Below are 104,658 nucleotides of genomic sequence, written 5' to 3'. Positions count from 1 at the left end.
TACTTCCTTTCCTCTCTTCTAAGTAGAAAATTATAAGAATCATTGAACGCTTATATACTAATAATCAAAATCGCACAATGTGTTAGAGAATTAATATCATGTTTGCGGTTGTTTGAAACCCTAAGTGGTTAGTGCTATTAAGGAAGGGTGTCGAGCATTTCCTATATTCTGCTAGTAGTCCCATCTCGTATATGCTCATTCGAAGATATCGAGTTGATCCAATACGGATTTCCTGTTCTCTCACTTTTACTAACTAGATTCATTCGAAACTTATGCAGATGACATATATCCGCAAGCGTCATCTCTAAATCCAAGGTTTTTTTCGTTTCTAATGTTTCTAGTCCTGGGAAGTTGCGACTATATATACACGATTATCACAACGACGGATCATGGATTCCCAAAACCTAAGCTCATTCATTAACCAAGATCTTTAGCATCATCAAAAGTCGCCCATCTATACGCCACAATATCATGTAAACTCAATCGGCCATTATCGCAATACATTCCAATGCCATGTACAGTACTTTGCGGGACTCCGACAAGATCGATCGAAGACTCACCATACCCTTTCTTTCTGTAAATGTTTGAGTAGACCTAATCAGATGAGTTTGGATGATATTCACTCCGCAGAGACCTAAAAGACGAATCAGAGAATCTACGTTTGAGAATCAGTTAAGGCCGAGATGAGTCATGCATGGCCTGGCAGGAAAGCGTGATTGATATGTCCTCATAAGCATAAGAGAAGAAATCGCACCCTGCAATCACCCGCTTCTGCTATTCCCAATGTAGTACCTCCGATCAGTAAAAAATGGGCTCTTATCACTCTCCTTTTCCTTGCGATAGAAATCCTCTTCTTGAATTTATGTACTCCATATAGTTGAGTAGTGGCCAAGGCCGCTGCTGGGATACGGCCGATGTAGAGGCTAAGGAGGGGAGGGGGTTACTGAAAAAGTCATAAACCTACCGTACGTATGCCAATTTAGTCTTAAACTTTTTAATTTGATCAATTTAGTCATGAACCTTTTGACAAGTTGTCAATGCAGTCCTTTCGGCCAATTTTGTTCGAAAATTGTCGACATGGACACAGGCCATTCTAAGTGGCACAGCTGATGCTAACGTAGACAATTTTTACAGTTTTGTTAATTTTCTTTATCTTTTTCCTTTTCTCTTTTTTCTTCAATTTTCCCCAATACTCATTGTTCATCTTCCTAGTGGCCGGCAACCCTCACTCGCCACAGGGGCGAGGGCCGAGATCTGGGCGAGGGCCTTCGCAGCCCCTGCTCATCAGATTAGGGCGAGCTTGCGCTGTCACAGCCGATTACAAGAGGTGCGAGGGAAATGTTAAGCTTTAGAGGCATAACACTTGAAAGTGAAAGCCTCGATCATCGGTAACTATCGTCAGCAACTCTCGAAGGTGAACGACTTTAATTGGTAACTCTCTAGGAAAACCACTCAAGGAGAGGAGAGGAATAAACTATTTTATTATGACTTGATTCGCCTTGCAAATACTTCAACTGGACTTGCCTTTATATAGGCATAATACATGATTCTTGATATGACTCATAAATGACTATACATTTATTTGATATTAACTAGATATCGAAGCACGAAAGGTCAAGAACAAATACAAACAATCACATTAACTAGTCATTGAAATACAAAAGGTCAAGACTAATCAAGAAAGATCTAGAGAGATAATGCGGTGATATCTTCAATAGGAAATGGCTGTGCTTGTTGGGATGGTGAGGGTTCGGAGGAGGAGTTGGTGACAAGGAGGGTTGCGCCACTGCCCAAGCGCTAGCGAGGGCCGCCTACACCACACGCATTGACAGCCGAAGCCCTAGTGGTCTTTTCACTTGGTTGACGACTTCTATTCCTTCACCGACCACCTCGCTTCTTGTTGAACAAGCAGATTTCGGTTGCCATCGCCTATGTTGGACCTCCTCCAGCAACTTCTACGTGGTTTTAAGCTCTAGAAGTGCACGGTGCTTCGGCAAGGGTCGTGGCCCTCGCCCTGTGGCCGGCGACCCTTTTCAAGAAGATGATTAGTGAGTATTGAGGGAAAAAGAAAAACAACAGAAAAGGAAAAAAATTTAGCAAATTTTTAAAAAATTACAAAAATTATCCACGTCAGTGCTGATTATGCCATGTAAGACGGCCAACATCCACGTCAGCGATTTCCGGCAAAAATTGGCCAAAAGGATAACATTGGCAAATCATCAAAAGGCTTAGCACTAAATTGGCCAAATAGAAAAGTGTATGACTGAATTGACACTCATACAATAGGCTTAGGACTTAATCGCGGGATTCGATCCGGCATAGATGAGTACAAATTGCGTGTCCATGTGTTGTCATCTCGTGTTTGAAGACGACATAAGAGACTATAGTGGAAGACGGATGAGCTTATGTCCATGTTACCTATCAAAACTTTGGTATTATCCGAATAATAATATAGCTATTTGCAATACCAATACCTCATAACTCGAAGATCATATAAAATGTACATTCATATATATTTCTCTGAGTACGAGTAGGGGTGATCGGTTCCTGGTCTGGTCTAGTTTCAAGGTGCCAAGATCCGAACCAGGAGAACCGATTTCACTTTTTTTTTCCCAGTACTTGATACCATATATTTTAAAACTAGAATTGTGTTCCCCATAACGACTACACATATATTCTAAAATTGGAATTGTATTTCCCATGCCGACTACATATAATCACAAAAAAAAAAGTATATGTAATTGGTTCGGTCCAGTCAGTCTGGTCTGGTCCGATTCCCCTTGGAACCGGGAACTAGACCGCTCGGACATTGTTTTCATTTTTAGGAACTGGGAATCAAACCGACATTCCTGGGAACCGGACCAAATCGGGTTGTTTCCGATTTGGGCGGTCCATTTTGCACACCCCTAAACACGAGGAATCTAGTAATGAAAGAAGATCCACATGAACGAAACCGAATGTTTTAAATTGTGCACACACTGCCCATTTGTTTCGTTCATCCGTCTTCTTCTCATCTATACAGATCAACGACTGTAAATTACTAGCTTTCCCACGCAATTTACGTGTGGGGACACAACCGTGATTAATTAACTAAATAAACGAACGTGCAATGGAAAGGACATGTCCACAAGATCCTAAATCTCGACGCCAAACGACAGAAGCGAAGACAAAAAACTCCAATTTTCCATCAACCGTCGACGACACAACCAACGAACGCTCCCCCCGCCGCCACCACCACCACCACCTCAATCGTAACGATGCTTCGATCTGTCCAGCCATGTCCTAAACCCAACTCCTCTTAACCGTCCATTCCCGAAATCCATGCACCCTCTCTCTCTCTCTCTCTCTCTCTCTGAAACACCATAATCTTTCTGTTCATCTGATTTCCTCCGCCTTCTGTTTCTCTCCGTTTGGGGAAAAAAGCAATAGAGAGAGAGAGAGAGAGCGATGTGAGGAAGAAAGAGAGAGAGAGAGAGAGACAAAAGGAACAAAAGAAAACTCAGTTTCTCTCTCTCCCTCTCTCTCTCTGTGCGTCTCTACCAATCCCAGTTCCCTCCTGCAAATGCCAATCCCATGCAGTTCCATGCACGCGGAGCATGATCGCTTTATCCCTTACCCGTTCATCTCCTTCCAATTGATATCCCTCTGCAACTATCAAGATTTCAGATAGCACACGGAGATAGATTAGAGGGAGGGAGGGAGACGCCGTTTGCGTGCCAATCGGTTTCAGATGTTCGTCGTGCCCACGTTGCTGCCCCTCGACACGGCCGTAGACCTCGCGCTCCTCGCCCTCGTCGCCGTCCTCCTCCTCCTGTCCTCCCTCTCGTTCGCCTTCGTCATCCACCTCTGCCTCAAGTCCCGCTCCGCCCCGCACCTCGGTAACTTCAACTCCCTCTGGACCGTCCGCCTCCTCCTCATCTCCTCGACCACCCTCTGGGCCCTCGTCGAGCTCCTCCGTGTGCCCTTCTTCCGGCGCCACTACCTCGTGCCGTTCCTGCCCTCCTTGACACAAGGCCAACAAGCTGACCTCTGCAAATTCCACGTCGTCCTCTCGCTAGGGCTCTGCGAGCCCGTCTTCCTGTTAACCGTGCTCTTCCTCGTCAACATCTCGATCAAGAAGAAGGACCCGTGCCGCCTGTGGGCCCTCGCATTCGTGTTCGGCGCCTGCCTGCCCCTCCTCTTGCTGCAAATCGTGTTCGTGTTCTTCGAGCCGATAGACCTGCTATTGCCAGAGGTCTTTGGGCGGAGCTCATACATCTCCAAGGATGAGTCCGGCAACGACACGGTCCTGTGCACGTACCCATTGATGTCCATCATCGTGTTCGGAGCATTTGGGGTCACGTTCTCGCTGTGCTTCCTCTTGTCATGTTGGAAGGTCATGTCCCTCGTCATCAACAAAGGACTGAGGACTCGGATCTACGTGCTCGCCTCCGCGGTCTTGGTGTCGCTGCCCTTGGAAATTTTGCTGTTGGGGGTCTCGGTGATGTGGATGCCGGACCATGCCGTTTACAAGGGCATGGTGTTCGGCGCTTTTCTATGCACATTGGCATGCACCGTGGCGGGGGAGGGGATTTTGGTGATTCGGCCAATCATCGACGCTTTGGCCGCCGGCGGCGAGTGCTGCCAGTGGAGCCCGAGTCAGCAGTCACTGCGGGAGGAGGACCGGAGACCGCAGGCGGAGGAGATGGGGGTAAAAGTGTGAAAAGGGACAACATTAGTGAATTCTACACTACATTTGATTCGGACGGACGGGGACATCGTTAGTCTTTTGCGGAGTTTGGTGGTGCACGAGAATGCATTTTGCGGAAGAGAGGAATTTGAAGTTACTGATCGTAAGAATTCAATCTTTTGCTTATTTTATTTTTTTTTGTGGTTAAGTCGTAGGAACTTGTGTTCTTAGATTCTCTTAATTCCAATTCCAAGAATTCTCAGCAAGAAAAGGGCGAATTTTGTTCGAATGTGAGATTGTCCACGCTTTCTCTAACTAGAATAGATCGGTTCGATAGAGTCATGAACACGGCGAATAATGAAATGACGTCATAAAACGATGCTTCAACATTGTTCGATAAATCATTAGGCAAAAAATTTTGCGCTACCATCAAATGAATAATGCACGAATGACATGCATTAGGACATGGCATTTGAATAAACATGTGTATCCATGCTTCGGTGTCGTTCGATCCAACATTTTAATGTTTCAACATGCGATTTAAAACTCAAAATTAAACAATGCTGATCAGTTTTCCTCCATTCTGCATATGCTTGTCGTGACCTTTGAGCCTGTTTCTGAAAACTTAGGCTTCTCCGACTTATTCTGGAACGGGGTAAACTCCGGGGTTGACTTGACTTGGTCAACGCTCTAAGGAACAAGATTTCCATGGACATCCACGAAAACTTTGGAGTATGGGACTCCGAAATGAGCTGCTTGAGTTTTGTCAACGACAATTTGCGCAACTTGTGATCCTCCTCAGCCAATGACATCCTACGATTTGGAAATTCTCAACCGAGTTTGCACGAGATGAAAGTCTCATGCACGGTTTTTGAATTTAACCCGACGAGTTAAATATGCTCAAAGATGTGAATGACCGTTACGAGAACACGTGATACAAACATGCAAAATTGGATTTGACGGATAAAATGATTTAAAAGGTTCATTACTAACCCTCAAATGACTGATTTAAAAAAGTTTGTCTATAACCCTCAAACGTTAACATGCAAAATGGGCAATTGGATTATTTTTGTTTGTCCGAGTTTTTCCTTTTTGTCGAAAAAAAGCCTTCTCAATTGATTAACCAACACTTTTAGAACAAAGTTGATAGGCTTTCGAACAGGGAATATCTTTGAACAACCAATTAGATGGAAGGGCCTGCTTACAACGGAACTTGACTACCCCGTCGGTCAGCTGATTGGCTTCGCGAGGACAAAGCTCGCAAGTTCCATGGACTTCGATCAGCGCCCGATACATAATGGAAAAGAGATGACCTATCGGTTTCAACAACAGCCCGCAGATAAGTTCTTTGCCCTAGATCAGTTCGCAGCTCCGAGTACGTGGGGGTCTCTACAAGCGCTAGGGTTTCGACGCCAATTGCAAATGAAGCTCTGGTGATTTTAGCGAACCCGTCGACCAAGTTTCCGTTCGAATCCCAACATGCACCTGCAATCGCTCCTGCAAAGGATCCTTCGAATGGAGAACCATCGATGTTGGACTTTCAGGGAGCTCGGCTCCGGTGGAGTCCACACTACCGGTTGGTTTACTCGCCTTCTATCTTGAGTAACAGTTTTTGGGTTCCATCTCCGGAAGTTCTTGTTCATGGCGAGGTCGGCATCGACAATTGAGCTCGGATCTGGTTGCCGGTGCTGAAAGATGAATGCATTTCGTGCTCTCCAGAGATACCACAAAACTAAGTTAGTTTTTGACTCAAAAAAATCGAGACACCCACTTAGTCATTCTAGTGATATCCCGGAGCGAAATCTAGACCTTCAGTCTTGGATCCGACCAAATTTCTTTTGTCGATCGGCATAGAAGGAAGAGATGCTCTCTTGTTTTCAAAGGAATAATCACAAAAAAAGTCTCAAACCTATTGCACTTGGGCCAATTCAATTCTAAACCTTTCAATTGTGTCAAATTTAGTGTTAAACATCTTCGGGTTTTGCCAATTGAATCCGTTCGGTCAATTTTAGCTGGAAATCGCTAATATGGACACCAACCATTCCACATGGCAGCGCAGGTGCTGACATGCACGGCACCGCATGACAGGGCTTTTCTGGTAGACATAAGGGACGGAGCGGGGTCAGGTAAGGCTTTTCTCTTAAATAAATTCTCCTGAATAGGTAATGAATTCCGACAAACATTCTACTCAAAGAGTCGGATTTTCGAGCAGGAGCTCAATTTTCCAAATCTTCCAACCGTGGAGCCCAAGGGGCGGGTGATGGAAGTTGGTTCCCGAGCTAAACGTGCGAAATCAACATACGAAAATGGCCAAAACAAAAAAAAAAAAAAAAAAAAAGAGGCAAAGACGGCGACGTGATCTCGCATTGTCGGCTGCGCAAATATATATTTTTTTTTCCTCCGCAGCCAATTTGGTCATATTCGAAACGTGCGTAAGGCTCCTCACGGCCCCCACGTGCTGATGTTCGCCGTGTCCAAGGAAAGTCAAACCTGTGATTTTTATACATTTCTCCTTAAAAGTACGCCAGTCGCGCGACTTTTTCCAGGGGTAATAATGTCTTTTTGCTCGGTAACCTTGGGACAACTGTTTCCCCGGTTGTCATCGGTCGAGCTCCTTCGTTCTTGTTCTTGTGACAACTTCCTTCAAGATTCAACTTGTTCATTTCGGGAATGAAGAGTCACATTTTCAATTTTAACACTACCACTTGCCTAAAACCTAGCCCGAATAAAATTTGAACAAGTAAATTAACAAGAATAGGCCTAATTCCCCTAATAAAAAAAAATCACAGTTTTAGATCCAATCTCAATCCTGTCTCGGAAGAAATTCCCGACTTTCACTCTAGTCCCGAATCAGCCCAGGCGTTCAAAAATCGCTACTAGTTTTTTTAAAGATTATCAACATCAAGGCCAGTTAGAGATTCATTATCAGAACTCGTGTCATTACATTCGTATGGAACAATAGCAACCTCCTAAAGCTGATAATCATGAAGAAACCAGTGACGATTTTTGGACAAGTGGACAGATTTGGGACTAGAGTGAAAGCTGTGGATTTTTTTTTTCAGGAAAAAAAAAATTTTAGTGCATAATCAAGATTGGGCCTAAAGTTGGGAGTTTTTTTTAGGGAATTAGCCCAACAAAAAAAAAGGGAATTCTTATGATCTAATTGTGAGAAAGATTAATTCATGTAAATAAGATGGAAAGGACGGAGCTAAACATGAGAATGGTATCATATCCTTGGGATTTATAATAGTAAAATTTTATTAAATGTATAAACGAGTCAACCATATTTTTGCATGAGCTTTTCACTTGTTTAAAAAACTTATGCATGTCCGAAACATCTAATTTTCATAGTTTCCGTTGCAATAACCCGTCACTCAAAACGTTAAGAAACGATGATTATCTATGAACGGGGTGGTATTTATTATCTATCAAATTAGTATTTATCGAAGTACCCTGATGTCGAAAATTGAGCTGGCACGAGATCAAAAGGCTTACGTAGAAGATTTGCAACTTCTCTTGCCTGAAATGTCTGCAATTTCGTATATATCTCGTGAAGGATATTGACTTTTCCCTAGTTCCTTGCTCGTTTTGGACATGTCCATTTAAGAAAAACGGGTCGCAACGTCTCCCCCGCAGCGAAGAAAACTACAGCAAGCGGTCATCAATTCCCATTTGAAGTCGTCATCCGTCATGAGACATCTCACCCAAAACTTAAACTGATCATGTTCTAGTTTTTTTAATCAGTGCATGCGTAGCAAAAATACAAAAAATATATAATAAAATGAAAACTCTACGCACGAAGTTTCAAAAGAGACAGGAAAACTATCAAAACTTATCTTGAAAAATCTGATGTTTTGGGCTGCAAATTGTGTTGTGTTGAAATTGAAAACAACGAAAGATTCACAGGTTGTAACTTAGATTATTTTGTTAATAAATGTTGTTTTTTGGCTTTATGCAGGGATTAGCCTTCCCTTATTCACTTCGGAAACGATTTGAAAAAGGGGTTAATACTTATCCGAATTGAAAACTATATAATAAGCAGCAAAAGATGAATTTGACCGGGAACTCGCACGTCACACGTGGACGGCTACAACGACCGACCCCAGATACGACTTTTTCCTCGTCTCCTTCGTCCCCAATCAAAACCCTTCCCATGCCCGCACTAGGAATTCTCCTTCCCCTTGACCTTCCTCGGTTTTCAATTCAATCCCTTCCCACCTGTATATATAAGAACACCCACCTCTTCAATCCTCTCCTCACTTCTCACTCTTGCCATTCTCTCTCTCTCTTTGATTGGCGAAACGGGAAGAGCCCCTCAAGATCCCATTTCGAGAGGTTCACGCTGCCTCAAGCTGGGTTTCCCTCGTTGTTTTTTTAAGATGGTGATGAGCATCGACAGGTATCGCCGCCACCATACGAGCCTTCATCTCCACTTGCCCCACATTCACCTCCACCACCACCACCACCAAGACAGCTTGCAGGACGTGCCGAGGGGGTGCCTGGCCATATCCGTGGGGCAAGGAGAGGAGCAGCAGCGGTTCGTGATCCCGGTGGCCTACGTGAACCACCCGCTGTTCATGGACTTGCTGAGAGAGGCGGAGGACGAGTACGGGTTCGACCAGAAGGGAACCATCAACATCCCCTGCCACGTCGACGAGTTCCGGAATGTGCAGGGCATGATTGACAGGGTCGTGAGCGAGAGCCATCGCCACGACGGCCACAACAACAACATCCACGGGCTGTGCTTTGGACCCGCCTGACGGATGATACGACGATGGACTTGATCAACTTGTGTATACAGTAGACGCTAGACGGTTTAGTTTGAGCATACAATAGTTATGTGACACGTTTCTTTTTTCTTTTTTCTTGGGGGTCTCTTTGAATCATGTAAGTGGAAATTTCAAGAAATCAAGAGGACAAATTCGATTGCAGATGTATTTGTAATTCAATGTGTCTTCATTTTAATCATCGGTTGACCTTTCATGCCCGAGTGGATAAGCGAAGTTAGAAAAGGGCAAGTAGGAACAAGCTGGGCAGACTCGAATGGCGCTGACTAGGAACTGATCTTTAATGGTCTTTGTTATATGCATCGAATTGTTTAAAAAGTCCTAAACCTACTGCACTTTTGCCAATTCAGTCCTAAACCTTTTAAGTTTACCAATTCAGTTTTAAACCTTTTCTCTTCTTGTCGATTGAGTTCATCCGGCCAATTTTGACTGGCCGACATTGACGTGGCCACCGGCCGGCGCTGAACGTCCGGCCAACGCTGACATTGCAATTTTTAAATATTTTTTTCGAATTTTTTAATATTTTTTCTGCTCTTCTTCCTTCTGGCCAGTCTGGGTCTCCTTCTTCCCTCTGGCCGGTCCGACGACTGGCGACCGGCCAGAGGTGCGGGCTGGCAAGGTCGACCTCACCGGCCTCTGGCGAAGCTTACCCCCGTCAGCCACTGGCGAGGGTGAGCCTTGCCCATCGCTGCCAAGCCGACCTCGCCCAAATCCGGTGAGGTTGAGCCTCGCCCAGCCATGGCGAGACCAACCTTGCCAGCCTGCACCTCTGGCTAGTCGCCTGTCGTCAGACTAGCCAGAGCGAAGAAGGGCAAAAAAAATATTAAAAAATTCGAAAAAAATATTAAAAAATTACCATATCAGCATTAGCCGGACGACCGGCACCAGCTGGCGGCCAAGTCAGTGCCAACCGGCCAAAATTGGCCAGATAGACTCAATTGGTAAGAAGTGAAAAGGTTTAAGACTAAATTGGTAAACTTAAAAGGTTTATGACTAAATTGGCAAAAGTATAATAGGTTTAGGACATTTTAGACAATTTTCCCATCGAAACGTACTGCGACAAAATGCTCCTTTTCTTTAAGCAAGGTTCGCTGGAAAACAACGTGTGAATTGCCAAGCAAGTACTGTGCAGTGTGTGCATGACAAGTCGTGCAGACATATGTAATTCAGGGCAGTTGAGCAAAACGCATTTGAAAATTGCTGGCTCGGTATGGCCACGGCATCAACACGGTCTCCATTGATTGGTGGGTCGGTCATCACTTTGCTATAGCTGTATTGACTTTCCATCTTCATTGGATCTTGATGTTACAGTAAGGTATCAACTTTCTATCTGAATGATAAAATCTCAGAAAATCTGTCAGTTTCTGCTTGCGGAAGAGAACTCTTTAGGTGGGGTGCCAACTGTTTGAACAGAGTTTATGTTGTTTTTGTTAGATTTAGATTTTGCGACCAATACATTTCGACTTTTCTGTAAGCCTCTTGAAGTACCCCTAAGGTCACGTTGAAATTTGGTCAGCGGAGAGCGAAAGGTTGCATTAAGACAGCCCATGTGTGCTTTTATTTCCATTTTCAACGAGCATATCTATTTTATAATCCATCAATCAGGAGATATGGAGTTGAACTTCAAAAGATTTTATAAGCCAAATTTTAAAACATTACTTTGTGTACTCTCCCAAAATGTTCTCTCTTTTCTTCCCGAACAAAAGATAACCCGTTTATATATCTACCATCCAGCACCGATGTGAAGATGAATCTCGCTAAAAGTTATTTGGTGAAAGAAGAGAGCTTGCCACGTAAAAAATGAATGATTTGAAAATATTTTCCTAAATATGATCAATTATATCTTTTTTCAAAAATGAATTATTACAAGATAATTTTAGTATCCACAAAAATACTTAGACATAAATTATTATCAATAACGAAAATATTTTTCATTGACTAATAATTTCAAACAATACAGGCGATCATTTTTAAGAAAATATTTTTCACGTTATTCATTTTCCTCAAAACAGCGGAACCTAAATTCTAAAAACTGACCCAACTGCCTTGATTCCGAGCTCAGTTAACCCTTCACATTGGACCACAAAACATAGTAAATGAATGTGCAAGTACAGATTGGGGAGGAAACTTCAAAACGTTTCAACAATCATCCTATAATTATAAAGAATTCAGACCATTTTCCCTTCATTACAAAGAACCATGTCATTTCGGGACACGGAGCCATTTTCAACATCACCATCCATGGCCTCGAGGATTTGAAGAACAGAGACAATATATTTCAAGAAATCGGCGGTCACAAAAGCATCATACCCTCTATCTACCAACCAATCTCACGCCATCGCACGCCTCAAGATTTGCCAATCGGAGGACTTCACCTCTCGGATTGAAAAGGCTATACACTTCAAATCAATATTTGTAAGCAAATCCACCACGGCTACATGCTATCTCTGTCTTAAATTAGAGTTGCGAAGCGTCACACCATGTAAGAACTTGGTGTATCCGAGGATGCCGAGTTTTCCATCAGTATCTCTGATGCAGTTATCGAGTAGAGACTGAGCTCTGGGATCCAGATTCAGCTCCTGCATAATGCAAAAACATACGTGATTTTGTCAATCCAATTTCCAGGTAGCACAAGATAATTTCAAAAGCTACAGATGCACATACACTTGACAATTCATCGAGGGAAATGACCCGGTTTCCTTCTTCTTCAAAATACTGAAAGGCGGTACTTGCAATCTGGTCCCAGTCTTCACGAGCCTCCAGCTGATGTGGACTGATTGCCGCAGCACAAAACTCTTCGAAGCTCATTTTCTTATGTGAGAGTGGTTCCATCTTAAATCGTGTAAAATGGAAGTTAGCACGGACAATAAGCATCATAAATACAGGATATAAGTAATCTGAATTTCCAAAAGAAAGGAGGTGATGCAAATCTCATTATGGATCACTCATGAGAAATGAATTGCATCAGATACAAAATTTTGGAACAAAAGAATCTTACCACATCTAAAATTTCAGGAACCCTCGACTCCTTCATTGCTTCAGTTAGATTTTTCATCAAAGCCTGCATTTTCCTTCATAAATCAATTGCAGCCAAAGCAGACCCAGACTACAGGTACTTAAAGAGATGAATCATCAAGAATAATGACAATCTGAGCTTGTGCCGATCAGAAGGTCAAAATAATACTAAATAGCATCGATGACATATACGAAAATATGTATTTTCCAAACACAGCCCAGATACAAATTGCCAAAAAATCTGTGAAGGTAATACATCACCCACCATTTTAAAGTTATCAAGAGAAACATATCCATTCTTTGGTTCCAAGAGATTAAATTGGGCCCTGAGATACACGAGCTCATCCTCCGTTAACGCTTTTGAGAGAGCCTGCATATTTTAAAACAAAAGCAATGTCCTTATAGTCTATTCACATAACCAAATTAAAATGCACAACCTGAAGCCAGATTACTCCAGTATAGAGGTGAAGTGACATTTTGCCACCCACTACAAGAGTAGGCCTTGTACTATTAGCCTGCCCATGTGAGTAGGATGGTACAGAGCTTCTTTCAGTGTCTTGTGTTTTCCAATTATTACCTCGTTCTTTCAAGTCAAAGGAGCAGAATAACTTCTTTTAGAAAGCAGTATGGCTAACAAAATGAAGAAAGATTACCTTTAGTGCAGACCGTTTGAAAGGGGTGGCACGAACATAAGATTTAACCAACTTGTAGATCGAAATATCCAAAGGCACCGCATGTTTTACATCTCGTATCCACGGGTGAGCTGAAAATACAGCAAATTCCAGGGATTTAGCTAATGATTAATCGGTTAATTGTAAAAAGCCACAAATAACCATTCTCATGTTGACTTGGTTGATCAGAAAAAATGTGCTTTTGCCGTGACACAACTTTGGCCCTCACTATAGGTTGCATGTACATTTCTGGGGCATAAATATTCTATCATACGTTTCTTCTACGTATCTCACAGTTTAACTTTTTTTCCTTTTTCTACCAAAGGAAAAGGATAATTTATTTAGCTTAAAAATATCATGAACATCATCCTCAAACAAAAGCACTAACGTTAGTGGCCTGTCTAATTCTTAAATGGCTAACTGTACAAGAGTTCCTGCCCTGTCCATTGAAAATACTTACTTAGAGCCTGGGCAGCTGTCATTCTTTTTCTGTAATCCTTGTTCAGAAGCCTTTTCACAAAATCTTTAGCCTCTGCTGATACCATAGGCCAAGGTGAATCATGAAAGTTAGGATCTGCTCTAAGAACAGAGCGAAAAATTCCAGATTCAGTCCGAGCCCAAAATGGTCTGCTTCCACATAGCAATATGTATGTTATGACCCCAATACTCCACATGTCAGCTTCAAGGCTATATGATCTATGGAGAACTTCTGGTGCAACATAGTATGCACTGCCAACAACATCACTGAGACGTTGACCTGTGAGTGCATGAAATGTCAATTTGTTGAGCTCAAGGACAGACAAAAAAATCACACTGACACCAAAATGGAAAAAATGGCCATATGGATCTCTTATATGTTCTACCGCGCGATTTGGACACTAGATCAGCCAAACAAACTGTGCTGAAGTCCATTATTCATCCAAAGGCTGAAGGAAACTGAACTCTACAATCGTTTCAATTATCAGTACAGCTGGTAAAGAGGAGCATTTCAGAAAACACATGCAAAATGGAATACGAATTCCAGTGGCTTATGGATTGTACTTTTTCCAACAAAATGACAAGAAACCCATAAAAAATCTCCCTGAAAAATCCCAACAGTTACCTGGCCCAATAAAATCAGAGAGGCCGAAATCAATAATCTTCATTGGCGCGTCCTCGTCTCTAGTGGAGAATAGAAAATTCTGCCATGAAGTCAAGAGGGGAAAGAATGGTCGGAAGATGATGACGTTCCGATTAACATAAATGAAAGAGTAGCGCATACACAATGCGAATATCCTGCTTTGATAGTCTCACATGCAAGAGTAACATATGACAAATTCGGGAAATCTATAGCAGCAAACCTCTGGTTTTAGATCACGATGCACAACACCTTGAAGATGAAAATAAGCAACTACACTCAGAATTTGAATCACTATATCCTTAGCTTCCTCCTCTCTGTATCTACCACCTCTGTAATGAGATTAGCAACAAATGAAACGGAGCAAGTTTAGAAAATAAGCTTCAGTGCCTTGAAAAGAAAAATCAGCGGCAACTCAAACATTGTCATTTTTACCTGGATAAAATACGGTCAAGTAGTTCACCACCTTCACATAATCTGACAGAAAACATAAATCCGTACTTTAGAATACAAATTCCCACAAATTGGAAGAATCCGGCCTATAGCTGCTTGTCAGTATATTTCTGCCAGTCTAGTTACATAACATAGCTCACATTCATAAGCTTCGGCTTCTGGGAACCCACACGCAGAAGGAGACAAACAAAAAGGAAGTTTGGAAGATGCTAGATCCATGATTTCCATGGCATAGCTATTAAAGCTGAAGATTGAAACAAAGATGCACGTACTCCATGACTATGTAGACATTGTTGTTGTCTTCAAATGCATCATGAAATCTAATGAGGTGCTTGTGTCCTGCTAATCCCTTTAATATTTTCACCTCTCGACGAACGTCTTCAATTGCTATCGCTGATGTCATCTGCCAAAAACCGCTCATTCAGTTTCATCCGTGCTCAGGTTAAAATGCTGTGCAACAGGGATTGGGGGGAGGGGTGAGGGGTGACAATTGTGGCCCACTTATTCAACTTTAATTGAGTCCGAAAATCCAGATTAAATTACAACACGATTTCAATAGAGAAGTATTGGAATTGAAACGGTCCAACAACCACCTGATTATGATGTTTCAGCACAGGTATCTTATATCAGGAACAATTTTCTCGCTCTAGAGTCTAGTGTCCTGGTCGTGCAAAAAGCTATGCAGCAACTATACATATTGTCCCTTCATCTTGACCAAGTGTCTACATTTATATATGCTCTATTTAAAGGCAGGTACAATCAACCAAGAAGAACATACTTACTACACCTCTATCTTTCAGTAACCGGTTTTGGTTTCTAACTCCTATCATTCATTACTTCCAGTTTAACAGAAAATAAATCCTTAGCCTAAGTGGTCAGCTCTATTTTTTAGCATCCATGCTCATCTTTCTTGCGATTATGTGGTACATCCAAACCTCTCCGGAGGAACAGTCTCCTTCGATCTGTTCTAAGATTTAGCCAACTCGGTAAATTAGGGTTAACGTTCTCCTTCCTCTTTTGAAGATCGCCTTTGAAACTGATGAATATCCTCACCATTTCAGGAAACCTTCACCTCAGCGATGCTCTCGAGTTCATACTATCAAACCAACATATTTAGAGCTACTTCTCTGCTTCTGTTTCTCAAACAAGCAAACTCGATAAACCTCAGATCATACATTCGTCAATTGTCATCCTCAAGCATCACTGACTTGCCCTCTTGCTACTGACCAAGTGGTCACCAAAAGCACTTCAGTCAGCTTGGTTTTCTTCCTTTTCTACAAGCTGACCAAATAACACAATCAACAGCGACTACCTTGTACTTCTAAATTTAAAATCATAACATGTCCGCTGCCGAAAGTACTCAAACTCCTATGAGCTATGCCATTTGCTATGGAAAGTTCAATCTGCGGCTATGCAACTCCCGCATTGTAGTCAAGGAACACTGCATGTTTTGAGGTCCCGCCCAAGCATGACTACTCAAACTCTTATTCAATCTAAGTGTACCTTCTGCTGCTTAGGAATTCCCGCTGAACTGATCGGAGAATTCTCTCGAACTAGACGAGCATAATTTCCCCGAACAACAGAACAGATTGACAATCGATTCACCTTACAGCTAGATTCAAACAACGACGACGACGACAGCAGAGAAATGCCGCTGAGCTGTGAACTGTTCATAGCAGTAACACATACCACACACCTTAGCTTTCGAAATGATCTTCACGGCCACATTCTGACCCTTGAGCTCTCCTTTCCTTCCCTTAGCCCAGCACGTATGACCAAAATGGCCCCGCCCCACCTCCTTCCCGAGCTCGAACCTCGCAACGAAGTTCTTCGCGTATCCAAAGCTCTTATCCAGGGGCGGCTCCCCCTCCCCCTCCACCGCCTGCTCCTCCGCTATCGGCCCCTCCTTCGGCGCGCCCCGGCCACGCCGCTTCGCGATCAACGACATGATCGGCCTCGCCGGGGACGGCGGCGGGAGCGGCCACCGGAACTTCCGCAGCGGTGTCCTCGCCGGCGACGGGGACGCCGCCACCCCGGCGGGCAGCGGGCTCGGGAACGGGCTCCCCGCGAGGTAGCTCACCTCCCCACCCCGCCCCCGCCCCCTCCGGCAGATCGCGCGGGCGACGCCGCGACGGCCGCCGCCGGGAGCGGCGACGGCGGCGGCTTCGGCCGCTCATCGGTCCGGCCGTCCGCGGGCGGCGGGGCCGCGTAGCCGGCGGTGGCGACGGAGCTCTGCTTGCTGCAGCAGTGGCCCATCGGCGGAATGCCGCGGGGGCGCGCGCGCGCGACGGCGATCGCCCGGGGGTCAAACGATCGGAGCCGCCGGAGCCTCTCCCGCAGAAGAGAGAGAGACGGAGTAGCGACGACGGTGTGTGACGAAAAGGCAGTTGAACTTGAAAACCGGTTTGATCAAGAGAGCAAGAAGAAGACGCAATATAAAAGCTGCGCGAGGGTGGGAGGGAGGAGAAGTCGTCCCCTGGATCTGGCGTCACGGCCGCATCACACTGACGCGGCAATCACAGCCGTCGGTTCGGGAGACCGCGCCGCGCGATCGGCCGGTCAACGGCGCGCCGGCCGGGGGGGACAGGGCGGTCAACCCCGCGGGAGGTGTCGAGGGTGAGCCGCGAAGCAGGGGATAAAACCGGAGCGGAGAAAACGCGTTAATATTCAAAAGGAAAGGGAGGGGGGGGGTGTGGGGGTTGGTTTTCGTTAATTTCATAATTGGTCTTTGCGCTGCGGCTCGTTCAAACGAAGAAAGAAAGCGAAGCGAGGCGAAGGAGGAAATGCTCGTTCAAAACGGGGCGTTGGTCGGTCGTTTCGGACGTGTCGTCGGCGATTTGTTTAATCCCTCCCCCACCCCCCCTCCCCTAATCGAATGCATCGCGGCTTGATTTCAGCGTGTCTTGTCCGAACGATGCTTGCGTGTGGACGCTTGCGGGGGGGACTTTAGGGTTTAGACGGCTGACGGATGGAGGGAGGGTGGCGGGGGAGGTCCTGAGAAGAAACAAGAGTTTTAGGTCACCGAACCCCACACCCTGGACTGCCCTTTGAAAAACGGGGAGCCGACCGCGGCTCGGGTGACCAAAGAGACGACCCCCCACCCCGGGTTTCTAGATGAGAGCCTCTCGACCTCTCGCCCGAGCCCGACTCGCCCGTGTTAGCGCGGTATCGGATTATATGGACTTCGGGTGGGACCCATCCCATTTAACTATGACCAGGAGGCGGGGCCCTCCTGTTTCTGGATGCGATTTTCCGTCGGGTTCCCGAGTTGGACAGGGCGGTTCCGTTTTTTTTCCAAATCGGGAATGAGTCGGTTCGCCGGACTCCGGAATTGCAAATACCGCCCCGGATTCTCATATTCGTTTTTAACATGATTCGTTATTTAATATCGGGGTACTTGCAATTTCTGGAAATATATGGATGATGTAAAAAAATTTCTAGGAATTGTATGTATTTTCGAGAGTTTTAGGGAAAGCACAAAATAATTGTGCTAAGACAAGTAGACCTCGGTCTTTTTTATTGTCGGAATTATCTTTTAACCAGGATTTATTATACAATAACGTGCCTTCTGCATTATTAAAAAAAAAAAAAACGGGTGCCTATTAAAATGGGAAACCCGTTTCTTATGACCTCTTCTGTTTTTATGGTCAAACCGTTTTGTGTTCTTTTTTTTATACGACTTCACAAAACATAAAGAAAAATACAAAATGAAAAAAGAACGTTCGATTTTTTCTGAGGATTTCCCTTTTTCTTCTCGCTCGGTGCGACAATGATCCTAGGATTTTCATATGAATCCGTTTTTTAATCACGGTTTTAATAAATAATAAAATGCTATTAATCACATTTAATGCGGGGGAGCGTTAACAGGGCTTTGGGACATCTAGAGAGGAGAGGATCCGGCGATTTGGTTGTTCTGAGGAACGAATACCGAAATGCGACGTCATTGATATCATCGCATGGTTAAAATAGGGAAAAATGATTCGAATGATATTCTGAATTTTGACTCAACGTGTAATATCGTTCCTGAATTTTTAATTTGTTCAATACGGCTTATGAACTTGGGCTAGATCGAACACGTATTAGAAGCTGAGAGACGACATTGAACAAATTAAAGTCGAGAAATTATATTGCATATTAAACTAAAATTTAAGAACTATTTATATAATTATTCCTTAAGTTATCAACTTGTCAAAAATTCAAGTAGGAGGTAGTACGATGAGAAGGTGTTTGTACTTTTTGGTTGCCTAGTAGGTTTAGGTCTCATAATCAACTCCAAGAATATCCAGAAACATATTGCCAAAATGAGTATTAGTGATTTAATGTCATTATGAGGATAAAGGAGAGCTGTGTCAACAATGCTTCTGGAGATTTTATAAGCAACGCTCCGGCCATGTGGTTGTTTGATGCAATCAATACTCAATTGAAAATATATTAGGTATGGTGCGATTCACATATATTATAGCTATTGCGCTCATGGTCAATTTTACAACCGAAGTCGTACCAATTATTACGTGCCCACCCACTTGATGGTCGTAAATGACCTGTCATGCATATGATCAGTACGACAACTAAAGTTGTGCTAATCATAAAATGCAAAACCTGCTTGCTCTTCGCTATGAACTGTACGGAATACAGCGTCCCTCTCCCTCCTCTCTCTCTCGATGATAAAATGGTACGAGATCAAGTAGGAAAATAGCAACGAGCCCCGACACAATAACGAAAATCATCAAACTCAACTGAAATCGCTACAATTTAAAATCAATAGAAAATGAAATTAGGTGGGATCCAAATGACCCAAGATAAGCATGCCTTAGCCTTAGGCTATTATCGAAAAGAAAAAGCAAAACCACGCTTCCAAGGCGACGTCGTTTTGCGCAAAAGAACAGCGAAGGAAGCCAAGAGGAGCCCCAAAATTGGAAGCGAAACGACGCGACACAGAGAGAAGAGGAGAGAGAGAGAGAGAGGAGGAAAAATGGGGTACGTGCTGCGGGTGAGAATGGCGTCCTTCTTCGCCGGAGCAGCGACGGCGTCCTTCATCGGCCTCTACATCCTCCACAACGACTACAAGGCCGCTCAAGAATCCCTCTCCCGCCAGGTAGTTCAATCCTCCGCCGCACCCTAATCCCCTCCCCCCGCGCTTTCTTCTAGGGCTCCGTCCGTATCCGCCGCGCTACGATCGAGTCGCGGCCTGCGCCGTTGCGCACCGCTGTTGTGCTGTTGCGTGAATCCCGTTGCGTTGATCCCTCTTGAAGTCAGATTTCGCCACGTTCGTAGGTCGCCCCGATCGTTGGAAACGACCCCGTTGCGAGAGCTTTTAGAATTAGGGTCCCGTCCGGGAATTCGAGCTCTCGTGATGGAACCCATTGCACGCACGAGCCAACGGGTTGGCTCGCATTTGGCTTGATTAGGTGCAAAAGGGTCTGGTAAGAGAGGATGTAGACCTGAAATTGAGAAGAGAATGGGAATGGTCTTTGTTAATTTGTACTGATTTTTCGTGAGCCGAGGACCGGTGACTAGCTGCCCGCCGTTCTTGGGCTGCTTGGGAATCTGGTTTTTTCATTCGGGAGCGAGTGGTGGTGGTGGTGGCTGCAAGGGAGGGATAATGAGTTTTGTCTAAAGTTCTCCGGTGAATGTGCTGCGAACGATCAGGATTAAGAGGCTTGGGCATGATAAGGATTTCAGATTCGGGTGGCAATTAGGATTGTCTCGTTGCTCGTTGAGCGTGCAAAATGAGACCAATGCTGAAGCAACCGGATGGAATTGTATTTCTGGAAAGAAAATTGATGAGCTGTTTCTCTTTTTCGGTTTTCTCGAAGCATGTAAAACTGTGGGACGTATACATTAGTGTTTCTTTGCTTATTTTTCACTCTCTTAACTAATCTGGTAAAGTATTTGTAATTTGCATGTGTTTCCAACCGTTGTCTTAGTTGTTTAGGTCTCAATTGATACCGTTGTCTCTTTCAAAAATAAATTTCTGGGATTTATGTGGTGAGCTTTGAATTCCTTGAGTGGTGCCTTAAACCTGTATTGTTTCTACTCCATCTACATTTTTAGCCTATATGTAAAAGTGATTTTCTTTATTCTGAACTATGAGTAAGAACTAATGATCTAATCCTTCTTACTTCCTAGACCTCTCCCCATTAGAATGGAAATTGCACCGCTTACTAATTGCTTTTCCCTTATCGAAATGAATTGACCCCTCTGCATAAACGTAGATCGTAATTTGTTTTCTACATGATTCTTCTTTTGACCTTAAGAACAAACCAAAAGTTGCTGATGTTTTCCGGTGTTTGTGAGTGGCTTCATGGGTGGTGGAAGTAGGATGATCTGATTTACAAAAAACTGGAAATTCTGACGAGCTACAAGTGCCATAAGAAAATATTGGACTTTAGTGATCTATCTTGGTTTCCTTGTGCAGGATCTTTTCAAACTTCTTTCCTTGCTACTTTTGTACTAGTGTTGTTGGAAGCTAGATAATATACAGTTGCTTCGAGAGAGACTATTAAGTAGAACCTACCATGCATACGATGAGAATTCAGTGGAAGTATAGATCCTGGAGGTGTTTCTCTCTGGAGTTAATCTGTTTGAGGATCTTCATGGTTGTTCTATCACAAAGCATTGCATGATCTGTGTTAATGAGATTATCTTATATTCTTTCTACTGCTGGACGTTGTTAATCCTGTGGAAGTTGGTAGATACAACTGATGTTGAAGGCAGTCTATTGTGTGATGATTATAGGTTGCAAAAGCAGGTGTGTGCTTGTCTCACGGGTGATTATTTTTGTTTATTCTTCTATTGCAGATGAAAGGGCTTCACGCTTCACTGGATAGACGAATTTCCGATCTGGAGAAGTTGAAGCAAGCCAATGCTTCGGATCACGCGGAAGCAACTGAGTAGATCCCTGAGTCATCTTCTTGGTGTTGATGTGCTGCCCTCATTTTTTTTTGTGTTGCTATGTACTCACTAGGGCAGTGCCTTTCCAGTCCTTTCTGAAATCTTAGCCCCCATAAGAAGAAAAAAGAGAATAACAGCAATCAAACCAGCCCTCTACTGAGATCAATTGACGGTTGTTTCTTGCAAGACTTTCGTCCAGTTTTTTGATTTGGTAGGAGTGTAGTTGTTGTGCAATCAATTTTCAAGTGCACTAAATCATGCTGCCTTTTCTATTTGCAGCAATCATAGATTTTGCTCCTTAGTTCTTCAAGTTCCGGACTTAATTATTTTGTCTTGACCATTTTGGGTTGGCTCCATTCTTCATGTTCGAAAGTGAATTTTCGGATCGACTGTATAGTTGAGATGGTCGACGAAATTAAGCAGGAAAGTTTGTTTGTGGTACAGCTTTGAAAGACTTGATATGCTTTCCTTAACGTGCACGCAGGATCCAACAAGCACAAGCAAATAGTAACCTCGCTTTGTGACTTTGTGAGCTTGCCAGTGCTTTATTCTTCACCTTCGGATTGCTCAAGAAGCCCGTGTGATTTGGGGGTCTGAACGTGATATCATGTGTTCCCACATCTACTTTTGAATGTGGAGTAGCTCCTACTCCTAGTGCACAGCATGCATGAGGAATCACGAAGCATGTAACATTATTCCTTGGTGATAGGGCTTAACCTTCCCACAAAAGCTCATATCGATAGTTGTATTTTCAGTGAGCTAGGCACCAGCCTAATCTCTTTACAAGAACAAGGTGGGAAAGATAAATGTAACAAATTATAATTTTTAATATTAAGTCACATTTTGACCAAAAAAAAAAATATTAAGTCACATGCCCCTCTACCAAAGTGAACTTTATTAAATTCTTGGCAATTATGGGGGAAAAATCATGAATGCACTAAGTTAATAGTGATCTCACATTTTGTTGAACAAATTTTATGCTACAAACCCAAGGCCAAGAACCATCCTACTAGCAATGATAAAAGCGTCTCTTCTCATGCGCCATAGCCCTTTCTGAGACAATGGTGAAGAGATAGGGAAAACATCTTTTAGGTGCATTTGTCGCTCACAAGTTGTCATATAAGATTTTCATACACAATTCCATTATGCTTAGATAAGCTCGTAATCTTGGAGATTATTACCGGTCGATAAAATTTTAAATGGTGAGAGCATCTAAAACGTATCATCGAAGAGTCATTTCTTTTCATCTACACACCCAAATTTAAACTACAAATAAAATACGAGTCCAAACTATAAAAGCCTTCTGATGGCTAGTGCAAGCAGGCGCTGCCCCCTGTAACCCTTGGATCCCTGCCCACTCACCAGGGAGCGGACCCCCATGCTTTCCTATCGATAGGGAGTATGAACTACACCCCAACAAAAATGAGCAGGATCGAATTGAAGAGAACCCAGATAAATGTGGGGGACATATCTGAAAACAGCGAAAAATTCAGTGACTCGTTTGAAAATACGAAGAAGAAGACAGAAGAAGAAAGTGGACAAAACATGCGAACGCGACGAAACTATACGTCGCTGTCAGCGATGGGGATTGGGGATGGACCTCTCCGGAAGGAGCAAGAGACACCGATCGCCATTGTCGCACTGTGCGCGATGATCTTGATTCTTGACCCTTCGACAAGCTTCTTCATCCTGCTCCTCCATGGCTCCCGAAACTTCACCATCTCTCTCCACCCTTCTCTTCTCTTCTCTTCTCTTCTCTTCTCCCTATATATATCCCCTGCAGCCCTCGCTCTGCTCTTCAGCTTCCGACACAGAACGAACGCACCCGACCCAAGAACCTCCCATTGCCCCGCGTCTTCTGCTATTTTGCTTAGTGTTGTGCTGTTCTTCATCCGACAATGGCTTCCGCATTGACGTCTTCGCCTTCGCCCCTGGTCGCCGGCAGGGCCCCTCGCTCCGCTCGGGCCGCGTTGGCGCCGTGCTCCGTCGCGTTCCCGCGGTGGGCGCGCTGGAGTGGCGGTGAGCCGGCGGGGCTGCCGGTGGTGAGGGCCGCCCAGGAAGGCGACAGGAAGGACTCGGCGGTGGACGTGCACGTGGGCAAGACCGATCAGGGGCAGGGGACGTCCGTCGAGAGGAGGCCGCGGCGCTTGGCCGTTGACGTCTCCCCCCTCGGTAAGTGCTTTGATCCTTTGTGTTCAGTCGGGTCAGTGAGATTTCTCGCTCTGAAGTGCACCCGAAACGAGCGTTGGTAGACTTAATGCGTGCGCCGATTACGGAAGCTCAGGTTCTTTAACTTCCCGTTCTTGAATCATCGATAGCGGCTTCATTTGGGAGAGTTTATGCGGTGAAGGGATGTTTTCCTTTCAGATCATCAATCAATTTTAGGTCTATTCGATGATGAAAGAGAGTTCTTTTAGTGCACCAATGAAATGTTCTTCGCAATTCGCCTCGTCAACCTTGTTTTATCTTTACAGTAAGAAGTAAAAATCAGTCATGGATTGTTCCTGTGTAAGTCTTTTCCCTCTTAAACCATCTGACACCGTTCGCGGCATCGTGCATCGACTCGCCAGCGCTATGAACTTGGCAAGGGGGATTTGGTTAACCAATCTGTAGATCAAAACCGAAGTGGTTGAAGATTCTCTGTGGGGGAAATTTTTGGCTTGGTTTAGCTTTTGGATTGTTCTGGTCTAATTAACTAAATTATCCTACCTGTTGAGAATTACTTAGATGGCTGCATAATGCAAATGCCGCATTTTAAAAGTTCGTGTGGTCCTCTTTGTTGGGTTTGTCATGATTAATTAGAAATTACAGAAAGTCCTAATCAGCTTCTAATTGCAGGCTTATTGGACCCGCTCTCGCCAATGAGGACGATGCGTCAAATGTTGGACACAATGGATCGGTTGTTCGAGGATGCCATGACACTTCCTGGAGGCAGGAACAGGGCTGCAGGAGAAGTACGGGCCCCATGGGACATCCACGACGACGAGCACGAGATCGGGATGCGGTTCGACATGCCCGGACTTGCCAAGGAGGACGTCAAGGTGTCCATACAAGACGATGTGCTGGTCATCAGGGGGGAGCAGAAGAAGGAAGAAGGTGAGAAGGATGTTTGGTCAGGCCAAAGCTTCAGCTCCTACGACACCCGCCTCCAGCTACCCGATAACTGTGACAAGGACAAGATTAAGGCCGAGCTCAAGAACGGAGTTCTTTATGTTTCCATCCCGAAGATGAAAGTGGAGCGCAAGGTCATCGATGTTCAAGTACAGTGAAGTTCCACTTGAGTGATTTAAGTACCTGTGTAAGTAGCTTGCTATGTGTTCTGAGTGGAGGCAATTTTGTCATCAGGCCTGATGTATGTAAAATCTCTTTTAATTTTGTATCTAAAACCGCTTTAAGCGTGAAATAAAGGAAGTTGTGTTCTTATTCCTGCCATCACCTCTTATTTTCTTGGAACTGAAGCATTTTCAAGGTACTCTTATGCTTATTCCTTGTGGAATTACTGACAGCAGTACCGAAATACCATCATGGAAAATTGTTTATTCGGCTTCTTAATGGAAGATGGATAAATTACCGGATATTGATATATCCAAGACCAGACGTGAATATATAAAATAATCTATCCATAACATCTATGTTTTTGCCCCAATAGTAGACTTTTCTTGTTCCTTAAAATGAATCCGTGACCGCATGGGATCTGGCTAAACTATGCAGATAATAGGTGAGATGTCTCCTTCAAGCAAGATGAGGGGATCTTTTAAGCTTAAGATCCCTGCCTAGTTCAAGGGGGAGCTGCGTTGTCTGTTCTGGTTTGTGTTCAAATCTTTTCTTTTCTGCTCTTGTGGAAGTTGATTGCAACTTTGGACTTGGTTTTCTTTGATAAGACTGGTTCATAGTATGATTAGTGGTTACATTGAGCTTTCCTAGAGTCACGAACCATCTATAGACCGTTGAACCTGACTTGACCCGTGCCTATATCCTATATCAACATGAACATGTATGGAGAATATGGTATAGAAATACTCCGTGCTAAGTTTCAGCCAAAAGGCTGATTTAGGTATTATCGAACCCTACGATAAACCTCTAGTACAAAGCTTGTGTAATTGAATAATATAAAATTAAATGCATTTCTGTCACATAGCATGTCTGCAGAGAAACTCTGATGCCTTTCTCCATTGGATCACTACCAGAAAGCCACTAGGCCCAGTGAGGATTATTGTATGGAGATCTACTTGGTTTTAGCAACACACGGAGCACAATCCAGGAACCATGTGTTTGCAACTCATGACTTATATCCTTTTTAGCTGCCGAAGAACATTTTAAGCTCACTGATATGGACACCAAATGATGAAGTCACTATCTGATAGGAACACAGTACAACAAGGTGAGACACCGAGGGTGACTCTGCTAGACATGAGAAGTTCATGATAGATACATTTCTGCTTGACATGGAAGAGCGTCAGGTTTAAAACTAGGGTAAGAGTATTGATCTTCGATGTATCGACTGTAGTTCTCTTTAGAAATCTCATACATGTGAACAACCATCTGCCTGTTTTGTACTAATTATGTTACAAGTAGCAATGACAGAAACCAAAATAAAGCGCCGACATCAATTGTTACCTTCGGGGATAGAATCAAGCCGAGGCCTCCAGTTTCTAGGAGAATCAAGACCACGGTCCTGGCAAGTTTCTTTCTTGGTTCCTGCCAAAATCTCCTCAACAGAAACACTCTTTGACAAAAGCTGTTGAAGCTGTTGCTTTGTGATGACTATCTTTATCCTCTTTTTCACTCTGTCACTCTGTTCTGACTGGCCAGCAGTAGATGGAACTCTCCCTGGACTCATTGCAGCAGCAGCAGCAGCAGGAAGAACATAATAAACCTTCCCCAGTTTCAGCTCGTGATCCAGCGGAAGCCGCTTTGAATCTCCCTTCGAAAGGCCGATCCCCGAGCCAACCAAGTTCGTCGATAAATCTTTAACTAGAACCGGGGCGGTGAGCTTCGCTATCTTCCCATCAAGCTTCACAATCTGCAAAACTTTACCCTGCTGTCTTGGGGAGATACTGATGCAAGAAACGCAGTTTCCTATAAAGAGAGCAACAAAGTTACTCATCTCTCGTTTCGTAAGATCACACAAAGATGAAAAGCAGCGAGTGTGTCTTCTGCCCCGAGCAGTGTCTCAGCATTGTGTATGAAAGCAGAGGTTCATGTGAAAGACAAGATTCCAGAGAGAACGAGGAGCGTATGCACAAAGGCCTTCTAGGAGGAGTACATGGCCATTATATTAGTGGTGAGTGCTGGGAAGATGGAGCTGAGAAAGCTACATTTCTTGGGACACATGAATTAAAGAAATGTTAATGGTAAGAAAGGAGGTGGCATGGAGACATTTAAATGTAAGCATAGGCCAAGGTTTTTTTGTCTAGAAGAGGAAGATGTTATGGTCAATACGCATGCAATGAGAGAGGTCGGTTAGTGGAAGGTGATGGTGCATTCGCACTGCTCTAATTTGCCCATTTGGTGTCCCTATGGCAAGTAGAGTCTTTTCTTATCGTCTCCTGCACTTTTTGACTATACACGGATTGCCCCGCATAAAGAGTGAAGGCCAAGCTCAACTTTAACCTTGTAAAGATCGTCACTTTTCTGACCAAAAAAAAAAAAAGATCATCACTTTAGGGCAGGAAGGAGGGAAATATCTTTACCAAAGAGATCCAAAAGGCCATCAAGAAGATGGCTGAAATTTTTATGAATCCCAGAGGCTCCATTCTTGTGGAATTTCTTGATCATAATCATCAACTTCCCTTTATTTAAAAATATTTTCATCGAATATTTATCAAAATATGATGGAGATATTGATTCTTTCCCAGGAACAAGCATTACATGCTGTGGGGCTTGTTCTAGATGGGTGTGCCAATAACTAATGCCCATACCTGCCCAAGTGGAATATAACAATTTTTTAGAAAGGTTTTTATTTTTTATTTTTATTAAGTAATAAATGTGCACACGTGTTGCACGCTTGCAAAAAAGTTGGCACTTGAAAGATTTAACAAAATGAATAATAGTTGACTAGTTAAATAATGATAAAAATACACCATTTACAAAAAAAAATGTATAATTATACATAAAATGATCCAAATATTTCAAGATTTGAAGTTTTTTTAGAAATGTTATTTTTAACTAACAAAAGGGTGGAAAAATGCGACTAATACCAATTATTCTCTCTTAGCGTTACTAGGATCCCCAAATCTTGTACAGAGTTTTTGGTTTGGACATAATTAATTCACACTACCTGCAACTCGAAATACAGAGATTAGCGAGCCCATCCAGAATATTAGTAGTTGATAAGCCACTTCACACAAGATATACCGTAGGTACCACGAGCTCTTCGAAAGACATTATGAGAAGGAAAAAAAAATGATGGACGGTCCTTAAAAGTAGGACGGCCTGTTTACTTTGTACGATAGTATAGATGACAAATCATAGTTGGTCGTTGGCCATCCCATCAAAATTATTCAACTGCTCAATATTTGCAAGATAAAAGGACTCTCCTAAACCATTTGGAGTCATTCGCCATTTGGCCTTTTGCTTCCTTTGTTTGCGCCCGAGGTGAAGTAGATGCGATGGATCTAGTTGGTTTAGGTTTACCTTAAGGATGTTCTAGGATCAGGTGATCCGTCCCTGGAGGTTTCTCTACATGCACATCTAATATTGTCACTATAATACATGTTATCAGTTAAGCCATTATCACAAATTCAGAGAAGCATCCAAAAAAAAAGGGAACGAAATTCATCATACTTTAGAGCCCTCGATTCTCTAATAATGGGTTAATAAGGTAGATCTTTGATTATCTTTTTTTGTCACTTTAGCTAGTATTGACATATAGGAAGGATAAGACGGTCCTCAGGGTTGCGTCCGCATGACGTGGCCATATTTTACCAAGAGAGGGACTAAGGATTGAAATATTTTTTTGCTCCTGAGTAAGATAGTGTCGGACCTAAGCATGTCCTTAAAAGACTTCGTCTTGATCCTCATTCAAACCTCGAGATCATCAAGAAGTAAAACTTTAGGACGGTATTTCTTTTCCCCATGGAAGACAAAGATACAGGGAACTTAAGGGCACAGAAAAAGGGAAGCATTCGTAAAGCCCACCATGATTTCGCATCAAATGGACAAATCGTGGAAGCTCCTGTGAGAACTTCGGCTCCTCTTCTGTGGTGATGTTAACTCTTAATCGAACACCAAGGATTTACGGGAGCTAGTATTGAAATACAGGAATAATAAGATGGTCCACAGAATTGCGTCCGCATGACGTCAGAGGCCAAGTTTTAGAAAGAGAGGGACTGGTGATTGAGATACAATTCATTCGCTTCTGAGTAGATAGTGATGTTATGCACAAATCCAATGGAGGTCGTCGATGCTCCCGTTGGTGCTCCACCACGAGCAAACCTCGAACCACTTTTTAACAAATGTGCACCCTCCATTTCATTCCTGACGCCATTATGAAGCATTAACGCTGAAGCCTACAGGTTCCCCACAAAAGTGTTCTTGTCGTCTCAAACTTCCCCACCTTCAACAATCAAAAGTGCAGGTCCAGCCACTCACAGATTTTGGCTACTGAATAAGACGATAATCTTCAGCTACAGAAGCTGCTGCTAAGAATCTATGTTGATATCGCATACCCCCGAAAAAAGAGGTGGCAAATGTGCCCTGAGCATAAGCATTTTTTCCCTTTACATGTTAAGGATGAGCAAGTCACGAAAGTTCAAGAACCAAGAAAAGAGAAGACATTGAACACAAACTGCGACAAGAAGCCAGTACCAAAGAATGACATTTTGTTCAGGAATCTTAAACTTGTGAAAAATTAGACCAGTGACAGCGTTTAAAAGGGGAAATCTTGGATCACTAGAGCAACATAACCTTTGAAAAGTTCATTCTCAGCTCTATGAGCTCGGTAAATAAAAAGTACTAAGGCCGGCGGCAAGGTGCGGAATCTACATGTCGGATACGTTAAGGACATGAGTAGATATATGTACTACGCTAGTGCCACGTAATTACTCTGGATCTGTTCATGTGTACATATATATTTGTGAAGCAGCAAGTAGCCAACTGATGGGCATAGGGCAAACTCAATGCACGGGAGAGCGAGGCGGTGCACGTGGCCTGACAGGTGTCTTTGATGGGCTCACCCTGCAAACATGAATCACATCTTGGTTCAGAACTTGTATGCGTGTTGGTGTGTGTGTGTGTGTGTGTGTAAGAGAGAGAGAGAGAGAAAGAGTAGAGACCTTATGGGTAATGATCCAAGAACCGCCCCACTGCAGCTAAGAGCAGCAATTGCACTTTCTGCCTGCAATTGAGAAAGTAAAAGTCGGTTTACAGATTATGATCCGACTCCAATGTTGCAAACATCAACAATTCTCTTAAGTGCACAATGCGATGCCCGAAGTTTATGTCCCTAATGTTTTAAGAGTGCCAAGGCAAGCGCGCACGAGAGAGAGAGAGAGAGAGAGAGAGAGATGAATTTTGATTTTTCACAACGAGAGATATGCATAGAAAGGATCCAACCAACTCTCTTTGGAATATCCAGATTCATTCAATCACAATTAACTCCAATGCTTTTCTTCACAATTACATGAACCAAGTGGATAAGCCTTTTTTTCGAAGAGAACTTAGTTGAACTAGACTTTCTGGCATGTATGAAGCATAAGCATTTTGGAGGGAACAGAAATTTTCAGATATTTAAGACAGTTTCAAAGCAAGAAGGCGACTTTGTAAACAACCGATAAGAGAGCTGGATAACTTTTGGAAAGCAGGCTCCTGACTTATCAATAATTATAGCACATAGGTGACAATCCCTTCAAGATATATTTCCCATATCTTGTCATAGGAATTCCATTCAATATGCAATCATGAGCACTGGATATAGGACAAAGCAGTTTCAAAAAACAGCACAAACTCATAAATACATTGGTTGACGCAATAAGATCACAATGACACTGAGTGAAAGTGGGAATTCAAAGAACAAGACTTGAAGAAGAATATACGGATAAAGAACAGTGAAGGACTAAGCATGTATGAAGGAAAGTAGTTGGCGCAAGCCCCCACAGCCTACCGGGCTTTTTTATCCTCAAGAAGTTATTCCAATGTCATCATTAATGCATTAACCGACCAGGTACTTTCAATATGGACCGACAAAGAATTTATCTGTTTTAACTATGAGGGCCCAAACACAGACCTAAGCCAGTAGTTCCAAAAAAAAGTTGTTCTCTTCTATCTCTACATAGAAGGATACCAACACCCAATGAGATATTTGAAGAATGCTATAGGGCCTCAATTCCTGCCACTATGACAGAATATTTTTATTTATAGAAACATGAAGCCTACTACACAATGAATCCAGCATCTAGACCGAGTACTTCCCTCAGATGGGATTGTCAAACATGCTCTCCCAGTTTCTAACACCGATTGAGGACAATCTTGTTCCTTTCTCAGTGTAGTTGCTATGGTAAGATTTCCTGAACTATCACCCAGCCACTTTAGAGCTAGCTCTGACAACACAATAGGGCCCGCGCAACAACAACAACAACAACAAAGTAAATCCATTTGGTAACTATAACAAAGAGAAAAATCCAGAATCTTGACAAACATTATGGGTGCGCAAACTTCAAGGGAACCAGAACTAAGAAATTTGCAGATAACTGAAATAAAAGGTAAACAGGAGAACTGTCAGATCCTTGTTGATATATATTGTTAACTTGTCATCCTTATATAAAGAAAGGTTGACCTATGGAGTGCGTATCGGTTTATATTTCCTTGTGACAGCTATTTATACTCTCAACAAACTGCAGCTGCTCTAATCAAGCGTCTGCAAACTTTTAAAAGTAGAAGCAGGTGCAAGCTGAAGCAACTAAAAGCAACCTGTATACAAAAAGGCATTTCGTTCGGCAAATTACTTTAGTCCAAAATCTTAAGCAAAGCAGATTTTATCAATCATCACAGCACATTGAAGCTAAACACTATGTAGCTACAATACAGCACAGTTCCAACCTAGTCCAAAAACCTCACCATATGAGACCTTAGCATGTCAAATCAGACAATATCATTGCCTTATGGCATATCAGGATAAACAGAATAGCCATTCCATTCCAGGACTATTGCTGATGGAATAGATACTCCATCGTCTGGCTCGCCATATTCTCACGGAATCCAGATATATTTTTAGCTTCAGATTTAGAACCAGACAAACTGTAGCTAGCAAAATGAATTCCACCCATCTTCACTGGATAAATTACGCTCTTTCAATGGACCACACACTGTTTGTTTTCTTCTTCTTAAATTTCTTTTTGGAGAATTCTGGTTTCTTTCTTAGAACTTAAGAGAAATGCAGAAGGACAATTAACCGACAAGGTCCAATATTGCAAGATAACAAAAACAGTATAAACACGGATAATGTTGGCAAATAACAACTTTCACATATTATGAAGGAACCAGTTCAGTATGACGCTGAAACTGTAGAAAATAAGCTCAGGCACTGAAAAAAGATATCAAAGAGCATTACCATCAGGAACTCAACAAAAGCGATGCGGGTAGAATGGTGGTAATCTCCAAGAAGCCTCAGGCGCCGAACCTATAAAAAGTAAACATATCACATAAGATTTGGTCCAAATAGCCAAAAAACTTCACAGTTCTTGGCAATGAAATTTGCTGAGTAGGTGAATCATACTTCTCCACACGATAATTCAAAGAAGAGCTTGACCTCTCCATGAGTAACCTGAAATATGTGTACAATTAGATAAGAAGCCAGTGTGACACTCTCCATTGGATCCACAAATTATGTGGAAATCCTTGACTACCTTCTTGTCAATATTTGTGCAGTAAACAGTTCTTGAGCACATCTCACGTTCATCATCAGACTGAGAAACATAGAGAAAGGTTAACAGCTCAGTAATAGCAACTTAGATTAACAATGACAAGAAACATATCCTTCCTCTTGCCTATTCTAAGACTAGTAAAGAACAAGCATCATTTTTGGAAGGGAAAAAAGAAGGAAAATTCCCACCCTCGGCAAAAATGTTGGGTTAACAGGTGCAATTGCAGTTTTTGAAGGCATCACCCTGACTGGATAGAAACCAAGCATCATTCCAGCCAGATTCAAGGCAGCCTGTGCACCTTCTGCAAGCGTCGATTTAACTCGCATCAAACGGTTAAAAAATGAGTTCATAAATAGACAAAAAGCGTGCATCGTGATGATCTTTACCTTCATCGGTAAACTCTATAAAAGCAAAACGAAGACAGGAATTAGGATCACCACATACACGACAGTCCACAACCTTCCAAAAGAAAGGAAAGAACGTTATTAAGCATAATTCACCACATATAGACCAAAATTGAATTATAATACTGAAAAGTCTTACCTGTCCACAACTATTAAAGAGGGCAGCAAGTTGTTCTTCAGTAACCTAAAGGTGAGAAATAATTATCAAATGACAATGGTCAAACCAAAGGAAAACTATCCAAATACCAAGCACCATTGACAGCAAAAAGGATACGAACCAGAAGACGACCAATGGACTCCTTACCTGTTGATCTATGTCGGAGACATACACAGTCCTCCTAATCACCTCTTCACGCTGCGCCATGCTAGTTCTATTGTTCATCCTTCGCCTACCAGTGCTACTGATATTCCTTCTCTGGAAAAGGAGAACCATATTGCAGTTATAAGTGATAGCAGACAGGGAAGCTAAATTGAACGGTTGAAAATAAACCGAAAATTGTCAACTGTAAGGAACACAGCAGGAAAAAGGGTGATATTCAGCTGCATTCATTCAAAGTGCAGGCAGAAAATAGAGAAACTACTGGTATAAAATGAAGAGCCTCTTGGAAAATTGAGGTTATCCAACTTTGGACTAACCAAATTGTAAGAAAAGCATGTCTGCAGGTTTGTACTGTTTTAATTTCTAATTCCTTGGTATTAACTCAGCAACCAAAAGCATTTCTCAAACGAACAATTGGGGAAAAAATGCGCTGACATAATCCATAGATGACCATAATGCATACCCTTTTCGGCGAATAGCCATTAACAGTAGCCACATAATCATGAACTGCCAAATTGTAAGCAAAAGGAAATCCTCCATCTCCCATATGTCCATGGTTATAAACAAGCGAAGGAGGCACAAACTCCTCGGCCATAGGATTCAACTTTGACAGAATCTCGACCAGCTTCTGAACATCACTATCCACAACAGTCGATCCGAAATGAGTCCCATTTGCAAATCCACCGCCCTTGATAGCCATCAGCTGGTTCTTGACTTGAGCGTCCGACCCATTTCTCATCTGACCCACCCGACTCTCGCCATTGAAGGAAACATCCCTCCCACTGACTCGATCATTTGTCAACGCATTAGGAACACGAACGCCATCACTGGTCTTAACACTGACATCATTTCTGGGTTTTGGTTTGTCAAAATCTTTCGACTCCGATGGCTTAGCACTCGTGTCCGGATTCTGAGCCGACGACCCGATCTTCACTCCAGCATTCTCAGGTACCGCCATGATCAACAAAAAGCTAGCTTTTTTATTCTTCTATCAAGATTCTCAGCGAAATTTATCGGTAAAAATTCCTCCTTTGTCCTCTCTTCACTATCAAAACTTACGCGGAGAGAAAATCTGAGCACACCCAGACGGAAAAGAACACACTCCCGGCAATCACTTACCTGCCCCCGTGATAAATTACTTCCACCCACCAAACGCGAACCTCAACACGCACGTCAAGAACACTGCTCGACGACAGCGCGCAGCTCTCGCCTCGCCGTCGCGGGTGCCTCCGTTTCGTTCCAATGACGATGATCGCGCATTTCGAGACGAGAACTGAAATCCTGAAGAGGGTTCTCTCTTTCAGAGAGAGAGAGAGACGGGGGAGGAAAAAGTCGGGCTCTTTGGATGGTCCGTTTCAGCTGCACTGCCTTTTTGGACCTTCTTCTTCTTCTTCTTCTTCTCCAGAGGGGCAGACGCACAGAGCCAAGAATTATAAAAATGACTCCATTGAAAGAAAATCAGGAACAAAAGACCGAATGAAAGTCGTGGGTTATTATTATTCGGTATGGCACGTGGGTAGAGTAATCCCCACATCTCCATGTATATATACATGTAGAATACATGTATAATAGCTATTTTAGGAATGAAATCCCTGCGAGATATAATCTCCCGTTGTTCGACTCGGTGGTAGAGCGATCGGCTAGTAACCCGATTGCACGGCATCGTCGGGAACAAAACGTGAGGAAACCCTATTGATTGGATCGTGCGAACATATACATACATATGTATGTGATGTACCGATATTCATAATCATATGTGTTTGTGTTTCAATCGCCTCGTAAAAATCATGTAGAAGATTCATAACGTGTGTTTGTAAGTAGTTCCGCAGTTGATTTTCTCTTACATATCAATAATTCAGCGGTAAATGTGAGCTTTCGTAAAAATTCGAGAGTAAAATCCCATAAATAAATATAAAGTAATATAATTTCACTAGATTAAGATATTGTCGAAGATAAAAAAAAAAAACCATTTCGACCGAAAAGGAAGAAGATAAAAACCATTCTTAAATACTTGATAGGCAAGTGCTCTTGCATCATTTAATTAATACACATCCAAGATGGATAGCTTTCGTAATTGTGCATATTCATAAAAAAGGCAGTATAATTAAAGAAGGAAAATCCACAAAAAAAAAAGAAGAAGATAAAAATCATTAGTAAATACTCGATAGCCAAGTGCTCTTGCATCATTTAATACACGTTCGAGATGGGATAGCTTTCGTAATTGTGCGTATTCATAAAAATGAAATAAATTAAAAGGAAGGAAAATCAAACACGAGAAATTAAGTAGAATTCCTTGTTTTTGTAGTGACATAATATTGGCTAGAAAAAACCTCCCATCTGCCCGATTTTGCACGTGCAATCCTCTCGCGCGGGATTCGATTTCCATACGTTGACTTTGATTCGTATTTTCACTGTAGATATTTATTGCTGTACTTTTTTTGGGGGGGAAAAAAAATAGATTTTTTCTGCTATTTCCCCTTAATATTTTTACTAATTTTTAACATGGATGTTATTTTCGTACATTTGCACACCGAGGTCTTTACATGTAAATAAAAACTACATTCTAAGTAATACGAAGCTGCCGCGTTTATTCGCCGGACAATAATACATGTAGGTTAAGACGTTCAAAGTTAGAGTTCCTAAACTAGCGACGTAATAGGATAGATAAAGCGTAATTCTTGGATGAGGATGGGTGTTTTTTTATATAGAAAAGGAAAATAGCCGGGCCAATATAAAAAAAAGAAGAAGGAGGAAAGACAGAAAATTTTTACCAATTTTTTTTAATTTTCCGTGAATCAAACAAAGCCGAATCCACTTTTTCTTCGCTTAAGTGATGCAGGTAAATAGAGCGTAATTCTTAGACGAGAGCGAGCGTTTCTTTTCGTATAAAAAGAGGAGGAAGAAAGGTGGGTCATTATGGAATAAAAAAAAAAGGGGGAAAGAAAGAAAAGTGGGACTAAGATTTTTTCCTCTTTAATGATGCTCTAATATATATTATATATATATTATTTATACACAAAGCGTGAGGAAAGAAAAAGAATGGAGGGGATGCGGCGGGAGGAGAGAGAGAGAGAGACAGAGGAGCCCCATGTGGCTTTTGTTCGGTTTTAGCATTGGTCAACGATTTCGTGCCTAAAAATCCCTTTGGTTGAATGGGAGTTGTTGATAAAAGCCACCCCCCTCAACCATCCCTTGTCATCGTGATTCATGTCGATCTGGTCGAGGGCATCGTCGATCGCGAATTTTGATCGGCAGTTTTGCTTGCGCCTCGGGCTTTAGAGATCCTTTATCGGCACGGATCGTAGGGATAAGTTGCGCACCGGGTTCCCCCGGGGTGTAAGCTCAATTTCGATGTTTTCGTTTTTTTTCCTCCTCTTTCTCTTTTTATTTTTTGTAAATTTTGGCGGGCGTTGCTAATCTTTGCTTAATTGCTGGTTGATGAGAATCCGCTGTTTTCTTTTCTCTCTCCCCGCCCTATTGCGCGGTTGGTAGGTCCATCCAACAAAGAGCACTCCCTCCAAAAAATAAAATTAATTTTGTCCAAAAAATAATAATAATAATGAAAAAAAAAATTTGACAATATATCGCCGGTGGGCCCCACGGACCGGACATGCGGGGGGGCCCCACCCCAAATTGGGACCCCGCGATCGATCGAACGAACGGACGCCGCGCGGCGACCGCTGGTTTTCGGTGGGCCCGCACGTGGCATCTCGAAGGGGAGGGGGGGGGAGGAGATCCGTTCGCGGCCGAGGGGCGTCCACGTCATCGGCGCCGCGCGTGCTCCATCGGGGGCAGAACGGTCTTTTTCCCCAGCGCGGAGGTGATGCTAGTAGTACTGTACCGACCGGCTTATGGATTTCAGCGATTTTTCGGACCAAAAGAAAAAAAAAACACAAAACAAACGAAAAAGAAAAATCGGGGAGCAGCCCGGTATCAACGAGAGCATATTCTTACAATAGTAAATCAACCATGATTGATCAAACTTATTGGCGTTACCGCTATTATTTTATATATATATATATTCGATTTAAATACGAAGGCAAGGAAATTGATGCTAAAGTTTAAATGCACGGTGTGATCAACCCGTCCTTATATCAAGGCACTTATGGAAAACTTTATAGGGAAAATTATGTTATAAATTTGAAATGAAAATTGCTTTTCCCTATCGAGTATATCGTTTGACTTCCAATATGAACATCTATAAGGATTTTCGGCACCTTTCTGTGGATCGAAATCGTGCCCAGATTACATTAGAGGCGGAAAAGAACTGTTATGTGTTTTGAAAGATTGAGCCCGTGAACGGAAGACCGAGTAACGTTATTTTAAAAACGGTCCATTACTTAATAATGTTCAGTGGTATTTTCATGAGAGATTTTGGGCATCTTTGGTTAACTGTTAGGACCTGTTTTTAGTCAACCAAACGCATGGCAAATGCATAAAAACAAAAAATGGAAGGTGCAGGAGTTGGAAAACTATAGAGCAGGGATAGCAATTTTGCCTAACGAAAGCAACCCAATTCGTGGTCTAGACCCGCATTATCAAATGGGTCGGCAGTTAACTTCCGGTACCGCGGGGAAGCTCACATCAATGTCAAACTTCAATTCATGACCACATGAATTTATAAGTCAATGAGCCAAAAAAAAGGAAACGTTACACCAACCATGAATGTTAGCTTGTTCCATATCTCTCCTTGCTCCATTTGCCGGGGACTACCAAGTACGGGATAGGATATAAATATCGTTACATGTTGTGTATGAGTGAGCAAAACGGTGTTAAGGATGCATTTGTTTGAGAGAAGGTGTTTTCCTTGGGATTAGTTTTTCGAATTTTCACTCATTTGGTTCGCCGAAAATGATTAGTTAACTGAAAACACTTTTCGATTAACGAAAAGATTTATGCATAATACTAAGAAAGTGAATTTCTAAATCTTAAAAAGTGAAAACATTTTTCGGAATTGTCCGTCTTGAATTTTTTGATATTTTAATTTTTTTTTCTTTTTGTTCTTTTCCCTTCTTCTTCCTTTGCCGATCGCTGGGCCACGACGACGGCTGGCAACCGACCATAGTCGTGGGCCGATGAGAGCTGGCCTCAAGCGAGCTCCATCTCGTTGCGGCGAGGCTAGCGAGGCTCAAGCTCGACCTCGCCCGAGGCCGGTCAGGTAGGCCCTCGCTAGTGGCCACTCGGCGACTGGTGGAGGAGGAAGAAGGAAAAGATAAAAATAAAAAATAAAAAAAGATTTAAAAATTAGATTTTTTTTTTACAAAGAGAAAGTAACCATTTTCCTAAAAATATTTTTCTTATTTCGTGAAATCTTCAGAAGAAGGGACAACACACTTCGCATTTCAACCGTGGAGAAGGGGGGAAATCGAAAAAACGAACGAGACTTTTTGCTTTTCAATCGACTCTGATAATGGAGCAGGTTTTGACTGTAAATGTTGAAATTTTTTTTTTTTTTAGATTTTTAGAGAATTTTATTATCTTTTTTTGTTGTGCACAAGCTGTGCTTGACCGTTGACCGTGAACCGGTCTACATTCCATTCCAAATTGTGGAAGGCAAAGTTCATTCCAAATTGTGGAAGGCAAAGTTCAATGGCCGGTCCACAATTGAATTCTTGGTGCGAATTTTTTCTTTTTCCCTTCATCCCATTCGAATTAGACTTTATGTTGGATCAGTCTACCGCGCTCGTACAAGTTGATTTTTGGGTCTAGGCAGAAGCAAAGGTAGACATTAACGTCGAAATTAGGAAATTCCGTAACTTCATGAAGCTATGCATTTGGCAAATTGCTGGAGATGAGAATCGGACAAGATGGTCCAATCTTCTCAAAATGTAGATTTTCGAAAATTTTCTTTTTCTTTCGCAAATGCCGATGCGGATATCTGGCTTTCTTCGCTAAGCTTTCTCAAATCGTTTTTGTTTCATGACAAGAGAATCGGCTTTAAATGGCTAAATCTCTGATCCATAAAGTATTCCATTAACCTCATGAATCGGGTAAGACGTAACGTGCCAATCAAAATTCCGTGTGGATTGTGAAAGTATGACCCACTCGAGACGATAGCAAGATAACAATTACATTGCAATTTCTTCTCCTTTTTGGGAGGAATGTTGGACTTTCTTTTGAGGGCCGTGGTAGATTATTTCGACTTTGAATGGGTTAAAGATCCACACTAGGCATTAGACTGATGGTTAATATAATTAGGGAAAAAACCACCAAAAACCCCAAACTTTGCCATCTGTGACACATTTACCCCGAACTTTTTTTTGTGACACCAAAAACCCCGAACTTTGCTTTTTGTGACACATTTACCCCAATGTATTTAGTCCATGGGCATTTTCGTCTTTTCTGCTTTTTCTTTTTTTTTCCCTTTCGGCGAGAGGGGCCTCGCCGGCGTCGGCCTCGCCGGATCCGGCGAGGGGGCCCTCGCCGGCGTCGAGCGAGGGCGGCCCTCGCCGGATCCGGCGACGGCGGCCCTCGCCGGCGTCGGGCGAGGTTCGCCCTCGCTGGGCGAGCGAGGGCGGCCCTCGCCCGACTCGAGCGAGGTCGACCCTCGCCCGACGCCGCGAGGGTCGACCTCGCGAGTCGGGCGAGGGCGGCCCTCGCTCGCCCAGCGAGAGGCGACCCTCGCCGACGTCGGGCGAGGGTCGACCTCGCTCGAGCCGGGCGAGGGCCTCCCGCCCGGATCTGCGAGGGCCGCCCTCGCTCGACGCCGGCGAGGGTCGACCTCGCCGGATCGGGCGAGGGCCGCCCTCGCTCGCCCGGGCGAGGGCCGCCCTCGCTCGCCCGGGCGAGGCCGCCCTCGCTCGCGTCGGGCGAGGTCCGCCCTCGCCGGATCTGGCGAGGGCCGTCGTCGCCGGATCAGGCGAGGGCCGCCCTCGCTCGACGCCGGCGAGGGCCCCCCACGCCGGATCCGGCGAGGCCGACGCCGGCGAGGCCCCCCCCCCCGCCCGGAAGGAAAAAAAAAAGAAAAAAAAAAAGAAAAAGCGAGAAAAGACGAAAATGCCCATGGACTAAATACATTGGGGTAAATGTGTCACAAAAAGCAAAGTTCGGAGTTTTTGGTGTCACAAAAAAAAGTTCAGGGTAAATGTGTCACATATGGCAAAGTTTGGGGTTTTTAGTGGTTTTTTCCCATATAATTATATAACCCAGTGAAGAGGCTTTGGTCGCATTTGGTAACACAATTCCAAAGCCCTTTGGACCTCCAAAGTCCAAAGGCCCTTAGGCAAATGTTAAGCTGTTTGGTAAGAAGCACTCATTTTTCGTATTCCTCTTTTTATCCTTGAATGGCACACTTTTCATCTCTCCCATTGCTTGTTGTCTCTCTCTCTCTCTACTTTCTCTAAACCAAGGCTGAGCGAACGGTTCGAGGGACAATCACCGAGGTTAGGCCAGATTTGGAGGGTTGATGTGAGATCTGGAGAATCGAGGGTCACTTAGGCTCGCCAGTGGTCGCCGAGGCTTGCTAAAGGTTGCCGAGGCACGCTCGAGCCTTGCCGAGGGTCGTTGAGGCTCACGTGATGTCACTCAAGAAGGGTCGCATGACGCTTGTGCTCAATTTCGAGCCCAAATCAACGAAGTCGAGGGTAGCCCTCGTCGAGCATGACCGAGTCGAAGACTCAGCGCTCGTTGTCCTCATCACATGCGACTTGCCAGAGGTCGCACGACTGGGCATCCACTCACCGGGCTCGTGCGACCTCGGCTGGGTCACTGGAGGTCGTGAGGTCGCGCGACCTCAAGGGAGGACTACCGGTGCCGGATTTAGCCATCGCTAGAGTACCGCCCGATTCAATTTTCTTTTTATCTTATGCCTATAAAATACATAACTAAAGTACTTTCAAGTGTAGCCTTCCCCCCTTGTAAATCTGCCGGGGCTTATGTTCGGCCCGATTCTTCTTCACTCCAAGCCCAATGGGCCAACACCAGAAGGCCCAAAACCAATCCGAAACGGGCCCAGCGCGCGGTGGAGCCCAAGATCATCACGTGCGCGCCGCGTGACGGAGAGAGCCAGAAACCCTAGAACCCTAAGATCGCATCCCACATATATATACACAACATCTTCGCGAAACCCCGCATCCCTCCGTTTGCTGAAGAAGAGAATCGCCTCCCTTCGTGCCCCTGTTTCCCTCTGTGCAACAAGCGATGTCTTCCGTCGGAGAGGCTGCCTGCACCTACGCCGTCTTGATCCTCTACGACGACGGCATCCCGGTCACCGTAAGGGCCTCTCTCTCTCTCTCTCTCTCGTCGTGTGCATCGGCTGCTTGTTTTGGGGGGTGTTTTTTTTTGGGGATTGATTGCGCGACGGAACTTGGGGATGTAGGCGGAGAAGATCGCTACCTTGGTCAAGGCGGCGAACGTCAGCGTCGAGTCCTACTGGCCCAGCCTGTTCGCCAAGCTGGCCGAGAAGAGGAACGTCGGGGACCTCATCATGAACGTCGGATCCGGCGGCGGCCGGCGGCGCCGCCCCTGCCGCCGCAGCTCCGGCCGCCGAGGAGAAGAAGGTAGGTTCCTTGATTCACAGTAGGCAGCTATCGGTAATCCATGGCCTCATTGATTGTGTGAATTTGCCTGTCTATTCTTTTAGCTGCGGTTGGTCTGTGTTTTGATACTAAGTTTAGAATAGTTAGAGCTGATCCAGAATCAAGCGCATTTCCGTGAATAGTGGACCTTATTTAGCGAAACGAGGCTTAACTTGTTGATGTTGCTGTGTTCTGAAACCATTAGAGCTAGCTGTAGGTAGGTGTAAAGTATAGTTTTTGGGCCTCGTGTAGGAGCATGGTTATGGTTTTTGTGTCTCTTTTCCATGCGCTTCGAGTGCATAATTTTAGTTATGTAGCATTAACAGTGGAGTGTCGACGTGACATTCTTCATCATTTGTTTTTTTGCGGGTGAGTTTGTCCGAATCTCATGCTGTTGCATTCTTGTTCTGTGTTCAGGAGGAACCGAAGGAGGAGAGCGATGATGACATGGGATTCAGCTTGTTTGATTAGGAGCATTTTGGTCTGTTAGAAATTCTATTGGAGTGGTCTATTACTTTTAAATTTTGTTTAGTCTTACAAAGTTCGTCAAGCGGTGTACTGCTGACATTTGGTCTCAAACTTAATGTTGGATCGTCCAATCGGCAATCATTTTCTCTACTTTGTATGAATGTTGGGTTTACTTAGTTATGAGAATGTGTGAATTTCTTGTCAGGACAGTTTCTGCTCCTTAGATGCCGTTCCAGCTTTGATTATATATCAAATATGCGGAATTATGCTGCAGTTTTATAGCAGGGTCTAGTTCTAAGCAGCATCGACATGTGACGATGGTGGTGAAGTTTTTATCTTTGGTTCAATCTAGGAATCAATTCATAACTTTTCAAATATATGCTCAGATTAACATCGTATGTAGTTATAAATGTCTGTTGATTAGCTATTTCAGATCAAAGTGCTGGCGACTGGTAGTTATAGGTTGTTTTGAATACTCTGGTTCTCCATGCTTCCTCCCTGAAAAATCTGAGTTTTGGCTGATACTCTGTTCAGTGAATGTTGGGTCTTCTTCTGCAAAAGCTTCTTCTGGGGTTGAGTTATATTTGGCATGGTAAAATCTTGGTTAGATGAAGTTGTAGGGCATAAGAGTGACTTGCTGTTGTTATTTTCTAGTTCATTGAAAGCTGTAATTCTGCACGAAATTTTGAAGCAATAGATTTGAAAAGAAGTGGGTTTGTTCTGAGAAGCTAACATGAATTTGGATTTGAAAGAGGGAGAGAGATGTCAGAGTAAATGGATTTCCCCCATAATTGTGTATTGCGAAATAATAGTGTAATAGACAGATATTGATTATGTCATCACCTCATCATCGTTTACTGCATAATAACTCGAAGTGCGTCTTTGATGCATTTGTATTTTACACGAACTCTGAAAGTTGCAATAGAGAAAAGTGTGGAATTATTTCTTACACCAGTAATAAACCTACTGAAAATCCTCACAAAATATTGTAAGACGTTGTCATTAGTAACCTTTGAAAAGTGGCTTTATATTTCTTGTCCGTTAATATCTGTGTAACTCTATTGCGGCCTGTATGTAAGGAGGCTTTACACTTGTAGGCCAATTCACCTTCAATTTGGATTTTTGAGGATGCTGATGAATTCTATGTAACAATGGGAAACTAGGGACAGCTGAAAGATAACCACAAATCAATCTTTAGGACTAGGAAGTAAGACCCTGTTTTACAACCTCGAAACCGTGGAATCAGATGAAGCCTAGTTAGTGAGAGGAATTCCTATAAATGTACTTCGAAAATGATTTTGTCCGAGTCCAGAGAGTGAATTTTCCATGAAAGGGCTGGAAGTTAGGTGAAATAGATTCCTAAGTTTAAGAGAATCTGCAGTAGTGCAGTTGACCTCGAAAATTACCGATGATGATGTCTGTTTACAAGTATTGAGTGTATGTGAGAATTTCGCCCTTCTTTGCCTTGATCATGTGTATGACGCATTGTCCGGGATGAGAGCATTTTTTGTGGTTCTAAGTTTGTTGAATGAAAAGCTTTGCCTGAGTAAATTCAAGACTATACCGTAAGAAGCCAAGGCCACGGACTCGATCAGTCCGAGATTCTCGTACTGAAGAGTCCGGGATCACTTGCGGCGAAGTGCGTCCAAAGTGTGAACGATCAGTGTGAACGATCACACGGTTCACCACTCGCTCTCTATGAGAAACACAGACTAGCATAAACGTACATCGACATGGCAACAAGAAAGTGAAAGGATAAAACTTAATAGTACTTTCCCATTATGAACTCTAGTGCTTGTATGGAGGAACTATGCGTGATTTACAACAGTAGTGCTGGTATGGAGGAACTGTGTGTTTTGCAACAGTAAACTGTATATATCCTAACTTTTGGTATCAAATCTCTAACGTCTAAGCCTTATGCTAGGCTTCAACGACTCCGAATCGCGTATTACTGCTGAGAAGAGGGAAAAATGGCAGCCAAAAAGTGTTAAATACCATCAGATCTTAGTGTCTCACCTCTGGCCTCCTCCTTCTCAAGTTCCCAAACTTCTGGGCCACGCTAAACATAGCTGCTTTAGTCAGAAGCCCGTGGTTGAGACTAAATGCGAGGACAAGGATCCCACCGATGAACAAAACCTTGGGGAGATTACCGCCCTTTGGTTTCTCCACCACATCGGCTTTACTGACTTCGGACGTGTCATCAGACTCTTCCAAAGACTTGACAAACTCCGGGCTTATCTTCGTGTTGATCTGAGCCATCTTAGCAGGGTGCGAGAGTGGCGCCCCAGAAGCTCTAGCTTTCTGGTAGGCATGCAAGCCGGGTTCAATCTTCTTGACTGCTCCCCACATCCCCTGCCTTATTCCGAGCTTCGCAATCTCATTAGGGATGCCCATGTCTTCGTAATGGAAGAGCAAGACTTCACATGCTGTCAGCTGCCCATCGTTCTTTCTCGACTCGACTGGTGAAGTTCAAAGGGAAAAGGGCCACCACAGTACACAAACGTATTAAATCCAGGTCGCAAATGGTGCGAAAAATAGAGAGATAGACGGATCATAGTTAACGTCGGAACAGAGAAGACGATGTACCTGCTCGAATACACCAACTTGAATAATACAAGTCCACACGTCTTGGTTTGTTGCGCCTAGGGATGGAAGGGTAGTGTACTCCCTGAAATTGTGCAAAGTAAAACAGACGATCCTTTGGTACATAATCACAGAAGACAAAGCACATCAACAAAAGCTTTTTTCTTATTTTTCGGCCAGTACATCAATGAAGGTTGGCCGAAGAAAACATTGGAAATTCTCTCAAGCAGCAAGAATGTTGTTCCTGAATGTTCAACATACAAACCAAGAATATCACTTCTCATACCTTTGTCACGCAATAATATGACCTCTCAGATTCCCATATTCGGCGCCCGATGATATATTCACGGTCGCTACAGAAAAAGGGGAACTGCAATGCGAACCATTCGCATGAGCATCATGCAACTGAAAGTAATCCATAGAACTTAAAATGGAATTATCAGAAACACAGAGAAAAGAAACAGAGAAGATTTCACCTTCCTAATCCAATGAACAACCATGGTTCCTGTGGAGGGACAATCCTCTACAGTTGTTGAATAGGCAAGCATATCATCCCACTTCGACCGAAAGTCATCGTCCCAGAAGAAATCCCTCACCGTCTCAGGTGTTGCATCCTCGAATACAGTTCTGCTACGATACTGAGGAGGACCGGTCTATGCCATTAATTGAAGCAAAGTCAGTCAGTTATACAATCAATACCTAAATAAACAGCATTTGACTGACTAAAATCACATCCAAAATGTAAAGAAAAAGTTTCACCAAATCATTAGAAATTGAGAGAAAACCATGAAATCTGTGACATACTTTGGGATCTCGCCTCCAGGCTTGGTAGCTCATACTCAACGCATAACGATCCATCATATGTATCCAAGAAGGACCTCCATCTTTCATCTCAACAAGATGCCATAACTGCGTCAAATCCTCCTCCGACAACAAAGTGGATATCTCTCCGGCCTCTGGTGTGCTGCAAGAGTTCCAATAATTTCATGAGAAATTGATTCATATGCCGGTAGGCCTGTCCCTGCGTCATGTGCAAAAACACATATCCGCTTCTTCATGTAGAAAGCCTAAGAACGGGATGCAACATTTGCCCGTGGCAAAGAACCATTTTCAGCATCATTATGAGTAGAGTTTGAGCTCCATCTCATATTCTATCAGATAATATTCTGAATGCCACTAACAAGCTATAGCAATTGAGAAACGAAGAGACATGAAAAAAATGCGATTCAAGGAGCGAAATTACAGTAAAACCAACGGACAACCCGCAGCATACCTGCACTCCTCAAACAAGGCAGGCGATTGAGATAACGGTTTCTTCTTTGTCGCCGCACCATCAAAACTACGGAAATCGAAACTCGGCCACTGCACCTTGAATGAATTCAAGCACGGGTCCGACCCGAATCCCTTCAACGGAGACATCACCGATTTCGACGGCAAGAAAGGGAAGGAGGAATCAGACTGCCTCAGCACCGAGCAACTCAATTCGACCCTCCCCAAGCTCGCCCATTTGGGCTTCCATGCCCATCCAATGACAACCCCAACAAGAAAAGCAATCCAAACAGGAACCAGAAGCAGCACAACATCCGCAAACACCCCCAACATCTTTCCACTTTCAAACTGTTCGACGTAATGCCTCAATCACAACCACAACAACAGGGCAAGGACAAAAACTACCCCGGAAGAAGAACAACAACTCCTGATAATATACGCACACAGAAAAACGTACAACAACGACAATTCTTGCTACGTGCAACCCCAGAAGGATAGAAAAAACATCTGCTTTATAACAGGGGCAGAGGAGGCAGGCCTCATCCAGAGGAAGACATTAGGCAAGCGAAGAAAGAAGGGGAGGAAAAATCAAAAACCCAGAAAGGATAATATCACACGAACGCCGTGAAGGGTAAAGAAAAAGGGCTGCGTGCCCGAGATTGCCATTGCCCCAAAAAAAGGACATGAGAGAGAGGGAGAGAGAGACGTGTGATGTCGAGAGAGACGGTGGACCCTGGATCAGTCCTTGCTTGCTTGGTATCGGGCACCGGTCGACGTCGTGGGTCTCTCTCGATGCGCTTCTTGCGACCAGACATTCGCCCGTGGGATCGGTGGACGGACGGAGGAGACGCGCGCTGTGTCTGAATGGGCCGAAATAGGTCTGGTCCAGAATGATTGTAGATAGGGACGCCGACGATGAAGGGAGAGGAGAGAGAGAGAGAGAGTACAAGTGACGTAGGATCAATCAATTTTCGTAATCGTCCGTAGAATTATACTCGTACAAATTTTGACTGACTACTAACAATATCCATAATATTCGATAAAATCGAGATTAACACCGGTGAGATTCAAGTAAGACTTTGTGATTTACTTTGCTGGGCATTGATAAGTTTCGGTACTGATCAATAACTTATTAGTCGCGCATAGTCCCGTTGATAGTTTTGCCTGTTATCGAATATTGATTTGCGGATTTCCCGAATTATTATCACGTATTGAGTTATTCCAATTGTGGATAATTTCGATCGTGATTTCACATGAGGAACAAAAAGGGGTTTCGGTTTGAGTTATGTTGATGTTAATGGGGTGTGTGAGAACATTCGTTAAATTAAATGTACTAAAATGTAGAATGGTTAGTGCCATACCTAATTCAAAAGAAAATTCAATACATGCAAAATCGGTTAGCTGATTAACGAATTCCTGGAAATTGCTAGATTATACAAAATGAGTAAGTACACTGATAGTCCATCAACTTTTGTTCGATATATAATATTATCCACAAAAATTTCATCGGGTTCAATTAAATCCCCCAGACTTTATCCAATGTGCAATATCATATCTATATTTTTAGTTAGTTCAAATAAGGGCATATCTAAATTGACTTTTACTATTACTTTTGGTTTAGTATGAGCCTGAGGTAGACACACTTTGACTTATTTTTAACACAAAAAACCTAAAATCTTTAACAGCATATAAATGTGGACATGTAAATTTCCTTATAACTTTCTTCATAATTTTTAAATTTTAGATAATATCAACGGGGAAGCAAAAAATAATTTATATTTAACTTTGAACAAACATAATCTAATTTTACAGTTCACTTATCTAGGTTAAGGGTCAAGGAAGCTAGCTTGGTATATGCTTTCTCCAAGTCTTTTTCGGAGTTTCTTTCGAGCCAAGCAATCTTTTATGGCTATCCGACAATTGTCTCTTTCTCTCTTCGCCTCAAGTTATGTTACATAGACTTTGCAATCCGTCCGAGGCGACATTTTCTATGGGCCCATTAAAAAAAGGATAAGCTTCTATATCTGAACCCCTTTGACAATAGTACTATTATGATATGCTTTCTTATGCTCTCTCCTAACAAATAGTCAATGGGCTAAATGGACAGATAGAGCTCGAATTGTTTTTCGTGATTGCGTTTACTCATCAAAAGTTAAGCACATTTGTGTTGGAGTTGGCGAATACTTCGGGGACCCTTGTTTCTCACACCGGGTACGCCCACGTGAGCTTAGGGAAACTGAAGTGTTGTCCAACGACATGTGACCCATGCGTGCGGAATGCGGGGGTTCGGGCGCGACGCCCGACAGGGTGTCCCGTGCCGGTCGGCCAGGGTCGGGGGCGCGCCCACGGCAGGGGTTCCATTGCCGGTCGGCCAGAGGCCATTTGCCGCTCGCCGGTGAGCGGGCGGGGCTCGGAGGCGGCGCCCGAAACCTCAACGGGTTTGGGCTGGCCCGTATAGTGCGAGATTAAGAGATTTCATATAGGTTTAGGTTTTGGGCCCGTTTGGGGCATATATATATATATTTTGCTCGTTTTTCTGATCATTGTAATGAGTTGAGTGGCTGTAAACCGAAAATATAGTGAAATCTCTTTGCAGGACGTAGCCCTAATCGAGGGTGAACCTGGGTAAATTCGTGCATCGTCTATTTTCTCTGTTTTCTGCGTGATCGTTCTGTTTCGGTTCTCGATACGTCCCTTCAATTTGCTAGCCTTACTTGCTTACTCAAAAAAATGATGCCGTCTCTAGTAAGGTGTTGAGTCGTGAACAGGGGAGATAAAAATGTTAAATTTAAACGCTTTTAGGCATCTAACATATCTTTAACATGCCTTTACTGACGAGGTACCATCTCAAGAGGTTATATCGGACATCAATATGGACGGTTGATGCCCATATAGCGGTGTTCCTAATGATATTTTAGATCCGTTATTTTAACGGAGGCCTCACATCGGGCTGAATTTAATAATTTTGAGATACTTGATTACAAAAAAAAATTAATAATTACTCAATTGTAAAACAAGTAAAAATTACACAACTCATTCACAACAATTCGGAAGCCGTTTGTTGATAGAAGGACATAATTGAATATTTTTAAAACAGTGCAGGTACAATTGAATTAATCTCAAGTTTGGGATGATTTAGCAATAGACAAACCCCCATTGAAAGTTTACGGTGGGATTTGGCATTTGTCTAATCCCCTAAAAAAACCCCCAAACTTTAAATTTAGTCTTGACTCTATTCGGAATTTTTTTTTTCTTTAGAAAAAATCCCAAACTTTAAGGCTCCGTTCGTTTGGTGGAAAATATTCTCCCGAAAAATATTTTCCGGGTTTTCCGGTGTTCGGCGGGCGGAAAACGTTTTCCGTGGAAAAATATTTTTCTTCCCTCCTCACAAAATAGCCTAAGTCTATGGAAAATGACTTCCGCTTTTTCAAAAGCGAAAATCATTTTCCGGAGCTTCTTCTTCTTCTTCTTCACTAAGGTCGCCGGCCGCCGCCGCCGTCCGCCGCCGCCGCCGCCGCCGCCGGCCGCGCCGCCGCCGCCGCCGCCGCCGCCCGCCGCCGCCGCCGCCGCCGCCCCGCCGCCGCCGCCGCCGCCGCCGCCGCCGCCGCCGCCGCCGCCGCCGCCGCCGCGCCGCCGCCGCCGCCGCCGCCGCCGCCGCCGCCGCCGCCCGCCGCCGCCGCCGCCCGCCGCCGCGCTCTTCCGGCCGCTGCGCCGGCAGCCGCACGTCGCCGCCGTCCCGCCGCCGACCTCGAGCCGCCGCCGCCGCGCCCGCGCGCCAGTCGCCCCGCCGCCGCCGGTCGCCGCCCGTCGTCGTCGCCGCCGCCAGCGCCGCAGCCACCGCCGCCGCCATCGCTCGCCGCGCGCCGTCGGCGAAAAATATTTTCCGAAACTTTTTCATATTGGTCGCGAACACGAGAAAATTATGTTCTGGGAAAACATTTTCCAGGAAAATGACTTCCGGGAAAATATTTTCCAAAAGGAGAATATTTTCCGCCAAACGAACGGAGCCTAAGTCCAATTTCAAAATTATTCCTAAGTATTATTTTCTTAGAAATAACCCAAAACTTTAGATTCAATTCCAAATCTGCCTCGAATTTTGTTTTGTCTAAACAAATTCTCGAACCTGTTGACGTGGTCCAGTCCTAACTTTTTTTTTTGGCTCGCTCCTTTTTTCTATGTACATGTGTCTGCGGTGCTCATGGGGATTGAATCTCGGACCCGGTACTCTTCGACCCCACTCTTCCAATCTTTTTACCAAGGGCCGCATGTTTGTTGGCGTCTAGTCCTAACTCGACATGACATTTCCACATCGATGATAAATGTACATTAGTTAGGTGACATGAAAAATTATCTAAATAATGAAATTAATCTAGGATATAAAAATTAGGAAAGATTAATGGCGATTTTCGGACAGAGGGTTGACGGGGACAAATACGAAATTAAAGTAAGAATTAGTGATTTTTCTATTAGACAAAAAAAAAAAATTCGAGGCAAATTTGGAATTTAATTTTAAAATTGGAGTTTTTTTTAAGAGAATCATGCTTTTAGCATCAGATAAACAACATTCAGGGACTGATTGGTGGTGCAATTATTGCTATCCAGAAATCATGGAGGCGATGGTTACAGTCAACGCGGGTTCTCTTGAGCTTCTCTAAAGCGACAGCCGACGGCCGGCCGTCCGTGCGCAACCCGCGTTTCTGACGGGCGGTGACGGTCCGGTCGTCTCCTTCCGCCATTTCTCTTCTCCTTCCCAAGCTCCACCGCCGCCGCCACCACCACCACCGTCATCATCATCCTGAAAATGCTCTGCTCCGCCCCGGCCGACCGGTCCGGCCCGAACTGGCTGGACCGCCTCCGGTCATCCAAGGGCTTCCCCACCGGCGACGGCGACGGCCTCGACCTCGATCACTTCCTCGCCGATCCCCAGAACCCTAGCCCGCCCACCCCGCCGGCGGCCTCCGATCCGTCCACTTCCGAGTCGATCCACTCGGTCCAGAGCCAAATCACCACCCAAGACCACGCGCGCTTGGCGCGGGCCCAGAAGCCCGGCGGCGAGAAGGACTGGTACGGCATCATGACGGGCGTCCTGTCGGAGCTCTTCAACATGGGCAGCGACGGCGAGGTGGAGATCGCGAGGAGGGGCTCCAGGAAGCAACCGAACCCTAGGTTCTTCCCCAGCTCCGGGGCCCACGACGCTAGCGCCGGGGAGAAGATCTCCGATTGCGCGGCCGCGGCGGCGGCGGGGGCGGCGGGGGCGAGGGGAGAGAATGCGGGGTGGAGGACGCCGTCGGCGGATTTGGAGAGCGATGCGGTGGACAGGACGGCGAGGGGCGCGAGTGCGGATGGGGAAGAGGAGGAGGAGGAGGAGAAGGAGAGCGGGGACAATAAGGATTTGGTTGGGTACTCGAGGAGCGAAGTGACGGTGATCGACACGAGCTGCGAGTCGTGGAAGTTCGAGAAGGTGTTGTACCGGAGGAAGAATGTGTGGAAGGTCAGGGACAGGAAGGGGAAGGTGAGGAGCAGCATTGGGAGGAAGAAGAGGAAATTAGGGGGTGGAAGTGAGGATGGGATTGTGGGTGGGAAGAAGAAACTCAAGGTTTCGGGTTTGGAGGTTGATGAATTGAGTGAGGTAATGTGTTGGGAAATTTTGCCTCTGTGTCCACCATTGTTTATGCTTTCTTACATTGCTTGTGCAAATGGTCATTATGTGCTGAGTGAGTAGTATAACTAAGCATTTATATGGGCTGTCTGCTTTGTGGAGTCGATAACTAGTGTGCCATGAATCTTCGTTGCATGGCGGATGGAGATACTTTCTCTAGCAGAACCCATCCGACGACAGCTCTTAAGCCATGACAAGCCTGCAAATGACATTGTTTTCAAAACCACCTCACCATTCCTACACTATGGTAGTGTTCCAAAGTTTGTTGGCAGCATTTCTTGCCCTTTTTAGGTTGGCAGACTGGAAATATGTGTGTTGACTTAATGTCGAATATGGAGTTTGTGTATTGGAGGTTTACATGTTTCTTTTGCTGAATCCATTGCGTGACTGTATGCCGGCCTTTGCTTTTGCGGGGATTTATCAAAGGTCTTAGTTCAGTTAATTTAGCCTGTGGTTTCATATACCAGGTATTTCTGTGACACCCTGTGTTCTATCCTCTTCCATTCTTACGGGTTCTTCCAATTAAGCAAAATGAAGATTAGACTAATTAAGAGAATCAGCTCCTCTCTCAAAGCTTTCCCTACTACAAGTATAGTGCCTTTGTTTCAGTATTTTTCGTTATTATCTATCTCATGCTGATGATTTTTTTCCCAGCAAAAAAAGAAAAAAGAAGAAGAAGGTGCTGTTGGTTAAGAATGAAATCCTGCCATAGTAGATACCGTCTTGATGCTTGTTTGTTCAGGTTCCATCAGATATTGGATGTTTGCTTTGCTTCTAGATTTATCAGCTGTACTAGGGTATTATTTGGCTCAAAAATGTTCATGGCGATAGCATGCTTGCAAGTAAATTGTATATTCCAATTGCAATATGTAGTTAAATTGGAAAATAGTTTCTGCATAATTCCTTGGAACCATTTAGAGCAATATAGATGCAGGTAGTTTAAGGAAACTTGTTCCAGGACTTCAATGGCTCATTCAGGATTGTAATCGGTCTTTCTCCTGGGTGCCCACTCAGAAACCAGTCATAATACTTTCCCCCCCTTTCTACAGAATAGTAATAGTCTCCTCATTCAATCTGTGGAGGTTTCCATTCCTAACTTCATCAGTCTTAAATTGGCAACTTATAACATTAAACTCGTGTTCCCTTTTTTTGTTTCTTCCTTTTGGATGGTGACTAAATAGTTGTTTTGTTGGTTTCATTTTTGTGCGCGAGAGTTTATCATGAGTATGAATTAATGGGGCCAATGTGACTGTTTAGATGACAATAGGTGCCTGAGCTGCACCATCTTTTCTCCTCTGAGTTCCTAGGATATCATATGTTCTGAGAAAGAGCAGCAACTCGTTGTAGCAAACGACAATGGTAACAAATGCTCTAACTAACGAGTGTATTTGCAGGAACAGAATATTGAAAATGGCAAAGCAGAAACCTCAAAGGAGCTGGCTCCTAATCTCGATAAATCCTCCAAGACAAGGCAAGTGAATTGGAAATATTGATGTGTTGAGTTAAGTGGTTGGCACAATGCTTCATTGCTGCTTAACCTGTGAATTTGTTTTGAGTTTCCTTGTGGATGATTTGCAGGTTCCACCTCCAATTTTGTGAGTCCCCCAGGAAGCGGAGGACGGGAGGCTCATCTGTTGTACTTATCAAAGGCATTCCCACAGTCAAGAGCAAGAAAGCAAAATTGTCCAAGAGTCATATCAAGCCTTCCTAATGCAAATTGTAAGGCTTGATAAAACTGCATAGCTAGAATTGGGTAGTGGGAATGCTTTTTTTAATTATAGATTGCAATTGGATAGTGAAGATTACCATGTAAGGCTCAATTCAAATGTAAGCAGAGTGAACTCATTTAAATTTTTTTTTTTAATTTTTGGGGAGGTCTCTAGATTGGCGGTATATCCCGTGAAATTGTCTGTGCCGACTCCAAAGCGGTAGTAGCTTTGTCTTTAGAAATTGTTTTGAAGAACTAGAAACATTGAAATTGTTTTGAAGAACTAGAAACATTGTATCTTCAGGCAAAATTTACTGTAAAGATCCCTCTTGTTCGAGTAAATTAACATGCATCACAAATTGCTATCATGGTTGAGGCATTGTTCACACTTGAAGGCGACAAGAATGGTGTGTAATTGAGAATTCTGATCTGGTCAGTGTCCACTTGCCGATTACCATCATCGATCGAAATGATCTGCTGGTCAGTCAGATGTGATTGTACTTTGCAGATGGCAATGTCTTCCTTTTGATGAATGATGCTGTTAGGTGCTCTATCGGTAGTGTCTCAACATGAAGCGTACGACCAAGTCCCTTCAGGTAAACTAGCAAAGACGCGATTTTCATGCCCCTGATTTTGTAATTTTAATCAGCGAATATGTTTTCTACATTGCGATTCGATTTTACATTCCTTGAATGTATCATCTGATTGTTGTGAGAACTTGAGCACATATTTGAGCTGGTGTTTGATTTAAACAAGATTGTGGTTTATGTTTGAAGGGATAAAGGCATCTTCAGTTTAATGTTAAGACAAGTCCCAAATTATTTTTTGTGGGTCCAATTTGGTCCTTGAATTATATGATTTTTGTTCAAGTTAGTCTTCTGTCAAAATATGGACGGAAATGCGCACGTGACAAACTGCAATTGCATTGCTAATGCGATATAGACGGCGGACTTAACGAATGCATTCCCTAATTTTAAGTATCGGTGTTCGCACGCTCTGCACCTCAGATTCCCTCAGTATCTTTGTTTTTCCTTGTGAGTAGGAATACCTTCTAATAGTTTTATATCTTTGTGATTTCGAGATCCGGACGAGGATCGAGATGGAGCCTTCTAAGAACATGCTCAGATCCATACTAGGTTTTTTTTTTGACCACTATCTAGAATATTTTTTGAGTATGGAAATAAGGAAAGAAAATTAAAACGAAAGATTAGAAACCCTAGAGAGAGAAAGACGGGAGAAGTGAGGGGGAAGCTGGTGGCGCCACCCACGAACTGGCGAGGGGCCAGCATCCCTTGTCGGCCTTAAGCTAACTCGGTGAGGTTGCCGCCACCTTTGACACTGATCATACAAGCCTAGAGAGAGAGAGAGAGAGAGAGTGAGTGAGTTTGGGCGAGGGGTGGCACCCCTTGCTAATCACCTAGGTGGCATTATTTATTATGAAATTAAAATGATTATTGTATTAATGAATAAAACTAGTCATTTATATAAATAGTTAGCGTGGTATTCACAAGAGTAAGTTATTGATCATGGTACAATATATTAAATTACGGCTCCGTTCGTCTCGTGAAATATAAATAATTTTAAAAAAAATATTTTTTTAAAAATGATTGATTGCATGCTCGTGAAAGTGAAAAAAATATTTACATCGTCCACGAAAATATATATAAATAAATCGTTATATATTAAATAGTCATTTCAAACGATATAAATATTTTAGGAAAATATTTATCAAATTTTTTAGTTTCGAAAATTTTCCAAACGGAGCCGGAAAAGACCATTAAACTATTTAGGTGAGATACGATGAGACCAGTTCGTGGTCGGATCTGGGCAAGTTGTTCCCATACAGGTGCTGCTCAAAGTTCTGAAAAACACCCGCCATTAGCTCCATAACCCTCTATTATCATCTCCATCCATCCATCCTTCATTCTCTCTCTCTCTCTCTCTCTCTCTCTGTCTCGCTCGAGCTGATGTTGACGAGTCCTCGACCTCCTCCTGCTTTCTTCCTCCCCTCGCAGCGCTCGCCACCTTCAGCTTCAGCCCCTCGCTCCGCAACATTCTCTTCCCCCAGGTCGACCCTTTTGCTGAATTCGAGCCAAACATCAAGAATCGGATCGAGGGCGCCGCTACTTCACGTGCGATGCCGCCGCGTCAACTCATCACCTGATATCGAGTTCGACCCGGGTGAGTGGCTCTCAGAGACAAATTATCAAACAGTTGATGTGCTTGAACCCAATTTGAATACTTGATCGAACTCCTTGTTAAAGTCTTGCCTTTTCAGGGGCGTTCTATGTGTTGTTTCGAGAACTCGGGCTCAGCGAGAAAGAGACCGAATCTCTCGTGACCAGGGACCCGGATTTGAGGCTGAAATCTGTCGGTTCGTTGCGGGCTCGGGTCGCCTCTTTGAAATCTGTCGGAATCAGTGGCCTTGAGCTCTGCCATTTGGTTGCGAAATGCCCTTCTGTGTTGGCAGCAGATGAGATTGATCCCTTGGTACAATTCGTGCGCGACGATTTAGATGGGCAGGTTGACCCAGCGCAGCTCAAACGTCTCTTTATGTCGACAGAGCCGCGGTTCCTAGTCGGATTCGAGGGAAAGGTTAATTTGCTGATTGACGGTGGGATTCCTAGAGAAAAGATTGTTCATGTTCTCAACAATGTCAATTTGACAAAGGCTTTGTCTCTTAAGCCGGTTGAAGAAATTGAAAGGCTTGTTAAATTCTTGAGCCGCTATGGTGGGGTTGATTTGATTGTGAGGCATCCCCCCATTCTTAACTTTGACATGGATAGCCAGTTGATTCCGAGAGTGGAGTTTCTCCTAGAACTTAGCGGAGGAGATGAGGATGCCACCGGGGCAGTGCTGCGCAAACTGCCGACCTTTTTGAAATACCGTGTGGAACACGTGGAAAGCCATGTAGAGTTCTTGAGGTCATTTGCAGGATTAGATGATCAAGAAATATTCAGGATCATTCTCGTGTTTCCTAACATTGTTAGCGCGAGCAAGGAGAGGAAATTGCGTCCCAGAATTAGTTTTCTCAAAGAATGTGGACTGAACTCCAGTGAGATTTTCAAGTTCTTAACAAAAGCCCCTTTGTTTTTGGGTCTATCTTTTGAGGGGAACATTGCTTATAAGCTTGGTCTTTTGGTGAAAATTGGTTACAAGTACAGAACGAAGGAATTCGCAGCTGCAATAGGCGCTGTGTCTAGGACAAGTTGTGAGAATATGCAGAAGGTGATCGAGCTCTTCTTGAGTTATGGGTTTTCTTGTAAAGACGTGCTTCTCATGAGTAAGAAGCATCCTCAGATACTTCAATACAATCCTGATTCTCTGGAGGAGAAAGTGGAATATTTGGTAGGGGAGATGGGACGCGACCTTGACGAGCTATTGGATTTCCCTGCTTTCCTTGGTTACAAACTGGATACTAGAATTAAGCATAGGTATGAGGTGAAGAAGAAGATTATAGGTGAAGGAATGTCGATCAACAAGCTGCTCAGTGTTTCGTCTGAGAGATTTGCAAAGAAGAAGCTAGAAGAGCTGGTGCACAAAGCCTAAAATGTAAAGGGGTTGCTAAGTTTCATCCGCAGAAAGTCATGGCCAAATTGATGGAAATTGTACTGATTTTTCTCAAAGCTTTATGAGTTCAAGGTTTTGCCCTTTTTTTGGCAGGTAAAATTCTGGCTGTGACTTCCTTAGGTGAAGATAGAAAGTCATCTTTTTCATCCCTAAACCTGCAAAGCCATTATGAAATGACTTGAGTATGCTCCATTTTAAGGTTAAAGCAACAAGAAAAGTGGCTGATCTTTGTATTTGTGTAACTGTCAATTACAAAGGAATCCACCTTGAATTGATAGCAATGTTTTTTTGGTCGCTCTCGCAATTTTCTGTTCTTAGTCCTCAAATCTTGGAAAACGTGATCTGACATTGAAAACGATTTTGTGAATGTGCATGAGGCATCAAGACATGGTTGCCCTTGTTATGCAATTCAGATAGATTTCCTGATTGGAATGGTCAGAATCGATGAGTTAATTTGATTAAATTACATCATTTTTGTAAATGTTAGGGATAATGACACAAATGATTAATCAACTTTGACTCAATGTGTAATATTGTCTTTAAACTTTTAACTTGTCCAATGTGGTCTCTGGACTTTTGATACATGTTCAATTTAGTCTCTGAATTATATGAAAATGTTCAACGTTCAATGTAGACTACATTGAGCATTTTCATATAGTTTACTAAGTTTATGAACTAAATTGAACATGTACCAAAAGTTTAGGGACTATATTGAACAAATTAAAAGTTCAGGAACCACATTGCATATTGGATAAAAGTTCAAGGACCACATTGAACAAATTAAAAGTTTAGGGATCATATTGCACATTGAGCCAAAGTTCATAGACTATTTATGTCATTTTTCTTAAATGTTATGACTGTGAGTTTAGGATTACCTTACAGGACATTTTCATCATCAACAAAACCGAGGATAAATTATCCTCAAGATATCAGCAAAGGCGTGGCATTCATGCTAGTAGGTGCCATTGGCAACTTCATTCGTTCTCCTATTCGACTTGACACAGGTTAGGCTTTAGAATGGCGAATTGCTGGACAACTTAAGATGAAGTAGCCAATTGCAAGATAAATTAAGATGAGGTAGCCATATTGCTTTGACGGTGGAACATAACCATGGCAAAATAAGAAATCCTGTATCCGAGATTGTAGTGACTGAATTACGCGAACTCATCATTTTCAGGTTCGGACATTGATATTTTTACTATGTGGGCTCATTCTGCTGCGTTTCTTAAACATTATTTTACGTTAGGTAATCCTGCATTACAACAATACCTTCTACAAATAAAGTGTCATTGGATAAGAAATAAGAACAAAATACTCCGACACATGCTAACATGGATTTATGGTACTGCGCCAAAACTGATGTACTATATCGTGACATGAAGAAGAATTTTGAGGCAAGCTAGTTCTTATTTTTGATCTTGTTCCTCAAACCTATACGTCAATTTTCCTATGATCGCGACTCGTGCGGTGAAGAAAGAAGACGGATAAGAAGGGACGAGGGAAAAAACAAAGAAGAAAATAAGAAGAAAGATAGTGCATCAGAAGGAAGTGATGGGGAGGGATTTGTTTGTCGATGGGATGGCGGAAGAAACGAGGAGAAGAGGAGATAGAAAGTTCATATGTGAACCGTGAAGAAACATCTTTTGAATTTTTTAATGGGTGTAAATTTCCAAGATGCGCTGTATAAGTAGGTGATTGAACTTCAGTTTGGATAACAGACCGAAAAAAAAATAAAAGGAACTTCCGTTTGGATCCACCCCTTTAATTTCTTGACTTGAGTGCATTTGTTACGTTGACTGACTTGGGCTTCTCTATAGGAGAAGGCGACGCCAAGTCTCCAATCAAACGAGGCTCGTTCAATTTTCTTTCCATCTTTTTATATTGCGCATCCTCCATACACACCAAGCAATTCTTGACCAATTTCTCTTTGCCCAAAGACAAACGGAGGCATGATTAGTGCTCTAAGCTCCAAGAATATTTGTCTAAGTATTGCTACTCTATATTTCTAGCGATGACTAGCAATGTCGAGCCGAATGATTGACGGTGTGCTTCATCCTATCATGATATTCGCAATATAAGGTACCCATTTCGATTAAAGAGTGATGCCAAAAGATGCAATGTCTCCAAATACGAACTGATTTGTGAAGATAATTGCACTATTCTACACTTTTGCTATCAATTATTCCGACCACCATATCAGATTGGTCGATGATGGGATGCAAAAGGACAACCGCTCGTCTCTTCCCCATCATTCATGGGTGTTGTATAACTTCAAGAACTTTTCCGATCCATACAACCCATACTACATGTATGGCGAAGGTACATTGGTCATCGTGAACTACTCAAAACCTGTTAGTTCTCCATTATACATTGGTACCGGTTCATGCATTGAGGGGTTGTATTCTTCCAACACAACATCGAATTGGAATTTGTATGCTTTGCTCAATCCAACAAGATCGGATGTTAGGGATTTTCTGTCCACGCATATTACCAATGGTCACCTCACATGACGTATTCATCGTCAACAAATCGAGGATAATAACCCACAAGAGATCTGCAAAGGAGTGGCATTTATGCATTATAGGTGCCATTGGCAACTTCATTCTTTCTCCTATGCGACTCAACACATGTTAGGCTTTGAAATAGCAAATTGCAAGACACCTTAAAATGAAGTAGCTATACTGCTTTGATGGAGGAATATAGCCATGGCAAGGTAAGAAATCCTGTATTTGAGATTGCATTGATCATTGAGTTATGCAAAACTCATCATGTCCAGGTCTGGACATTGATATTCTTAGTGCGTGATGATGTCATTCTACAGCATTTGTTTAAGTATTTTCCTTTGTTCGGTAATCCTACATTGCTTTCTACGTTCTATAAATACATGTTATTGGAAAAGAAATAAGAACAAATTATTTCGATACATGCCAACGTACTGCGTTAAAATTGATCTATCATGTGGTGACACGAAGAAAAACTAATTTTCAAAATTGTAAATTTTCTGAAAGAGTGAATTGGATGAAAAATGAAAAATTTTCTTCGACCACCTCCTTTTTCCTCTTTCCTCCCTCTCCCGAGCAAATCATTAAAATAGTATCACAAATCATGTCCCGCTCCTGTGCTAATGTTTACAAATAACCGTGCAACTTTCTTGATATTCCCAGATAAAAGATGGAGTTCGAATCATCTTATGCCCATTTAATGAGTCCTTCACGAATTCTCATCGGATTTCAGTCTAAGAAAGTTATAGTCATTGCAGATTATTGTATCGTAATTTGAGCGTTGAAAAAACATAAGAAATCATTGTAGACAAGAACAAGAACAAATTGTCGGACTTATCTAACAAGCAACGGAGCTGTTGTTGCATTCAAAAGAACATAAAGAGTTGACTTACATAACACGGTTTCATGGTCCTGCATCAAAACTGTCGTGACATGGAGGACGAGAAGTTTTATGGCAAGCTAGTTTCTGTTTATGAACTTGTTCCTCGAAACTATACGCCAAGAAGAAGGGAGAAGGAAACAAACGAAGAAGAAAAAACAAAGATGATGGGGTGATGGGGAGAGAGCGAGAGATGGATTTGTTTGTTAATGGATGTGGACCCAACAATTACGTGGAGAAAGAAAAGATCAAATGTATAAAACAACGTTCCGAATTTTCTACAAAAGTGATTAAAGGGGGGTCTTAATCCCGCCGGCCAAATTGAACTTCAGCTCACCTCTATAATTTCTTGACATTGAGTGCATTTGTTCCAAGTCTCCAATCAAACAAGGTAGATCCAATCTTCTTTCAATCTTTTCATATATACACCAAGCAATTCCTTACCGATTTCTCCTTGCCCAAAGACGAACAGAGACATGATTAATGCTTCCAGCAACACGAATATCTATGAAGTGTTGCAGCTCCTTCTTGTTCTATTGCAAGCGATGACTAGCAATGCCTTTCGAAGCAATCCACGGTGCGTCGCTTCATCCTGTGGTGACATTCGCAATATAAGCTACCCATTTCGATTGAAGAGTGATCCAAAGGGATGCGGAAACCGGAAGAATGAGCTGGTTTGTGAAGATAATCGTACTGTTTTGTACTTCAGTGATAGTCGATTATATGTGCAGTCTATCAATTATTCCGCTAACCAAATTAGATTGGTTGACGATGGGCTGCAAAAAGATAACTGCTCGTCTCTCCCCCGTCATTCATGGGTGCCGCAAAACTTTGTGAACGAGTTCGATCCAAATAAACCGTACTTCATCTACAACTATCTTACATTGGTCATTGTGAACTGCTCGAAGCAGGTTAGTTCTCCATCCTACATCGCTACCGGTCCATGCATTGAGGGGTCGTATTATTCCAACGCATCATCGAATTACAACTTGTATGCTTTGGTCAATCCAAAAGCATCGGATGTTAGGGATTTTTGCACCATTAGCAGGAGCACGTGGGTATCGGATGATTTTGGGATTAATATTAGCTCCTACAACTACGAGCTAATCCATAACATCATGGCCGATGGATTTGTTCTCTACTTTAATCTACGGAAGACAGCTTTCTTTTGCTCAGTTGATTTCTTATTCTTCTTCGGAGGTCCGGGTTGCATATCCAACTGGGAGTACAATGGCGGTAAGCAGTGGTTGGCAATGAAATTTTACCAGAATTTTGCATGATTATGTACTCTTTTCACTTGTTACTTTCTCTTCAAAACTGTATAATGAAAGAAATATTTAAAACCAAGAAAATAAAAATCATATTGAAATCAAACAGTATGAGTTGCAAGATTTGCGAAAGAATAAAAAAGTGATCGGAGAAGTCAACCAAACAAACCCGTCATGAGCTACAAACTAGGTCATAATTCCTTCCACAGAAGGGCTGGAACTCTCGTTGTAAAAAATTTAAAAAAATAAAAAAAGGATTATTTTGAATTATATTGATATATTGATAGCAGGAACAAAAATTATTAATTAAAAAAATCACTATTTCTTTATATTTGTTGATTGCTAAAAAAGCAAAATGAGTTTTTTGTATCGTTTACGTATAACGAAGCTTATTTTTTCTATTTATTTGCGAATGCACGCATCGCATTTCTCATATTCTATTGGACAAAATTCAATGTCGACAAAGTAGCTTGATATCACTTTGTTTCCTCGTGAGTTTTGTTATCCAAACTTCTTTTCCTTCAATTAATTTTCACACCATTCATTCCTTCCACAGGTGTCCTAGATGATATTGCATATTGGACAACTTTGGATATTATGATACTATTAGGTAAGCCGCAATGATTTGTTTTTAAAGTAATTAAAAAATCACTTATTCTAACATATCAAAATTTTTCCTCAGTGAATTTTTGTATAGTGAAATTCGTGATCGGAACACCATTTGTCGCGATATTTCTAATCTACAAGTACAAAAGAAGGCACTTGGCAATGGACAAGGACATCGAAGAATTTTTGCAAGCTCACAACAACTTTTTCCCAATAAGGTACTCTTACTCGAATCTTAAGAAGATCACCAAAAATTTCAAGTATAAACTAGGTGAAGGTGGGTATGGTTCTGTGTACAAAGGAATGCTCCGAAGCGGCAATGAAGTGGCCATCAAGATTTTAAAACAGTCCAAGGCCCATGGCCAAGATTTTATCAGTGAAGTGTCTACTATTGGAAGAATTCACCATGTTAATGTAGTGCAACTCATCGGTTTTTGCTTTGAAGGCTCGAAACAAGCTCTCGTGTATGATCTCATGTCAAATGGATCTTTGGATAAGCACATTTTTAGTGAGGAAGGTGATAAGTTTCTTGATTACAAGAAAATATATGAGATCGCTCTTGGGGTAGCGAGGGGGATTGAATATTTACATCACGGGTGTGACATGCAAATACTGCACTTTGATATCAAGCCTCACAACATTCTTTTAGATAAGAATTTCACTCCAAAAGTTTCTGACTTTGGACTTGCGAGACTTTATCCCATGAATCATAGCACAGTTTCATTAACTGCTGCAAGAGGAACCTTGGGATATATGGCGCCCGAGTTATTCTACAAAAGCATTGGCGGCGTATCTTATAAAGCGGATGTCTATAGCTTCGGGATGATGCTCATGGAAATGGCAGGTAGAAGGAAAAACGTAAATGCAAATGCGGACCGCTCAAGCCAAATTTATTTTCCGCTGTGGGTGTACGACCAAGTCAATGAAGGAGAAAGTGTTGAAATGGAAGAAGTTGTAGAAGAAGAAAGGGAGGTGATAAAAAAGATGATATTAGTTGCGCTTTGGTGTATACAATTAATCCCTGACCATCGGCCTCCAATGAACAAAGTCTTGCAAATGCTTGAAGGAGATATGGGTAATATTCAAATGCCTCCAAAACCGCTTATTTATCCACCAGATGAGCCAGTTGACAATAACAAAGCCGAGATGGAATTAGAAACATTCGCACCTTCATCAAGCGCTCCCATAATTTCAGCTAGTTTTCCATTTGGGAGATACCAATGATGTTTAGAGGATTTGATAGGAAAAGCTTTGTTCCCCACAATATAGTATTATGTTGGGAGGGGGTTGAGCTAGTTTGAGCTAGTTTAGCTTGCCAGTGATTTTTTTTTTGGTGTCTTCTTCTAGCTCTTAGGTTACTGTCGTGTTATTGTACTTCATGTAAAGTTTCACTCTCTTGCGTCCTCCAACACCGATGACATGTTGGCTTCGGAATAAAATGCAACAGGTGAATCACGCATAACGTATCTTGTTCTGCTTGGATTGCATTAGAGGGGAGTCATGGAATTGAAAGGTGAGCCATTGAGCGCCACTGATGAGACCCAAACCTGACCAATAACAAACGAATTCGATAATTTTAAGGATTAATCTGCACTTTTTGAAGATAGAGTAAATTGCATTTTAAACAAATTAAGAAAACCCAGTAGTCATGCTTTTGATAGGGATAAAACCACTCCCTTGATTCTTCGTAAACTAAATTTGTAGGATCGACCAAACGAACGATTTTAGCGTTTGTTAATGGCTATCCCTTTTACATTTCTTGTTTCCCGAGTGTGCTCTTGTTATGGAACGATGAGTCTCTCTGTCTTCTCTTTACCGTCCAATATCAACCTCTCTCCTTCCCAGCTCGAGTTTGACTCGATGATTCTCAACTCGGACGTCAGTCTCTACTCGAAATCTAATGACTGGGCTCAGGCGGAGAGGATATTTATGGACATGGGTAATAAAAGAGACTTGGTTTCTTGGAGTTCCATGATCTCTCGCTATGCCAATAATCAAATGGAGTTTGAAGCGGTCGAAACTTTCGTTCATATGCTTAAAGATGGTTTTTTCCCTAACGATTATTGTTTCGTGGAGGTTATTCGGGCTTGTTTGGCTCCGGAGAATGCATCAATTGGTGATACAATTTTTGGGTTTATAATCAAAAGTGGTTACGTTGATTCTGATATGTCTGTTGGGTGTGCATTAATTGACATGTTTGCAAAGGGTAGTGTTGATTTTGTTTCAGCTCGTAAGGTGTTCGAGAAAATTTCCGAGAGGAATGTGGCTGCTTGGATTTTGATAATGACAAGATGTACTCAGTTGGCTAGTCCAAAGATAGCTGCTGATTTGTTTCTGGATATGCTTGTGAGTGAGACTGTGGCTAATAGATTTACGCTCAAAGCTGTTTTGTCGAAATGTTCGAAGTGTGAGTTGCAATCGTTGGGGGTGCAGTTGCATTGCTGGTGTTATACGGTCTGGATTGGCTTCGGATTTGTGTTGGATGCTGCTTGGTGGACATGTACGCGAAGTGTGTAGCTAGCGGATCGCTTCATGATTTTAGAAAGGTGTTTGATCGGATGCAAGATCATAACGTGATGTCTTAGACAACGATAATCACGGGATATCCGCAGACTGAAGAGAATGAGGAGTATCAAACTCTTTTCGGGAAAAAGGTCCAGTGAGGCCAAACCGTTTTGCATTTGCTAGTGTTCTCAAGGCATGTGGAAGTACTAGTGATGTAGATATGGGGATATAAATATACATGCTAGCTATAAAATTGGGCTTTGCTGGTGATATTTGTGTGGGTAATTCTCTTATTAGTATGTATTCTAGGCCGGGCCACGTGGAAGACGCTTAGAGTGTTTAAGAATCTTTGCATATGCGGAGATTGTCATTCTGCCATCAAGTATATCTCCGTGGCAACCAGAAGATCTATAGTCGCAAGGGATGCAAACTGGTTCCACCATTTATTGATGGAACATGCTTATGCAATGAGTACTGCTGAGGATGCTTCTTAAATTGTCTCATTCATTGTGTAAATTGAATCTCCGTTTTTTTTATTTTTATTTTTCCCCCTTATTCTTATGTTACTTGAACCGGGATTCTATTATGCCCCTAGCAAGTCCAACAATGTAAATATCACGTCCTGAAATGTATATGGATTTTGTACTCCTACTGTCAAAATACCAAGCAGAAGGCCTCAAATGGATCTCGCAAACTTTCAGTAAATATGATTCATGGAATCCAAACAGTCACGCTTTTGCCTTTGGGATTTTCCTGGAGCGGGCAGTTTTCGAATACTAGATGTTGATGTTCTGTTCTATACCAGAGCATTCCTAGTATGCAGTCCTGATGCCCTATATTTCGTTCATTGGCTGAATATTCCGCATGATTATTGTTTTGGAAAGTTTGCTTGTAATGCCTCCAACTTTTGGTTAGTCTACATTTTTGGATGTGGCGATTTCTTTTGCTTTTATATCTTCAAGTTCAACTATGCGAGTATATGCCATTTGTTGCTAGAACATTTACCAGACTGTTGCAGAGTGGCTAAATTTAGGAAATTGGTGATTGAGAAGAAACAAGAGCAACTTTCGTGAGGGAACAACGGTTTGAAACCGAGAAGCATGATCCTTGAGTGGTTCATGCAGTGATCAAGCATTCGCAAGTATTGCATCTAGTTGCCAGGGAGGAAAATGTCGTCCGTCAGCATGGGGTGGGGTATCGCTCCTGATGTACATGTAAGCTCCATATTGTTCCTCTGCAAGGCTCCTCCTATACAGAATTGCACTTATCAATTTTCAATGAGCAAACGACTGCATATAATTTAAAGGTTTTCGACTAGAATACGCACTGTAACTATCATCTTGTTTCCGGCAATGTGTTTTATTAGTGGTAGCGATCATGACTACCTTTTTTGTTGGCATAGAGTTTAAATTTTCTTATTTTTCTTAATTAGTTCCTTAATTAGTCACTTAACTAATAATTCAAGAGACACTCTTTTGACAACTTCCTTGAAAATCAGTGTGTATTGATAGCAAGCATTGACACCTGAATTTTACGGATTAATTTTTTTTTCAGACACACACTAATTGAATATGCATTTTTCTTATAAAAAGAATGTTAATAAATAAATATAGAATGGAGAATAAAAATACAATAAACAATAAAAAAAAAAAACAAATAACGATCAGTGAAAGATCCATCTATGGAGTCCGGCCACATTCATTCCATTTGAGCTTAACGCAATCCAGCCCATCACCTCAAACTGGTGAAATCCAATCCCGTTAAGCCCATCAAGCACGGTAGCTCAGACGACGACGACAATCCACCATCTCCAACTCGAATCTGGATTTCAGTTACAGGACTGAGTTTGTTTTTAATGAAGTCATCTTCTTCTCCGCAAGCTCAGCCTCCGTAGACGAAGCTCTCAAGCTCAATAGTAGGGATTGATGATCCACGGATCAAGCTCATCGCACACCCAAAAGCTTCATTAGTCTCCCTTTCTCCTGCAACATTTAGGGGATGACGTCTGAGGCGTTCTCAGCCCGCTGATATCCCTTTTCAAGGGCGTTCTATGTGTTATTTCAAGAACACGGGCTGGGCTCAACGAGAAAGAGACCGAATCTCTCGTGACCAGGGACACGGATTTGAGGCTGAAATCCATCGGTTCGTAGCGGTCTCGGGTCGCCTCTTTGAAAGCTGTTGGAATCAGTGGCCTTGAGCTCTGCCATTTGGTTGCGAAATGCCCTTCTGTGTCGGCAGCAGATGAGATTGATCCCTCAGTACAATTCGTGCGGGACGATTTAGATGGAAAGGTTGACCCGACGCAGCTCAAGCGTCTCTTTATGTCGACAGAGCCCCGGTTCCTAGTCGGATTCGAGGACAAGGTTAATTTGCTGATTGACCGTGGAATTTCTAGAGAAAAGATTGTTCATGTTCTCAACAATGTGAATTTAACGAAGGCTTTGTCTCTTAAGCCGTTTGAAGAAATTGAAAGGCTCATTAATTTCTTGTGCCGCTATGGTGATGAGGTTGATTTGATCGTGAGGCATCCCCCCATTCTTAACTTTGACATGGATAGCCAATTGATTCCAAGAGTGGAGTTTCTCCTAGAACTTAGCGGAGGAGATGAGGATGCCACCGGGGCAGTGTTGCGCAAACTGCCTACCTTTTTGAAATACCGCGTGGAACACTTGGAAAGCCACGCAGAGTTCTTGAGGTCATTTGCGGGATTAGATGGTCAAGAAATATTCAGGATCATACTCGTGTTTCCTAACATTGTTAGCACGAGCAAGGAGAGGAAATTCTGTCCCAAAATTAGTTTTCTCAAAGAATGTGGACTGAACTCAAGTTATATTTCTGCAGATTCTTGTATCGTGATTTTAATATATTTGAGAGTCGAAAAAATATAAGAAACCATTGCAGACAAGAATAAATCGTCGGACTTATCTACCAAGCCACGAAATAAGTGTTCCATTCAAATGAACAAAATCAACGGACTTATATAAAATGGATTTATGGTACTGCGTCAAAACTAACGTACTATGTCGTGACATGAAGCAGAAGTTTTGAGGCAAGCTAGTTTTTATTTTTGACCTTATTCCTCAAAACTATGCATGAATTTTCCTATGGTCGTGATTCGTGGGGCGAAGAAAGAAGATGGAGAAGAAGAAGGGAGGAGGTAAAAAACGAAGAGGAAAATAAGAGGAAAGGGGGGAAGAGACAGAGAGATGGATTTGTTTGTTGAGTTGACGGGATGTGGAACCAATAATCACGGAAGAGAGTGGAAGAAACTTTTGAATTTTCAATGGGTGTAAATTTCCAAGATGTACTGCATACGTCGGTCATGAAATGGGTGACTTATATTGACTCCAAAGTCTCCGATCTTTTAGTCAATAGACAATGTTAAAAGCGTATCTCGGAATGTATCAATTAAGATTTTATTAATTTATCTTTCAAGAGTGAGAAAAAAAAAGCCCATTTGATTAAGGTAATATTTCGGTCACTTGCTAATAGGAACGTACATAAGTCCTATTGTCTGTTCATAGTCGCTATTGTTGACCTTCTTGACGAGTGCCGTGGAGGACGCGCTAATGTAATTCTATCAATGTTACACTCTTTTCTTAGCTAAAAAACTCTTTTCTTAGCTAAAAAAGTAAGGGCTCCGTAAGACACGGCAAAAAGTCTTGTCACTAATTAAATCTAATAGTGCGAAATCATGATTCTCGTGGACTTCCAAAAAGCAAGCTTGTCGATTCTCTCGCGAGCTTTCACAAAGCATGATTCTCGTGGACCTACTATTGCTTCAAAGTGTCCCTACATAAATCCCATCTTTATATAGCTGTACTAGCTTAAATATATACTCGAGCAACTATAGTAATCCTTGCCACTTACATTGCAAGAATACAACTATAGTACAAATATTTATGATTTTGCTTTTGAGCGAAGTATAGGAGAGGGTATTCTATATAACTACTATGCACATAAACTATTGCAAATTTATACATTTCAACTTCCGATAAGGATTTTCTCATATTTGATTGACAAGACATGCAATCGTTCATAGTTAGGTCGACGAAGGCGTCGCACAATATATCATTATAATATGAGATACTTTTTTTTTATTGTGATTATTTATTTCATGAGATGATTCAATCGTGTAATAAATTGAATCACGTCTAAGGTTTAAGACTTAATTTTGCAAATATGGAGTACGTATATGATGGAACAGAAAAAAAATTCAAAGAAGGTGGAGAAGAAGAAGGGAGGAGGGAAAGAACGAAGAAGGAAATAAGAAGAAGGATTGTGTATCCGAAGGAAGTGGGACTTGTTGGTTGATGGGATGTGTCGGTGGACCTAACAATCACGCGGAGTAGAGTGGAAGCATCGTGGAGATTGGGGAGAAGTTCAGTTTGGTTTTTTCCATAGGACAAGCCGACTCCAAAGTCTCCAGTCAAGCAAGGTTCAACCAATCTTTTTTTGCATCTTCTTATATGGTGCCTGTCTCCAAACACACCAATCAATTCTTTACCAATTTCTCTTCGCCCAAAGACGAACAGAAACATGGCCTGTTGTAAATTAAGTTGGATCGCAATTGATCGCATTGAAATTATAATTGTCAGAATTGCGCAAGATGTCGCCGTATATTCTCTTTGCAAAAAAACGTAATTAGCACAGTAAAAGAAGAACGATATACCAAAAGTTTTTACGTGGAAAACCCAATATGGAAAAAATCACGGGACGCTGATCCAAGAACTGCTCCACTATAATCAAAGGATTACAATTAACACTTTAACGGCGTTTTTCTCACAATAAATCCTCACAATTGTCACAAAACACATCCTTACTTGATGAACTCTTAAGATCTCTCGTGTTTATGCATATTGTTGAAGATTCTTGTGATTTCTCTGGAGTATTTTTTGGTGTACACAGAAACCTCAACCTAAGCCCTTCTGTTTATGGCCATAGATTTCCACCCAAGTTAAGAATCCTCCCTGATTAATTGAAAATCACCTCCCAATTAGAAATCTCCCCGATTGATTGGAATTCTTCTAATTAGGCAATCACTAGTATTAATTCCATCATGGTATTCTTTCTAAAACAGATTTCTTCCTTGTTAGCGTCCTACCATAATTGGACTTGTTCCAATTAGATATTCTTGATGAGCAATCTTTGGGATTTTTCAAATCAATTCCCGAACATGTTGGGAGCAGTTAATGCTCTCGGCTCCATGAATGTCTATCTAGTGTTGCTACTTATTCTTGTTCTATTGCAAGCGATGACTAGCGATGCCGGGTCGAGTAATCTGCAGTGTGTTGCTTGATCCTGTGGTGACATTTGCAATATACGTCATCCGTTTCGATTGAAGAGTGATCTCAAAGGATGCGGTGACTCAAAATATGAGTTGGCTTGTGAAGATAATCGCATTGTTGTGTACTTTCATGATGGTCGATTTTATGTGCAGTCTATCAATTATTCCACCTACCAAATTAGATTGGTAGATGATGGGTTGCAAAAGGATAATTGCTCGTCTCTTCCCCGTCATCTATGGACGTTCCGTGAATTATTTATCAATCTTAAGAGCTCATACATCACGTACATCGAAGGTACAATGGTCATTGTGAACTGCTCAAAGCCAGTTAGTTCTCCACTCTACATCTCTACCGGTCCATGCATTGAGGGGTCGTACTCTTCCAACACATCATCGAATTGGAACTTGTATCCTTTGCTCAATCCAAATGCTTCGGATGTCAGGGATTTTTGCACCATCCGCAGTTGGACGCATCTATCAAAGTTTACGAAGAAGGAGCGGATCAATAGTAGGTCCTACAACTATGAGCTAATCCATAAATTTATGGCCGATGGATTTGATCTCGAATTTGGTGGATTGAAGAAAACTTTTTTTTGCTACTTTAATTTCTATGACTACTTTAATTTGTTTAACCACTTTCGTTCCAATAGATTTGATCTTTATAGCATCGTCCTCGGGGGAAATCAGGTTTGCGGATCCAAGCTCTACGGGGGCGGTGCGTATCGGTCGTCAATGAAATTTAACTGTAATTTTGCATGATTTTGTACACTTTGTCACTTGCTACTTTCTCTTCAACAATGGAAAATGAAAGGAATATCTAATATCCAAGAAAATTATGACAAAATATACATGATAATGTACATCAACAATGTTGTATATTTGAAGGGTTTCGGGAGCTTCACATTATTTATTAATATCAAATTGAAGGAGTTGCAAGATTCGCAAAAAAAATGAAAAAGTGACGCTAGAAGCCACCCCCGAACAGAACCACTTCAGCTGCTTTATAACTCCTTTCCACGAAGGGCTACAACTCTTATTGTAAAAAAGAAAAATTGCGAGCACCCACATGACTAGTTTTTTTTTTGTTGGCATAGAATTTACATTTTCTTATTTTCTTAATTAGTTCTTTAATTAGTCACTTAACCAATAATTTAAGACAAACTCGTAAACATTCCTTAAAAAACCGTAGTCATGTTTGGGTAGGAGGAACTAAATTATTCATTAAAAATGAAAAGCAATGTTTCTCTAAATTGTTGACCACTAACGAAGCGAAATGAGTTCCTTGTATTGTCTATCATCTACGTGAAAAACGAAGCTTATTATTTTCATTTATTGCAAATGCATGCATGTCACGCCCCGAACCCCATTGGGCACGCTACATCCGCCACTGGTCGATTTGTGCGACATCCCAGGGTTATCGCCGACCTCACATAACCATCAGATATTTAAAGCCACAGCGGATACAACAATTAATCCCGGACAATTTAAAACTGGGGAAAACATTCAGGGAGAATACACATATTTCTTTTCATTACCAACTTATAAAATATTTACAGATTACAACCACCATAAGCACTTGCGCACCGCCTTAGAAACTACCGATATACAAAAAGAGTTCGATGACCTGGTATTTTAACTCCAAAAATGGTACTCATCCAAAGACTATTCTCTATCCCTCTACTAGCCTCTACGCCCCTTACTTTGCGTTCATTCTGAGTCTGACTCCTCATTTTCTGACTCCGAACTCTCTTGAGCAGTTTGCTCCTCTGAGGGCTCTGACTCTGCCTCGATCTCAATCGGGTGATTGATGTCGCCCGACTCAGCTGGAGCTGCGTTCTGAGACTCCTTAGCTAGAAAATCGAAGAAGTTATACTCAAGTACGAAATTGGGATCCATGTATTCCTCAAAAGGGAGTATATACTCCGGATCTCCTACAGGCTCTTCCGACTCCTCAGGCTCGCCATCAGGCTCTACCTCGAGCTCCACTTTCTCTGGTTCCTCCTCGGGGATTGGTTCCAAATCGATGTCCATCGGATCGTCTTCAGCTTGCAACGCTTCGGGCTCGGGTTCATGCTCAGCCTCTGAAGATCCCTGAGCAGCAGGTGCCGAATGCAAACTCGACTGAGCTAAACTAGTATCCACACTAGTCAACTCTTCGTTTATCGGGGGTATGGCGGACGGGTCCCAATCCCCTACTAAATCAAATGGAACATCGAAGCTTCTAACGGGCCTGAACTCATCCCTGGCTTGATCCCGGAAGAACTAGGCAGTGTACTTATGCTCTTCTCAAAGAGGCAAACCTACATCCATAAACACGGTAGAAGTGTGCTTAATCCAGGTCATCCCATCTCCCATCGGAAATTCTGTAGCATCAAACTCGGTGTGCACTGGTACCCCAAAACGCTCTGGTGGCTGCGGTGGAGGATTCATGGATCCGGTCGGGGTTCTGAAAATATTGGTTGAAACAACCATGAGAATACTTCTCAGCAAGTTCACCCCTAGACCCCACCTAGGCTATCACGTACCTCCAGACAATTACCCAAACACACATTCGCACACATACCATTATCACATAGCAGGCACATCAATACAATCACAAGCATGCACAATTCTTATGTCATGCACTCGTTCCGTTCTCATCATATCCCATTCACATTCCTCGTCAGTGACTCGCGTACACGTACACACCTCAGGTACACTGCGACCTCTTTCCACAACACTTCCAGGCCCGCGTAAACGTACACGCCTCAGGCCAACAGATACTACCTACTGCGCAACCCGCGTTGAAGTACACGCCTTAAGCTGGCAGTCTTCTGGTAATACCGGGTATCGTCCCGCGTAAACATACACGCCTCAGGACGGCACAATTTTCATGAATACATATCACACCACATTTCTTTCTCACTCAGGCACATGCTCAACCAGCATTTACCACACACAACTGGCCAATCACATGTGACCCGTGCATGCATCAATTATACACAAACCATGCTCACTCAGCAGTCAACACGGCCAATTTTAATAATTAAAACAATTTGGCCCAAACGTGCACATAATTAACTTAATTCAATCAACCAATTGCACAATTGCGCACTCAATTTCACCACCCAAACTCACTTATAATTCAAACGCACATAAAACACAGAAATCGCTATTTTTCTCCCACCTAACGACGCCAAATCGATTCCGGTCCTTCACGGGACTTTTTCACCATAAATTCTCGATTCTAAAAATCCAACTTCGTCCCGATCGGCCCTTCACAGCCCCATGAACAGTAGTCCGTAGCCCACTGTTGTCCTCTAATTTCCAATAAAAATTGTCCGAATTTCATCCTAAGGCCCGCCACAAAATTTCCACTCCTAAATCATGCAATTCCGCACTTAACTTATACCCGATTTCGTCCAAAAATCGCTAGTCGATACTCGAAATCCTAAGTTGGGTTTAGAGCGCGACTTACCCGCGTTCTAGACTATCGCGGCTCGAACGGAAAGCAGCGGCGCTCAATCGGGAACGGCGGCGACGGCGGGCGGCGACGGTGAATGGTTTTCGGCGAGCGGCGATCGGCTTGGGCGGTGGCCGGCTAGCTCACGGCCAAGAGGAGAGACCGAGAGGAAGAGAGAGAGAGAATGGTGGGATGGGGGTGGCGTGAGGGTGATGGCGGCTCGCGGCGGTGGGCGGCGCGGCACGACGGCGATCTGGGTGGCGGCGCGGCGACGGGCGACCAAGGGGCGGCGTTCGGCGGGGGAGGGGCTCATGGTGGAGGGGGTTTCATGGGGGAGAGAGGGGGACCGAATGGGGGAGGGGAGAAGAGAGAGAGAGAGGATAAACTTAAACCAAATTGACCAAAACGGCAAATGACCAAAACGCCCTCGTCTAATCTTTTTAATCCAACGGTCCAGATTCGATCCAATCTTGAAATCAACGGTCCAGATCGAATCTTACCAAAAATATCCAAGGATATACTTGTAATTTCTCAAAAAGTCTAAGGGCAAAATTGTATTTTCCAAATTTTAGGGCAAAATTACCAAAATGCCCTTTGCCCATAAAACTAACCTTTTAATAAATCCCAAGGGTAAAATGGTCACTTTCTCCGTTTCTCGTCGAAATCGAATTTTTCTGAAAAATCTGAAGAAATCCAGAGTTGCACGTTCCAATTACAACGTCGTCCAAAGGCCCTACCGTGACTTTTCGAATTTTCTGATGCTCGGTTTGGTCTCTAATACAAATTTAAATTATATATGTATAACGTAACTCGAGCGTTTCTCAGACTAACGGGTGGCTTTTTGGGAAATTCGTTTATACGACCCGTGACTGATACTAAATCGAGTCACGTACAATTTATTCAAACCGTACTGACTTCGGTTGCCAATAAAATCGCGAGGATCGATCACTAGGTTCGATGAGTACGATCGTTCGGAATAAGTTCGGGATCGTTTGTCAATTCATTTCGTGGTCCGGCGGAATCACCCGCGATCCACTACTATAACAGTGGCGAATTGACCCTTTGTTATCCTTGGATCGGCCTACAATGGCCCAAAATGTCACCTCGGCGATTTTATGATCGCAAGTCAATTTACAATCGAATTTTTACTTAGTCGTACGAATTTAAAATTCCCAGCTAGCCTTTCCCTAACGGTTAGTATCCTAGGAATGATCAGTTCCGGGTGAGAACTAACTACGAGCACATGCATAAAATAATTCATTTCATAAATTCCAAGTGATCGAAATTTCGGAATGTCACAATGCATCCCTCTTTTCATATTCTTTTGGACAAAATTCAACATGTACAAAGTAGCATGCTAGAGCTACAACTCTGTTTCCTCACAAGTTTTGCTTGCCAAACTTTTTTTTCCTTCGACTCCTTTTCACATCATTCATTCCTTCCATAGGTGTCCTAGATGATATTGCATTTTGGACAACTTGGGATATTGCGACGCCATTAGGTAAGCGGCAATGATTTATTCTTACAATAATTATGAAAAAAAACTTATTCTAACCTATCAAAATTTCTTCAGTGTTTTTCTATGTAGCGAAATTCGTAATCGGAGCACCATTTGTCGCGATGTTTCTAATCTACAAGTACAGAAGAAGGCACTTAGCAATGGACAAGGACATTGAAGAATTTTTGCAAGCTCACGACAACTTTTTGCCGATAAGATACTCTTACTCGAATATTACTCATGCACTTGGAACTTGTCAAGGATTTTCCAAAACGAGTCTCGTAATAATTTCCCTTTTTCTATTGATATCTAAGGAAGAGCAGAAAACCGAGGGGGGGGGGGGGGGGGATAGAATTTGCATTAGAATCGGCTCCGATGGAAATTGTCTTTTCGGATGGGGGACTGGTCGTGTAAGATCCAATTACAGTTATTGGCTGTGCGCGCATGTGTGGACCGATTCAAATTTTTCTGCAGATGCGTCGTGCTTTTGGAAGCAGCATGGAGGAGGAAAAATATTATAAAAGAAATAATAGGATTATTCGACGAATTTTATTTATTTTGAAGGAGGGGGAAAATTGGGGGAGATATTGCTCCGTTATCAGGACCATCTGCTCCTTTATGTTCCTTGTCATCGTGGTTCTCGTCGACGATTGATGAGATTAAGGTAGTGCCCGATATGCTCGTCACTTATCGTGAATGGCCCACCTCGACCGGGGAGAGCATGGGGGTAATAATTCTGTATTGATCCGAACCAGGAATTTATTGTATATCTACTTATACATTTAACAACAAGCACAAATTCGTCTCATTTTTTTTGTCCTTCCAAAACTGCTTTTCCTAGGACAGAGTTAACGACTAAATTTCATTTAATTACCACCCGAGAACCCCAGTTTGTTTCACTCCAAAGAATAACTCTCTTCAATCTAGTATTTCTCCTTTTACATATCTATGAAAATCTGCGCGTGCGCTCAACTCCAGAGCACTTAATAAGAAAGTATTCTAATTTCCAAAATATTAGCCATCCATAACACCCAATTTGAAGAACAAAAGAATAAAGGGCAATCTTCAGGCTTGATCCTCAGTTTGGGGGCCAATCTTCACACACATCTTCACCATCGTTGCAATCATCTGGTCTCCGGCTTTGTCAGAAAACTCATACAAGAGTTCTTGAAAACGAGCCGACTGACTGGATTCTGCAACAGTGCTTTTTGCCTTCTTATCAGCGTCGATGCGAGCCTGCCGTTTCACTCCGCAGCTCCTTCGCCATCTTCTGCTAAAGCGCTTTAGCCACTGCAATTCGTGATGTGAATTGTCTATCGTTTAAACACCCGTAATTCGTGATGAGATTGAGCAAATCAATATAAGGCCAACAAGCGCACACTTATCACATTCGAAATAGATTTACCATTCAGGCTGCCATGCCTCAAAGCATAAAAAAAATGCTCAAAACTCAAAAGGGTCTCCAACTACTGTTTCGGTGCATAGTCAATAGATTAGTACAGTTTCATATTGGAAATATTAAAAGTTTCTCGGAATGTATCGATTAGCATTTATTAGTTATCTTTCAAGAATGAGAATGAGAAAATAGCCCGTTTGATTAAGGTAATAGTTCGGTTATGTGCTAATAGGAACATATATATGTCCTATTTTATGATCAATTTACAACATGTATTTTGTACATAAAGTATAGTCACTATTTCAGCATTTTTAACGAGTGTCACGAAGGATGCACTAATATGATTCTTTCAATGTCACACCTTTTTCTTAGCGCAAAAGTAAAGCGACATAAGACACGATAAAAGTCTTGTGACTAATTAAATCTACAAGCGAGAAAGCGTGATTCTCGTGGGCTCTAAAAAAGCAAGTCTGTTGATTCTTCCTGTTTTCTTACTTTTGAACTCCCTTTTTTTTTTTTTCGCAAAGTTCAATAAAATAAATCAACCCTGCCAAGTCTTATATAATAGCCAAACCGAAGTTTTATTCCGCATCTATATAGCTTTTTGAAACAAAATTGGTTCATCGTATCAATCCACCATAGTTAAATAGAAGTGGAGATCAAAAGAGATATCACTAGTTTGAAGTGATTACACCAATTGCACGCACTAATGCCCAATCCACGTCAATGGCTATTGGGATTGCTTTTGTCCTGAATAATTATTGAAGCATGTCTCCCTCATGATTCTGGCTAAGACCGATATCCCCCATATCTGCCCCATCCATCATTAGGGTGAGAAAAATTTTCAATAAAGATGATGAAGAGTCTAGATGATGTACAAAGTCAGTAGGACCCATTACTGCTTCATATTATCCCTACATGGATCCTATCATTATATAGCTGTATTAGCAAGTGAGAAAAATTTTCAATAAAGATGATGAAGAGTCTAGATGATGTACAAAGTCAGTAGGACCCATTACTGCTTCATATTGTCCCGACATGGATCCTATCTTTATATAGCTGTATTAGCAGCTACAGTCATTCTTGCTACGTGCATTGCACGAATAGTATTATATTATGGATATATACTATTCTACTTTTAAGCGGAGTATAGGAGAGGATATTTTATGTAACTACTATGCACATAAGCGATTGCAAAATTTATATATTTCAGCTTCATATAAGGATTTTTTCAAATTTGCACAACAAAACACATAGTCGTACATGACTTAGTTGACAATGACGACGTGCAATATATTATTATTAGATGAGATACTTTTCTTATAGCAATTATATATTTCATGAAATGATTCGACCGTGTAAGGAATTGGAATTCCGTCTAAGATTTGTGACTTAGTTTAGCAAATATGGAATACATGTCAAGGGGTTGAGCGCCGACGATGGAACAGAAAACTTTCAGAATGAAGTGGATTTGTCTGTTGATGGGATGTGGACCCCAACAATCACGTGGAGAAAGTGGAAGCAAACTGGAGATAGTGACGAAGGAAATAGGGATGGACACCGGCCGTTCCTCTAGTAATGGAACCTCTATTTTGGTCCACCTCTTCAATTTCTTGACTTTGCATCCAGTTGTTGCGTTGACTGACTCGGAGGCGACACCCAAGTCTCCAATCAAACAACGATCGTCCAATCTCTTTTCAATCTTTTCGTATTGCGCATCTCCTCCGCACCCACCGAGGAATTCTTTACCAATTTCTCTTTGTCCAAAGACAAACAGAGGCATGATTAATGCTCTCGGCTCTATGAATATCTGTCTTGTGTTGCTACTCACCCTTGTTCTATTTCTAGCGATGACTAGCAATGTCGAGCCGAGTAATTGACGGTGTGTTCCTTCATCTTGTGGTGATGTTCGTAATATAAGCTATCCGTTTCGACTGAAAAGTGATTCGAAGGGATGCGGTGTCTCGAGATACGAGCTTATTTGTAAAAATAATCACACTGTTCTACACTTCCTTAATGGCCGATACTATGTGCAGACTATCAATTATACCGCTAGCCAAATCAGATTGGTTGAGACGATTTGTAAAAGGATAACTACTCGTCTCTCCCTTGTCATTCATGGTCATTGTATGACTTCTATACACATTCCTAATTAAATACCCCCATGCAACTTGTACAATGATAGTACACTGGTCACTGTGAACTGTTCAAAGCCTATTTGTTCACCATTCTACATTGCTACCGGTCCATGCATTGAGGGTTCCTAGGGTGCGTTTGGCAACCATTCTGTTTCCGGAAATAATTTCTGTTCAGAAATGATTTTTTTTTATTCCGTGCCCGGGAACAATTTGTAAACATTTGAAGGTGTTTGATAACTATCCAAAATTTCTTTTCATTAATAATATTTTGAATGTTTTAATATTTCTTTCTTTTTATTTTTCTTCTTCTTCCCCTTCCTTGGCCATGGCGAGGTTGCCAGCGCTGGCGACCGGTCATAAGCCAGGGCTGGTGAGGGCTTCGCGGCCCTCGCCAGATCCGGCGAGGGCGGCTTGGGCGAGTGACGCCCTCACAGCCGCCCTCGCCAGATTCGGCGAGGGTGGCCCTCACCCAGGCCGCGAGCCGCCCTCGCCCAAGCAGCAAGGGTCCAGCCCTCGCCCTCGCCGGCGAGGGCCGCGCGCCCTTATAGGCCTTGGCTTATGGCCGGTCGCTGGTGGCCGGCGACAGGCGACAGGCCAGGAAGAAGAAGAAGAAAAAAAAAAATTCTTTTCCATTTCTAATTCTTGTTCCCAGAATAAAGAAGCAACTTTTTTTTGCTTTTTGATTATGTTCCAAAACTGATTCTAAGAACAAATTTTTGCAAATTTATGCCCGGGAACAAAAAATTTACCAAATGGATTTCTGTTCCAAAACTGATTCTGGGAACAAAAGAATAGAAATAGTTATCGTTTGACCGGTTGCCAAACGCGCTCCTACTCTTCCAACACGTCATCAAATTGGGACTTGTATGCTTTGGTCAATTCAAAAGTATCAGATGTTAGGGATTTTTGCACCATTAGCAGTTGACGAGCGCATCATATGATTTTGGGGGTGGGCAGGTAAATAATAGCTCCTTCAACTACTAGCGAATCCATAACATCATGGCCGATGGATTTGCTCTCTACTTTCCTATATTTTCAGAGAAGAAATTTTCTTTTGCTACTTTGATATGTATGGCTACTTTCATTTCCATAACAACTTTGGATCCCTTCGCTTATTAAATAGTGTCTCCAGAGATCGGGTTTGTGGATCCAACAAGTACTCCAAGGGTGGTAAGTATTGATCGGCAATGAAATTTCACCGTAATTTTGCATGATTTTGTACACTTTTTAACTTGCTACTTCCTCTTCGAAACTAGAAAATGAAATGAATATCTAGTATCCAAGAAAAGTTTGTCAAACTATACATGATAGTGTACATCAATGTATACATGTGTCTAGATTATAATTTCTTTTCACAAGAGGGCTAAATCTCCCACTGTTAAAAAAGAAATAAGATTCTTGCGCGACCAACCACATGACTAGTTTTTTGTTGGCATAGAATTTACATTTTATTTATTTTCTTAATTTATTCTTTAATTAGTCAGTTAACTGATAATCGAAGAGACACGCGTTAACAATCCTTGAAAAATTGTAGTCATGTATCGATAGGAGGAACAATATTATTCATTAAAAATGAAAAGCACTGTTTCTCTAGATTTGTTGACTGCTAACGAAGCGAAGGGAGTTTTTTGTATCGTCTATCATTTACTTGAAAAACGAAGCTTATTATTTTCATTTATTTGCAAATGCATGCATTCCACTTGTCATATTCTTTTGGACAAAATTCAGCTTGTACAAAGTAGCTATACGATGTTCATCATGAGGGCGAGAAAATTTTCAATAAAGAAGATGTAAAGTCTATACGATGTTCAAAGTCATTAGGACCCAAAATTACTTAAAGATGTCCCAACGTGGATTCCATCTTTGTATAATTGTTTTAGCGGCTACAGTCATTCTTCCCATGTGCATTGCAAGATTACAATTGTAGTATGGATATATATGATTCTGCTTTTAAGCTGAGTATAGGAGAGGGTATGTAACTGCTATGCTCATAAACTATTGCACATTTATACAATTTAGCTTCATATGAGGATTTTTTTTTCAGATTTGCGCGACAAAACACTCTGTCGTTCATGGCTAGGTCGACTATAAAGCCGTGCAATACATCATTATCATATGAGATACTTTTCTTATAGCGATTATTTATTTCATGAAATGATTCGCCCGTGTAAGAAATTGGAATTACGTCTAAAGTTTGTGACTTAATTTAGCAAATATGGAATACATATAAAGTGATCAAGAACAGAAAAAAATCAAAGAAGGCGGAGAAGAAGAAGGGAGGAGAGAAAAAACAAAGAAGAAAAGAAGAAGAAAGATAGTGAGTGTATTAGAAGGAAGTGGACTTGTTTGTTGACCCAAAAATCACGTGGAGTAGAGTGTAAGAGACGTGGAGAAAGTGGAGGCAAAGTGGAGTTAGTGGAGAAGGAGAGATCAAATGTGAAATAACGTCTTTTGAATATTTTATGGGTGCAAATGAGACTTCATTTTGGGTCCACCTCTTTAATTTCTAGACTTTACATCCATTTGTTTCGTGGATTACTTGGCCTTCTCCATAGGACAAGGCGACTCCAAATGTCCAATCAAACAAGGATCATCGCATCTTTTCTCCATCTTTTTGTATTGCGCCTCCTCCCACACCCACCAAGAAATTCTTTACCAATTTCTCTTTCCCCAAAGACAAACAGCAACATGATCAATGAATATCTATCAACTCCATGAATATCTATCAAAGCACTCCTCCTCATTCTTGTTCTATTGCAAGTGATGACTAGCAATGCCAAGTTGAGTAATTTTCCGTGCGTCGCTTCATCCTGTAGTGACATTTGCAATACAAGTTATCAGTTTCGATTGAAAAGTGATTCTAAAAAATACGGTTACTCAAAGAAAGAGCTGTTTTGTGAATATAATCGCATTGTTTTATACTTCCACGATGGCCAATTCTACCAATTCAGATTGGTCGATGACGGAATGCAAAAGGATAACTACTCATCTCTTCCCTGTCATTTATGGACGCCGTATAATTTCAACAATTGTTCCAATCGAAACAACTCATACTCCATATTGATTTCTCAGCTTGACTATTTACTCATATCGATTATAATTTTGTTTAGTTTGTTAGTGAGCCGTGAGGAAAACATTTCTTCACAAAGGCCCGTTGAGAATTTATCTAAAAATGATAGAACGATTTTCTAGGCAAAACTATGCATAAAGGATACAAAATTACCTTCTCAGTGGTTTGTGTATGATATAACGTGTAGCATAAACCTTAATAGAAAGACTAGCTGAAATATGTATCCGAATTGACTGCTGTAACAATTTTTGGGTACAAATCATAAAATCTTAAGTTTATACTCAGATATTGAGTTTCATTTTCTTTTTGGAGATGGAGTTCTTTCAATAAATTTGGGACATTGTCTGTTCAAAATGCCATTACAATTAGGAAGGAAAAGAGAGCGATGCCATTTATCGATGATATCTATACACAATACCTCTATTTTGATACAATTCTAGTTATGAGGAGATAAACTCTCTGTAAGTGTTCACTTAAGAGGGCGTGACTGGTGATGGTAACTCCTGGTCACGCGGATTTTAACGTCAATTCCATCTTGTCAGTCACGCGTTGGCTTTGAAATACAACAGTTACCATTCTAAGGTAACAGGACATGAGATCCTTGGACATTAAAAAAAATCCTCAATTATAGAATGGATATATATGATTTTGCTTTGTAGCGGAGTATAGGAGAGGGTATTTCATGTGACTACTATGCGCATAAATTATTGCAAATTTATACATTTTAACTTCAGATAAGGATTTTTTTTTTTAGATTCACTCGACAAAATATGCGGTCGTTCATGATTGGGTTGACGATGATGTCGTGCAATATATCATTATCATATAAGATATTTTTCAATGGTAATTATATATTTCGTGAAATGATATGACTGTGTAACAAATTGAATTATGTCTAACGTTTGTGACTTAATTTAGCAAATATGGAATGAATATCAAGTGATTAGGTGCCCATGATGGACCAGAAGGAATTCGAAGAGGGTGGAGAAGAGGGGTGGAGGAAACAAACGAAGAAGAAAATACGAAGAAAGATTGCGTATCCGAAGGAAGTGACGGGGTGAGAGAGATAATTGGGAAAAAGTATCTTTTGAATTTGCTGGTGGTTAAAGGGTGTCTCAATTAGTGTTGGACACGACCCCACTAACAGTGGACCTTTTGGTTCTTCTTTTTAATTTTTGGATTAATATTACAAAAAATTTCAAATTTATATATTTATAATAAATTTATTTCAAATTAATTTTTTTACTATAAAAAACCGCAAATTGGTACGCCGTGACAAATTTACCCAAAATTAATTTTTTGATCACCAAAAATTCCAAACTGATATGTTTGTGGCCGTCCGTTAGTTTTCGTTAAATTAGATTAATAACACGGCAAACCAAAAACTAGTACATATGTGACAAACGGAGGATAAATTTGTTATAGATGTACCATTTTAAAATTTTTATTGATAAAAAAATTAATTTAAGATAAATTTATTAATATTTAAGATTTTTCGTGATATTAACCTTTAATTTCTTGACTTCCATTTGTTCCGTTGACTGACTTGGGCTTCTCTTCAAGACCAGGCGACTCCCAAGTCTACAATCAAACAAGGATCGTTCCATCTTTTTTCCATCTTTTTATATTGCGCCTCCTCTCCAAACACACACCGAGCCATTATTTACACATTTCTCTTTGCCCAGAGACAAACAGAGACATGATTTGTGCTCTCAGCTCCGTGAATGGCTATCCATTGTTGCTGCTCATTCTTGGTCTGTTTCAAGCGGTGACTAGCGATGCCCGATCGAGTAATCGATGGTGCGTCGCTTCATCCTGTGGTGACATTCACGATATACATCACCCGTTTCGACTGAAGAGTGACCTGATGGGATGCGGTGATTCGAAGTTCGAGCTGGTTTGTGAAAATAATCGTACTGTTTTGTACCTCCTTGATGGCCGATTCTACATGCAGTCCATCAATTATTCCGCCTACAAAATCAGATTGGTCGACGATGGGCTGCAAAAGAATAATTGCTTGTCTTTCCCCCATTATTCATTGGCGGTCAGTAGCTTCTATTCCGATCCAAACATCTCATACGTCATGTACGTCGGCGATATATTTGTCATTGTAAATTGCTCAAACCCGGTTAGTTCTCCATCTTACATTGCTACCCGTCCATGCATTGAGGGGTCATACTCGTCCAACGCACCATCAACTTGGAATTTGTATGCTTTGGTTAATCCAAATGCTTTGGATGTGAGGGATTTTTGCACCATCAGCAGTTGGGCGCAGGCATCACGTGTTTTTGAGCTTGATAAGCAGACTAATATTAGCTCCTACAACTACGAGCTAATCCATAACAGCATGGCTAAAGGATTTGATCTCGGCTTTGGCAGTGGATATAGTCCATGGAAGAAAACTGTTTTTTGCTACCTTGATTTCTATATCTACTTCCACTTCCATAGCTACTTTTTTGGGAAGCACTACTTGAGAGGCGGCCAGGTTTGCGGATCCAAGTACTACTTGGGCGGTAAGCATTGGTTGGCAATGAAATTTTACCCCAATATTGCAGAATTCCGTACACTTGTTTTTTTTTTTGGGTCGAAGATTCTGTACACTTGTTTTTTTTATGGTCGAAGATTCTGTACACTTGTTCACTTGCTACTTTCTCTTCAAAACTGGAAAGTGAAAGAAATATCTCATATCCAAGATAATTATGACGAAATATACATGATAGTATATGTCAACGTTGTGTATTTGAAAGGTTTTGGGAGCAAAAAAAATTAATTAAATCAAGAGACACTTGTTAATATTCCTTAAATAATTGTATTCCTGCATGGACGGAGGAACAAAACTATTAATTAACTAAAAGTGAAAATCACTGTGCCTAGATTATAATTCCTTTCCACAAAAGGGCTAGATTTCCCACTGTAAAAAAAGAAAAGAAAAAGAAAAAGGATTCTTGTGCGAGCAATCACTTGACTAGTTTTTGTTGGCATAGAATTTACATTTCCTTAATTTCTTAATTAGTTCTTTAATTAGTCACTTAACTAATAATCCAGGAGACGCTCCTTAACATTCCTTAAAAATTTTAGTTATGTATCGGTGGTAGGAGGAACAAAATTATTAGTGTTTTATTTTTATTTTTTATGAAAATCACTATTTCTCTAGAGTTATTGATCACTAATAAAGCGAAAGGAGTTTCTCGTAACGCCTGCCATCTATGTACGAAGCTTATTATTTGCATTTATTTGTAGATGTACGCATGCCACTACTCATATTCTTTTGTACAAAATTCAGCTTATACAAAGTAGCTGGCTACTACTCTGTTTCCTCGTGAGTTTTGTTTTGGAAACTTCTTTTCCTTCAATTCCTTTTCACACCATTCATTACTTCCACAGGTGTCCAAGATGATATTGCAATTTGGACTGCTGGAGATTTTATAATACTATTGGGTAAGCCGCAATGATTTGCTCTTACAATAATTATGAAGATAATTCTAACCTATCAAAATTTTCTTCAGTGCTTTTCTGTGTAGCGAAATTCATAATCGGGACGCCATTTGTTGCGATATTTCTAGTCTACAAGTACCGAAGAAGACACTTAGCAATGGACAAGAACATTGAAGAATTCTTGCAAGCTCATAACAACTTTTTGCCCATAAGGTACTCTTACTCTAATATTAAAAAGATCACAAGAAACTTTAAGCACAAACTAGGTGAAGGGGGATATGGTTCCGTGTACAAAGGAATGCTCAGAAGCGGCAATGAAGTGGCCATTAAGATTTTGAAGTCCAAGGCCCATGGCCAAGATTTTATTAGTGAAGTGGCTACTATTGGAAGAATTCACCATGTTAATGTTGTGCAACTCATCGGTTTTTGCTTTGAAGGCTCGAAACAAGCTCTTGTGTATGATCTCATGTCAAATGGATCCTTGGATAAGCACATTTTTGCGGAGGAAGGTGATAAGTTTCTTGATTACAAGAAAATATATGAGATTGCTCTTGGGGTGGCGAGGGGGATTGAATACTTACATCGGGGGTGTGACATGCAAATACTACACTTTGATATCAAGCCCCATAACATCCTTTTAGATAACAATTTCACTCCGAAAGTTTCTGATTTTGGACTCGCGAAACTTTATCCCACGGATCATAGCATAGTTTCATTGACTGCTGCAAGAGGAACCTTGGGATATATGGCGCCTGAATTGTTCTACAAAAACATTGGTGGTGTATCTTATAAAGCAGATGTCTATAGCTTCGGGATGTTGCTCATGGAAATGGCAGGGCGAAGGAAGAATACAAATGCAAATGCGGAACACTCGAGCCAAATTTATTTTCCATTGTGGATATACGACCAAGTCAGTGAAGGTGCAAGTGTTGGAATGGAAGAAGTTGTAGAAGAGGAAAGGAAGGCGATAAAAAAGATGATAGTAGTTGCACTTTGGTGTATACAATTAATCCCTGACCATCGACCTCCAATGAACAAAGTCCTAGAAATGCTTGAAGGAGATATTGGTAATATTCAAATGCCTCCAAAACCGCATATTTACCCACCACACGAGCCAGTTGACGATGACAAAGTTGACACGGGATTAGAAACATTCTCGACTTCATCAAGTGCTCCCATAATTTTTGCTAGTTTTCCGTTTGGAGAAAGCAATGACGTTTAGAGGACCATGCATAGTTTGATTGGAAAAGCTTTGTTCCCCATATTATAGTATTATGTTGGGAGGGAGTTTAGCTTGACAGTGATTACATTTTGTCTTTTGCTAGCTCTCAGGTTACTGTTGTGTTGTTGTAGTTCATATATAGTTTCACTCTCTTGCATCCTTTCCCTCCTTCGAAAGGATAAACAAATTGGTAAGAGAGCAAGGACGAAAAACGGCGGGGCAAGGGGACGGACATTGAGAATTTTCCTCTCTTATTATGTGATTTAGGGTAATGCCAATTAAAAAGTTAATTATATCTCACGATCTTGCTTCTTAACGTGCTACTACCGGCATATGGTTTCTCGGTATTAAGAACTGCTAAATTTCGAATTATGAATTCAATTGCAGAGAAAACGTCCGTTTTACAAAGTAGACATCATTGGTCTACGTGAGAAACAACTTTATCAAAATGGGAAAAAATAAAGTCTTAGATGAAATAATTTCATTAAGTTTTTTTTTGATAACCGAGGTGTCCGCGCGGCCGGCGAGCTAGGGTTCAAACCTGCGGTGATGCCCGACTAGTCCTCGAGGGGGGCTAGTGCAGCATCCCACCGCCACGACCTCCCACTTAAATCACCGATGGGCGAGTTTGAACCCAGGGCCTCTTGTGAAAGGAACTGAGCGCAAACCAACGCGGCCACCGATGAGTGGGTAATAATTTCATTAAGTTCATATTTGAAAGAACTCATATTCCGTTCTAAAAATAATATGCAATTACTGATGACCAATTTTACGAAGTTTTCTTTGTCTCTTTCAATATTAGGCATGTTTTATTAGTAAAACTTGATAGACTTTTTCATCTCCCATGTCTGATAAACAAAAATGTTATTTGCTTTAGAATTTGGCGTGGATTACTTTCGACTTCCCTAAAATTAGATATATCATACAACTAAACACACATCTTGACGAACTAGACCGATTGGCTAGTCGAATAAAGAAACCGGGTTATGTTTCGAATACGGAATTTGTTCTTCATGATGTGGAGGGACAAAAGGAACAATATTTGCTCTAGCACACTGAAAAAATTGCTGTTGTCTTTGGCCTTCTAAGCACCTCCAATCCGAAAATCTATTAGGGTGTTTAAAGAATCTTTGCTTTTTACGGAATTTGTCATTCTGTGATAAGGTATATCTCCATGGCAACCGGAAGATCTATTGTCGTAAGGGATGCAAACCGGTTCCACCATTTTATGGACGGAACATGCTCAAGCAATGACTACTGGTGACGGTGTTTCTTAATTTGTCTCATTCATGGTGTGCATCGAATCCCTATTTTAGATGTTTTTCCCTCCTACACCTATGTTAGTTGAACCGGGATTCTATTATACTCCTTGCAAGCCCAACAATGTAAGTATCACGTCATGAAATGTATTTGAATTTGGTTCTCGCATTGTCAAAATACCAAGCTAAAGACCTCACATGGATCTCACAAACTTTCAGCAATATGATTCATGGAACCTAAAATAGTCATGCTTTTGACTTTTGGATTTTCCTGGAGCATACGGTTTTTCGAATACTAGATATAGATATTCTGTTCCATTCCAGAGCATTCCAATATCACTAGGGTGTATCACTATGGTTACTAGTTTTGTCATTAATTATAATTCCTTTACTTTATATATATCAATGATATTGGCGAGTCCATGCACACTGTTCCCATGAAGCTATATCAGTTATTTCCTAACCATTTTAGTCTCGGTTTACTATTTAATAAGATTGTCAGCACGGAAGCGTAAAACATCATAAATTAGTTTAACTACCACAACGTCCGACACAGACAAACTCAAATTTGCACATTTTTCATGTCACGCCCCGAACCCCATCGAACCCGTGACTTCCCTCTAGCTCGGTCGAATCAGTGCGACGTCCCAGAAACACGTCGCCGACCCAATGTTCCCATCAGAGTTGATTCGCGGCGGAAACAATAATAAAATCCCAGACAATAAAATTGAAGACTACCAGGAATAACTAGATCGCAGAATCGCCAACATATGTATATATATACATTACACTTCAAAAGATTTACAATATCCATTATAATTTACAATCACACCGAACTAGTAACTATTAACTTCCAAAATACAAAAAGGATCAGCATCCTAGATCAGCATTATCCAAAAATGGGGCACTCTCAAACTATTATCTCGCTCCCAGAACTAGTCCCTACGCCCTCTCAGAGGCGTCCCCTCTGATTCACTGTTCTCGGCATCACCACCTGAATCCTCCTCAGCTGTCTGTTCATCCGACGGCTCCGAGTCGGCCTCAATATGCTCATGGCTCAAGCGGGGGCTCTGAAATGGTTTGGTTGAAACAACCATGAGACATTTCTCAATAAGTCACAACCTAAGCCCTACCTAGGCTACCACGTATTCCAGACAGATCCAGACGCAACCAAGCAATAAACACAAACATCGTCATCCACACGATCATACTAACCTGGACTCTTGGCATAAACAGCCTGCACATTAGTCCGCAATCATAACAAACAATTCTCACACGCATCTCAACTACACGCACTACAAATCACTCATATTCTCATGCCCACGTACACATCGAACACACCACATTTCCAATTCCACATTCCACGCTCGGTCACGCACCAATCACATCATTTTCGTTAATTGCCATCACGACCCGCGTAAACACGCCTCAGGCCCGATCTCACTTTCCTCGGCCCGTGTAAACACGCCTCAGGCCCACACGATCGCGCCCCGAGCATCACACGCCTCTGTCCGATCTCATTTCCTCGGCCCGCGTAAACATGCCTCAGGTCCAAACGATCGCGCCCCGAGCATCACACGCCTCGGTCCGATCCTGTTTTCCCCAACCCGCACCAAATGCGACAGGCCTACGTGATCGAAACCCGAGCTTACAATGCCTCGGTCCGATCCCGGTCTCACCCGAGCTGATCATGCCTCGGACCGATTTCCACTTTCTTCAGCCCGCGCCAAATGCGACAGGCCTATGTGATCGCGACCCGAGTTTATAATATTCGGCCCGATCCCACAGTCGTATCACGACCCGCGTAAACACGCCTCAGGCCGGTTCAATTCCCCGCGTAAACACGCCTTAGGGCCTTTTAGTGATCACACGCACGTCGCCCATCACAAGTCTCACACGTGCACACACTCGAGCATCAAATACGCGCTCTCAGACGCGCCCAAATCAATCAATCCTATTCAGTCACATCACAACATACAGCCAACACACAAATGGGCATTTTTCGCACTCAAAACGACCATATCTCAATCCCGACCCTTCATGACACTTTCATGAAATTCCGAGCCGGATCTAATGGCGCAAACCACACGCCAAACAGCCCATCACAGCACTTCAAACCACACATCACAGCCATCAATTTGCCATTTTCACACCCAAAATCACAATATTTCATTCTCGGCTCTTCACGACACTTCCATCAAATTACGAGCCGGTCCTAATGGTACTAACCGCGTACCAAACAGCTCATCACAGCACTTCAAACCACACATCACAATCATCAATCGACTTCTAAAGTTCTACCAAAAATTCCTAATTTCACACCTAAGGTCCGCCAATCCAATTAATTCCTAATTTCCACCAAATCGCATCTAAACGGGCCCGAAATAACCCGATATACTAGGCGAGGTTTAGATCGCGACTTACCAAGCTCTAAACTAACACGGTTAGAGCGAAAGTGGCAGCAAAACCAAGCTCTAACGGCGGCTTGCGGCGGCGGTGATGATCAGCGGTGATCGGGAGGAACGGCGGGCGACGTTGGCTTGGGCGGCGGCCGGTGGGACTCACGGCCAAGAGAGGGAGACCGAGAGAGAGAGAGAGAGAGAGAGAGAGAGAGAGAGAGAGAGAGAGAGAGAGAGAGAGAGAGAGAGAGAGAGAGAGAGAGAGAGAGAGAGAGAGAGAGAGAGAGAGAGAGAGAGAGAGTCACGGTGGGGTGAGGGTGGCGTGAGGCTCGGCGGACGGGCGGTGCGGCGGCACGGCACGGCGGCGGTCCAGACGGCGGCGCGGCGGCAACACGGCGGGAAGGGGAGCTCACGGTGGAAGGGGGAGAGAAAAGAGAGAGAGGGAGCCGTGGGGGAGGGGAAATGAGTGAGGAAAGAGAGAGAAATTTGACTTAAATAGTCAAATTTTGATCAACTTGGCAATTTACCAAAATGCCCCTCTCTAATCTTTTCATCCGACGGTCCAGATTCGATCTTATCTTGAAATCGACGGCCCAGATCGAATCTTATCCAAAATATCCAAGGGCAATCTTGTAATTTCTCAAAAAGTCCAAGGGCAAAATTGTCTTTTCCAAATTTGAGGGCAAAATGACCAAAATGCCATTTGCCCATAAAACTAACCCTTTATTAATTCCCAAGGGTAAAATGGTCACTTTCTCCGTTTCTCGCCGAAATCGAACTTTTCTGAAAATCCCGAAGAAATCCCAAGTTGCACGTTCCAACTACAATGTCGTCTAAAGGCCCTGCCGTGACTTTCCTAATTTTCTGATGCCCGATTTGGTCTCTAATCAATAATCAAATTATATATATAACGTAATTTGAGTGTTTCTCAAACTAACGGGTGGCTTTTGGGGAATTTCGTCTATACGACCCGTGACTGATACTAAATCGAGTCACGTGCAATTTATTCAGACCGTAACGATTTCGGTTGTTAATAAAATCACGAGAAACAATCACTAATTCCGATGAGTACGATCGTTCAGAATAAGTTCGGGATCGTTCGTCAATTCATTTTGGGGTCAAACGGAATCACCCGTGATCCACGTGTATGATAATGACGAATCGGTCCATCACTATCCTAAGATCGGCCTACACTGGCTCAAAATGTCACCTCAATGATTTTATGGTCAAAATTCAGTTCACGGTCGAATTCCTCTAGTCGTACGAATTTAAATCCCTAATTAGCCTTTCCTTATAGGTTAGTATCCCAGGAATGATGAGTTCCGGGTGAGAACTAGCTACAAGTACATTAATAAAATAATTCATTTTATAAATCCCAAATGAGCGAAATTTCGGAATGTCACAATCTTCCCCCCTTACAAAAATTTCGTCATCGAAATTTACAATCCGACTAACTAACAAACAATTGGGGGTAATGACGTTGCATTAATTCCTCGCTTTCCCATGTTGTGCTCTCAGTCCCATGACGTTCCAATACCACTTTGACAATCGGGATCGTCTTGTTCCTCAAAACTCGTTCTTTCCGATCCTCGATCCTGATTGGTCTTTCAACGCACGACATTCTGTCGTCAACTTCTATCTCTTCGTAGTTCAGCACATGTGTTGGGTCCAATTCGTACTTCCTCAGCATCGATACGTGGAACATATTATGCACTTGCGACATATTTGGCGGTAACGCAAGGTGATACGCTAAATCCCTAATCCTTTCCAACACCTCAAACGGTCCCACGTATCTCGGACTTAACTTGCCTTTCTTACCGAACCAAAATAATCCCCTCATGGGTGACACCTTTAGAAATACGTGATCTCCTACTTGAAACTTCAAAGGTCTCCGCCTTCTGTCTGCATAACTCTTTTGACGGCTCTGCTGTTTTCAGCCTTTCGCGTATAATCTTAACTGCCTCAACCGACTGTTGGACTAACTCTGGCCCGGTGATAGTCCTTTCTCCCACTTCGTTCCAACACACGGGCGTCCTACATGTCCTGCCATATAACGCTTTAAACGGCGCCATTCCGATACTCTGCTGAAAACTATTATTATATGCGAATTCCACTAAAGGCAATTGTTCTTCCCACTTGCCTTGAAAATCCAGCATGCATGCCCGAAGCATGTCCTCTAAAGTCTGAATCGTCCTTTCAGACTGACCGTCCGTTTGAGGATGATAAGCAGTACTAAACTGCAGCTTTGACCCCAATGCCGTCTGTAGACTTTTCCAAAAATTGGCAGTAAACCTGGGATCACGGTCCGACGTAATTGTCACAGACACCCCGTACAATATAACAATCTGTTGCACATACAAATCAGCATATTGATCTAGTGCGAAATCCTTTCGCACAGCCAAGAAATGTGCCGATTTAGTCACTCTATCGACAATCAGCCAAATGGAATCGTGGCCTTTTGAGCTCCTTGGCAATCCCATCACAAAATCCATTGTGATATGTTCCCACTTCCATTCTGGGATTTCCAAAGGTCGCAACAGTCCTCCTGGCTTACAGTGTTACGCTTTCACTTGCTGGCAAGTCAGACATCTAGCCATATGTCTGGCTATGTCTACCTTCATGCCATTCCACCAATAATACTGCCTTAAGTTTTGATACATTTTCGTGCTACCAGGGTGGATACTATAGCTACTACGATGCGCTTCTGACAAAATTTCCTCCTTCAGTTTCGCATCGTCTGGCACACATACTCATCCTCGGAACTTCAATATCCCATCCTCGGATACTTGAAAGTCCGGTTTCCTCTTAGTAGAGTTCATCGCAAGAATTTTCTGGGTCTCTTGATCTGTAGTCTGCGAAGCCCTAACCTGAGCCTGGATTTCCGGCTCAATCCTGAGCGTGGTTAACAGGCTTACGACTTGACTCACCTCGAACTTAAACTCCGAGTCTCGTACTTTCTCTAATAAGGTCCATTCCTTGACCATCAAGTGCGTGATGCTTGATTTTCGACTCAACGCATCCGCTATCCGGTTTGCCTTTCCGGGGTGATATAGAATATCACAGTCATAATCCTTCAGCAACTCCATCCAGCGACGCTGCCTCATATTTAATTCTTTCTGAGAGAATAAATACTTGAGGCTCTAATGGTCGGTATAAATCTGAAATCTCTCTCCGCATAGATAATGTCGCCAAATCTTCAAGGCGAACACTATTGCGGCTAACTCCAGGTCATGCGTCGGATAATTTAACTCATGCGGCCTCAACTGCCTTGATGCATAGGTTACTACTCGCCCATGTTGCATCAGCACACATCCCACCCCTTTCAACGACGCATCACTATATATCTCGTATCCTCTAAGTCCCGACGAAATAGTCAACACCGATGCCGTCGTCAGTCGATGCTTCAACTCTTGGAAACTCCTTTCACACTTGTCTGTCCATTCAAACCTCGCTTCCTTTTCAACAAATGTGTCAGCGGTGTTGCTATCGCCGAAAATCCTTCCACGAAGTGTCTATAATATCCGGCTAAACCCGAAAAGCTTCGAACTTCCGTTACTGCTGTTGGTCTCGGTCATTCCATTACGGCCTCAATCTTTGTCGGATCTACCGAAATTCCATCTCCTGAGATCACATGTCCGAGAAAAGCAACTCGATTAAGCCAGAACTCGCACTTGCTAAACTTAGCGTACAGTGCGTTCTCTCTTAAGGTCTGCAAAACCTTGCTCAGATGGAATTTATGCTCCTCAGGACTCTTCGAATACACCAATATATCGTCTATAAAGACTATCACAAACTGTTCTAAGAATTCCTTGCACACTCTATTCATTAAATCCATAAACGCAGCAGGGGCATTCGTCAATCCAAACGGCATTACTGTAAACTCGTAATGACCATACCTCGTCTTAAATGACGTTTTCAGTATATCCTCTTTTCTAATCTTCAACTGGTGGTATCCTGTTCTCATATCAATCTTAGAGAACACCGAAGCCCCTTGCAGCTGATCAAACAGATCATCAATTCTCGGCAAAGGATATTTATTCTTGATGGTCACTTGATTCAATTGCCGATAATCAATACACAACCTCAGTGACCCATCTTTCTTCCTCACAAACAAAACCGGCGCTCCCTATGGAGACACACTTGGACGAATAAATCCTCTGTCCAATAATTCCTGCATTTGCACCTTTAATTCCTTCAACTCCGATAACGACATTCTGTAAGGCGCCTTCGAGATTGGCTCCGTCCCAGGTGCCAACTCGATCACAAACTCCACTTCCCACTCTGGTGGCAATCCCGGCAATTCCTAGGGAAAGACATCGGGATAATCGCGCACCACGGCTATATCCTCTAGCCTCGGCTCCTCAGCCGTCGAATCAACTACAGCCGCTAGAAAGCCTTCACATCTTTCGTCTAACAATTTCGTCATTTCCTATGATGAAATCCAAGGAATCGAGGTCCCTCCTCAATTTCCTACAAATTTGAATTCCAGATGTCCAACAGGATTAAATTGGATCACCCTGCTATCATAATCCATTACTACCCTCTGTTTGACTAGCCAGTCCATTCTCACTATAACATCGAAATTATACATTGCTAAGACCGCTAGATCAATCCTCTCTTCCCTATCACCAATCACGATCTTACAATCCGGGCACCCCAACGAAACTAAAATCTTATCATTCAACGGGGTGGTAACACATAACACAACGTCAAGCAATCACGGTTCCATACCAGTCAATTCAACAAACTGATCAGACACAAAGGAATGCGACGCTCTCGAATTGAATAAAGCATATGCAGCATGATCACAGAGAGAAACCATACCTGTGACCACGCCTGGCCCATTCTCTGTTTCCCTTCTGGCCATTGCATACACTCGTCCTTGAGCCGGCGGCCTATTCTAGTTCGAAGGTACAGGCGGCCCAGCCTAGTTTCCAACTCTAGGCGGCGGCGATAAAGCTGGCGGTTTCGCCTGTCTGTTGTTGGGACAATTCTTCGCCTGGTGGCCCTCTCCGCCACATCTATAACATACCATATTCCTACTAGGACACGATCCAGTCCCATGCCTTCCTCCACATACCCGACATGGATCATTTTGAAAACGGGCTGGTTTCTCTATATTCCTTCTAGCAGGAAGGACAAAGCGTCGGTTATCTATCATCGGCCTCTTTCCCAAATTGTGATTGTCCCTACCTTGGGCAAACCTCGACCCAGAAGCGACATTCCTATCCGCCAGATCCCGCTCAATCGCTTGAGCTCGCTCATAAATCTCATTATAATCCCTTAGATTCAGAAAAAGCATCTGGCCGCGAAGATCCTATCTCAAACTGTCTCTGAACCTCCGAGCCCTATCTAGTGGATTTTCCACCATTCTCGGGGCAAACTTAGCCAACCGAGTGAAATCAACCTCATACTGTTCCACTGTTCTATGCCCTTGACGAAGTCTCATGAACTCCGCCAACTTTTGTTCTTGGACACTCTCAGAGAAATATTTGCTATTGAAAGTCTCTACAAACATTGCCCAATTCTGTGCAGTATCAGCGGGAAATACTCGTCCCATGGTGGCCTCCCACCAATCATTTGTGTTCCCTTGCAATTGGTACGCTGTCAACGTCACTTTCTCCTCATCATTACATCCCAGTACTTCAAAAGCCTTCTCCAATTCTTCTATCCATAATGACGCAGCCTCTAAATCACCTCTGCCATCAAACTTAGGGAGCTTCAACTTCATAAACTGTTCGACTAGTTGATGCATTAGTCGATTAGCATTCGCCTGCCCCTGTCCTTGATCTCCATTATTACCATTTACGGCCGCGGCTAATGCAGCCTCAACAGCTTGGGCAATGGTGGCATTTTCGCTCTTGAGTCTGCCTGCCCATCAAAACCCCAACCTCCTCGAGGGCCCTTATCACTCCATCCACTCGAGGATCAGCTGCAGCCCTAACATCAACTTCAGGATTTACTGCAGCTTCAATACCAACTCTAGGGTTTTCTATCGCTCTGGCACCCATTCCAAGGTCCTCTATCGCTCTAGCTCGAGCGCGACCTCTGCCTCTTGCTTCTCTTCCTGCGCCCCTTCTTGGGCCCCGTCCTGCACCTCTTCCTTCACTGCTCATAGTCCCAACTTTCTATCACTATACTACCTGATATAATTCCATACGGGAATTAGAGACCTAGGCCAACTAATCCAGTCTAGGCTTAGGCAGTGAATTCACATAGTAATCTAGTTAGCAGACAATCAACCACACAGCACCAAACCACATCAATTGGGTTCGTGCACTTACCTCGAGTCTAGACGCACCTGCACATCCAACATTATCACATTCCAATCAACCAACAATCACAACAAGCAGTCTGGAATACGTGTAGCACTAAGTATACCTACGGCTTACTAAGTTTCCTCTAACCGACTATCACCATCCTGGGTCTCCACTCCTTATCACTCCAAGCTCTGATCATCTTAAATTGAGCTGTCCTTGCTCTGATACCAATTAAACCGAGATGTCACGCCCCGAACCCCATCGAACCCGTGACTTCCCTCTAGCTCGGTCGAATCAGTGCGACGTCCCAGGAACACGTCGCCGACCCAATGTTCCCATCAGAGTTGATTCGCGGCGGAAACAATTATAAAATCCCAGACAATAAAATTGGAGACTACCAGGAATAACTAGATCGCAGAACCGCCAACATATGTATATATATACATTACACTTCCAAAGATTTACAATATCCATTATAATTTACAATCACACCGAACCAGTAACTATTAACTTCCAAAATACAAAAAGGATCAGCATCCTAGATCAGCATTATCCAAAAATGGGGCACTCTCAAACTATTACCTCGCTCCCAGAACTAGTCCCTACGCCCTCTCAGAGGCGTCCCCTCTGATTCACTATTCTCGGCATCGCCACCTGAATCCTCCTCAGCTGTCTGTTCACCTGACGGCTCTGAGTCGGCCTCAATATGTTCATGGCTCAAGCGGGAGCTCTGAAATGGTTTGGTTGAAACTACCATGAGACACTTCTCAATAAGTCACAACCTAAACCCTACCTAGGCTACCACGTATTCCAGACATATCCAGACACAACCAAGCAATAAACACAAACATCGTCATCCACACGATCACACTAACCTGGACTCTTGGCATAAACAGCCTGCACATTAGTCCGCAATCATAACAAACAATTCTCACACGCATCTCAACCACACGCACTACAAATCACTCACATTCTCTTGCCCACGTACACATCGAACACACCGCATTTCCAATTCCACATTCCATGCTCGGTCACACACCAATCACATCATTTTCGTTAATTGCCATCACGACCCGCGTAAACATGCCTCAGGCCCGATCTCACTTTCCTCGGCCCGCGTAAACACGCCTTAGGCCCACACAATCGCGCCCTGAGCATCACATGCCTCGGTCCGATCCCATTTCCTCGGCCCGCGTAAACACGCCTCAAGCCCAAACAATCGCGCCCCAAGCATCACACGCCTCGGTCCGATCCTACTTTCCTCAGCCCGCGCCAAATGCGACAGGCCTACATGACCGAAACCCGAGCTTACAATGCCTCGGTCCCATCCCGGTCTCACCCGAGCTGATCATGCCTCGGACCGATTTCCACTTTCTTCAGCCCGCGCCAAATGCGACAGGCCTATGTGATCGCGACCCGAGTTTATAACACTCGGCCCGATCCCACAGTCGTATCACGACCCGCGTAAACACGCCTCAGGCCGGTTCAATTTCTCGCGTAAACACGCCTCAGGGCCTTTTAGTGATCACACGCACGTCGCACATCACAAGTCTCACATGTGCACACAATCGAGCATCAAATACACGCTCTCAGACGCGCCCAAATCAATCAATCCTATTCAGTCACATCACAACATACAACCAACACACAAATTGGCATTTTTCGCACTCAAAACGACCATATCTCAATCCCGGCCCTTCACGACACTTTCATGAAATTCCGAGCCGGATCTAATGGCGTAAACCACACGCCAAACAGCCCATCACAGCACTTCAAACCACACATCACAGCCATCAATTTGCCATTTTCACACCCAAAATCACAATTTTTCATTCTCGGCTCTTCACGACACTTCCATCAAATTACGAGCCGGTCTTAATGGTACTAACCGCGTACCAAACAGCCCATCACAGCACTTCAAACCACACATCACAGTCATCAATCGACTTCTAAAGTTCCACCAAAAATTCCCGATTTCACACCTAAGGTCCGCTAATCCAATTAATTCTTAATTTCCACCAAATCGCATCTAAACGGGCCCGAAATAACCCGATATACTAGGCGAGGTTTAGATCGCGACTTACCAAGCTCTAAACTAACACGATTAGAGCGAAAGCGGCGGCAAAACCAAGCTCTAACGGCGGCTTGCGGCGGCGGTGACAATCGGCGGTGATCGAGAGGAACGGCGAGCGACGGTGGCTTGGGCGACGGCCGGTGGGACTCACGGCCAAGAGAGGGAGACCGAGAGGGAGAGAGAGAGAGAGAGAGTCACGGTGGGGTGAGGGTGGCGTGAGGCTCGGTGGACGGGCGGTGCGGCGGCACGGCACGGCGGCGGTCCAGACGGCGGCGCGGCGGCAACACGGCGGGAAGGGGAGCTCACGGTGGAAGGGGGAGAGAAAAGAGAGAGAGGGAGCCGTGGGGGAGGGGAAATGAGTGAGGAAAGAGAGAGAAATTTGACTTAAATAGTCAAATTTTGATCAACTTGGCAATTTACCAAAATGCCCCTCTCTAATCTTTTCATCCGACGGTCCAGATTCGATCTTATCTTGAAATCGACGGCCCAGATCGAATCTTATCCAAAATATCCAAGGGCAATCTTGTAATTTCTCAAAAAGTCCAAGGGAAAAATTGTCTTTTCCAAATTTGAGGGCAAAATGACCAAAATGCCCTTTGCCTATAAAACTAACCCTTTATTAATTCCCAAGGGTAAAATGGTCACTTTCTCCGTTTCTCGCCGAAATTGAACTTTTCTGAAAATCCCGAGTTACACGTTCCAACTACAACGTTGTCCAAAGGCCGTGCCGTGACTTTCTTAATTTTCTGATGCCCGATTTGGTCTCTAATCAATAATCGAATTATATATATATAACGTAACTTGAGCGTTTCTCAAACTAACGGGTGGCTTTTGGGGAATTTTGTCTGTACGACCCGTGACTGATACTAAATCGAGTTACGTGCAATTTATTCAGACCGTAACGATTTCGGTTGTCAATAAAATCACGAGGATCAATCACTAGTTCCGATGAGTACGATCGTTCGGAATAAGTTCGGGATCGTTCATCAATTCATTTCGGGGTCAAAAGGAATCACCCGTGATCCACGTGTATGATAATGACGAATCGGCCCATCACTATCCTAAGATCGGCCTACACTGGCTCAAAATGTCACCTCAATGATTTTATGGTCAAAATTCAGTTCACGGTCGAATTCCTCTAGTCGTACGAATTTAAATCCCTAATTAGCCTTTCCCTATACGTTAGTATCCCAGGAATGATCAGTTTTGGACGAAAACTAGCTACAAGTATATTAATAAAATAATTCATTTCATAAATCCCAAATGAGCGAAATTTCGGAATGTCACATTTCACTTTGACCTTAAAGGACATGATAGAAGGAGATCATCTTCAGTAATTCAATGATCCTCTCTACTTAGCAGGTCCCAAATTTGCACATCATATCAGAGCACAAAATAAGATGTACAATTTAATGATCTCAATCCATAAATGTAATGGACATTTGTGTGTTCACCCAATGATGAGACACGAGACAGGGTCTTACATCCTTCCAAACAGGCATCATATGCCTCACTATTGTCCCCTTTGCATAAGTTGCCCTAGTAAGTAGACATTCCACCAGGCACTGATGTTGATAAGGAACACGGGATATCCACTTCACTTAGAGATCCGCAGACAAAGAGCACTGGTGATTTCTTATTTGTTTTGGACACTCCAATATATTTAAATCGCGATACAATAATATGCAGAAGTATAACTATCACAGACTGAAATACAATGAGAATTCATATACAATCAGAATAGAGAATAGGATAGCATGAGGACTCATTAAATAGACATAAGAGCCTAACCATTGGAATTATTAGCTGCTCCATTTGGCTAAAGATTAAGAGGCACATCAACATTTTGTTCATATCCTCATCGCCACTCACCACAAAGTCATCTCCTCAAAATCCAATCGAGCTAAAAAGCTTATTGTCTTTCTTTCCCAGTTGCAATCAAACATAATAGACCTTTTCTTGGTCCCAAAGCAAAATCTAATGGACGGAAAAGAGAGCAAAAATAGAAAAAGGAGGAGGATGTTGGAGATCATTAATGAAGTAAATGGGGGAATAAGGGGCTCCATAAACACAAAAAGTCTTAAAAGCTGGAAAAAAAGAGGGAAGCTTCTCTAATTTATAAACTCTCTGCTTCCCGGTTTGTATTATTCTTTTCAAGATCCTGAACCTGAAGATTTGTTAGGTCCAGTATGGCTTTGTCAAGACAAGCATTGTAAGCATTGAAATGGTTGACTCGGTATTAACTTGTGTCGCCCCTCGAACCACATTGGTTATTGAATGGCCGAGCTTCGGCGGATTGTCTATCGTATCCCGGGCACAATGCTCCTAGTGATAAACACCCATAATTCGTGATGAAGGATTCGGTGATCCAAAGAAAGAGCTGGTTTACGAAGATAATCGCACTATTCTATCCTTCTTTGATGGCCGATTCTATGTGCAGTTTATGCCGCTTACGAAATTAGATTGGTCGACAGTGAGCTGCAAAATGATAATTGCTCGTCTCTCCCCTGTCATTCATGGGTGCCGTATAACTTTAGTTTTGATCCAAACAACCGATACTACATCTACGGCAACAAAAATATATTGGTCATTGTATACTGCTCAAAGCCGTCAATTCTCCATTCTACATCGCTATTGGTCCCTGCATTGAGGGGTCGTACTCTTCCAGCACATCATCGAATTGGAAATTGTAAGCTTTTCTCAACCCAACTGGATTGGATGTTAGATATTTTTGCACCATTAACAGGTGGATGTGGCCATAAAGGTTTGGGCGCTCGGAGCAGATCAATAGTAGCTCCTACAACAACGAGCTAATCCATAACATCATGGCCGATGGATTTGTTCTCGACTTTGATTATACTTCACGGAGGACAACTTTCTTTTGCTACTTTGATTCATATGACTACTTTAGATACTATGCCACCAATGAATTTAGTAGGATCTTCAGAGGTCAGGTTTGCGGATCCCAGTACCACGCGGACGGTAAGGATTAGTTCGCAATGACATTTAACCGCAATTTTGCACGATTCTACACACACTTTCACTTGCTACTTTCTCTTTGAAACTCAAAAATGACAGAAAGATTTTAAATCCATGAAAATAATGACAAAATATATAAATCAACATTTGTGTGTTTGAAAGGTTTTGGGAGCTTTGCATTACATATGAAAACAAAATTGTAGGAGTTGCAAGATTCCCGGAAAAATGAAAATTAAAAGACCGTTGAGACCACCCCCAAACATGTCACGCCCCGAACCCCAACGGGCTCGCGACACCCCTTCCACGGTCGTATTGATCGCGACGTCCCAGGACGCGTCGCCGACCCAAACGAACTACGCAAGCGGAAGCGAAATAAAACAACCCAGACAGTAAAATATGACGAAGGGATAGCACAAAACAATAATTCCAAATACACAACATTAAAACGGAGTAGTGGTTGGATATCCTACTTCGCTATACAAAAGAGGGGCACACAAAAATATGGGGCAACTTGACCCGTACTTGATCTCCGAGATACCCTTGCAGCGTCTCCAGTCACTCATGGTCGCGGATCTGAAATGGTTATATAATAACCGTGAGAACGAGTCTCAATAAGCAACCCCCTATACCCCACGTAGGCCAATACGTACCCAGACAAGTCGTACATGCAATCTACCCCACAACATATAAAATTCACGTCATTGTACTTACCTCGCCATCAAACGCATGCTCTGCACGTTAGTTAAACGTGACAATGCAATATTAATAGTCTAATAACATATCACAATCACTCAAGCACTAACCACACTAGCACTCAATCAATCCAACCAATTCAATCACACATTCAATCAGCCAGTCTAATCAATTCAATCACACTCAACTCGCATACGTGGCCGAACAACTTTCCACGACCTCCCAGGTCCTTTCACACTGCCCGCGCCATTGCGCCTCAGGCCCAATCTCACAGCCCACGCCACTGCGCCTCAGGCTCAGCCCTTAGATCAAGCCGGGCTCGGTCCCGCGTAACCACGCCTCAGGACATTTCTCTCGACCCACGTAACCACGCCTCAGGTCATTACTTGCCTTTCTAGCCACACCAGCGTAACCACGCCTCAGGTTGGCAGCCCTCAGATCAAGCCGAGCTCAGTCCCGCGTAATCACGCCTCAGGACATTTCTCTCGACCCGCGTAACCACGCCTCAGGTCATTACTTGCCTTTCTAGCCACACCCGCGTAACCACGCCTCAGGTTGGCAGCCCTCAGATCAAGCCGGGCTCAGTCCCGCGTAACCACGCCTCAGGACATTTCTCTCATGCACATGCACCACCACACAATCTGTCATCTAACACCTCGTACATTTCACAATCAAATTACCAAGCTCACACCAATGTCAATCTGACACACTCTAACAGCCAATTTAATTCACACTCCCCACATCAGTCCACCGATCCGACATTCATGTCGGCACATTCAAATAATCCAATTCACCCACAAGCGCCACGACAATTCAGTCAGGCATATTTATCTCAGTCAATCACTAAATCAGCCGCACAATTATCGCCACAATAATTCACCAATTAAGCACAATCAGTCTAATTAGCCCACGCCTAATTAAATTCCTAAGCCGGTACTAAATTTCACCCTAAACAAGTCTAAAAATACCCAAAGTACTAGGTAGGGTTTAGGAAGTCACTTACCTAAGTTGGCCCGGGAAAAGTCGGCTCGGGCCCAAAATAGCCCGGGTGAACGATCGGGACCGGGCGCGGGGCGGGCCAACAGCGCGGTGGCCGGCCAACGCGGGCACAATGGCCGATCGGCGTGCTCTGCGCGCGGGCGCGATGGCCGTGTGGCGTGCCGAGGGCGCACGGGCGAACGGAATGGCGACGCGCTCGGTCGGATGGGCGACGCGCCCGGTTAGACGGGCACGGCGCCGGGCGAGCTCGGCCACGGGCGCGGGCAAGGGCACGGGCGCGGGCGTGGGCGCGCGGCTTGGTCGCGTGGGCGACGAGCCGGCCACGGCTGGCTGGGCTGACCGGGGCTGGTTGGCTGGCTGGGGCGGCGACCGGCGACGGCGGCGACGCGGCGGCAGCGAGCTGAACGGAGGAGAAAAAGAGTGAGCCGGGGGTGAGGATGAGGGAGAGAGGATCGAGGCCGAGGGAGGTGGTGAACCGCATGACAGGGAGCAGTAGCCGCAAGCGTGGCCGGACGGAGAGCGGCGGCCAGCAGCGGCGACGACGGGACGGCATGGGCCGCGGCGGTCACGGGGCGAGCTCACGGCTCGTGCGAACGAGGGGAGGGAGAGGACGCCGGTCGGGGCGGCGGGCGACGGACGGCGTGACGGCGGGCCGAGCTTGCTAGCGGCGGCCGGTGGCGCGGCGTCGAGGCGGAGCGAAAGGCGGTCGAGCAGCGGCCAGGGCGGGCGGGCGAAACAGGAGCGAACCCGGTCGGGCCAAGGAGGAAGAAGGAAAGGAGAAGGAAGAAGAAAGAGAAAAGGAAGAAAAGAGGAAAAAGAAGGAGAGAGAGAGAGTGGTTGCATGGGGAAGGGAACTGAAAGGGATGGACGTCTGCATGGGGGGGAGACGTGCGCGGCCAGAGGGGAGAGAGAGAGAGAGAGAGAGAGAGAGAGAGAGAGAGAGAGAGAGAGAGAGAGAGAGAGAGAGAGAGAGAGAGAGAGACGTGCGTGAGGGGACGTTGCACGGAAGTGGGTGGCGCGGCGCAGAGGAGAGAGGAGAGAGAGAAAGAAAAAAGCTACTTTTTGTCTTCGAGCGCGATCCAACGGACACGGTTCAAACTAAAAATCGACTTAACGGTCACGATTCAAATTCGGAAAAAGATCTAACAGTTCACGAAAAATCCCAAATAATAATATAGGACAAAGGGTCAAAATAAAATAACTCAAAACACACTACGAGGGAGGTCTACTAGTCCAAATTCGCACTCGATCAAAAATCCACTTTTCACATATTCCTGATAATCTTGACGCTGGCCACAATAATATCGACACCGTCCAATTTATTTCGTCCCGAAACTCCCGAAAATCGACTGCCAAGTTCGAGGTCTAAATAACGACCAAATTCGATCGAATGCGATTCTAGCGAAATCTCTATTTTAAAAACGGGAACCCGAGAGTGATCAGTTCCCGGGCGAGATTCCATTATAAGCGCACTGACGGATTACACGTTTTATAAAACTCAAAAATGGGCCGAAATTCGGGATGTCACAACTCTTCCCCCCTTACAAAAATTTCGTCCTCGAAATTTACAATCCAAACCCGACTACTCAAACAATTGGGGGTACTGTTGTCGCATCGCCTCCTCGCTTTCCCATGTGGCACCTTCCGTCCCGTGATGTTCCCAGATAACTTTAACCAACGGAATCGTCTTGCTCCTCAAAACCTGTTCCTTCCTGTCCTCGATCCGAACTGGCTTCTCCACGTACGACACCCTGTCGTCCACGTCTATTACCACATGATTCAG

General features: G+C 42.9%; 14 protein-coding genes and 2 pseudogenes across 15 annotated transcripts; 11 read left to right on the top strand and 5 right to left on the bottom strand.

Moving 5' to 3' along the window:
* Positions 1 to 3,730: 3,730 nt before the first annotated feature.
* Positions 3,731 to 4,702, top strand: LOC115686085 (uncharacterized). Its single transcript, XM_030611276.2, has one exon. The coding sequence runs from the start codon at positions 3,731 to 3,733 to the stop codon at positions 4,700 to 4,702; it is 972 nt and encodes a 323-aa protein (XP_030467136.2).
* A 4,131-nt stretch (positions 4,703 to 8,833) lies between these two features.
* On the top strand, positions 8,834 to 9,600 carry LOC115686131 (auxin-responsive protein SAUR32-like). Its single transcript, XM_030611327.2, has one exon. It carries the CDS (start codon positions 9,049 to 9,051, stop codon positions 9,427 to 9,429), a length of 381 nt encoding a protein of 126 aa, XP_030467187.1. The 5' UTR covers positions 8,834 to 9,048; the 3' UTR covers positions 9,430 to 9,600.
* Positions 9,601 to 11,593: 1,993 nt separating this feature from the next.
* On the bottom strand, positions 11,594 to 17,390 carry LOC115686130 (CDPK-related kinase 4). Its single transcript, XM_030611325.2, is given in 12 exon segments — positions 11,594 to 12,035; positions 12,121 to 12,288; positions 12,455 to 12,517; positions 12,737 to 12,841; positions 13,125 to 13,234; positions 13,603 to 13,899; positions 14,245 to 14,323; positions 14,483 to 14,591; positions 14,695 to 14,736; positions 14,985 to 15,115; positions 16,409 to 16,801; positions 16,804 to 17,390. Coding segments are annotated over 12 exon segments (1,800 nt in total). The 5' UTR covers positions 16,969 to 17,390; the 3' UTR covers positions 11,594 to 11,897.
* Positions 17,391 to 19,637: 2,247 nt separating this feature from the next.
* On the top strand, positions 19,638 to 21,916 carry LOC115686152 (uncharacterized). The gene is made up of 2 exons (XM_030611356.2): positions 19,638 to 19,807; positions 21,514 to 21,916. Exons 1-2 carry the CDS (start codon positions 19,685 to 19,687, stop codon positions 21,607 to 21,609), a joined length of 219 nt encoding a protein of 72 aa, XP_030467216.1. The 5' UTR covers positions 19,638 to 19,684; the 3' UTR covers positions 21,610 to 21,916.
* Positions 21,917 to 23,250: 1,334 nt separating this feature from the next.
* On the top strand, positions 23,251 to 25,038 carry LOC115686055 (small heat shock protein, chloroplastic). The gene is made up of 2 exons (XM_030611235.2): positions 23,251 to 23,778; positions 24,445 to 25,038. Exons 1-2 carry the CDS (start codon positions 23,505 to 23,507, stop codon positions 24,873 to 24,875), a joined length of 705 nt encoding a protein of 234 aa, XP_030467095.1. The 5' UTR covers positions 23,251 to 23,504; the 3' UTR covers positions 24,876 to 25,038.
* Positions 25,039 to 25,937: 899 nt separating this feature from the next.
* Positions 25,938 to 27,089, bottom strand: LOC115686056 (uncharacterized). Its single transcript, XM_030611236.2, has one exon. It carries the CDS (start codon positions 26,711 to 26,713, stop codon positions 26,213 to 26,215), a length of 501 nt encoding a protein of 166 aa, XP_030467096.1. The 5' UTR covers positions 26,714 to 27,089; the 3' UTR covers positions 25,938 to 26,212.
* A 2,323-nt stretch (positions 27,090 to 29,412) lies between these two features.
* LOC115686053 (polyadenylate-binding protein-interacting protein 12-like) lies at positions 29,413 to 34,597 on the bottom strand. The gene is made up of 10 exons (XM_030611234.2): positions 33,655 to 34,597; positions 33,177 to 33,287; positions 33,012 to 33,056; positions 32,855 to 32,927; positions 32,657 to 32,769; positions 32,451 to 32,510; positions 32,321 to 32,368; positions 32,156 to 32,224; positions 29,883 to 29,944; positions 29,413 to 29,784 (listed from the first exon to the last, which is right to left on the bottom strand). The coding sequence occupies exons 1-10, from the start codon at positions 34,147 to 34,149 to the stop codon at positions 29,724 to 29,726; spliced, it is 1,137 nt and encodes a 378-aa protein (XP_030467094.1). The 5' UTR covers positions 34,150 to 34,597; the 3' UTR covers positions 29,413 to 29,723.
* Positions 34,598 to 41,245: 6,648 nt separating this feature from the next.
* Positions 41,246 to 42,379, top strand: LOC115669407 (60S acidic ribosomal protein P1-2-like; annotated as a pseudogene).
* Positions 42,380 to 43,923: 1,544 nt separating this feature from the next.
* Positions 43,924 to 46,870, bottom strand: LOC115666638 (uncharacterized). Its single transcript, XM_030588333.2, has 6 exons — positions 46,032 to 46,870; positions 45,563 to 45,722; positions 45,235 to 45,411; positions 45,045 to 45,128; positions 44,762 to 44,843; positions 43,924 to 44,634 (listed from the first exon to the last, which is right to left on the bottom strand). Exons 1-6 carry the CDS (start codon positions 46,358 to 46,360, stop codon positions 44,180 to 44,182), a joined length of 1,287 nt encoding a protein of 428 aa, XP_030444193.1. The 5' UTR covers positions 46,361 to 46,870; the 3' UTR covers positions 43,924 to 44,179.
* Positions 46,871 to 50,590: 3,720 nt separating this feature from the next.
* On the top strand, positions 50,591 to 53,684 carry LOC115686120 (uncharacterized). Of its 2 annotated transcripts, none has more exons than XM_056304306.1 (3): positions 50,591 to 51,656; positions 53,087 to 53,157; positions 53,265 to 53,684. In XM_056304306.1, the coding sequence occupies exons 1-3, from the start codon at positions 50,829 to 50,831 to the stop codon at positions 53,395 to 53,397; spliced, it is 1,032 nt and encodes a 343-aa protein (XP_056160281.1). In that variant the 5' UTR covers positions 50,591 to 50,828; the 3' UTR covers positions 53,398 to 53,684. The 2 variants fall into 2 exon arrangements, with proteins under 2 accessions (XP_056160281.1, XP_030467174.1); XM_030611314.2 differs by having other exon boundaries at positions 50,593 to 51,656; positions 53,081 to 53,157.
* Positions 53,685 to 55,209: 1,525 nt separating this feature from the next.
* Positions 55,210 to 57,245, top strand: LOC115686133 (transcription termination factor MTERF8, chloroplastic). The gene is made up of 2 exons (XM_030611328.2): positions 55,210 to 55,575; positions 55,673 to 57,245. The coding sequence occupies exons 1-2, from the start codon at positions 55,362 to 55,364 to the stop codon at positions 56,941 to 56,943; spliced, it is 1,485 nt and encodes a 494-aa protein (XP_030467188.1). The 5' UTR covers positions 55,210 to 55,361; the 3' UTR covers positions 56,944 to 57,245.
* A 3,532-nt stretch (positions 57,246 to 60,777) lies between these two features.
* LOC115686086 (uncharacterized) lies at positions 60,778 to 61,625 on the top strand. The gene has a single exon (XM_056304173.1). It carries the CDS (start codon positions 60,822 to 60,824, stop codon positions 61,623 to 61,625), a length of 804 nt encoding a protein of 267 aa, XP_056160148.1. The 5' UTR covers positions 60,778 to 60,821.
* A 595-nt stretch (positions 61,626 to 62,220) lies between these two features.
* Positions 62,221 to 63,443, top strand: LOC115686087 (rust resistance kinase Lr10-like). Its single transcript, XM_056304172.1, has one exon. It carries the CDS (start codon positions 62,382 to 62,384, stop codon positions 63,441 to 63,443), a length of 1,062 nt encoding a protein of 353 aa, XP_056160147.1. The 5' UTR covers positions 62,221 to 62,381.
* Positions 63,444 to 69,900: 6,457 nt separating this feature from the next.
* Positions 69,901 to 70,770, top strand: LOC130135313 (uncharacterized; annotated as a pseudogene).
* Positions 70,771 to 83,656: 12,886 nt separating this feature from the next.
* LOC130135343 (rust resistance kinase Lr10-like) lies at positions 83,657 to 86,528 on the top strand. The gene is made up of 3 exons (XM_056304269.1): positions 83,657 to 84,068; positions 84,940 to 84,993; positions 85,062 to 86,528. The coding sequence occupies exons 1-3, from the start codon at positions 83,903 to 83,905 to the stop codon at positions 86,210 to 86,212; spliced, it is 1,371 nt and encodes a 456-aa protein (XP_056160244.1). The 5' UTR covers positions 83,657 to 83,902; the 3' UTR covers positions 86,213 to 86,528.
* Positions 86,529 to 95,187: 8,659 nt separating this feature from the next.
* On the bottom strand, positions 95,188 to 95,986 carry LOC115667000 (uncharacterized). The gene is made up of 2 exons (XM_030588635.1): positions 95,762 to 95,986; positions 95,188 to 95,604 (listed from the first exon to the last, which is right to left on the bottom strand). The coding sequence occupies exons 1-2, from the start codon at positions 95,984 to 95,986 to the stop codon at positions 95,188 to 95,190; spliced, it is 642 nt and encodes a 213-aa protein (XP_030444495.1).
* Positions 95,987 to 104,658: the final 8,672 nt, after the last annotated feature.

This window comes from Syzygium oleosum, unplaced genomic scaffold, assembly GCF_021117445.2.
Source record: "Syzygium oleosum isolate NSW1041296 unplaced genomic scaffold, Sole_v2.1 Sole_v2.31, whole genome shotgun sequence".
NCBI lineage: Eukaryota > Viridiplantae > Streptophyta > Magnoliopsida > Myrtales > Myrtaceae > Syzygium > Syzygium oleosum.
The sequence above is the reverse complement of the archived record's forward strand: the minus strand, read 5'-3'. Positions and strand labels throughout refer to the sequence as shown.

Coding starts and splice junctions, on each gene's coding strand:
- LOC115686120 (XM_030611314.2), top strand. CDS start 50,829: ATGCTCTGCTCCGCCCCGGCCGACCGGTCCGGCCCGAACTGGCTGGAC. Junction 51,657..53,080: donor AGGTTGATGAATTGAGTGAG/GTAATGTGTTGG, acceptor GTGTATTTGCAG/GAACAGAATATTGAAAATGG. Junction 53,158..53,264: donor GATAAATCCTCCAAGACAAG/GCAAGTGAATTG, acceptor GATGATTTGCAG/GTTCCACCTCCAATTTTGTG.
- LOC115686086 (XM_056304173.1), top strand. CDS start 60,822: ATGATTAATGCTTCCAGCAACACGAATATCTATGAAGTGTTGCAGCTC.
- LOC130135343 (XM_056304269.1), top strand. CDS start 83,903: ATGGCTAAAGGATTTGATCTCGGCTTTGGCAGTGGATATAGTCCATGG. Junction 84,069..84,939: donor ATCCAAGTACTACTTGGGCG/GTAAGCATTGGT, acceptor TTACTTCCACAG/GTGTCCAAGATGATATTGCA. Junction 84,994..85,061: donor AGATTTTATAATACTATTGG/GTAAGCCGCAAT, acceptor AATTTTCTTCAG/TGCTTTTCTGTGTAGCGAAA.
- LOC115686055 (XM_030611235.2), top strand. CDS start 23,505: ATGGCTTCCGCATTGACGTCTTCGCCTTCGCCCCTGGTCGCCGGCAGG. Junction 23,779..24,444: donor CGTTGACGTCTCCCCCCTCG/GTAAGTGCTTTG, acceptor TTCTAATTGCAG/GCTTATTGGACCCGCTCTCG.
- LOC115686056 (XM_030611236.2), bottom strand. CDS start 26,713: ATGAGTAACTTTGTTGCTCTCTTTATAGGAAACTGCGTTTCTTGCATC.
- LOC115666638 (XM_030588333.2), bottom strand. CDS start 46,360: ATGTTGGGGGTGTTTGCGGATGTTGTGCTGCTTCTGGTTCCTGTTTGG. Junction 45,129..45,234: donor TTGTTCATTGGATTAGGAAG/GTGAAATCTTCT, acceptor TTCGCATTGCAG/TTCCCCTTTTTCTGTAGCGA. Junction 44,844..45,044: donor CATATTATTGCGTGACAAAG/GTATGAGAAGTG, acceptor GCACAATTTCAG/GGAGTACACTACCCTTCCAT.
- LOC115686131 (XM_030611327.2), top strand. CDS start 9,049: ATGGTGATGAGCATCGACAGGTATCGCCGCCACCATACGAGCCTTCAT.
- LOC115667000 (XM_030588635.1), bottom strand. CDS start 95,986: ATGAGCAGTGAAGGAAGAGGTGCAGGACGGGGCCCAAGAAGGGGCGCA. Junction 95,605..95,761: donor TGATAAGGGCCCTCGAGGAG/GTTGGGGTTTTG, acceptor CTAGTCGAACAG/TTTATGAAGTTGAAGCTCCC.
- LOC115686053 (XM_030611234.2), bottom strand. CDS start 34,149: ATGGCGGTACCTGAGAATGCTGGAGTGAAGATCGGGTCGTCGGCTCAG. Junction 32,928..33,011: donor TCTTTAATAGTTGTGGACAG/GTAAGACTTTTC, acceptor TTCTTTTGGAAG/GTTGTGGACTGTCGTGTATG. Junction 32,511..32,656: donor ACCCAACATTTTTGCCGAGG/GTGGGAATTTTC, acceptor TATGTTTCTCAG/TCTGATGATGAACGTGAGAT.
- LOC115686087 (XM_056304172.1), top strand. CDS start 62,382: ATGGACAAGGACATCGAAGAATTTTTGCAAGCTCACAACAACTTTTTC.
- LOC115686152 (XM_030611356.2), top strand. CDS start 19,685: ATGGGGTACGTGCTGCGGGTGAGAATGGCGTCCTTCTTCGCCGGAGCA. Junction 19,808..21,513: donor AAGAATCCCTCTCCCGCCAG/GTAGTTCAATCC, acceptor CTTCTATTGCAG/ATGAAAGGGCTTCACGCTTC.
- LOC115686133 (XM_030611328.2), top strand. CDS start 55,362: ATGTTGACGAGTCCTCGACCTCCTCCTGCTTTCTTCCTCCCCTCGCAG. Junction 55,576..55,672: donor TGATATCGAGTTCGACCCGG/GTGAGTGGCTCT, acceptor TTGCCTTTTCAG/GGGCGTTCTATGTGTTGTTT.
- LOC115686085 (XM_030611276.2), top strand. CDS start 3,731: ATGTTCGTCGTGCCCACGTTGCTGCCCCTCGACACGGCCGTAGACCTC.